The 140,475-nt window shown below is 46.7% G+C and overlaps 4 protein-coding genes and 2 long non-coding RNA genes across 6 annotated transcripts; 3 read left to right on the top strand and 3 right to left on the bottom strand.

Moving 5' to 3' along the window:
• The first annotated feature begins 4,486 nt into the window (after positions 1–4,486).
• On the top strand, positions 4,487–58,116 carry LOC133345207 (forkhead box protein J2-like). The gene is given in 16 exon segments (XM_061555760.1): positions 4,487–4,613; positions 6,546–6,727; positions 7,836–8,296; positions 9,517–9,607; positions 25,544–25,857; positions 27,112–27,186; positions 40,955–41,038; positions 42,431–43,348; positions 44,847–44,921; positions 45,935–46,178; positions 47,885–47,913; positions 47,915–48,080; positions 48,709–48,810; positions 50,923–51,075; positions 52,527–52,613; positions 54,670–58,116. Coding segments are annotated over 13 exon segments (2,409 nt in total). The 5' UTR covers positions 4,487–4,613; positions 6,546–6,727; positions 7,836–8,296; positions 9,517–9,540; the 3' UTR covers positions 54,765–58,116.
• Positions 58,117–62,433: 4,317 nt separating this feature from the next.
• On the top strand, positions 62,434–73,403 carry RDM1 (RAD52 motif containing 1). Its single transcript, XM_061555771.1, has 7 exons — positions 62,434–62,665; positions 65,302–65,475; positions 66,299–66,421; positions 68,023–68,185; positions 69,284–69,376; positions 70,057–70,130; positions 72,242–73,403. The coding sequence occupies exons 1-7, from the start codon at positions 62,573–62,575 to the stop codon at positions 72,251–72,253; spliced, it is 732 nt and encodes a 243-aa protein (XP_061411755.1). The 5' UTR covers positions 62,434–62,572; the 3' UTR covers positions 72,254–73,403.
• Positions 72,346–87,962, bottom strand: FTCD (formimidoyltransferase cyclodeaminase). The gene is made up of 14 exons (XM_061555770.1): positions 87,785–87,962; positions 84,321–84,504; positions 83,672–83,800; positions 83,017–83,105; positions 82,355–82,534; positions 81,299–81,436; positions 80,380–80,511; positions 79,721–79,782; positions 79,442–79,568; positions 77,824–77,985; positions 76,578–76,621; positions 75,066–75,204; positions 73,607–73,702; positions 72,346–72,482 (listed from the first exon to the last, which is right to left on the bottom strand). The coding sequence occupies exons 1-14, from the start codon at positions 87,947–87,949 to the stop codon at positions 72,384–72,386; spliced, it is 1,746 nt and encodes a 581-aa protein (XP_061411754.1). The 5' UTR covers positions 87,950–87,962; the 3' UTR covers positions 72,346–72,383.
• LOC133345212 (uncharacterized) lies at positions 79,503–82,858 on the top strand. Its single transcript, XR_009755420.1, has 3 exons — positions 79,503–79,641; positions 80,383–80,535; positions 82,385–82,858. It is a non-coding gene; the product is annotated as an uncharacterized LOC133345212 (long non-coding RNA).
• Positions 87,963–100,477: 12,515 nt separating the features above from the next.
• Positions 100,478–110,475, bottom strand: LOC133345214 (uncharacterized). The gene is made up of 3 exons (XR_009755421.1): positions 109,587–110,475; positions 104,718–104,800; positions 100,478–100,697 (listed from the first exon to the last, which is right to left on the bottom strand). It is a non-coding gene; the product is annotated as an uncharacterized LOC133345214 (long non-coding RNA).
• Positions 110,476–110,526: 51 nt separating this feature from the next.
• LOC133345213 (enteropeptidase-like) lies at positions 110,527–140,264 on the bottom strand. The gene is made up of 17 exons (XM_061555772.1): positions 140,007–140,264; positions 137,771–137,886; positions 127,132–127,199; positions 126,610–126,782; positions 124,384–124,983; positions 123,268–123,354; positions 121,918–122,043; positions 121,015–121,155; positions 120,232–120,342; positions 118,930–119,062; positions 118,486–118,584; positions 117,842–117,891; positions 116,477–116,648; positions 115,132–115,307; positions 114,379–114,474; positions 111,187–111,329; positions 110,527–110,679 (listed from the first exon to the last, which is right to left on the bottom strand). Exons 1-14 carry the CDS (start codon positions 140,158–140,160, stop codon positions 115,136–115,138), a joined length of 2,202 nt encoding a protein of 733 aa, XP_061411756.1. The 5' UTR covers positions 140,161–140,264; the 3' UTR covers positions 110,527–110,679; positions 111,187–111,329; positions 114,379–114,474; positions 115,132–115,135.
• Between the last annotated feature and the right edge of the window lie 211 nt (positions 140,265–140,475).

A 140,475-nucleotide genomic window follows, 5' to 3' on the forward strand; every position in this document is an offset into this window, starting at 1 on the left:
GTGGTTTCCCTCTTGGGGCTGTTCCTGCCTTTGGCTGCTGATGGACAGTATGTGGTCAAAGGAAGTCAAACATTTGATCAAACCAGCTTGCTCATGTAGCTGCTTGGTCTCTTTCAGTTCGAGATTAAACGTCGTCAACAATGATATAATGGATATATGCTGACGGGTCACTAATTATTCATATTATTTTCCTGTCTCATTTTGCATCTAAGAATCATTCAGGCAAACTATCATCCAACAGCTGGCTCCACTAATTTGATGGTGTCCACAGTTATTCCATCATACCAGCCAAATGTTTTGGGAATGGTCCATTTAGCTAAGAACCGTGTGGCAGTCAGAGCTATAGTTTTGGGGGCAGGGTGTCTCTTGATTGGGGAGGAGCGAGGGACGCGGGGGGGTTGTGCGAAAGTGGTTGCAGGTGTGTGTGGGATTATATCAGCCCGGGAGCACGAGGGATTGGACTCATGAGCACACCGTGCTAATTAATTTGGAAAAAACCATGGGTGTGACTCAATAAAAGGCCCCGCCGCGGGGAACGGGTTGGGATTCCATTCTGCTCGGTGCGGCAGCTGTGCTGGTCGGAGGCCTGCCCTGCCCATGATTGAGATATGAATTTTTTTTAATAGGCAGCTGTGCTGGTAGGCCTGGGGCTGTGCTGTGCCGTGTCCACGGGGAGACCCCTACACGTCCACGGCCCGAGAGCCAGCCGTGTTGGTGGGTCGGCACTGCAACAATCGCCTTGGAGTCCAGCCTGGGAGTGATCGCCACTTGCTGGCCAGTGGGCGTGATTGACTGAGGTTCTGCAGTGGATGGCTGGTCCCCATGGGTCGTCTCTGCAACCATCGTTTTTGGAGCCATGGGTGGGGTCACACGGGGAACCACACGCAGCTGCCGTGAAGGGAACTCCTCGTGAGGACTGTGGGGCGCTGACAGCTGGGACATGTGCGGGGAGGAAGGGAGGCGATCCTCTGAGATGGTGCTTGGAACGTTTTTGTCTGGTCCGTTCCAGAGCCGGGTGATATTTCGTGCGTGCCTTTTGGGGGTTGCTCGGCAGCTTTCTCCCACCAGCGTTTGTGGTGAAGGAAATCTGAAGCTGTGGTCGTCGGGTTGTTTGACTGTGCTGTTGCAAGGGCCATTTGGGTTGATATAATTGTTTGTGTGCGCTCCTCCGGAGAAGTAGCAGGCCTGTTATCATTTGACAATTAAAAAATCAATAAAATTTAAATTCTAAGTTAACACTAAATCTGTAGTATACCGGCAGTCGTCTTTGTTATATTTCGCACACGGTCGTTTGGGGCGTCGCGTGAAACGGGGGCTCCACCATAATCTAAACCACAGCGATGTTAGCTAGGGTTTTGGGTATAGACCAAAACCCTCTAAAGCATGTCCCAAATGGGTGCACTGTTGCAAGCAATTTTCCTATGAAAAGCAGTGGTTACTGTTGAAGGTGTGACGCATGGAATACACTTCACCAAAAAATTGGTTTCCTCAGGTAGAATAAATTGAGTCGCTGCCCCAATTATTTTTTTCTAAATTGTCTGCAGTTATGCAACCCACAACCTCCGTTTTAGGCTGCAGGTGGCACTATTCTGAATTCCATATGGGGTACAAGACAATTAAATGTGCTGTCTTTTTGGATGCTACAATACAGTACTTTACAATCTGACCGTATTGGGTATAGGAAGGAAACATTGTAGAACCTCACTGCTTTCTCAAGTATTCCAGCACTGACTGCGCGTAAAGACTGCGTTCAATGTAACGATGTTACTGCAAGACGAGAATGTCTCGATCATCGGCTGTGATCAACCCACTGCCAGATGAAGGCATCAAACTGTTGCATTTTCTGACGGTCCCGCGATCCAACAATCCACCTAGCACCTGCACACAAGCGAATGTCTTTGCTCCATCTGAGCTTCATCATCTCGTGCGTGTTTCTGTTAACTACTCGGTTCACTTTCAACAACAAAAAATGTTAAATGCCAGATAGGTCTATCAGCCTATGAACATTGTGGACCAACGATTTTCAGCAGCATTTGTTTAAGTTTCTACTTTCTGATTATCATTAGCAACATGTGGCCTGTCAACTGTGGCTTGTATTATTGAAAAGATCCCTGTAGGCAAGACATTCCTTTTGAATTAATGACGCATAGGAACCCGTGCATGCGGTGAATACATGGCACCACAGCTACCTGCACTGAAAAGTTCTGCTTCACTACCATTAATCTGCAGTGAGCAATTTCAAATGAAAACAATACCTAACTGGCATTTGTCCGATGTGTCACCGTCGGCCAGTTCTGCATGTTAACTCGAAACTCGTTTCGTGGTAGAACGATTAAAATATATCTAAATCAGCTCAAGCCTCCTGCAAATCACCTGACTTCCATGTGGCCATATCCCCTGAATCCCTCCATTTGCCATGCTTGCCCCCTCTCAAAACAGACGCTGCTCCGTGCCCCTCGTTTGTTCCTTCACTCTCCCCGTCTTCCCTCCCCTCATCACCCTTTCATCCGCGATATCTTGACCTGGTCATTACTTCTCCCCCACCTTCCCTTCCTGCACCCACCACTCATTCTTTATTCCAGCTGCTCGCCTTGAGCCCGTGCCCTGTATGTGTCTGTCTTGATTCCCATTCCCTTGGTGTGCCACGTGACCAAGTTGTATATCAACTAAATATAGGTGGCATTTAAAGTAAAACCGTAACATTTCCAACATTGCTGTAAGTGTAAAATGTAACGTCAAAGCGCTATAATTTTGAAAAGTCCTGAGCTAGACAGTGCTCTCGTGAGTAAAAAAAAGTATATATATTGCTATGTTGCAAATACCGTATCGTTTTGCTTTGCATATCCCTGCTGGCGACAAACTCTCAAACAGTCACTCACCTCTGTCATTCGTCCTTCGAATATAAAACTTAAGTGATCCTCACGTCTCGGATTTTTCTTTATACTTTCACATTAAATGCACATTATGACGTCATGTGTTTTACCCTCCTTTAATTTCTTAATACATTTAATCAACTTCATAAATCTTGACTTAAAGCTTTCGTGACAGTAGGAATTCATTATCTGGGTCTTTCGGTAAAGTCACGTAGGTTTAAAGAAAAGAACAAAAAACTACGACGTTTTAACTGCTTGTGTTACGATCGAAACGTCAGTTTTTTTGTTATTTTCTTTGAACCTATCTACGTGACTTTACCGAAAGACCCAAAGAATACAACCTATTCATCTTTGTTGCTTGTTGTAGCATATACAATTTTTTACTTGTAGTGCCTTGACAGTTTTGATGTCAGCTGGAAATCTCTATCCAACGTACTTTTGAAATCTAAATGTTTTTTTGATTCCTGCTCATCTTATTTCACGCGCAGTGTGCTCGGAGATATCCTGCACGCCAAACTGTGCGTTCGTATTAAATGTATATGGTTATTAGATTGAATGTGCTGCTAATGACCGTTGCCCAAAACGTCGTCTGTTATAGTTTCCTTTAAGGCCACGTTTTTTGACGAATGCGTTGCGGCGTTTTGTTAATTGTGCTCGTGCATAACTGCCAAAACAGGAACATAACTGAAGAATTTGGTTCTTAGAATGTGAGTTTTATGGCCATATGAGGCCATTCTAAACTCCTACATTTTAAACAAACCGTTAGATTCTTACAGAATACAGTATATCTTTAAGTAATACATCTTAAGATTATTCTTACACAACGCAGCAGCCGCACAACCATCTAGGAGAGCATAATTCAGCAACATTGATTCACGACAAGTTTGCTTGTGCGGCTGATGGGTTGTTTAAGAGAATTTGTTTTTCTTCATGCGAAGAGATGGATATTAGGAGACACTGTCTGGCGTTAGTCATCAATATTCACTCACAACTCTAATATTGAGGCGTCTGGTGAAATCTTAATTATCACAATCCCTTCTGTCCCTCGTTTTGACAGAACGCGTGTTCCAATTGTAAAACACAGTCAAAGTGGTTGTTAACCACAACAAATTATTTGCGATTGTCACTTGCCTTCCACTGCAAACAATTGAGAATACATAGGGCTGTAGTAAACGAATGTGCATATCAAGAGGAATTTAGCATATTCATGGGAAATGCGTAGGAGGTGGGCGGGGGGGTTTCAAAGTCATATTATGCCCATGCATTATGGGCATAATATGACTTTGAAACCCCCCGCCCCATGAATATGCTAAATTCCTCTTGATATGCACATTCTTTTGTTAAGGCTCTCTTCTTCTTCAACCTCCAACTCAGCTTATATATAAGCTCCTAGCTTGGCAGTGTCTCATTCTTCACCTGAAGACGGCTGCTTGCGTTGTAGCCGAAACGTCGTGAGAATTATTTCATTTTATTATGTTTTATTTTTATTCTTTTATTACTTCCCTTCTACGTGACTTTACCGAAATAACCAAGAAGATGAATCCCTGCAGTCACGAAAGCTTTAAATCGAAACGATTGCATGTTTTTAGTTATATTTCTGGAAAAGGCACTAGTACTGCAGAGCGATAATGGCTGGTGGTTGAAAATAATTGCAAGACAACCAAGACAGAGCACGGCCGAAGCGGAGATGTAGCGATTCAATCGGCGAAGAAGTGAGATGTATTGCTGCATCGCGAAACGGTGAGTTGACAACGGCTTGGGAAAGGTCTTCATTCAGCTGTAGATAGACCATGGTTGATGATGAGTACAATTGTATTGTCTGCACAACACTGACTGAAGTAAACCCTTCCAACAACATCCGTATTAATACTCTGGGTCTTTCAGTAAAGTCACGTAGATAGAAAAAAAAAACACGTTTCGATCGCAACACAAGCAATCGTCTTCAGGTGAGAAAATACAGCAGGCGGACTGCTGAGGCAGGAATAAATGTAGCGAGAGAGCTACTGCAGCCAAAGATTATATAGGTTTTAGATGGGTACAACCCAAGGGTAAGTGGGCGGGGCTAGAGATGGAATTTGCAAGTAAATGTAAGATCGCAGAGCTCGGCAAACCTCGGCTAATCCGAGGGGGGTAGGGTTGTATTGTTTTGGTGTGGTCTGGGACTGTTTTTTTTTTCTGACTTGTCCAACATTGCATTTGTTTAAAAATTAACAATTTATACTTTATTCGTGTGTATTTATTTATAGTGACTTGCTTAACGTTCTTCTATTTTGCACTCCTATCGGTTTTTTGTATTGTAACTTGCTGACCCGCTATTCTCGGCTATTGTATTGCTAGAGATTATCATGTCAATGTGAGACGGCTCCAGCAGCAGCGGCTGTGTTAAACAGGACCCTGCGGGGTGGGCTGGTAGGAATAATACTTAGTACCGGTACAGAGATATCGACCGGGTATAGAGGAGTTAAAGAAAAAATTACTGTATTCTAGTGTAACGTTAATTAAAAGTGTTTGTTTTGACAAGAAACGCTGTGAGATTTAAAGACTCGTAGTCTTTCATTTCCAACACCACCCTCAACACCACCCCTCCCACGGACGGACGGACGGACACATTCATCTATTGGTGGTCTGGTCCACTTCGTTCCTACCAGTATGAGAGACATTCAGCCTATTACTGGTAGGAACCTCCTGGTTACACCAGCCCACAGGGGATTATTGTGTCCGTCCGTCCGTCGTGCATCCAAAAATGGAAGGGGAGGGGCTGGGTGGGGGGTGGGGAGGGGCTGGGTGGGAGGGGTGGGGCTGGGTGGGGAGGGGCTGGTCACTCCGTGGTGCCCTTATAAAACTCAACGTTTAACCTACTCACGCCGGCTTGTGCCCGCCCTCACAGGCGGCCATATTTGCGGAATACACCACGCCGCCGTTGACCCTGCAGGCCATTGACCGAGCAACCCAACGTTCCTACCAGCTCCCTCCGCAGGAATGTGTTAAACAACAAGCATCACCGCCACATCGAGGAAAAGGGAGCAGCAGCTATGTTCGTGAGACATTTAGCCTGTAAAAGTAAAGACATGCATGAAATTGATTTCTCCATGACCTACGTAACCTTTGGCTGCAGTAGCTCTCTCGCTATATTTCTTCCTACCCCAGCAGTCCGCTTGCTGTATTTTCTCACCTGAAGAGGATTGCTTGCTTGTGTTGCGATCGAAACGTCGTGATTTTTTTTATTTTTCTATCTACGTGACATTACCGAAAGACCCAAAGAGTATGAATTCCTTGCAGTCACGAAAGCTTTAAGTCAAAATCCGTATTAATGATAAACTATGTAAATATATCTGCAAGTGCCATATATGTTGTCATCTTAAGTGGCATTACCTCCCGAATAATTTGCTGTCGCGAGCCGGGTTATGAGGCTTGGGGTGGAATTTATCGTTCGACGGGTTGCATTGCGGTGCTGGTGGTGCTGGTGACGAAACGTGTGAGATTGAATTCCTCGTGTCTTCCTATCGCCGCTGTAATTTGTTAATTGGCACCGCTGGCTGCTTCAGACGAGTGCGGGTTGAGATGGGGGTGGGGGGGGGATGTCTTGCGAGTGCCGCATATTTAATTGACGTGCAGGCGATGGAGCTGGCAGAGGGGTTTTTGTGCGTGTCTGTGTGTGTGTTGATGATACAGGAGGACGTGGAGCTGAGTGGACTTGCCGATGACTGGTACCAGCGGTGTCAAGATCGGCCTCAGCGGAGGAGGCTCGTGAAGGACGCTACTGGGCAGTTGGAGGCAGTCGCCCTCCAACAACAACGGAGGGCGGAGGAACGACGCTCACAACAACGAGCGGAGCGCCGGGTGGCTAAAGCACAGTAAGTTGGCACAGTAGGGGGCACAGGTGGTGCATCAGCCACTCATTTCGGTCATCTCGGTCAGTCGACCCGTGGCACCTGCTGGGTCAGCCCCGTGACCTCCAGCCAGCGGGCATTCGACACTTCACGTGGCAGCCTCAAGGTGCACATGGCCTGGCACAAGCGTCGTGGTGACGTCACCGCCACTTAGTGGCGAATGACGATTGTTGTTGTTGTTCGTCAATTATGGTGATGACACTGCTGGTGTTATTTATAATTATGATGGTAGCATTAATAATGGTGGTAGGTATGATGATGGAAGTTGTGTGCAGGGTGCTGCTACTAATGATGATGCTCCTGCGAGTGATTATTATGATGGTGGTGTTGATTATGGTGGAGGAGGTTATGTTGCTAATGAATATCGTGATGATGATGGTGGTGATCGTGATGATGATGATGGCGATCGTGATGAACGATTGTACTGCAGCTGTCGGTACTGCTGCTGCTTATAATGAGGGTGCTGCAAGTGGTGATTGTGATTGTCGGTGGTGGAGGTGATGACAACCAAGATAGGAATGATGCTGCTGACTGATGCTGTTACTGCTGATGTATTTGATGATGATGATGCTAATGGTGGAGGTGATCATAATGGTGTTGGAAGTGCTGCTGATGGGAAGCTGATGATTATGAGCAGCTGATGATGGGGAGCTAATGATGATGCGCTGATGATGATCTAATGATGATGAGCTAATGAGGAGCTGTTGCTTCTGCTGATGATTGATGAGCTGATGATGAGCTAATGATGATGATGAGCTGCTGATGATGGTGCTGCTGCTGCTGAGGAGCTTCTGCTGCTGATGATGCTGCTGCTGTTGATTCTGCTGCTGATGCTGCTGCTGCTGTTGATTCTGCTGATGATGATGCTGCTGTTGATTCTGCTGATGATGATGCTGCTGTTGATTCTGCTGATGATGATGCTGCTGCTGATGCTGCTGCTGCTGATGATGATGCTGCTGTTGATTCTACTGCTGATGATGCTGCTGCTGCTGATGGCTGTGCGCGGGGTGGAGAGAGCCCCACACCGCGCAAGGATTCGCACTAAAGTAGTACCGGCCTCCCCTGCCCACAGCGCATTATGCAATACACTCGGCGAAAACGCCAAACCTCACGAACAAACCCCGACAACCACCGCCACGACGCACGACAATTATCCCAAACCCAAAACGTCAACGAGGCGGGTGTGCAGCACGCAGATTGAAAATCCCCACAATTTTAAGCGAATAAACTAAAACAAAAGTGTGTAGCGAGCGAGCGAGCGGGCGAAGCGCCGCGCTGGCGGAGAGAGACGCGACGCGGTGAAGAGGCGCGAGCAATCAACATGGCGGCGAGTCGCCTCGCCTAGGCCGCTCCGCCTCTCCGCGCTCCCCTCCTCCTCCTCCTCCCGCGCCTCCACAGAGCCGAGAGCTCCGCGCTGCCTCCCCGCGCCGACGCCGACGACCCCGACGACGCCGCCGCCTTCGTTCGACGTCTCTCCCCGTCTCGGTTCGGCCGTGCGAGTGCGCCGCGGAGGCGGTACAAAGTGTCCCCGAGGTAGGCCGCAGCGTCGTTGGGGCCCACGGGCAACGGGGGCCCTGCGGGCAGACCCGAGGGGAGGCCCGCGGAGAGACTAGGCAAGAGGGTAGGCTTCGTCTCGGGAAGCAAGTGGCAGCGGGGGCCGTGGGTGAAACCGATGTCTTCACAACGTCGGCGGTGGCGGCACTCGTGTCATCGTTCTGTGGCGTTTCTCGAGATGTGGAGGAATTGCGATGGGGGTTTGGTTGGGTAGAAGCGTCGGCCTCGGCTTGGCATGTGTTGCCGCGCTGGGAGGTCGGGGCTGTTGCTGCTGTTGTCGTGGTTCTCTTGCTGCTGTTTTATTTTGATTTCGTGTTTGCAGGAATGTGCAGGGGACGCGTGTTCGTGGCAGGGTTGCATGCACGCTGCTGCTGCTGACGGCAGGCGTTCTTATTCTGTTTAAGATTTAATGAGAGCCGAGCCCGGGCGCTGCTGTGCTGCTTAAAGGGCGTCCCATTTATCCACGCGCGGCGAAAATTTAGGTGGGGAGGGAAGAAAAAGATCAGAAACGCGGACGTGCTTTAACATTTTAAATGCCGTCTTCCCTGCCTCTATACACAATACACACGCACGCCACACGCCGTTTGGTGAATCAATGTACTTGGCATTTGTCTTTCAATCGCGTGGCGCGCCAATCTGTGAAGCCATTGTGGTGATGATTATGATGATTGGAAGTCCCTGAGTTCTGATTGTGATACCGCAGCGATTCAGAATCCATGCTTTTGATTCGCACAGTGACCGCAGAGTGAATAAATTGCAACTGGTTGGTGGATATCGCTCTTAATTGCTCTGAGCGAGAGCTCTTGCCACCCACCCCCTCCCGGTGGAGGAGGAGGTGGTGGTTTGAACACGCGGCGTAGACAGCGTGGTCGGCTGTCGAAAGCCGGCTCCGGTTGCGGCGGAGACAGGGATTCTTGCTGGCCGTGCCGCCTGTCCAATTGTGCCGACAACATGGTGTGTGTGTGCACATTGTGCGGAATGTACAGCAGAGGCGGGTGCGCACATGCGTTCGGAATAAGAAGTGAGCATTGCACGCCGAGCTCCCTGAAATTCACCCGCAGGTTTTGCACCCACGCGCATGTAAACGGCAGTAGTGACGGTGTTGGAGACGTGTGTGTTTGTACGTGTGTGTAAGTTATTCCTGGTTTTTTAAATATCATTAATCCTCATCGTGTGTTGTGTGCTGTCGTTTTTTAAAGGATTTTTTCCATTAAAGCGGAGAAATGGCGTCAGAACTTGAAAGCAGTTTGACATCTATGGACTGGCTTCCACAAATAGCATTACAAACAGGTAATATTGTGGTGATCTACACTGTGCTCTCTCTGTAGCTTGTGTGCGTGGTATATTTTGAGTGTGCCTCCAACATATTGTCATGCAAATGTTTTTAATGTGTATACATTTTGTGGCTTTCATGTTAGCTGGCGTACAAAAGTTAATTGCAGTGTGATGGTAGAAATGCTTTTAACTAAATATTATATCTTAATTTTAAATGTGTTTTATTGTGTGCATTAAATTTGAGATCTATGAAGATCGTTAATACTTAAAAACGTGTTTTTAGCATTGTTGTTTATACCATGTGGTAAATTTCACCGCAAGTGTAACATAATGCTGGTTTTGGCAATCAGGAACATTTTAAACTAAAATGATCAGGTCTGATGTTGAACACCACTGGCTTTGGACATGTGTTTCAATGCATCCATGAGCATGCATAGTGATTGCAGGCATGTGGCAGAATATGGGCACGTGTGGTAGTGACATGACATTTCTAAAATTGAAACTTCATAGCCAGTATTTTTTTAATTCTTTGTGACACCTGCCAACTAATCCAGCATGGGGTGTGCTTGTCAACTGAATATAGGTTCGTCATTGAATCGGTGTTCATGTCTCTATTATGGTTTTAAAACATTTTTATTAAGTTGTGTCTAACTTTGCAAATAGACATTAAAATGTTATTCTACTTGCCTTGCTTAGGAACGCATTTGTAAAGTATTTCTTACTTGACTTTTAGGTCGGTCAGAACATAACACATGAGGTGTATTGATATATGATGAAAGCAACATTTGACCTCGACAATAACTAGCAAAGCCGTAAAATATTAATCGTGCTGTAATGACTCGTGTTTTATCATTCGTTTCACGTTTTAGTGTAATACATAAATTAATGAGCTACATGAGAATGAGCATTTTGTTATGTACATTTTCCTTTTGAAAGTGGTATGCTGAAGTAGTAGCTTTGATGGGTTTTCTTATTTATGTCAACATTATATTGCCTTGCATTGCATTGGTTTGGGGGATCCCCTCCAGCTCACATCAAGAACAATAACATAGCCTCCCTGCAGCTGCCAATATATTGTAGTAAGTTTTCTACATCGTTCCTGAAAATGTTATGAGATGCTATAACATCAAGTTAATATTTTGGAAGATAATACAATTTCAAAGGCCACAGCGAAATGATTTGGCATCTGGCACATTAGTCATCTTAAAGGCTATTATGTGCTTAATTTTATGAACTTCGGTTTTTTAACATTGTATTACTTACAGATGAAGGAATTTATGTATTAGTAGATAATAAGAATGCAAAATTGGGGTGCTGAAAATATTTTTGACAGACAAGTCTATATATAACGGAAATTTGTGATTGTGTGTCTGTTCAAAATGTTTAGCGTACTTCCCGACATGCAACAAACAGACTTTTGTATTTTTTTTGGGGGGGGGGGCGCAATAATGCATATATTTTGCACGGCAAGTGAGCTGTGTCGTCACATCTGTCATGTGACCCGTATGCGGAAGCGTCACGCAGTGTGGCTGCTCATGTCACGCATCCCCCCCCCCAACCCTCTGCGAGTAAAGTGCCATACAAATGTGTTGCAGGTCTAAGGCGTTCTTCGCGCAGCATTGCTGCTTTATTATTTCAGTCGTTTACTGCCGTACGGCCCCTCAAAGTTGTGTGTCTGCAGCAAACGCTTATTTGTGTACCTATGGACGCGCGTGCGTGTGGGGGGAGCGGTAGTGTAGTGGTTAACGCGCTGCGCTACGAACCCGGCGACCCGAGTTCAATTCCTCCTCACGGCCACCACCAGTGACGATTATTTGAACCGGTCCTGGGCCTCCCCTAGGTCGACTTAGCCTCAAACGAGTAACTGGTGTGGTGTGTGAACATTGCCACTGGGGAGACAAAGGCGGACGAGTGTGGTGAATCCAAGTCCCGGGCGAAGCCGGGTCGTAAAGCTAGTTTCATTTATATTTGTAAAAGGGAAATTTGTGAATGTGTGTCTGTTCAAAATGTTTAGCATACTTCCCAACATGCAACAAACTTGAAATTTGGAATGTGGGTAGCTTCCAGACTGTACAAAATGCAAAAAGGATAATAATAGACTTTTGTATTTTGGGGGGGTGGGGGGGACGCAATAATGGATATATTTTACACGGCAAGTGAGCGGTGACGTCACATCTGTGTCACCCGCATGCGGCAGCGTCACGTTGTGTGCCTGCTTACGTCACGCATCCCCCCACCCTCCGGGTAGGCCGTGTATTAATCCAAGTCTCGGGCGAAGCCGGGTAGTCAAGCTAGTGCAGTATAAAAGGGATATTCTGCATACTCTGAACATTCAGAGACACCCTTTTCCATGGATATCACTGCCCTTGTTAATGAGTTGCAGATTTAGTTTTACATAATTCAAGAGTTGTTGAAAGCATTGGTTAACTTGAATCAGTGTAATATTAAATTCAAACGGTGTAATGCTTCAAACAATGTATTGTTTAACTGCAGTTGTGATTTGATTTTTTTAGTAACAGATGCATTGTCACACCAAACTTCGTTGCATAGCTGAGTTATTGTGTACAGCCAATTTTCACACTGCCATCACCTCCAGTAATGCACTTTTCACTGCTGTTATCTTGCTATTGCTGGTGCTCACAAAATGTTAACGCCATTTTATGACGTGTATCTGAAGTGTGGAAAATATTGTAGTTCTTCCATTATATTACAGGCGAGACATCCTCCCGAGGGAATACTCGTGAGCGTAAGTAAGTCACGTTGTGAATGGAGGCAGAAACATACATTGGTTGAAATTGTTCACGACGGGTAGGCATCTGTCGCAGTGGTTTTCTCCAATTAGCGAGGATGCAGATTAAACTGCGTAATTAGCTGTTGTTTGCAGTGCAATGATCCACCTTGCTTCAAGGTGCTGAGACAGTAAATATTGTTTAGGACCACACTATTCGGTTGCTAAGGTAGAGTAGTACCTGGAATGCTTTCGTAACAAAAGAGGCAGCTTTCCTACACAATTACTATTTGTGATAAAACTGAAATGATATGGAAAGGATGAACTGTAAATTGTGAGAATAATGGTTCGATGCATCTCGGCACCAAACGTCACTTCTCATTTAAACATTTGAAAGGGGCACCCCCAGTGGCAGCTGTTCTTTTGCACAAGGTGACTCAACCTCTGGCCTTCAAACAGCTATTAGTCTGCCAGTAGGGGGGGGCGGGGTTGATGATTGCCATGTATAATCAATGCAAGGTTGGCTAATGTACCTGACAATTACTACGTGTTCTTGCTCAAGGTATCCCCCACTAGTATCCCGCAGGGATAATTACATTTACTCTTGGGGTGTCAGCCATCATTGCAGTCTCTGTAAATGCATATTCGCCAGGTTAACGGTAGAACGTGTGACTAATATATGGGTGTTCTGTACTGTATTTACAAAAAGTTCACTCGACTAACCACATTAAAGAGATTTAAGGCATTTATTTTATTCTTTACAAATTCGTTATTTTTTTTAAATGTGCTCCGTGGGGGCAAGGTTTTCCACATCAAAAGCCATGTATTGGATTCTACTATGCTCCGTGTATGCCTTCCGCCTTCCTGTGTCGGTCATCTGGATACACGTGGTGTGGAATCGTGAGACGTGTATGCAATTCGCAGTGGTTTTGAGATTCATTCAACAACAGTCTCTAAAAGTACAGTGTACAGCATACCATAATTACTGGGAACCTGCAAGTGAGAGGCGTTTCTTAGAAAGAGACTGAAATTGCAGCATTTTTCTGAGTAGAAAATTTGCATAAAGTTACATTTATTAACTTTACCAACTGGTCTCTACCAATTGCTGTGTATTATAAAATAAAATATAACATGCATGGGGAATACTTGCAAGAGTAGGTCATTGGGTACCCAAACCATTTTTACATTTCATAATTACTGCCAATTCATAAATTGATCATGATGATTGCTTGCCTTTGTCAGATTATCTTAGTCTACTCTGAGAGGTATTCCTGTGGTCATAGGCACTTAATTTTTTAGATGGACATCCTTTTTCAGTGGTTATATAACAAAAATAACTGGAGAATTAGGCAAAGTTTTTAGCTGAGACACCTTAATATCATTCAATATTAGTACATGTACATTATGTTCCTGCATAATGTTTGTGTTGTATTGATACTGGGATATGCATAATTCAAGTACAGTACACTAGCTGCATATGCGATGGAGGATCCACATGGCCTTGGGTTCCTCTTGGACCATTTGCCCTTATGCCCTGCGCCTTTTGACCCTGCTGGGTGACCAGCTGGCCACAGATTTCGCCCAAGGCATGCAGCTTTTTCAGCCACAGCAACTCGCAGATACGCCACCCTGCCAGCTGGTTATTTAATCAGAGTTGCCTCGAAGCACTGATGCCATTGAGTATTAGAATGGCTTGCAAAATGTAAGGCTTTTGAGGAGTTAGACATTGTGGCTTTCATTACTTTTGATGTTAATGTAGCGTTAGTGTAGAAAATGCCTGGAGTTTTATAAATCAGCTTTTTATTTTGCAAACCATCCATCTCTATGTATTACATTGATACCCATGAGTCATCCCAACCAATACAGTATGAAAATGTAAAATATTTGTCATGGTAGTTTAATATATATATATTTTAAGATTTTTCAGCTTCAAATCCTTGTTTCATAGTTTATCCTGGAAACAAGTTCCTTATACCCTTATTTTTTAAATTTGTGAATGACATTCAATTGCTTAGTATTTTCTGAATGGCTATGTAAAATTAGGGTTGATTTAATCCACACATATAAAATGAGCATTCATTTAGTGTTAAGAATTTTTTTTCATCTTAGTTTATAGAATTGATTTAAGTCCACGAGTAAATGAACAAGCTGGAATTTTAGGAATGCATCCATTGGTGGGCTAAAACTAGAAACCTAGATCCGTATCCGAAGAGCACCGTGGAAGACCGCTAAGTGCCGCCAGATCCCCAGCATTTACCCCTACAGTGGCGATGGGCCTTTTTTGCCGACGGCAGCCATGGTCTGAGCTGTGTGCGACGGGCAGGCGAGGTGGACGTCGTCACCTAAACGGCACCGTGCTGCGTTGAAAGCAACTCCTCTGCAACAAGTGCACACGCCGAAACTGGTGTGTTTGCCAAGAGGTGGTGTTGTACGCCAACGTTCCTCAGACACGTGCGAGTTGTTGCGTAGCTCTGCTCGTTTCTCTGAGTCAGTACTTCACTTGGCCTCTCACGAGACGTGATTGGTTGACCCTGCTGTACAATGAAGCAAGGACAGAATCGTCCCTTATGTGATCAACGGTTTCCCTCCATTGTTGATTAATAGAACTTTCTCCGTGGTCCAGCAATACGTTATCGAATAGAAAAAAAATCGTCCTATAAACTATTATGGACAATTATTCCGGTGAAATCATAAATGTGGCTATGAATTTGCGTTTAACATTCTAAATAAATGCAGTCTGAGCAGTTTTTTAATCTGCACAGAGACATGCTTAAATGTTGCAATGTTATATGGATATTAGCCATGAGGTCAGTATAATTTATTAACCTTTTTTCCTTAAGCCGGCAACTTATGATTAACCCAAAATCCATTCTATTTATCTTTTGAAATGATGCCAAGTTCAGTGGCACAAGGGTAAATTGTTTAACTGATATGTGCTAAGAAATTCTGGCCCACACACCAACAGACTTGGATGGTCTCTAGATGGGGTTATATATATAAGTGGGATCATATTACAGTACTCCTCAAGCCCTGGCTTAAATAGTGCATGTGCTGCTTGTCTGATCCCCCTAGTATCCTTCTGCCAAGGAAAAAAACACATTTAAAACTACTGTCTGAGTGTATATCGGCAGGTTGTGCTCTTGTATTGGTCGTGACAGCAAGCAAAATTAATTCTTCTCTATTCTTGGATCTTTCGGTAAAGTCACGTAGATAGGTTAAAGAAAATAACAAAAAACTACGACGTTTTGATCGCAACACAAGCGGTCGTCTTCAGGAAAAGTGGGGTTAGCTTCCAAGGCAAACTGTTTATAAGGGTTTGAAATGGGCGTAGCCCTGATGTTAGCAGCCCATTATAATGCAAGTGGTGGGCAGCCAACCCGATGGTGGTTGGTTTTCCACCAATCAAAGGGCTGAACAGGTGAAAATTTGCATGTGAATGTAAGATCAGTGAGCAGCCTCCACAGCGAAGTGACTGAAAGTGCAAGTTTGAAATGGGCGTAAAGCACAACTAACATCGGAAGGTGGTAGGATGAGAACATCCTAGCCAATTATGACTTAAACTGGTTGATAACATCCTTCCAATGATTGCTCAGTTTGTACCCATCTTCTTGGTTGAAATTGTCTGTCTATAAATATGGATGGCTTCATGAACGAATGTTTGTTGATAGTCAGTGGGCTTGCAAAGTACCTTCGTCTTCGAGAAATCAATTTCGCGTGAGCCCACCACATTAAAACAATGATCAGCCACGGCCGAGGTATTAGGTCTCCCGTGTTTTCAGTTCACGAACACGGTCCGAGACATGTCGCTTAGTTTCCCCAGTGTAACTACTTACCGCAGACACGGCTTAGTTTGTAGACGCCGGGGTATTGCATGTCAGGGATCGCATCCTTCACAGAATGGATCAGATCAAGAATTTTGTGTATTGTGTCAATTCGAACCTGGATCTTGTGTTTGCTCATGATTTTGGAAATATTTTTAGTGACCCCTGCTATGTATGGCAAGGTGATGGTTTTGATTGGGTCCTCAGATGGTTCTTTTTCAACGGTTGGAGTGATAGCTTTACGGATTGTGTAGTCTTAATATCAATTCATCTTGAGAGCTTGGTGTACGTGTTTCAGTTCACTGGCTAGGTGATGACAGTCGGAAATCCTTATAAACAGTTTTCCTTGGAAGCTAACCCCACTTTTCCTGAAGACGACCGCTTATGTTGCGATTGAAACGTCGTAGTTTTTTGTTCTTTTCTTTGATCCTATCTACGTGACTTTACCGAAAGACCCAAGAATATGAACTCCTGTAGTCACGAAAGCTTTAAGTCAAGATTTAATTATTCTCTTTCTCTAAAATTTCACTGGTCAATGATTTCAATTTTACTCCCCAGCATTGTTCCCTTTATCTTTGCCCCCTATCGTGCCAACTTGCAGCGGCAGGCTTGTGATTCTGTAACGTTTCATGTCAACGACAGTTTGTTTCCTTCCATGAGGGCCGCTTCTTGTTTAATTACAAAGAGCCACATACTTTTGGGGGTAGATCCTTTACGTAGGGACACTTACAGGGAGGACAGTTGGGTTTTTTTTTGTTTACATCCGAGTACAGGTGCGATAAGACGTGGCACCGATTAATTTCGCCTGCCAGCAGATCAAGTCTGGTAGGCAGTGTTGGGAGAGAACCGGGCATCAGGTGGCCTTATTCACTCGTGAAACAGGATGATACGCATCCTTTGACGTATACAACCCGTTTTGTCAATCCGCTACTGGATGAGGGCCTCCCTACACCATGTGGGTCGTACTGGTTATTTTGCCATACTTCACTATTCTGGTCAATGCAGGTTGGTGAAGGTGGGGGAGCATAGTTGCTGAAATATAATACAGTACAGCAATTAATTTTGTTGCAATGCTCCCTGTCAACAAAACCCCACAGGAGCCTACAACACTTGTTTTATCCGTGTTGGTCACCCATCCAAGCCCTGTCCAGGTGTTATCCTGTTTGGCTGCGAAGATCTGATGAGATTGGGCACATTCTGGGTGATTTGGTCACAGTCTGAACTCTGCTTAACTGTGAATACAAGGGTGATTTTCAATTTAAATCTTCACACTCTTATGACTCCGTGCAGTCCATTGCCGGCTGATGTCATCATCTCCCAATCTCACAGCGCCTCGCCGTTTTTCTCTTGATAGGTGCTGCATTAACAGCATCATCTCAACCCGATTGTCATTTACAGTCCATTTAACACTTTCTCACCTGTAAACGGTTACAAATCCTCAAGGACAGAATCCCAACTGAAATGTCCATCTTTATTTTTGATGACAATAAAACACTTTATTTCTGTTCACTTTAGGCTTTACGTTTAAATGTAGAAAACGCTTGCTTGGTGTGTTCCAGCAGCCGGTTCTTATGCTGCAGGGCGACCTTGTGATTTTGGTATTGAGAGGGTTGGAGGTACAAGACCTCTACAATTTTTTCGGTTTCTTTTTTATTTGCTTTAACCCTGTGGAGGTACATGTCTCCATAGTATATGTTTTACAAATACTACTTTGATCACAAAACAGCAGACCTAAACATCCTTTAGTCATCACCTTTAAGACTGGCATTATCTTTATCAGTAAGAAGATACTCGGGCAATAGTCTTGTAAAGTAAACCCTTATTAATTCGACACACATGGGGTTCTAGCCTTGTCAAATGATCCAATATTCCGAATTAAGAATTGTACTTCCCGGTGCCTCCTGCCCCAAATTTGTTTTCTGCATGCATTGTATCCAAAACTTTGGATTTGTCTCGCAGACTAAGGGATTTTACTTCAGTTCCTTTCTATTATGTCTTGATGTAGATGACATTTCTGAGAGGGTTGGTTTGCACAGAGTGCATAAACAAGGTAACGTCCAAAGCAACAGGTCTGCACCAACGCTCATCACGCACGCCGCCACTAGACTGCGTTATTGTTTTGGTCGTGACGCACGGCGTCGCTCCAACGTGTATGCTAAAATTTAACCATTTGGTACGGAAATTCTGCTCCTGGCGAATTACTGATACTGTATATATGCCGAAATTGCAGCGTGCCGAATTATCTCCAATAACGAATGATCAGATATCAAAATAACGAGGTTTTACTGTATGTATAAACCAAAAGCAAAACGTCCTTGAAGCGCGCACACACACACAGTATTGAATAAGGTAACCTCGGCTGCATGCATCGAAAACTATGAGATATCGTTGCTGATGTAGTGAGAGAATGTTTTTTTGGGTTTAGTGTCAATGCCCGAGACTCAGTCAAGCTGACGTGCCTAAGATTCTTAGCATACATTATTAATGCCTGCGGCTCGGAGCGAGTTCGTAGAGTGGTATAGCCGTGAATAACCAGCTAGTATTGTTGCAGAAAAACAAGTCGGTGGATTATTTTTCCAGGGTTTTTTTTGTTTGTTAAATATTACATTGAAAGTGACCACCAGCACTCTACTTAACCACTGTTTTTTTACTTGAAATATAATCACATACTAAGAGTACTTTTGTATGCAGCAGCTATTTCACTTGATGTCGCCATACTCTAGCACACCTGTGTAACCAGTTATACACAGACATGTGTTGTACACTGCATAGGTGTCCACTGTGGTGAACCAGGAGGATCACCCTTTTGGTTAAACTTCCAATGAGGATATAAATATCACGCCAGTAATGGAGTAGGGGCACCACATGGACGTTACATGTCGGTGGAGGGTGTGCACTTAATCCGTGCATGTCGTTTGTTTAAGAATTTTTTTTCATACGTGAAGGCTACACTTTGGGCCAGTTTAACGAGGCCTGTGAATGTCTTACGTCCATATGAACAGGCATCGGTATAAAAATGAAATTTCTTCATTATTGTACATGGCGGTGCTTGAATAGATTTTTCACATTTGTGAATAATATCAGCTTTAATTGCTTGTATTTGCAGCCTGGCTTCACAGACTGTGCTCTGATCTCATGGGTACACTGTGCCTTCTCGCTCATGTGCCTTTAGGCCCTGTCGCCATGGATAAGCAGGGTCAGTCCTGATACTGAGCAGCGGTGTCGCCACCCGGGAGCATGGCAACCTGTTTATTAAAAAAATATCTATACATGTACAGTGCTTTATGTAGCCTATGCACATATGCATGTGCAAAATGAAGTGCTTTCAGATTATGTAAAGACTGCTTGGTATAACTATACATTAACATGTAAAATAATGATTATATTGCAGTCATATAGAGGTCCAAATTCATGTGTGTTGGCAGTGTAATTTCCACAGAAATTAAATGAAGTAACAACCGAGTTGCTGCGATTTTTTTTTTTTGCATTAGACTGGTTTTCCACCAAAAATGCGTGAGAAGCAGTTGACATGAGAATGTTAACCAAAACCACAGCGTTAATACTGATAGGAACCTCCTGGTTACACCAGCCCACAGGGGATTATTGTGGCCGTCCATCGTGCAGGGAGGGGCTGGGTGGGGTGGGGAGGGCATGGTGGGGAGGGGGTGGGAGGGGTGGGGCTGGGTGGGGAGGGGCTGGTCACCCCGTGGTGCCCATATAAAATTCAACGTTTAACCTACTCACGCTGGCTTGTGCCCGCCCTCACAGTCGGGCATATTTGTGGAATACACCACGCCGCCGTTGACCCTGGCCATTGACCGAGCAACCCAACGTTCCTACCAGCTCCCTCCGCAGGAATGTGTTTTTTACAAGGGAGACTTGGGACGAGAAAAAAATTAATTAACCAGGAAACAAATGGGTAGGCATGGGGGGCTCGTTTTGTGATGTGGTTTTAGTTCCACCATGCTTAGGGACTGGTTCAAGGTTCATTCACTATAGAACTATTATAGGAACTTAATTGAACTCTATGTAACTCGATTTTTTAAAAGTATTTCAGGTAATATTATGGCACTCAAATAAAATCAAAGCATTAACATTTCAATGTGAAATAAGTTAACAATGATAATAATTATTCACAAAACAGGCAAAACTCTAGTTTAACATTAATAATCATGCTACACAGAATAATATTTCCCTTTACCCAACAAATTGTAGCAGAGGCAAGACTTTCAGGAAGGTCCTGCATGGATATGTTTGTCGATTCCTTGAATGAGTAAATGCCATGTGTGTGAGGCGACTTGAGTTCCAGACGAAAACCCATACACATAATGGGACCACTAAAGTCCCACACAGATTGATTCACTTGTCATACTGCCACCTCCCTGGATACCTTCATGTGCAAGGCTAAGACCTGGTATTCCTAGACAGTCTTCTATTTAAAACTATTTATAAGACTAAACTGTTTGTTATTTTACCGAGTAAACGCCCACTGAGCGTAATAGCTCTTTTTCAGAAGCGACCTGGCCACAAATAATAGCTTTACGAAGTAGCTTATATTCTTGGGTTTTTTCGGTAAAGTCACGTAGGTAAAAAAATAAAAATAAAATAAAAATCACGACGTTTCGGCAACACAAGCGTCCGTCTTCAGGTGGAACCGTCACAGCACGCTCGCTGTATCAAGTAAATGATTTTTATTTTATTTTTATTTTTTACCTACGTGACTTTACCGAAAAAACCCAAGAATATGAATCCTTGCAGTCACGAAAGCTTCAAATCTAGAAGTAGCTTATGTTGAAATTGATAGCAGCAAAATACTCTAAACGCATGTTTCTAAATGTCGAGGGAAAAACCGGACGACCCAGAGAAAAATCCACGTGACCGTGGGATGAACATGCACACTCCAAATATAGAGGCGTCAGGGTCAGGATCGAGCCCACAGACCTCTTGTGTATACTTGGCGAGAGAGTTAACATCTCGCCACCGTGTGGTGCCCTTGCTTAGATTCTGAGATCTGACGAGATAGCACATGCAGGGTGATATTCACAATCTGTCAGGTTATTGGCTGACCAGAAATTATTAAACGATGACGTTCAGCTATATTCGTTGAGTCTTTTGCCATGTTAAACTTTATAATATTTTGTAAAAAAAATTCAGAACGTTGTAATGTTTGAGTTTGGAAGCGTGTCGCCGCCACATCAAAAGAAAGCAGCAAAATATTATATAATTCTGCTTGCATAGGTGATAACGGTTTTATATTTGCATGGGCACTGCTCCCGATAAAATCGTAGTAAATTAATGAACATTTGCAGCATAGTCATCATCTTCAGCATGAGGAATGTGGCCTCTCTTGACTTAAAGCTTTAGTCACTGCAGGAATTCATATTCTTTGGGTCTTAACAAAAAACTACGATGTTTCGATCGCAACACAAGCGTTTGTCATCAGGAAAAGAATATCAGGAAAATAATATTAATTCTTGCAGTCATGAAAGCTTTAAGTCAAGATTTAACCGCCTCTACGGGGAGGGTTTCCACACAACTATTAGATCTTTTAGCAAACTTCGAGACAAGAAGGCTCATCTGATCGAGTCGCTCACATTCCTGACATTTGGGCTACGCCCATTTCAAACCATTATAAACAGTTTGCCTTTCGAAGCTAAACCCTCTTTTCCTGATGACGACTGCTTGTGTTGCGATCGAAACGTCGTAGTTTTTTGTTATTTTCGTTGAACCTATCAACGTGACTACCGAAAGACCCAAAGAATAAAAATGTGGCCTCTGGATTGCAATGCCAATGTGAAGACGAGTGGTGTGCAGTGTGAATCGTCGGTGTTGACGACAGCACCCCCCTCCCCCGATTGCATTCACTGGCTACCCCTCCAAAGCAGTTTTGGTTTTCCAACTCTGCATCAAACACATGCACGTCTAGACGGCATGCCCCCCAGGCACAGCGGTGAACAGGCATTTAATCAAATCGGTTCGCTCCTCAAAACAAGTTGTTTGTGCACTTTAGGTGACAAATGACGTGTCAAAAAGTAGTTCGTTATTATAATACGATTCGAATGTTGGCCATTTTTCTAAGGTCTGTGCAGTGTACATGTGACAATGTCTGTCGATTTATTATTTTGCTTAATAGTAAAACAAGGCAACACATGATGGGAAAAGAGAGTCTGACCAGAGTCTTTGTCAACTGGTAGACAGCATTAAGCAATTTAACAACATAAACTATTAAATGTGTAAGGTAAAACACGAGTACTGCACTATTGTGTGCCACTTCAAAGAATGTGTGCTAACATCCACTGGCTGTGTTGCAAGGTAAAGTATAAAATAATCGATGGTCCGGCGGCTTTGGGGTGAAGTGGGTGCCGGATTTTCAAAAACGCAGGAGAATGGCATCATTATTTAAAATAGTTTATTTTTGCACATTCTTGCATAACATGTTTTAAGTGTTGTGTTTTTTTGTGTTTTAAATGAGTTTACTCTTTGAATTTGGCATAAATAAACATACAAGGTAGACATAAATATACTATAAAAAGTTACTGTACCATACTTACCACTCCAATCTCGAAGACTCTCCATGGGGTGATGTACCTATTACGCTCTTGTTTCAACTACATGAGTTTGACGATCGCCGGACTGGTACAGATTTGGACCGGTTTTGCCAGTTTTGGCAGATCGGTCAGGGACCACCAGATAATGTTGGAAGCCAGATAATGCTGCGCCGGACAATCGATGATCAACTTATTTCTAGGTAATCATTGTATTTGTTTTGATTTAAATGGTGGCAGTGGTCCACTTCTCTTAAACAGTTTTCCCTGATCTCTCTGGGCAATCTTAACATCCCATGCTTTTCTAGTTACATTGGTTGGCCATGGACAAGTCTTTGCTGCCAACTCCATAAAAAAAAACCGCATGGCACATGTCAAGATGCAATGAAAGACTATCTCCCACCATCTCTTCACGAATGGTTTGGGTGGTTATTGCCAAGAGGTGAAGAAAATCCCATACTTCATCAATGTGCAAAATGGTGCATTCTGGGCTTGGCTCCAAATTGGACAGTTATTCAGGTAAAATGTTTAATGTGTTTGCGAAGATGCAGGCTGTATTGCAAAACCACACAAGCCAGTTATAAATGTTTAGACTGCCACTGCTCTATTTCGCTTGTTTTTGGTTTAATAAGCATGAATTACATTAGCAGCCCACATATCTCGGATAGATATGGACAAATTGACGCACGTTATCTTAGGCAGATACGAAGCTTGAGATGGCTAGATCATGCAGCCTGCTTGCTCAGCAACTGAATGCCCAAAACAGCTGTTGTTTGGCTGGCTGGAAATGACTTGCATCAGTGGCACAGGATACAGAAGTGGTGGTAACTCAGTCCAAGAAAGCCAAGTGCCTTCACAGCTGGCTGATGTCTGCCGTGTCTGTTATGAATGTGACCATTGCACATGAACTATGAAGAAAAATAAAGTGGGCTTGGGCAAGACTATAGAAGGAATGATGACGAATGGATGAGTGTTGTTGGAATAGCAGCCAAACGAGAGAACATACCCGTGGGGATGGATTGTGCAGAAATAGAGCAATTAGATCGCTGAATGCACGGAGTGAGATAGGATATGGCATTGTAGGACTGAGGGATGGTGATGGAATTGGGGGGGGGGGGGGCTTTGTCCTCCAATGGATAGACAATGCCTAATGATGATGAAGAATCAGGCCTGTGAGAGGCCGTTGACATGCATCATTTGTTTTTATGGTCACCAGGATAACTCATGCAGTGACAGTTGTACGTATTTGCAGGTTATGCATGTACAGTAGCAACATTTGAATGTTCACATTACAGTACAAGGCTCAATAGCGTGTGGTGATTTGTGTACACGGTGGATATGGACTTTAATTGCAATCATGTCATTTGGTATTTTGCATAGTTTGAACATCTGTTAATCAGTGTATTTTTTTTAACCAGAGGTCTTCCGGTTACAATGAACCTTTCTAGGGGTCTGTGGATGCTATGCCGTAGACCCCCAAAGTGAACAGTCTTGTTTGAAGTGACATGATAAGCTGCTTATTTCTTTGCCCTGGAATTATTCCGTCTGTCCATCCTGAGGTTCACATTCTCACGAATAAAAAGCAAAACCACTTTCACGTGCACGTATATACTTTCACCTTTATATTTGAGCTTTACAGATGCAGAAAGCATCTGTAAAGAAAGCGTATATTGATAACTTGCACCATTTTTCTATGAAAATGCATTTTCTGTGTGCGAGTCCCTGTGCATCCGTGTGTGCGTTTTTGCTCTCGCATTTCTTGGTACACATCAATTAATTGATGCCTATAATTGGGAAAATTCTCGTTATCCTTGAAATCTGGAGTTCCTCCATTATAAGGATACAACCGACGAATCCCCTAATATATGGGAGTATCTGTTAATTGGCTGGCAATCCAGCTTATGTATTTTAAAGGAGTCCTCTTCTACTATGACGATGGTTGTATCATCATTTGCCACCCAAGCAGCAGGAAGTGGTGGGCAGCGGTATTTTGCGTATCGCCACGTGCACCACAATTAGCCCAGTTTAGCTCTCAACACCTTAGTTCAACATTATTCTGTAGATCACCTTGGCCATTGTGTCCACTGGTGCCAGCTTGAGCACCCCAGCACTAAATGAAATTCACCTTGCAAGCTTTGCTAACCTTAATATGTTTTGTTCCATACATAAATCATCAGGCCAGTATACAATACAATTTAATTTACAAATAAATTTAGCGATTATATTTATGCACAACTGATGGCTATGCAATGTATTATATTCATTGAAACATATCAGTTCTCAAATCAAGTTTGCCCATTAGTGATTATTCAGGATATAAACTTCCAATTCTGATTAACGCGTGTCATACAGTTAAAATTACAAACTAACTTATTTAGCCTACAGCATGGCTTTCTCACACCTTCAGCTTATTTAATTTTCAAGTAGCCTTGTACTTGCTGTACTGTGGGAGGTGTAAAACAAATTCAGTGCAGTACACATCAGTTTGGAATGTAAAGAAAAATCTGAAATATGGGTTGTGGGCTATGTCTTGGATTCCAGAATGTCTGTTGCTGTAGTTTTATACAGTGGACTAACAGACTGCTCATACGTGTAAGCATGTGTAGAATAAAGAATAAATTTGTCATTTAAGTATTTTATTGCGTGCAAGTGAATTTACAAATAAAAAAAGACGTGACTTTCACATGCTGAATGTAGCACGTTGCAGTAGACATTGAGGCTGGAACAAACTCTTTTACCCTGACAGCATTAGCTTATTGTTTGACAGCCAAATAATACGTCTCTGGTATCCTCTTGGGAGTGTAGATTCCACGTATGCGTGCCTCTGACACTGCTGTCTCTTCTCGCTCCACTACAGCTGCTGCAGCCGCCGCTGCGTCCAAGCACTCCGCTTCGGCCTCCGGCGCCGGCTCTGGCTCGGATTCGAGCTCGGGTACGCTTCGGAGAACGCCCGGCTCCCCGGCAGGCGCGGCTCGCTCCTCGTCCGAGCCCGACGAGAGCCCGCAGGCTTGCAGCACCGGCAGCAAGGACGGCAAGCCGCCCTACAGTTACGCCAACCTCATCACCTTTGCCATCAACAGCTCCGCTCGCAAGCGGATGACACTCAGCGAGATCTACCAGTGGATCTGCGACAACTTCCCCTACTACAAGGAGGCTGGAATCGGCTGGAAGGTGTGTGTTTTGATTGGCGTGAGGGTGACATGCACGTTTTAATTGTGCGCGTGTGTGTGCGTCGGTAGTAGAGTAATGGAGAATCTGGCCATAGCATGCAGAACTGGAATGTCAATGAGGTCCTGGATCACTGGTAACAAAGGCCATCCGCCGTGGCCCTCAATCCCCTCCATATCATGTTGACTTGTGTGGGTTATTTTATTTACGTGTAATAATATCAATGGTGCATTTCTTGCCGGTGGGGAAAGTACACGTGTTCTGGATGAACTTACGTAACATGTTTTACCTAAAGTCCATCGGCTCCACTGCAAGCTTTCATTAGAAACCTGTAACATGGCAAAATAGGTTTGAACTAGTTTCCCGCACCTCCGATTAGCACATTTGGCTATGTCCGGTGCGAAAGAAGTTCAACATACAATAGAATAAACTGAATGACACTAAATTGTTTGGGAGGAGGGGTGGCACATTTGTCAATACAAATACCAGTGAGCGAGCCAAGTGCCCCACAATCATTGTTGAGTAATGATTTATTGTTACAAAAAATACTGATAATTCCTGTATATGCCACACAAAGTATTGTAAAGGAATACTGATTTTACCGTTGAGATGAGTGGTTTATTTAACTTTTCCCTAATGGGCAGCATAACCTCATTGCTATTCTTTATCGAGCGAATACATTTTTTGTGTGATGTATTTTTAAAGGTTGCACTGTTACTATGAAAGTGAAAATCCACGCTCCTGAGCTATCCGGGATCAAGAGCAACCATCATTCTGCTATGCCAAAATCTCAAATCTCGCACGTACCAGAGTGCATTGATGAGGCTCGTTATCCACTTTATTATTTCATATTTACCATGGAGTGAAGCCGTATTGCGTGCAGAGCGGATGCAGACCCTGTTCTTGTACCCATGGAACAGAGCGCAACCTGCACCTGATAATGAGGGAGGAGTAAAAAAATTATAGAAAGGTGTATCTATCCACTACCACCCGAATACATTAAGTTAATGTGAAGTCAATCATTTGAGTTAAAGCTTTTAATCTTTATACATTTGTAAGGCAGGGCTGATCTTGAGTAAAATAAAAAATATTACCCTCCATAGTCCGGGTCTATTTGTAAAATAAAAAAGCAGTTCTTCAACGAGCCGTTAAATTTCTGTGAACCAACGAGATTGATAAAAGCAGAGTGGGCAGCCGTTGGTGTGCATGTGAAGTGACGATTGTGCCGTTGTTGTATGTGTGTGTGCCGCGTTCTAGAACTCAATCCGTCATAACCTATCTCTGAACAAGTGCTTCATCAAAGTGCCTCGCTCAAGAGATGACCCTGGAAAGGTGAACCATAACTGCTTTCACCACATTGTAATTAAGTTGCAAGTCTCTCCGTGTGAGGTTGTACCCTTCACGTTTATTGTATGAAGATATTCATATTGATGCTTGGGGGGTACATATTTGCAATGGCCTTCCTCTGAAACGGTTTCATTCCTCGTACATACACGTGTGCGTATACTACATGTGCGCGTTCTTTGCCGCGTCCCTGTGTATTTTTATGTTTTTAAGTGTTGTAACTGTCCCCTTAAATTATTACATTGGCGAATGACCGGGAAATTCTACTTGTCTGTTTGTCAAGGCAGATTTGTAACCAGGACTGGAGCTGTGCGATAGGTTGCACAGTAGAAAGGCGCTCGGCACCGTCCTTTGTAATGCACTGTGAAAGGGAAGGGCTGTCGGCTCTCTGGCTTCGTCGATTAGTGTCACTCGTTTTGAATAGCATTTATGCGCTCGTGGTTGGCAACAATAGTTCGCTATTGGAGATGGTATATGAGCTCATTACAAGCATTGTTAGCGGGATTCATCTTTACACTAATGACACACCGGTGCTGGACTAGGCATTTGTAGCAAGTCACAATGATTCATCTGAATGTTTTTTTCGGACACAGAAAACAATGTCTATGCAGGAGTATATTTTTTCTGCACTCTATATTTTTGTTCTTACTGTTTTTTTTATATTATTTCTCAAAATTGCAAAACTTTTCTTTTTCCCAAAGATTGATATCGAATCAGGACGCGCATCATCCCAACTGTGATTTATTGTGCTTTAACAAGGAGAGTGCTGCGTCCAGAAGCTATAACCATAATTAAATTGGTACATTCAAATTTTCGTATTTATAGAAAACATTTAGGTTTGTCATTTGGACTATGATCGCAAGTCACGCTGATAAAAAAAAAATAAGCTACATTTAAACAGTAACTTTATCTTGCTTTAATTGAAGTTTCAGTGATGGGTGTACAGTAGAATGCAAACATAATAATATTTACATAAATTATTTCAAAACATGTTTGTGACAGATTTCGCGCCAAATAATATATACGTGAAGTATCAACTGCTGGCGGTCCTATTTATGTCTGTGCACACGTTCAAATGGTAAAAGCCACTTTTTGTACAGCCAGTGAAATTCAAACTGGGATGTGTTGGCACTGAAAAATATCTCGGCACATTATTGGATTCCATTTTGCAATAGCGTATCGCATGTGACTCCACTACAAATTTATTCACTTACTCGCACAGTTGCGCAGCCTAATATTCGATGCGGCTAATACATGCCACTTGTGTTTATTTAAACACAACTGCACTTGACAGCCATCTGCTGGAGAATGACCTATATAAATTTAAACCTTAATCTGTGTCTCAAAAACCTCTAGGGTACTTCCTGACAAGGTATAAAGCTGAAATTTGGTACATAGGTAGCTTTTAGGACACAAAACTACATGAACAATCTGAAAATCCGAATTTTTTTTTATTTTAATGTCTCCAAATCTCAATTTTAAGTGCCCCATGAATATGTTTGTGCGTGGCATTCAGAAACCGTTCAAAATATAAGATTTCGTTTTTTCCTTTGATAGAGCGATAAACAGCAAATATAATTAAATCAAGAGCCATTGTTTTATATTTTATTGTTCTTGAATGACAAAATACGCAATTTATGATGTTCAAATCAGAATTATTCGAAAAAGGTAAAAGATAGGAGCTTCCCCTTGTAGAGTACTAAGTTGGTTATTTTTTGTTCTTTCTCATAAAAAAACGGAATCTTTAAATTAAGCAGTTTCTGATAGGTATGCCTTTTAAATATAAAATGTTGAATTAAGCCATCAACACATTTATTTTTGGGGAAAAATACACATTCTTGGAGTCATCGTTAATCGTAGATAAAAATTGTAAACAAATCATACAGGTAATTAGTTCTACATATTGAAAACGTTTGCCTGGTGAAGACAGGCTTTATGAACTAGTTTTATATACACGTGCATAAAAAACGACACGTGTTGCAGGTGATACAAACCAGTTATTGCCGCCAGATTTTGTAGTGACTGATTGTATGCAAGCAGAGAACACGCAATACTTATCTTTCATTAAATGTTGCAGCTGCTGCAACAGCAGATGCGGGGCCTAGCTTCTAGCCCTGCATGGGCACTTTCATACGGTGGAGTTCCCAGTTGGCGTGCGATGTCGCCGGACCGTGCATCCCGTGCCTGGAGTAGCACTGCCTCGTCCGTCATGGAGCTGCACTAATCATCTGTAATGACAGTCGCTGCTCAACTCGTTTGTAATGACAGTCGCTGCTTTCCACCACTGCGGTGTATTGCATGGTGGACATAGTCCAGCTCTCAACTCCTGCCTGAAATGGTGGCAGCTCGTGCATAAAAGCCAAAACAAAATACAAAGACCTCCTGAGTAGCCTACATAGATTGTCGAGGAAAGTGCTGTGAGCGAGCATCTTGAAGGTCAGCATGGCACCCAAGGGGATGGTGTGGCCACCACGACACTCTGCTGCCTTTGCTCTCCATGTTATGTTGTTTAAACACTGCATGGGGTACTCATAAGGCTGAGTTGACTTCGAGGAGGAGTAGGAACAGTCAAAATAGCACTTGCTAATTGTGTTAGCCGCAGCCCGGAATGTAACCCAGATTGCAGTGCTTGTAGCACAGTGCACTAACCATTGCCACCACTCCCCGTTAAAAAAAAATCCAGGACTGTCCGAAGTGCACTCTGGATCCAGCGCCAGCAACTCTTGCTTCAGCTGAGTGCAATGCTGTGGGAGCTTTGGTAAATGGTTGGAAATATAAATGTTTGGTTTAAGATTGCTTCACAGTGTCCAAAGTAAGCTTGTGGTATGCTTTAGACTTACAATACTATCAGGATGTGCTCGGCTTTTCCCAGGGGAAACACGTATAAATATACTTCAAAACTTGTCTTCTCTTAAAAAAACATAACATATACAACACATACTAATCTATTCTTAAATCCCGGTGTTCTGTTTGTCCATTTATCTGTCAACTAAATTATAAGAGCCTTTCTGAAGGCCTGAATCAAAAAGTTGAACCAATAGGTTTCCAAAAATCGTAAACCCTACCCCCCCAAAAAAAGTTATAGAAAGTGGACCCCCCCCCACTCAGATGCGGGGTAAAAAAGTTAATACTAAAGGTTTACAAAAATTGTCAACCCCACCCCCCCCAAAAAAATTCACCCCCCTTCCCCAAAAAAAGTGTATTTTGTAAGCATATATACCTACACACGCTACATACAATAGGGTCGGTAGTATCTGCAGTTTGGGGGGGGGGGGAGGGAAGAAGAGAACATCAGGTGGGGGTGACGGGCGAGGTGCCGAGAAGCCCTCCGAAGGAGCTAGAATCTCGCTTCCGCAGGCTGCAAAAACAGCGTTTCCTTAGCCCATGCTTCAGCAGTAAATGCAGTTTCTGGTTTGTCTTGATGCACGCTGTTCAGGATTTACCTCGGCATATCCTGCAGCAGCAGCAGCAACTGTGCAGTCTCTGGCTTATCTCCATGCACGCTGTTCAGGATTTACCTCGGCATATCCTGCAGCAGCAGCAGCAACTGTGCAGTCTCTGGCTTATCTCCATGCACGCTGTTCAGGATTTACCTCGGCATATCCTGCAGCAGCAGCAGCAACTGTGCAGTCTCTGGCTTATCTCCATGCACGCTGTTCAGGATTTACCTCGGCATATCCTGCAGCAGCAGCAGAAGCAGCAGCAACTGTGCAGTCTCTGGCTTATCTCCATGCACGCTGTTCAGGATTTACCTCGGCATATCCTGCAGCAGCAACGGTGCAGTCTCTGGCTTATCTCCATGCACGCTGTTCAGGATTTACCTCGGCATATCCTGCAGCAGCAGCAGCAACTGTGCAGTCTCTGGCTTATCTCCATGCACGCTGTTCAGGATTTACCTCGGCATATCCTGCAGCAGCAGCAACTGTGCAGTCTCTGGCTTATCTCCATGCAGGCTGTTCAGGATTTACCTCGGCATATCCTGCAGCAGCAGCAGCAGCAACTGTGCAGTCTCTGGCTTATCTCCATGCACGCTGTTCAGGATTTACCTCGGCATATCCTGCAGCAGCAGCAGCAACTGTGCAGTCTCTGGCTTATCTCCATGCACGCTGCTCTGGAGTTTCATCAGCGTGTGCTGCTGCAGCAGGAACTGTGCAGTCTCTAGATTGTCTCCATGCAGGCTGCTCTGGAGTTTCCTCAACCTGTGCTGCTGCAGCAGGAACTGTGCAGTCTCTGCATTGTCTCCATGCAGGCTGTTCTGGAGTTTCCTCAACCTGTGCTGCTGCAGCAGGAACTGTGCAGTCTCTGCATTGTCTCCATGCAGGCTGTTCTGGAGTTTCCTCAACCTGTGCTGCTGCAGCAGGAACTGTGCAGTCTCTGCATTGTCTCCATGCAGGCTGTTCTGGAGTTTCCTCAACCTGTGCTGCTGCAGCAGGAACTGTGCAGTCTCTGCATTGTCTCCATGCAGGCTGCTCTGGAGTTTCCTCAACCTGTGCTGCTGCAGCAGGAACTGTGCAGTCTCTGCATTGTCTCCATGCAGGCTGCTCTGGAGTTTCCTCAACCTGTGCTGCTGCAGCAGGAACTGTGCAGTTTCTAGATTGTCTCCATGCAGGCTGCTCTGGAGTTTCCTCAACCTGTGCTGCTGCAGCAGGAACTGTGCAGTCTCTAGATTGTCTCCATGCAGGCTGCTCTGGAGTTTCCTCAACCTGTGCTGCTGCAGCAGGAACTGTGCAGTCTCTAGATTGTCTCCATGCAGGCTGCTCTGGAGTTTCCTCAACCTGTGCTGCTGCAGCAGGAACTGTGCAGTCTCTAGATTGTCTCCATGCAGGCTGCTCTGGAGTTTCCTCAACCTGTGCTGCTGCAGCAGGAACTGTGCAGTCTCTAGATTGTCTCCATGCAGGCTGCTCTGGAGTTTCCTCAACCTGTGCTGCTGCAGCAGGAACTGTGCAGTCTCTAGATTGTCTCCATGCAGGCTGCTCTGGAGTTTCCTCAACCTGTGCTGCTGCAGCAGGAACTGTGCAGTCTCTAGATTGTCTCCATGCAGGCTGCTCTGGAGTTTCCTCAACCTGTGCTGCTGCAGCAGGAACTGTGCAGTCTCTAGATTGTCTCCATGCAGGCTGCTCTGGAGTTTCCTCAACCTGTGCTGCTGCAGCAGGAACTGTGCAGTCTCTGCATTGTCTCCATGCAGGCTGCTCTGGAGTTTCCTCAACCTGTGCTGCTGCAGCAGGAACTGTGCAGTCTCTAGATTGTCTCCATGCAGGCTGCTCTGGAGTTTCCTCAACCTGTGCTGCTGCAGCAGGAACTGTGCAGTCTCTAGATTGTCTCCATGCAGGCTGCTCTGGAGTTTCCTCAACCTGTGCTGCTGCAGCAGGAACTGTGCAGTCTCTGCATTGTCTCCATGCAGGCTGCTCTGGAGTTTCCTCAACCTGTGCTGCTGCAGCAGGAACTGTGCAGTCTCTAGATTGTCTCCATGCAGGCTGCTCTGGAGTTTCCTCAACCTGTGCTGCTGCAGCAGGAACTGTGCAGTCTCTAGATTGTCTCCATGCAGGCTGCTCTGGAGTTTCCTCAACCTGTGCTGCTGCAGCAGGAACTGTGCAGTCTCTAGATTGTCTCCATGCAGGCTGCTCTGGAGTTTCCTCAACCTGTGCTGCTGCAGCAGGAACTGTGCAGTCTCTGCATTGTCTCCATGCAGGCTGCTCTGGAGTTTCCTCAACCTGTGCTGCTGCAGCAGGAACTGTGCAGTTTCTAGATTGTCTCCATGCAGGCTGCTCTGGAGTTTCCTCAACCTGTGCTGCTGCAGCAGGAACTGTGCAGTCTCTAGATTGTCTCCATGCAGGCTGCTCTGGAGTTTCCTCAACCTGTGCTGCTGCAGCAGGAACTGTGCAGTCTCTAGATTGTCTCCATGCAGGCTGCTCTGGAGTTTCCTCAACCTGTGCTGCTGCAGCAGGAACTGTGCAGTCTCTAGATTGTCTCCATGCAGGCTGCTCTGGAGTTTCCTCAACCTGTGCTGCTGCAGCAGGAACTGTGCAGTCTCTAGATTGTCTCCATGCAGGCTGCTCTGGAGTTTCCTCAACCTGTGCTGCTGCAGCAGGAACTGTGCAGTCTCTAGATTGTCTCCATGCAGGCTGCTCTGGAGTTTCCTCAACCTGTGCTGCTGCAGCAGGAACTGTGCAGTCTCTGCATTGTCTCCATGCAGGCTGCTCTGGAGTTTCCTCAACCTGTGCTGCTGCAGCAGGAACTGTGCAGTCTCTAGATTGTCTCCATGCAGGCTGCTCTGGAGTTTCCTCAACCTGTGCTGCTGCAGCAGGAACTGTGCAGTCTCTAGATTGTCTCCATGCAGGCTGTTCTGGAGTTTCCTCAACCTGTGCTGCTGCAGCAGGAACTGTGCAGTCTCTAGATTGTCTCCATGCAGGCTGCTCTGGAGTTTCCTCAACCTGTGCTGTTTGTTTGCTGTTGAGACTGCCGCTGCTCCTCCATAGAACTTTCCGTCGTCGCTAGGCGACGGGAAGTTGTTTTTTGCGTTGCTAGGGGCAACCACGAGTTGCTGACATAGGCAAGTAGGATGGAAACATCACAGTCCGTTAAGACTTTACCTGGTTAATAACGTCCTTTCAGTGATTGCTCAGTTTGTACCCATCTTCTCTGTTGAAGTTGTGACTGTTTATATATCTGGATGGCTTCATGAACAAATCTCTGAAGGTACAGTGAGGGAAAAAAGTATTTTATCCCCTGCTGATTTTGTACGTTTTCCCACTGACAAAGAAATGATCAGTCTATAATTTTAATGGTAGGTTTATTTGAACAGTGAGACAGAATACCAACAACAAAAATCCAGAAAAAAAGCATGTCAAAAATTGTATAATTGATTTGCATTTTTAATGAGGGAAATAAGTATTTGACCCCTCTGCAAAACATGACTTCAGTACTTGGTGGCAAAACCCTTGTTGGCAATCAGAGGTCAGACGTTTCTTGTAGTTGGCCACCAGGTTTGCACACATCTCAGGAGGGATTTTGTCCCACTCCTCTTTGCAGATCTTCTCCAAGTCATTAAGGTTTCGAGGCTGACATTTGGGAACTCGAACCTTCAGCTCCCTCCACAGATTTTCTATGGGATTAAGGTCTAGAGACTGGCTAGGACACTCCAGGACCTTAATGTGCTTCTTCTTGAGCCACTCCTTTGTTGCCTTGGCCGTGTGTTTTGGGTCATTGTCATGCTGGAATACCCATCCACAACCCATTTCCAATGCCCTGGCTGAGGGAAGGAGGTTCTCACCCAAGATTTGACGGTACATGGCCCCATCCATCGTCCTTTTGATGCGGTGAAGTTGTCCTGTCCCCTTAGCAGAAAAACACCTCCAAAGCATAATGTTTCCACCTCCATGTTTGACGGTGGGGATGGTTTCGATTTAAAGCTTTCGTGACTGCAGGGATTCATCTTCTTGGTTCTTTCGGTAAAGTCACGTAGAAGGGTAGTAATAAAATAATAAAAATTAAACATAATAAAATAATTCTCATGACGTTTCGGCTACAACGCAAGCAGCCGTCTTCATGTGAAGAATGAGACACTACCAAGCTAGGAGCTTATATGTAAGCTGGGTTGGAGGTGGAAGAGCGCCTTAACAAAAATAATGTGCATATGAAGAGGAATTTAGCATATTCATGGGAAATGCGTGGGAGGTGGGTGGGGGGGGTTTCATAGTCATATTATGCCCATGCATTATGCAGGATCAACAGCACCAAGGGGGGGTGCAGGGCGTAGCATTAACATAGGAAAGGAATGTTAATAGTATATAGCTGCAGTTACTAAACAACCACGTAGAAAACTAAAGTATAAACTGCATAGCACCATCAGTATACTTACTATACTCTACAATAAGCTGAGTTACTAACAGCAAGTAATACATTACAATTCTACGTCGTAAAAATTATATAATATGCTTCCATCTAAACTTTATTCTCTTACATCACACGAGCATACACCGTACTATATACTGCCATAGATAAACCCAACCTTAAATTATATACTGTATTGCTATAAACCACCCTATACCTTATGATTTATTTTTATTATTTTATTACTTCCCTTCTACGTGACTTTACCAAAAGAACCAAGAAGGTGGGGATGTTGTTCTTGGGGTCATAGGCAGCATTCCTCCTCCTCCAAACACGGCGAGTTGAGTTGATGCCAAAGAGCTCCATTTTGGTCTCATCTGACCACAATACTTTCACCCAGTTGTCCTCTGAATCATTCAGATGTTCATTGGCACACTTCAGACGGGCATGTATATGTGCTTTCTTGAGCAGGGCACCCTGCGGGCGCTGCAGGATTTCAGTCCTTCACGGCGTAGTGTGTTACCAACTGTTTTCTTGGTGACTGGTCCCAGCTGCCTTGAGATCATTGACAAGATCCTCCCGTGTAGTTCTGGGCTGATTCCTCACCGTTCTCATGATCATTGCAACTCCACTAGGTGAGATCTTGCATGGAGCCCCAGGCCGAGGGAGATTGACAGTTCTTTTGTGTTTCTTCCATTTGCGAATAATCGCACCAACTGTTGTCACCTTCTCACCAAGCTGCTTGGCGATGGTCTTGTAGCCCATTCCAGCCTTGTGTAGGTCTAAAATCTTGTCCCTGACATCCTTGGAGAGCTCTTTGGTCTTGGCCATGGTGGAGAGTTTGTAATCTGATTGATTGCTTCTGTGAACAGGTGTCTTTTATACAGGTAACAAGCTGAGATTAGGATCACTCCCTTTAAGAGTGTGCTCCTAATCTCAGCTCGTTACCTGTATAAAAGACACCTGGGAGCCAGAAATCTTTCTGATTGAGAGGGGGTCAAATACTTTTATCATTAAAATGCAAATCCATTTTTGACATGCGTTTTTCTGGATTTTTTTGTTATTCTGTCTCTCATTTCAAATATACCTACCATTAAAATTACGTACAAAATCAGCAGGGGATCAAATACTTTTTTCCCTCACTGTAGCCTGTAGGTTTGCTTCCCCATTGCCACATATATAACCTTGTTGTAACAGCTCTCTCGCTGGTTCAGCAGTTCCACTGCTGGATTATATGTTTTTCGCCTGAGGACGACCGCTTGTGTTGCGATCGAAACGGCGTTTTTTATTTTATACATTATACAAAGTTTGATTTTCTTAGTTTATATTGAACTAAGGGCAAAAGGAAATACCAAGTGTATTTTGTTAAAATATAAACCCAATCTTTTGTCCGTTCAATGCGTTTACAAGGAAGGCGGACACACAGAGACAGAAAGACAGACAAAAAAATAATTTTATAGATAACAATACTAATGTATAAATAACGACTTAAAACAGTACTATGTTTGAAAATAGTTTTTTTACCCTTCTATCTGGCAACAAAACTGACACCTTTTTTACAAGGAGTCATGTTTGCATAGACCACAATACCTGCAGTCATAATGCAAACAAAAAACATAACTCTGATAATGCATTCCGACCGCAATACATTCCGACCGCAGGTATTGTGGTCAATGCAAACATGACTCCTTGTAAAAAGGTGTCAGTTTTGTTGCCAGATAGAAGGGTAAAAAACAATTATCATATTTTTTACTGGCAAATGAGGTTCAAATGGAGTACTATGTTTATTGCAGCTTGAGTAATAGTATGTCATGTGTAACCACTCAAATTGTTTAAGATTTCCCAATTGCTTTAACACTTCGCCTTTCGCAACCAATATCATCCATAAGAGGTTTTTTTGGGTTAGATCGTGTAAATATATAAATGTGTCGTTAAACCCGCCACCACCTGACACAGCCAATTAGTAAGGTTTGTCACGTAAACAGAACATATTCGTTACTAGTGTAACGACGACTTGACACACTTCTCTTGAGATGGCACTTTATTGAAGACACGTTCACTTGACACAGGCGGAGACCCCACTGCAACAGCCCCGAGTCTCCTGTGCATCTCCCTTGTATACGGTCTGAGGCCACAACCCCTTCCCGAACCTTCTCGCTGGCTCGAGACTCTCGCTCCACCAGCAGACACTACTGTCCTCTTCCGTCACCTGGCCACGCTCCCTTCTCGATCATTCCCATAGCCACCAGTCCCTGCGTACTCACAGCTGAGACCCCTATCATTACCTCCTATGGCCACTAGTCCACTCACACCGCAGGTAGACTCTACTGTCATTAAACTAGTACAGCACACTGTCCTGTACTATCTTCTTGGTTCTTTCGGTAAAGTCATGTAGAAGGGAAATAATAAAATAATTAGAAATAAAAAATAAAATTCTCACGACGTTTCGATTGCTACACAAGAAAATCATCATATCAGGTGTGAAAACCACAGCAAGAAAATTTGAAAATAAAAGTGGCTGTGTGGTTTTCACACCTGATGATTGCTTGTGTTGCAATCGAATCGTCGTGATAATTGTATTTTATTTATTATTATTATATTATTTCCCTTCTATGTGACTTTACTGAAAGAACCAAGAAGATGAATCCCTGCAGTCACGAAAGCTTTAAATCGAAATATACTGTACTAGTTTACAACTAGCATCAGGCGCACAGCCAGATTTGTGGAGAAATCCTGTTTTCGTTCCTTAAATAGAGGGATAGATGTGGTGCCATAACTAAGTGAGCCCTTCACGTGCGAAGGATGGGGGGGATTGATGGATGCATATAAATTACAATGGGTATCCATTTTCGGTTGGGTTATTCATATGGTAACGTACATTATGATTGCATTAAAATAGCAGTACCTGTTATTGTCTGCGTACAGGTGTAGTAGGTTCAAGGAGACTTGGACGACTGTAGTCAGAGGCACACTTATTTATTGACTACAGTTGTATATTACAGGCTGAGATATACAACACTTGAAGGGGTATCGGCCCCTTCACCCGTCTAACAGGGAGATCCCACAATCTGTCCCGGCTAGCCTACTCCTAGATCCTCCACTACAGGGCTAGGGGAGGCTAGCTGATCCAGCTCTGGTTAAGCTGGGATTACGGCACCCTGAGTCCCCAGACCGGCTCTTAGAAGAACATCGGCTCTGGGCTCTCGGGGCCACGCCACTGGCTTGCCCTGGTCGGTCCTGAGAAGGATGGCGATCCAGGGAAGTCCCAGGGCCTATCTAGCTGGTCTTCTTGCTTCGCTGGTTTAAGCTAAACACTGAACCCCGAGCCCTCCGGCTCACCGCCTTATATAGCAACTCCCCCACCGAGGGGTGGGGCCGTGGGGGATCCCAGCGCCGTATTAGCCCCCCAGTCTAAACGGTGCGGACGTGGATGTAAGCATCTCTTCGCGTGCGGGCATAACCACACCCGGTGTGTTTGTTTGCCCTCCCGTAACACCTCTACATCACCCTGACCTACGCTCCCTTTCTATATCAACACGAGGCCACTCCCTCCTTCTCGATCATTCTCGCTGACTCTGGACGCTCTCTTTACCGGCAGACTCCACCGAGGGGTGGGGGGGGGGGTCCTGAAAATTATATGTTGTTTTCCTTAGCAAATGGTCGACGCAGCCTAAGAGGCACGAGCATCTGAGCTCCCGTCGGGCCGGCGGTACGCGTACCGTCCTCGCAACCAGCGCCTGTACCGCCATCAAATTAGTAATCTCCATTGAAGTATGATGACTTGTGTAGTGAGTCCAACTAAGCAACACTATTTATTTCAGTAAGCTCAACATAACATAAGACAACCTACACTTGGTTGTTGAATGTCCATTTTGCCACGCTACGTGCAGAACTAGACACGGTTCGCTATCCCGGCCTGGACCACATGCTGGGTCCCGGACCGTGTGGCTAGAGGCTTCTTTTACCCTGACGTTGATCATTCATCACCAGCAACACGAAGAACCCCGAGCCCCTCACGGGGCCCGTTATATCGGCCTGGGCTTGGCTCCGCCCCTCGCCCCGCCCACCTTCTAGAACTCTAGAGCTCTTTCCCGAAGGCTCCCGAGAGCTCCTCTATACCACGTGACCGCCCAGCGGCCCCCGTCCACCGGTGGCTCCCCTCCAATATCATCCGGTCACGTGTCGGCAGGTCAACCAGCGTATCATGCCCCAACGTAACCCTGGCTGGCTGACGCTCCCTCTCGCTCCCTCACCGGGAGCCCGCACCGCACACTGTACGTAGTGCCTCCGCGCTGACCAGCGCTCACCCAAGCACCGCTAGGGCTGGTACTATGCCCAGTAAGCGGGCTACACATAATGTCAACACGTTCTTCACCGTGGCTTCGTAAGCCTGGCACTACACAGTGACATACACAGTCACTACACTTGTATAGGCATGCATTTAAGCAATGTATTATTTCATGATTCGGTTCCAAGCCGCACTAAGTTTGTAGCTATCCCATACGGTTCAAATTTTTTTTTCTCGCAATTTCGATAGATTCTCTAATTAGTCTTGGCCAGTGGTAACTAGTTTTGCATTGATTGTACGTATGCATAAATAACGCATTTGAAATGCATTAACATTTCATAATTATTCTTTGGTTCTTTCGGTAAAGTCACGTATAAAGTTCAAATAATAAATTACCAAAAGAACCAAAGAATAATTTCTGCAGTCATGAAAGCTCCAAATTAAATTTCATAATTAAGTTGTGGAATTGTTTCTTCTGGCAGTAAGGTGTAATAATAATTATGAAAAAGAAACATGCTAACCTAATGAGCGTCAATATAACTTCGTGCAGTTGTGGTTGTTTAATGAAGTAAATGTATGCATGGACAATGGATCTTGTTGTGCTGTAATAAAATTATTTGTAACACGCACATATCGTGCAAAAACTAACAAATCGCTATTCAACTGTGCACTCCGAGGTGTGGAGCATAAGCTCACGGTTCCTTCTGTGCCAAGTGTGGCGCCTTCAGCTGACTCCTGAAGCAAGAGGGCGTTTGAATGCTTTGTACGTGAAGCTGGAGAGAGTTACATATGACGGGAGCAGCCACAGACAAACACCGCTCATCAGCAGACCTTGGGATGTGCTCCATAGAACATAGTGGTTCTCTGTAAAAGCTTAGTCATTTCTAATCACGGTGTTCGTAATGAATGTCATAGCTGTGAGCATAGAATGATGCATTGACACCCCCCCCAGGGAGAGTCATGGCCTGTAAACTCCTCGGCATTTGCAGTGCCTGGTCACCTGCACGGATGACCTTAGGTGACATGAGTTCAGACAGCAGTGCAATCGATAGGTACAAGATTTATAACAATTCCTGAAGTGCAAACCTACACTGGGTCAGGTGGTACGTACTCAAGTGTGTCTCCTTGTGCATCTCGCTCCACTGATTGTAAGCAAAAAGCTGCTGGCAGAGGTGTTGAGTACTCGCCAATTGTGGGCTTCAGCAGAAGGAAGGAATTGGTGGTCAGGTGTGGTGTCATCTGGTATTGGCCAGCGTTGAGCTCTGTTAGGCATTACTTGTCAATGTGCTTTATTATCATGTGCAATTAGATAACATTGTCCCAAAAAGCTTCTGCCATTGTTACAGTAATAAAAAAACACATGCCCCAAACAAAACACTGTACGATAGGTTTCATACTTCGGTTGTAGTTAAGCCATATTTCTAGGCTCTTTCCCAACACTTGTTGTCATTTTAATGGGCATAGCCTTGTGAATGTACAAGACGAGTAGATTTTTGAGTTATGCTGAGAAGGAAATGTGTGAAATTGTTGTTAGTTATACCAGTTGATCATGATTCAATCATCATAGCCAAAACGCTTGTGGATATGAGAATGTACACAATGTATCAAATCACTTTTTTGTGTGTGTGTGTCTCGCAGGGATCCTACTGGGCGATCGACCAGAATCCTTCGGATGAAAATTCATCAACCAGACCCAAAAAGCGGCCACGGTCAAATGACAGGGTAAAGGATCTGTGCGTGCATGCGCGCACATCGTCTCGCCAGTTAAGCATACTAAAGGGCGCCTTGCACATAACGGATATCGTTACATTGAATGATATTAAATGTTTGTACATGTTACAGTAATATAAAGTACCTCCTATTTAGCATGGTTGGCTACTTATGGTGCGACAGAAGTTCAACATACATGAAGGTATTTTCATCTAAGGTTCTGCTACTTTGATATGTAGGGGCATGCTGGCTTGGATCTGTAAAAAGTTAAACCGCTGTGCTCACACGACTATAGCTATGATTAGGTAAATGGAGACCATTTCAGCCAGGAGAGGTTTTCTTTCTGTTGGCACCTGAGTTGATTTTCCCAGAGAAACCCGTATGATGCGAGAACACACCTTGCTGATCTCATCAAGGAGCATAGACCATCACGCAAACTCCGGTCATTCTTGGAGCAGGCTTTTGGCTAACCATTGAACAAAGACAGTCACTGCATTACGCGCTTTCAGATGCACTTTTGCAGCTGTCTGGAACCCTCTTCCTTCTGATGTTAGGAAGCCACTGGAGCTATGCACTTTTTAATCTAAATTGAAAACGAATTTTTCTCTAGAACTACTTTTTGTGTTTAGTTTGTCCTTCCCCCGCATCTTTGATTAGCATGTTTGGCTATGTCCGGTGCGAAATAAGTTTTACATACACACATACCCTTAAATGTTTCCCCTATAGGTCACACTGGCTACCGGTGATCAGCGTGCATACGTGATGCACTCGACTCATAAGAGTGCACGATAACAAGTGTTCAGATGTACCTGCTTGTTTTTGTGTTTACTTCAGCCAAATTTAATTCAAAGAACAACTCGCTCTTATATTGTAGATTTACACAGATTGTGTGTTCCAGGCTGTTCAAGATAAGTTTGGAGCTTTGTTGGTGAGGAGAAAAAAAGTGAATTAACTTTGAAATGCATCTCTGCAGTGCTCTTACATCATTTTGGTTTGGCTGCAGTATGCAAACACAGCATATCTGCAGCTACATTACTCTCTCAAATACCTGGAAATGTAAAGTGAGTCTGGACCATGGCTGCGAGTTTAATCTTCAGGGTGAAGTACAGTAAAATATCAATATTTCCCCCTCGTGAAGAATTATATCTTTTCGGCTACAGTCAGAAGGCTATAAACGCTATCATAGATCCATCTCGTAGTTTTTCCCTTTCAATTGCACTGAACTGCACTGATGTGAAATACACATTGCATCATTAAATAAGCCATAGAGATAGCAATTTCACTCCAGGTGTGCCAATAAATGCATTATAATGCTTCTGCTGCAATTGCGGTACTGGCGTGATGTACCTTAAAGTTCCTTTGCAGCAGAAATCCACGTTGCCCCCCTTCTACTCTCTCCCATAGGTTCCGCTGACATCCCCCAACCAGGAGGCGGATGCGCAGCAGGCGGGCGGTGCGCAGACCAACCCGCAGCTTTACACCATGCCTAGTCCCCAGGCACAGATGCCCTACAGCAGCCCCAACACAACGGGCGGCGGCAGCAGCAGCAGTAGCAGTGGCGGCACGCATGGACAGTTCAAGATCGCCAAGACGCAGACCAGCACGCAGAGCCAGTTCACCATCACGAGCGCGCAGCCGAACTCGCAGATGCCGTACAGCATGCAGAGCACACAGGCCAGTGCATCCTCCAGTCCCTTCAGTGTGGCCAAGGCCCAGGGCAACTCGCAGCAGCAGCACCAGTTTGCTGTGTCTGGTACTCAGAAGAGCCCCCAGGGGCAGGACTCGCAGTCGAGCACCCCTCCCCACTACGGCATGGCTAGTGCGCAGCAGGCGCATGCGCAGAGCACGCCGCCGTACGTGCTGCCAGATTCGCCACCACGCAGCACCAAGAAGCCCAAGATGTACGTGCCGGCGAGCGGAGCGCAGGGACAATTTTCGGTGGCCGACTCGCCGACCAGCAGCCAGAGCGGCTACAGTATCCCAAACACACAGGCGGCGGCCGAGGGCACGTACAGCGTTCCGAGCGTGCAGTCGGACGCGCTGAGTGCGCAGCCTTACAAGATGGCAGAGGCGGCGCCCTACGGCATGCCCAACTCACACGGGCAGACGGCCGCGCGGGGCATGTACGACATGCCAGGCGCACGTGGCCGCTACGGGATGGGCAGGACGCACGCGGCGCACGCCAGCGCGGTGCAGCCTTACGCTATCCCGCACTCGCTGGCCACGCCGCAGAACCAATTTGGAGTTGGTGGAGCGCAAGCTGGTGGACACGGCAATCAAGCCTATGGCTTGGGGCCATCCCAGCCCGGTGGCAGCACACGGGTAAGACCAGCCACATCTGACTCGGCTTCTTTCTACAGCATCGTAGATTTGTTACCATTAATAGCCGGGGGGGTGGGAGGGCAGTTGCTAATGCGTCAATTATAGTTTAATATTTAATTTCTATATTCTTTACCATTGAGGATTTTACGTAGTGTCAAGGTCAGGTTTAGGCAGTGTAATAAAGTGAATGATTAAGCGTTCTTTGAAATTGATGCACAATTAAATTGATTTATATTTAACCTTGATGCAGCACAGAATCCAGTTTGCCAAGAACCCATTCAACCTAAGGTTGTAGTTGACATTTCTTAACTCTTTATGCTCTTGTAATAACAAGTGATCCATAGTTTTGTGAATTAAGCTGCTCAAGTGAATTCCTAACAATTTTCATTTTAGAATTTGGTGAAAATCCAGTGATATCTACTCTGTTGTATGTGAGATATCGATATACAAGTAGTATTTACATTTTTGAGCTTATTCCTACTTAACAAGCTTAGCTCCGCTTCAAAAATGTTGGTTCAACATCTGAAGTTGAAACTCAGTATCGCTTGCCAGGCCTAGCCTTCTTGGAACCTCCTGCACAATTGATGTTTGTTGGTTCACGTTGAGTGTTAATGTTCTTCAGACTGAGTGTTTACCAAGATAAGCCACCTCATATTTCTAAAACTTTTACAAATTTTGGTAATTTGTTGCAATTTACACATTCAGAGTGCCTGATAACGATTTTCTAAAAGATGAGGTTTAGACTATTGTCTTATTTGCAGTGTTACCATGCTTCACAGTCTGTGTTGGTGTTTTGTGTGTAAGCGCATGTAAGAGTGTATATATTCAGCCTCGCTAGAAGAGAAGAAAAATGCATTGTAATATAGATTACAAAGGTGTAAATCTATAATAATATAAAATCTGAATTAGCAAGTGTAATAGAGTCGGTGTAATTTTCAAATGTATTTACAAAATGTGTCAATGGAGAGAACTCTTCAAATAACTTACATTGCGCCTTAGTTTTACAATGGGCTTCAGATTTTCCACAAATTCAAAGCACACTGACTATTCCGTTTCTTTTTAACTACTATTTTAAATATTTTGGTCATGCTGACCAAGAACCCCAACGGATTCACGAGCTGCCTATCTCAGAGCTCCTCCGCAATGAAAGCCTTGAGGTATCTCCGTGCTCACATGAGCAACGAGAGGTGGTCTTGCTTATCACCACTGTCTGTCCTGAGCCAGTGGTGGAAATTTTATATTATTATCACATCTCCTGTCTTTGCACAAGACGAGCACCAGTTTTCTTCCCAAAACTGGTGCTTATTTTATTAACTCTGCAGAGCTGATGGGTTGAGTTCTCCGACCTGAATTGAGCTCGCAAACTACCCAGTATTATGTTGTTTCATGCTAAGTGTTCATCACAGCGTAGCAATTTTCATTCTTTACAATGTACATTTTCTGATGTGCCAATAGCTTGTGGTTTAACTTAAAATGTTTTTCTATATTTTAAACACAGATGTACCAATCCTCGGGCACCAAAATGGGCTACGGAGAGCAGCCTGGCGGCTCCTACGGGCAGTACCCGACCACGGTATGCCGCGGGCACGTGAAACGGCGCCGTAGGCGCAAGCGACGGCGTATGAGTTGCGATGATGTGCTTTATCATTGAACGGGGAAGCTGGCGGAAGCACCACCTCTTCCTTCTGTTACCTTTGTAATTTTGAAAAGAAATCAAAATCCTATGAGATTGTGCCGAGAAACTGCTTGACACAGCTCACCCTGTGATATCACAGGCGCTCTTGATGAGCAAATCTGACCATAAAAGCAGCTGTCTGAGGCTTGATTGGCTGTCCAGATGTTGCCGTTATGAGTGAATATGGCCAGAGGGTTTGGGTATGCCAGTGTGGTGGTGCTGAGCGACGCAAATAGCACGGAGGCTCCTGCTATGTGCCATTTACGTATTGCATTGTGTTGTCACATCCCCTGTCCACGCATTGTCTGCTTTTTTCAGATGTCTGACTGTTGGATTTGTTTTGTTTTACCACTTGTGAGAATTGATTGTGAGATGACTGGGTTATAAGTGCTCATGAGTGCATAGCTGCAGTACTCTGCTAATTAACGGTCACCAGTAGTACTGTGGCTGTTAATATTCACGCAGCTCTTTGCTCTGTTCTTTTACGGCTAAAGATGCAACAGAAGGAATACCTGTGTAATTCTTGCGGTGAACCATTTATATATAATGATTCATCGTCCCACGCCTCAAGGAATTGTTATTATTCTGCTTCACGATTTATTTTAGGAACTGATCATTTTTTGCCATTTTATTACGTGGAATTAAGTGGCAGCAGAGCTCCCATAAACCAATCGCGTAGAACATGCATGAATTAGATGTAATCAAATCTCACGCACGGTCCGACGCTTGCATCGTGGACATATCTATTTTAATCGATGAATCATTCCATGCTCGGTTTTTATACTTTTTTTTTTCCTCCATGACATGTGAGAGCGTTGCCGTGAACCCCATGTAATAGACACCTTGGCTGGACAAGTGCTCAAAGCACGTGGTTTGCTCACCCTTTGCTTGTGTGTGGGGGCTGCGAGTAGGCATTTGGCACGCACGCGCCCAGCGCACCAGGACACGCGCACAACCCCGGCACGCCCACGCACACCACCCCGACGCCGGCGGAGCCCTTCGACTCGCAGCTTGGCGGTGCCGATGGCAGCCGGGAGCCATCGGAGCCGGTGGGGCGTGACGGCGGACCCGACGACAAGCTGCACTTTAACATGCAGGGCAACGCCGACGATCTCAGCCAGTCCTTCCGTAGCCTCTACCGCAATGTTTTTCAGGGTGCGTGCACGGGGGGGGGAGCCTGCCGGCATCGCGTACCTGTGTTTAGCGCGAGCCGGGCGTTGTGCGAGATGTACGCGTACGTGCTTGGCATTGTCATTTAAAAGATGGACGATGGAGAGATGGAGCTTAAACAGGAGGTGGAATAATGTGGGAAAAAGTTTAGGAGTGTAAAAGTTGCCAACAAATCCGAAACTCATTTACTTGTGAGGCATGTCGAAATGTAACAGCGAGTGATATTGCTCAAATAATACATCGTACTCTTTGGTTCTTTCGGTAAAGTCACGTAGGATACAAACTGAGCAATCATTGGAAGGACGTTATTAACCAAGTAAAGTCTTAACCGACTGTGATGTTTCCATCCTACCTGCCTATGTCAGCTGTTATTTCGAACTCTTTGAGTACATCACCAGGCTAAATATCTGTGAGGCAGCCCAGGCACGAGGGATCCCCACCACCTCCGGTGGCTGGGACCGTCTCACATTTACATGCTAATCTCTCACATTTACATTTACGTACAAATTCCTTCTTGAGCTCCGCCCACTTACCCTTGGGTTGAGCCCACCAAAATCCTATATAAACTCTTGTTGCAGCAGCTCTTTCTCCTATGTCAGCAGTTCTCCTGCTGTATCCGTTCCACCTGATGACGGTCGCTTGTGTTGCGATCGAAACGTTGTGATTTATTTTATATCTACATGACTTTACCGAAAGAACCAAAGAGTATGGATTCCTGCAGTCACAAAAGCTTCAAATCAAAATAATACATCCTTGAATTTTGTTATGTGCAGGAGATTCATTAGTTAATTATAATGCAATTGTGAGGCAAAATTAAGGATTTTTGGTTGCTTCTAAGAACCTTTTTTTTTGGCAGCTAGATGGCTTGCATTACCGTGTAATGTGAAGTATTTTGTTCTTTACCAGAAAATCATTCACTCAGTCCTATTTATGCAGTGCACTGGCAGCTGCCAGTGCTTGAGGCCTTTTATAAGGCTCTGTTACAGAAACCTTGTCTTTGCTCACAGCCCTTCTATAATAAATAGTGGGAAACGAATACCGTAATACCCTGATTTGCGTCGCCTCAACGCACACTTACGTTGCTGACAGCATCGTCTCGTGTCTGTCGCCTCGGCCTTCGCCTTCACCTACCCCGTAAATGTATTAGATTTACGTCGTTTTGAAATTGGTCGCCCCTTTCAAGACCGCAACGCCGACATAAATCAGGGTATTACTGTAAGAACTTGTCAGCTTAATTCAACTAATATGGGTATGGTGTACATTAGCCTATTATTGCACCTCCGATTGGCACGATTGGTTACGTACGGTGCAAAAGAAGTTAAACATACATACATATTAGCTCAGTAACCCCCTCTCTTCGAAAAGTAAACTCGCCATTGCCTGTGTTGTGTGATAGTTAAATGTTTTTGTGCATCAAAGTCTTAGTTATGTCTGTTATTTGGGTTCCTACCTCCGTTTCTTGGGGTTTTCCAAAGGTTTTTCAGTTGGGTGTCTTCACTGATTGGTGTGCACTCTTTGGGCTAGACATTTATGTTAACTTGAAAACCCAAGAGATTGCACTCTGTTCTAGGTGTACAATATGGTACCACAACTTGTAAAGTTTGAATTCCTGTCATTGGGACCAAAGAGAACGATGCTTGTTTCTCATTCACCTGTGGCTGTTTCGCTCGCTCCCGTTGCGTGTCGCACAGGAATGATAAACCCAGCGGCACAAGGCGGCAGTTGGCGATGGGGCAGGCAGCGCGCCATCGGCCGAGCACTTGGGCCACGCCACCCACCAGGCTGTGACGCACCCCACGCCACGCCTCTCCCACCAGGGACCCACCGGCTGCCCGTATGGGACCAACGCGGGTCACGCCGCACAGGGCGTTGGCAACGGAGGCCCACGTGAGTAGCTGGCTGGCTGCACATGTTCTGGGAGATTATCCATTTGAATATATGTGTACACTTGACTTTTTTTGTCATTCCACTGCTGGATAAAGGTCTCTCCATGCCACATTGTGGGGATTAGTGACCATACTTGGACACAATGATCAGTGCAAGTCGATGAAGGCGGGGAGCAGGGAGCATAGACGGACGTTGCGAGCGTTTACAATGCAACTGTAGATTTTTTTATACCCCCCTCTACTAATATAACATAATCAAACAAATCAAATCAAACTTTACTTATATAGCACAATTTGTGAAAAGACAAATTAAAAGCAACTGACACAATTTAAACAACAATAACAATGGTACATAAAAAAAGATGTAACAATGAACTAAGAGTATAGAAAGCATAATAAGCACACAATCGGGGAAAAGCCCTGTAGGAGCCGACACCTGTGTTATGCATAATGATTAGCCATCATATTATCCAGCTTGTAGCCTGCTTAACTTCTGAGATCTGATGAGATTGGGCATATTCCAGGTTATAGTTTCATAGGCCACTTAAATACAGTATATTATGATGTGAACGCTGTGTGTGTTCATGATGTTCTCAGATCCGTAAATGTTGCTGTACTTGGGTTGACAGTACCGAGTCCCGGGCTCTGGTCTAACCTGGACCTGCTGAAGGAGAGCTGTCGACGAGCCTCCAGCTTCAATTGGGCCGAAGTGGACATGTCCCAGTATCAAGGTGAGTTGTACGCAGCAACTCTGCAGCACCACCACCCCTTTACCTTACACACAAGGTGGTGTTGTTACGTGTTCATAAACCATTCATGTACGTGGCTCCATTTTTATCAGTGCAGCTCTGACTTAATCAGGTTAGTGGTATGGCTTGCTCGTAGGAGGGCACAAATCCTTAGTCTCCCCCCCTGCCCGTTGCCCCAGTCGGCTTCCACTTAATGTGAGGTCGCTCATTTTCCCATGTTCTCTGGAGCTCCCCCTCCCTATGGTCATCCTCTTGCTGACACCATTATAAACTCAAGACCTTAATATGCTTCTACATTTTTTTTTTAATGTGAACAGAGTTATTATCCATAATATAGGTTTTTTTTGGGTTAGATCGTGTAAATATAAATGTGTCGTTAAACCCGCCACCACCCGACACAGCCAATTAGTTTGTCACGTAAACTGAACGTGGCAATTCGTTACTCGTACAGCACACCGGTGTGTTGGAGAGCAAATCCACAACATTTACAATCGGAGTCCGACGTTTCGCGAGTAATTACCACTAGCATCATCTGTCGCATAGCAAGATTTGTGGAGAAATCCTCTTGTTTTTGTTCTGTAAATAGAGGGATATATGTAATGTCACTTGTGATCCCTTCACGTGATAAGGGGGGGGGGGGGGAATTAATGAATGCATATGAATTACAATGGGTATCCATTACCAGTTGGGTTATTCATATGGTAATAAACGCACATGCATGCACATTGTTGCAATAAAATATCAGTACCTGTTACTATCTGCCGACAGGTAATCCCCATTGACTTATGGTGGTGACCTGTATAGGCATGCATTTCAACAATGTATTATTTTGATTTGAAGCTTTCGTGACTGCAGGAATCTATACTCTGTGTTGCGCCCGAAACGTCGTGATTTATTTTTATTTTATACCTACGTGACTTTACCGAAAGAACCAAAGAGTAATGTATTATTTGATGATTTGCTTCCAAGCAGCACTAAGCCAATAGCTATCCGAACGGTTGAAATTATTTTTATTTCTCTCAATTTCGATAGATTATCTAATGTTCTGTTTGTTCGTGACAAACCTTACTCATTGGCTATGCCGGGTGGTGGCAGGCTTAACGGCACATTTATATTTATGCGATCTAACCCAAAAAAAAACTATTATGGATGTAATTGGTCACGAAGCTAACGTGTTAAACAAAGTATTATTAGTTTTATTGTTTTTTGTTCTTTCACGTATGTCCACAGTTTTATCGCACGTGAAAAATATTTCAAGTCTTAACTAAAAATGAAGCTTATTATAAATGTGTAAAATCTTATCACATAACTGTGATCCTGCTATATCTTCTCCACTATAATTAGGCTCCCACTTCCAATTTGCCATCCCTCCCGATTTACACATCTTCATATGCAAATTACTCTCTGTGCTTTATGCATATAAATGGTAATGTACATACACAGATGCCCTTTGTTCTTTCAGGGGTATCTTTGTATCTAAAGTGCTGGGCAGCGCAACACCCCCTCCCACAGGTGTCGGTGTCATGAAGACTGATGAACGTGCACCATTTAGGTTTTTATGGGGCCTGCCCCCTGTAATTAGTATTATTTCTCATTGGCTCAGCATGAATGATGGGCTAGTAAGTATAGAGGGGTTAAGAGGCAGCCTTTTTGAAGTTGTACTAATGCATCCCACCACATGTATTCATGTAAAGGTTACGATAACACACGGTGTGCTCATTTTAAAAACAAGGATGTTGTGCCTCTTGCCTTCAAGGATGCTTTTATATTCCCTTCTTAAGGACTACAGATGGTATGTAACTGAAGAGGCATTTTAACGTCCAGTGCTGCTTACTAAACTTCGTGCGGGATAGTATTTTTTAAAAGAATTAGTATTTGTGACCTGACATACAGCAGCATGACTATTTTGAACGCGTGAGCAGTACCCGTTTTATCAGCCTCTAATATCTTGTTCGTGTCGAAGGTACAACAGGCCGTCCAAATCGGCAGTCACTTTGTCTTTCTACCATTGCGTTCTCTCAAGAGCCAACTTGTTTTTAGCTCGGGCGTCTCTGCTTGGATGGGTGTCGTGCTCATGTGTCCAACCACCCGCAGAGTTGCTGGAGAGCATGCGGCGGGCAGACATGAACAACTGGTGCCTGGACACGAGCCAACTGGCCGACCTGTGCTCCTCCCTGGGACACTTCTTCTCCCAGACTGGGCTCTTCCAGCCAGTGGGCCGAGACCAGCTGCCAAGTGCCCCTTCACGTATGCCGCTTTCTTTCTTGTCCTTATTTTATGCAAGAGCGTAATGTATTTCTGTCATTATTCATTTGACTCTCTGAAAAATATCAACTGATTACTTCAAAGACTAACCGCCAAGAAACAGGATGCCTTTGCAGTTGATTAACAAAGAGAAGGTGGAGAAGACTGATTACATCATGGGACATTGGAATGGAATGGAGCACATTGGCACAAGATTGTGGCAACTGCTGAGAAGCAATATGATAATTACGTGAATTAAAAACCTGGTTGACAGTACTTGCTCTACTTTTGTACGGAGGAATATTGCAGAAACGAATATTCATTGCTTACCTTTGACAGTCTGCCCTAATAGTGAAACTCAGCATTCACAACATTTTGTAATAGGTGACGTTTTGGACAATGCCCATTCTTCATATTTCACAACTTTTTATAAATACAACATTTCATAGAGCCTTTGCCCCATATATAACAGCCATTCCAAGCTCTTTGCCTGTTCAGAAAAGAGTTCAGCTCACGAGCACCCTGACCTGGACTGAGTGGCTCTTGTTTTGGTTGGGTTGTGTACCCATCCCTTTTTAAAGATGCCCACAAACAAAACACATCGGTTGCACTCGCAGCAATTCGTTCGCTACAGATGGGGAATTTGAACAACAGCATCTGCAAGTAACAAAGAAAGTTATCAATCTCTTACTAGCAGGAGTCCCCGGAACTTCGGCGGGGAAAAGGATGGCAAATATTTCCCTTTTGTCTCGCCCCCTGTCGTCCACTTCACCCGTGACGTCATCAACCACTCTCCTCACCACCCCAGCATCACGTCAACTTCCCTCCTCACCAACGGACCTCAATCTAGTGACGTCATCACCCCACTGCGCCAACTTGCCAGTGTCGTGTGACGTCATCACCCTCTCATCACTGCCTTCTGTCCCGTGACGTCATCACCCCCCCCTTCTCCCTCACAACATCACCCCAATCTTGTATGACGTCGGTACTCCAACAACCCAGCGTCTCTTGAAATCAACAGCCCCTCCACTTACACCTCAGGCCAATCAACTCCTCCCCTCCACCTCAGCAGTGTGGCCAACCCCCCTCTACCCGTGGCTAAACTAGTCCCCCCCCCCCCCCCACTGTGCTTTGCAGACAGACAAAAAAAATACTCTGCATATATTATCAGAGTATTTTTTAGTTTGTTTGCATTCTGACCACAAGTATTGTGGTTAATGCAGACATGCTTCCCTGTAAAAGGTTTTAAGTTTGGTGTTTTAATATCTGAACACCTGTTTTGTTGCCAGAAAAAATGGGAAAACCTATTCTCATATTTTGGTACTGGTAAAGGAGGTCCCAAAATGTATTTTGTACTTTAGTTTTTCAATGCGCACACTTTAATTTGAGTTCTAACTTTTTTACCTTTTTTTTACTTTGATATACTGAATATGTTGCGCCTTTCACCCTCTCAGGTGCAATGTATGGAACACCTGGAAACATGGTGGGGGCCTCGGGCTATCCACACCTCACTGCGCCAAGCAACGCAAACGCTCACCCAGGTGCCAGTGCCTTGCACCACACACTATTGCCAGCGAGCTCCGCGCAATTGAATTTACTGCTTTAGTTGGAAGCGTAAATTATAAACGGAGCCACGATTGCACACGGTTGCCTTATTCTCCATGCATTGTGAATATCTAAATGTTCGTGAGATGGTTGTATTTATATATTTTGACTTAAAACTTTCGTGACTGCAGGAATTAATGCTTTGGTTTTTTCGGTAAAGTCACGTAGTGATAAAAAATAATAACAATAAAATAATAATAAAAAGTGAATTAAAAAATAATAAAAATATCATGACGTTTCGATGGCAACACAAGCGGTCGTCATCAGGAACAGGGAGGTTAGCTTCTGAGGGAAAGCTGTTTATGAAGGTTTAGAGATGGCCGGGGCAGCTAATGTTAATGTAGGAGAAGGCTCCGATACTGGCAGTATGTCTACACCAATTAAAGCATTGTACCTCGCTCCACACACCCACACTGCTGATGGTGGAGGTGGACAAGAAAACACAAATTGAAACTGTTTTCTTGTTCAACTCCACCGAAACTGTGTTTTCTTGTCCACCTGCTATCTTGCAATCCTCGGGGTGAGCAGCTCTCAATGTCCTGATAGTGCGTTGTCTTAGTGCTGTTCGCCTTTTGGCGTCCTCTGGTCTAGCACTGTTTGAGACTAGGCTCTAGAGAAAGCTGTCTCTGGTATGGACCAATCAGTTTCAAAGACAATGCATATACTGTCAGAGCATGTTTTTTGTTTGTATTTTCACCACTAGTATATGTGGTTAATGCAGACATGATTCCTTGCAAAAGGTTTCAGTTTGGTGTTTTAAAATCTTAACACCTGTTTTGTTGCCAGAAAAAAAGGGGAAAACCTATTCTTATATTTTGATACTGGCAAAGGAGGTCCCATGGTATAATAAACATAAATAAACATGACATACCTTTTAATTTTAACGATGGTGATGACAATGAGATGGGGAAAGAGGTGGTTAGAAGTAGGGATATAGCCCACAGAAACAACACTCTCACCTTGACCATTCGTTGCATGCTTCGGGTCCATGCTTAAGGGAAAAATTAATGTGGTTGCGATGCGACACGATCTATGCGCTCCGAAAACGACAGTTCAATATGTACAACAAAACAGACGGGCAGCTGATTGGCTACGCAGCATCACGGGTGGCGCTGTTGTGTAGAGGAGTACCATGGCCCCACGAAATTTGTAAGAATTACGTCACACAATTCAATGATGTCATGCTGTGATGCAATGATATCATACCTATGTCACGTGACTTCCTTAACACCAGGCTTTGGTTAGTAAATTGGTATGCAAATTATGAACCAATGTATACATGAAACCGCGGTTGGCAATCCGCAGATGGCCATGAATTCCCGTATACAATTCCTTTTTAAGGCAGTGTTGTTGACTAATTTGAACGTTTTCTCGCAAGTTAGTTGGAGCAGTGACACCTCTACGTTCTCTATTCAGAAAGCCTGTATACTTATCTTTATTTAGTATTCATAATTGTGAACGCCTGCAGTCATTCCTTGCAAAAATTACCTTTTACGCGTAATTAAAAATGAAAGTAATTTTAATGAAGTGGAACTCTTGGAGTTGACCAGGAAATATGTCCATTCAAGCCTGCTGGCTTGCACTGCTATACTTTAACGTGTAACCATTTAACAGTGGTGGATTGTACATGGCAACAGATATACAGCCGTCAAAGTAGTCTAATAATGTCATTACAAATGCATATGTACATGCGTATGCTATATAAACGTGATTGTGAAATATTTTATACCCTTTTCTAATTTTTAGCTCTTTAGTGCAGTACCAGTGGAACCTGTTTCCGCATGCAAACTGATTATGTACACAACCAAAAGCGTTTAGATGTTTTGTTCACGTTTTACAGTGAATGAGGATGCTCTTATGTTGGAAAGAAACATAATTGGTTGATACTTTATGCATACAATTGTATGTACGGTGTTGCGTGTTGTTTATAAGCACACACGTTACGTAACGTTTATACCGTACTGTTTGTGTGTGTGTGTGTCTGCCATGTAGGCCAACCCCCGCCCTTGTACCACCTACCACTGCCACAGCGACGCATCAGCCAAGAGGAGATAGAGAACGACTTTGACTGGGATTCCATTGTGTGAGGCCTGCGTGGCGAGCGGGATGGCCTGAGTGGATGAGCGCCGCTCCACACAAGCAAACTTGAAAACTGTAAACTCTACAAAACACTTTTCTGAGAAGGTGGATAGGAATTTTAGTTGAAAATCCTACTTCACGCAGTTGGCAAATGGTAAATGTACCAACTAAAAAAAAAACAAATGTCTTAAATATGGAAGTAAGTTTTACACACTGGGGCACAATGACATTAAGGTTGTGGGAAAAGAAATACATTTGGGAAGGGTTCTTTTTGCACATTAAATATGGGAAACTGCGGAAATGAAAATGTTTTTATTCTTCAAAGATACGTTTATAAACGTATCCTAAAAACAAGTATTACAAACACCTGGTCCAAAGGGATGTCTGTAATAAAGTTTAAAATTACGTCCCCTGAGCGTGCCAATAAGAAAGATACAGTAATATAAACGAAAATATGTGATAGTAATATAAAATCTATTAATTTCTATATATGAACATAGTTGAATATATATGTGGATGCATAAAAATAAAGCGTTGGGCAACGAGAGGGGGGAAAGTGAGCGGGCACGTCGACACCACAGTTTCGGCGCTTTTCCACCTCCTCCGCTGCCACCGCCACCAGACGACCCATAATTGCGTTCTGGAGGGTTTTTGTCCACAGACAATCATTTTAAATGTTTTATAGACGCGAGGTTAAATGTGCACAAAGTGTAGTAGATTGGTTGGAAGAGAAAATCAAGGATACAGTTCAAAGTGGGCCCTGTTTTTTGAAGACGGTGCACAAAGCAGGTGCTGCTGCCACACTCGTCAATTTATTTTTTTTGTTTTTGGAAAACGAGCTTGGGGGCTCAACATTATTTTTCAAAACAAACTGCCATGCTTCTTCTTGGGAGCAGAAAACTTGTGCAAATACATATTTTAAATGGTCAAAAAATATATATTTAGAGGGTTGAAAAGTTGTGTGGCTTTGGCGCGTGGGTTGGGAGCGAGCTGGGGGCATCGTTGTACCCCGCACGGTGCTACAAGGGCCGCGCGGCCTCACGGCATGTGTGACTATCGAACGTTTCATACCGTTTTGATACAAGACTTGATATTGATGTACTATCAATTGAATTATTTCCACATTATTGGAATCGATATTTTTTTACCCATTTGGCCAAATTCGGATTGTCAATTTGATCATGTACATACCCAAAAATATATAATGCTTAAAAGCGTAATGTGAACTTTTAACCCCCTTGTAACATCTGCTTTGAGGCTTTTGTAGTTTTTTTCCCCCTTAGATTTAAAAAATCTTGTCGTGAATGATTTTTTAGTTTTTTTTTTATTTAAACAGATGCCAGCGATAGACCTCAGTCTAAGCAGATTTTGTTGCTGGGGTGAATGCTTTGTTTAACGTACAGTGAAATTATTGATATCGCATCGATATTGTGGTACATCGCTTGATATCGTATCGATATAGTGCGGAGCGCAGGAAAGAGATATCTCACATCCGTGGTGGTGGTGGTGGTGGTGGTGGCATGTCGGCTCACGGGTGGAGCGATGGCAGGGCTGGAATGTTGTGTGGGATGGGGTTTTTACAGTTTGGAATGGGTGGGGAGTAGAGGTGTAGCTGTAATCGGGGAAGGGATGGGCGGGCCATGAGGGAGTGCAGTACTTCGATGCCGTCCTGTGAGCCCGTCTACCTTGTCCACCCCAGGGGCGGCGTGGCATGGTGGTGGACACACCGAGGAGCCCCCACAGTGCCATGGGCCCTATGGCTCTCCCTCGGGCCAGCAGCTGCCCGCCCAGCTATGTGCTGCTGGCAACGCGGTTCGCGTGACAGTGCGAGCACACGATGATGAGTCTGTGCTTTTGTATTACTGATGTAAGTGGTCTGTGTGGTCATGACGTGATGATGCTAGCCATGCGGTAGCGTAACGCAATGTCAATTATGTAAACCTTTTTGAATTTTTTTTAACGGTCATTTTTACGTACGTTGCCCACAATGCTTTGCATTGTATGCTAATGAGCTGGCTATTTTCCTCGTTGATTGGCTGAAAGATTGCTGTGTGTTTGTGGCGTGATGTGTTAATTATCGTGCAAATTAAAGCAACAATTACTGCCTTAATTGCTTAATTTGCATAAAACACTATAGGCACTTTGCTTTGTACTTACCGCCAGTAAAAACGTATCTTATTGGTCAGCACTTAACCTTTTTACAGTAAAACCGTTTATGATTGGTTAGGAAGGCGGCATCTACTCTAAAATATTGGGATGTAATGGAAATGAGGCTTAATAGTTTAATATTTCTTATAAGATCATTAAATCACAAATTAATGTAGGTCGGCATGAAAATGTTTACATTTTAGCACCTGTAAGGCGACTGGGTTCTGTGCCATTTCAGATGAACGTTGGCGACTTATGGAGGCACCATCCGAGTAGCCTTACTCATGTGACAGCCCAAATCCCTTTTGTAAATTTTCTCTTCAGTTTTTAACGCTTAATGCAATATAATGAATGAATATACAATTAATAAATTGCATGTAAGTTCTTATTTATTTTTTTTTGTTAATTTTCATATTTCAATGAGACCATGGTTTTACTGTAAAATAGATTTTGACCAATCACAAACGGTTTTACTAGATATATAAAACATCCTTATGTGTATATATTCAACTTACAGTTTTTTGTGTGTACATATATTTATACATATGTGTTTAAGCTTTAAGTGTCATATACTATCATAATAAAAAAAAAGAATTATAAGAAAAAAAAATAATTATCGTTCGGCTTGTTAGCGCTTTGAGAATGGCGCCATTGGGTTGATTTTTTTGTAAATTTTTACGGAATTTATTGTCGTGACAGTCACTGACACAGCGGTGACCCTTGGAAGTATGTAGTGTAACGGTGCGTGGTGCTTAGAGCTTCTGTGTGGTGTCTGTGGCCTACAACCCAAACGCTCCCGCTCTGCCTTGTGTACACAGCTGTGCAACTTCACCGCAAATACTATTTACATGCAAATCTAAATCCCGAGGTATCGTACACACAGTACACATAGTTGTAATGTATATGTGATTGTGTGTATATGTATATACAGTGTGTGTGTGTCTACATATTTAGTACAGACACGTGCATATTTATGTAATGCACACACACAAACACTTGGTAGGCCATAAGGTAACAGCAGAATAAGTATAATGTATGTCGGGTTGAAACCCCACCCCGTCTGGTGTCTGACCCCAGCTGTTGCTCGATATAGTCCTGTCCCCGGTTCTTTAACTTTTGTTTATATCGTATGTATTTTAACAGCTTTCCATGTCAGACTTGTGTGGTATAGCGGCTTGATACTGTTGAAGCAATAAACGGTGTTTGTAAGGACGTCGGTGTACCAAGCCATGGATTGCTCAGAAGTACGGTGTGATGTTTGCTGCCATTGCCCTGTGGCATTCTGGACACGTGTCCAGCTTGGTGTAATTTCCACCCACGTTCACAACTCTTGTGACATTCTTCATCAAGCACATCTCAAAACAAGAGCTGAAACGAGTGAGCAAAATTAACCGTCAACATATGTCGAGCATCGAGGCACTCGACACAGGTCACGTGAACGAGCTACATAAACCACATTGCTCGGTGCAAATTGTTCATTGGTGTGATTTGCCTCATAAATAAGCCTGCCATTTACACGTGCCGTTCATGGCAATGCTGTCCATCGTAGCACTTGGCTATTTTCACGTAGGACAAGGTTCAGTTTCAAAAGCCAAGATCAATCCACTACTGGATGAAGGTCTCCCACATCACCGTCCCTCACGGTTTCACCGTTGGATGAGTGAATCTAATTGCTCCAGCTTTGGACATCCGCTCGTGCACGTTTCCTCGTGTTTGTCTGTCACACCATGACTCTCGTCCATATGCTATCCTGGCCAAGCCCATTATTTTTGGTTGTTGATATAACCCTAATTTGATGTTTTTTTATCCATGCGTTCCACTTCTGTCTCGGTATAATTAGTGCATGCATTTTTCGACGTTTTGAATTTTCGGTTTTCTATTTTCTTTACCTCCCTACGTCTTTCCATTCTCCATTCCTCACTCTTCCTTTCACCTATCGGTCTCTTCCACCTCGCTCTTAACGTTATCTTATCCACACCCCTCCATTTTTTCCCTCCTTTTTCTGTCACCTGTGTAATGTATGGTTCGGTGTTAATGCCCGAGTTCTCAGTCTGGAACACTTCCGATATTCGGAAGCCACTTGAGCTTTTACATCTAGATTGAAAACTCATTTCTTGAGAACTGCTTTTTGTGTTTTGTTGGTTGTCCTTCCCCCGCATATCCGATTAACACAGTTGGCTATATACGGTACGAAAGAAGTTCAACATAGAGCCAGATTAAGGTTACATTAGGATTCTGCGCTTCATTGAAAAGTACTAAGATTAGACGAATGGATTGAAAATAATATTGCAGCTGGAGAGCGAGAAGAAGCCTGCTTTAGGCAAATTAGGGTCCCTGGTTAATGACAGGCTGAGCCAGACGAAGCCCCCTCGTTAAGGATGTCTTGTTGCAAAAGGTGACACTTCTTAATACGTACGTGACCACTCTTACGCTCCACATTTGTAAAAAAAAGTCTTATCCTATTAAAGGTGATACAGGCTTCAGAGCTCTGCGATGGGCAGTAAAATGGTAGTGCAGCGAAATACGTTGTTGTACTGAACTTCTATGCTGCAACGCCAGTGCTCCCCGTCTTCGCTGCAGGCATGATGAAACACGTTCCTTCGGAGTTGGCAGGGAGGAACTTGGTTGGACAGCCCAGTCGTGCACGACAGACAGACAAATAATCCCTGGTGGGCAGTGTGGAACCTGTTGTACAAGTGTAGTGTATCGTGTCCTTTATAGTGTAGTGTGTAGGTTAAACGTTGAGTTTTATAAGGGCACCACGGGGTGACCAGCCCCTCCCCACCCAGCCCCACCCTCCCCTCCCCATATGCACGACAGACAGGCAAATAATCCCTGGTGGGCAGTGTGGAACCTGTTCCTACCTGTAAAATGCATTGTCATATAATACTCCGTAAAGTATTTTCTTTTATTGGGGGGTGGGGTTAATTTATATGCTTCATGTTAACCTAAAATGCATTAATTTGTTTTATCTTTTACAAGGAATACATTTGCTTTTTTGGACAAACTGAATCACCTTAAGGCTGGGAATGTTGAAAGATACACGAGGCAAAAAGATCCGCTTTTTTTTTCAAGGCTTCCATTTTATGAATGGAGCCACCCTCCCCCAGTTCTACTTTGTGAATGAAACATCGCCCGTCTCCTCATTGGCCCGAGTCGCGGCGGTGCCCCCCCCCACTACAACCTCCCCCCCTACCAACCCAAACCCACCGCTCCCATTGGTCGGTGAAACCCCGCGAGCTCGATTAATTAAATAATTGCATTCGGCGCCTCCGAGCCAATGGGAGGGCTTCTGGTGGGGCAGGGCCGTGGTATGCACGACAGACAAATAATCCCTGGTGGGCAGTGTGGAACCTGTTGTTCCTACCTGTAATCTACCCCACGATAGATACGGCGTGGAGTCTATAATCCAGCAGTGGATACATTATCATTACATCGTGTAAAATTGGTTCACTAAATATACCATTCTCATTCTACCGATAGTAAAAGAAACTCAACGTGTCAAAAACACCGCCTTATAAAGTGAATGTTAAAATTAGCGATGGTACGGGCAATGTCGCAACTACATTTAATATAAATAGGCCAGTGGATAATAGTCGGAGGCTTTTTTTCAACCATGGGACCTGCAAAGATGTTTAAAATGTTTCCTTCGTGAACAGTTTTCATCCTAAGAATAGTAACGAAATTGAAAAGTAACGAACCCTTCAATTGTCAAAAATGTAGCATTACTAAATAAACTTCGCATTAAAAATATGATAAACTGTAACCCATCGTACAATTCGGTATGTTTTACAGGCAAAACCCACTAAAATGTAGCAACTTAGCTGGGCGCACACGGCGGGACTCGAGATGAAATGTCTCTTAAAACGTGCGACTAAATTCAACATCTGAGACATTACAATTGTAATAAACCACTTCCACGACGACTTTGGACTGGTGTCTTTTATTTAACAATGTCCGCACAGCTCCGCGCTCTCTCTCTCTCTCTGGGTAGTTCTCTCGCTCCCTCGTCCGCGGTGTCGTTGGCGAGGAGAGTTCAAGCGGCGCTGGAGGTTTGCCACGTGGTCGTTGGCGAGGAGAGGTCAAGCCGACCCCGAGTCCTCTCCTGCCTCTACTTATATACCCCCCGGCGGAGCTAAGCTCTCTCTACGACCACGCCCTCTCGTGGAACCCTCGAGATCAGGGGTGGGGAACGTCCGGCCCGCGAAATCATTTGGTGTGGCCCTGCCAAGGCAACCGCAGCGGGACTCGAAATTCAATAAATCGAGGAGCAAACCTGTAAAATAATTTGCGAGTAGCAACATCATCAATACCAGCTAACATCACACGCCTCGCCAAAGAGAAGCAGTTACAACCATCACATTAGGGGTGAGTTAATTAAATATTTGACCAAATATAACGGGCTAATTTTTCAGTTGATAATTTTGTATGGCCCGCAAATGATGTTATAAATATCCAAATGGCCATTGGCAGGAAAAAGGTTTCCCACCCCTGATCTAGATGGTTCCCGAATATTCCCCGGAGCTCCGCTGGTTACCTTTGGCCTAGATTGAATCCCTACTCCAGATTGAAACCCTACTCAAGATTTAATCCCCCTACTCCAGATTGAACCCCCCTACTCCAGATTGAATCCCTACTCCAGATTGGATACCGGTTACCCAGCGGTGGCCATGCAGATGCCCCACGTAACCACCAGGTGACACTCTCTCATTACACAATTATGGCAACTGACGTCGATGAGTTGGCTCGTTGCCACTCATGATGCCGTTCTAGTACATTAACCCAGGACGGTATGCATCCGGTAATCCATTTGGTGCTGTAATTGAAGGGCCATTTCACGAAACGTCGCCTATTATTCAGCTCTCAAAGCCAAGCGTCTTGACCCAACTGCGTCGAGTCTTATTCTTGATTCTTTCGGTAAAGTCACGTAGAAGGGAAATAATTAAATAAAAAATACATACAAAATTCTCACGACGTTTCGACTGCAACACAAGCAATCATCAGGTGTGAAATCCACAGCAAGAAAATTTGAAAAAAATTCTAATTTTCTTGCTGTGGATTTCACAAATTAGAATTTTTTTTCAAATTATCTTGCTGTGGATTTCACAAATTAGAATTTTTTTCAAATTTTCTTGCTGTGAATTTCACAAATTCAAATTTTTAAAAAAATGTTCTTGCTGTGGATTTCACAAATTTGAATTTTTTTCTAATTTTCTTGCTGTGGATTTCACATCTGATGATTATTGTTTGTGTTGCAGTCGAAACGTCGTGAGAATTTTTGATTGTTTTATATTTTTATTATTTATTTTTTCCCTTCTACGTGACTTTACCGAAAGAACCAAGAATAAGAATCCCTGCAGTCACGAAAGCTTCAAATCAAAATTTAGCGTCGAGTTTGTTGATTTTGACGAAGGAATCGCTTCGGTTAATAATTCTCGGATCGACTTCTCTTCCGGAATCGAGCTCTTCGTGAATCGGTAGGGAGTCGAGGATTCGAGTTTTGCGAATCGATTTATAACGAATCGGAATCGGTGCGCGGTGATGGTGGTGGGGTAGATTGTTGTTGTTGTTGCTGCTGCAGTCTCCGTCGTCGCCGAGACCTCGCGGTTTCTGTCGGGTTTCGACCACGGGGGAATCTTCGTGCTTCTTCTTGGAGCAAAGCGTCTCGATGGAGGAGTCGCCGCGGCTGGAATTGCTGCGATTCTCTCTGCCCTCGGAGCGCAGCAAATCGGTGCGGGTACGCGGAGTACCTCGTGTATCGGTGAGTTCAAGTTTAACACGATTATAGTTTAACTAACCTCGTCACCGCATTACAATTCAACTCGCTTACAACTCACCTCGTCACTACCACACTCGTTCACGACTCGCCACTGCACACTCCGATTGTTGCTCCTGCTGTTGTGGAGTGACTCATGCAGTCAGCTATTATGGCTGCAGGGTTTTGGTAGTACATGTTGTTTATGCCATTTATTGTGAAAATTCCGTCACAATTCCTATGATTGCTTTTTCATTGCTTTCATGGCTTTATTTTGGTGATTTCGAAAAGTGTATTGGTTTAGCCATGTTTGTTTGTTGTAGTACAGAGTGAGAATTATTTTATTATTTTATTATTTCCATTCTACGTGACTTTACCGAAAGAACCAAGAAGATGAATCTCTGCAGTCACGAAAGCTTTAAATCGAAATTTAATCTAAGTTGCCTTGTGTTTGGTGTTGTTGTTTGACTTGCATCCCACTGGGATTTTTGCACACAGCGTTGGTGTACGGTGTTTATTTCTGCAATATTTTGCTGTCTTTTCTTGGATGTTCTGTTTGCACTTAGTCACATATTCACTTTAAGATGTTTTTTGTTCATGTTTTTGTTTGTTGCGGTTGCACCCGATTCAAGAGCCGAATAGCTCACAGGGCTATACCTAATAAATGAACTTGAACTAGTTACAAGTCAACTTCGTGGCGACATAATTGTCGCACTCTTGACCCCGGTTGACCTCTCTTCAAACTCATCGCCTTTGCAACTTGACCTCCTTAGCCTCATCATCATCGCTCCTCGCCTCTTCGTTACAGCGGCTCTCGATGAAGAGCTCTGGAGTTGCTGCTTTAAAGCGTGGGGGCGAATCATCTGGCCGTGTTGGGTTTGAACATTGTGGGTTTGAACATTGTGGGTTTGAACATTGTGGGTTTGAACATTGTGGGTTTAAACATTCTGGGTTTCAGATGTGGTTTTGCGTGATCCGTAGTGGTGTTGTGCACTTGCCAGTATTACGGTATTGACCATGAAAGTTGTGTGTGACAGGGCCTGTGGTTTTGATCTTGGGATTGTAAAGTTTAAACAGCTCAATTGCCATTACATTTTGTTTCCATTGCGATCAGATACAATCTTTTCCCTCACAGCGAGCTCTGTGCACGACTCTGGGTCTCAATTAACTAATGTCCTATGCTTGATCAAGTTAGAACCCTTAGGTTTCTCTTGGAAATACAACAATCGATCCCAAATACCCTTTTTAGTTGCATGGGAAAGTTGCAAATTTTACAACTTAATTTCCAAGTAGGTTTTACCTTTCAGATCTGACCATACTTCTTGCTGGTCTAGTTGCTGAAGTTGAGGTGGTGATTAGGGGTGACGCCCAGGACCGATTCAGATATCACTCGCCAAGGATCTTAGCTGTGACTAGGAATTGAATTCTGGTCACCAGGTTCAAATATCACCACTGCTCCATTCCATTCAAACATCACGGGTAATTTCACATGCTCTCATCACCCACGCATGTACACATTTTACACATGGTAGTCATGAATGTTAACACTAGCGGAGCCAGGGGGGGTTGCATGTGCCCCCCCCCCCCCCCCCATGATCCGATCGAAATCCCTAATTTCGGATCATTGGGGTTTATTCGTAATAAATCGGCATTTTGCGACCCCCACTGCCATTGTGTAACATATTATGTGCCAGGGACTCTATGAGATGATAGGACAATAGTCTGAGTCCATAATTGGCAATAAGTAACGGCAAAGCAGTTATAAGCCACTCAGAATTGTGCGCAGTTGTGTATACAGTACACGACTTCCCTGAAGGCATCCACCTTCAGCGAGCGCGATGCCGATCACACACGGCTCGAATTCGACCCTCAATCGATGGCTGCGCCATCGCCGCACACGCGTCTAATAAAACGCAAGGGACAAATCCTTACTTACTAACAACTCCGATAATTTTTCATTGCTGGAGGGGTTGCCCCCCCTATCTGAAATTCCTGGCTCCGCCATTGAATGTTAAGTGGTATATTTATACCATTGGAACCTCCTTTGCCAGTAGCAAAATATGATAATTGGTTTTTTACCCTTAAATCTGACAAAACTAACACCTTTTTTTACAAGGAGTCATGTTTGCATTGACTACAATACTTGCGGTCGGAATGCGTTCTGACCGCAGGTATATTTATGTCTGAGAGTCTTTAACATTATTTTTTCCTGTAGATGGCAAACTTTGGTAAATCTCTGCAGAAACCTTTGGGCAGCAGCGGGAATCTCACCATCAACGCCATGTTTATTGACCTGGTAGGAAGCGCACCACCATGGTCCTCCGTTATGAATGCTTGCTATTGCGTTTGCTTGCGAGCATGCGTGTGGGTAAAGGGTGAGGAGCAACGCTCACAATAACGAGCAGAGCGGGGCGGCTAAAACACAGCACAGGGGAGTGCAGATGGTGCTTCTGCCAGTCAATTCGGTCACTAGGGTCTGTCCCGTGAACGTCCCCCTACCAACGAACCTTTAAAACTTCACGTGACCTCAAAGTGCACTGCAGCCCAAGCAACGTGATCATGTAACAACTGCCACTCGGTGGAAAATAAAAACTCATTGCATGTGTGTCTTGCCTGCCACTGACCATGCCTGCGTACTACAGACGGAGCTCCATGACCTGTTTTCGACGGTGGGGCCCATCTTCTCGTTGCGCCTGACGGACTCGGGTGAGCGGGACGGGTGCCAGCAGGCGTTTGTGCGGTTCTACTCGTTCCGTGATGCCGCCCGCGCAGCCCGCGTGCTCCACCGCAGACCCTTCGCTGGCAGCATCCTGCGGGTGCGGGTTGGGACCGATGCCACTCTCCAATTGTTAGCCCCTTTGTCCGTGAAAAAAAAATCTACCGATTTATTCCTTTGTTTGCTGAAATATTTTTTCACGTGTAACAAATTACGTGTTTGCAGTGGGTTATAAGTTTGAGAGATAACATATTTAAGCCACATTTTTTTACGTGAATGGTTTGTGTAAAATTTTGCATTAAAGAAGACCAAACTATATCTGGGAGACTTGCAATTAACTGACTGATAATTGTAATCGGTTGATTTCTTGCGGTTGATTTCTTGCATGCATTTAAAATTGGCGGACATCCTTCCCAAGGCAGAAAACCCCCTACTCTACTAACCTTACCCAGCGTGATTCGGACGATGCTGATGATAACACCAAAAACTGCCACTTAGCTCCGGTCAAACTTTCATTGTGTTTCATGGGTGTCCTTTAAAAACTATATAACCATACACATTTCATTATCCACAAAGTACGCTTTTCTTAACAGATAGACTTATTAAGTAGATGAACAAAAATATGCCCTTCATTATGTGGCCATCCCTGGAGAGATGATACAGTAAAAACTATCAAGAGTGGATTGTGAAGTGTACCATTGAAGTTAGCATGGTTATCCACAATGTGTAAACCTTCAGTTCCTAAAAAAATAGTTCCGTAAAAGACACGCGGGCATCTCGCATCTCTTTTTTTTAAGAGCGTGGCCACGGGGTGTTACTGGACATCTGTGAAAAATAACTTTATAGCTCATCGGATTCCTCCAGTATAAAAATAAATATTCTGTGTTGCTTGTTGCCCAGTGCTGGTCTTCTGTGCTCCACAGGTGCAACAGTGTGTCGACCGCGCCGGGGATGTGCTGCGGGAGCTGCCACTCAGTCGCCAGTACTGCTGCAACCTCGCCAACTACTACTTTGGCTTCAACGGCTGGTCCAACAGCATCCTTGGGGTAGGCACACTGCTCCCCCCTGTGCACACGGCTCCCTACGGTGCACGGGACAGATATAGCCCACGACTCAATAGTAGGCCACATGAGGCCTACTACTTTGAAATGGCCTGCAAAGGATATTTATCAATAGCTGCAAGCATTCTATTTTATTCTATTTCAGATTTATATAGCCCCCTTTCCAGGGCACTTTACAATGCAAGCATGTTAACCATGCTATATGCATGCAGCGATTGCATGTGGGTACAAAAATACAACTCAAGTTGTCTTGAGCCATTTAGCAGCATCTGAGTCAGTAGTGTTCTGTTTGAGAAAACCTCCAGCATGATTGCACGATTGGCCACACTCATCGGGTAATAGGTCATCCATTTAGTACGTACGCAAAAATCTGTCAACTTGACCCCACTCCCTATACGCACACGTATTTTTTACACCCCACCTCCCCCCCGCCACATGCGTACATACGCTTGACATACCCCCCCCCCCCCCGAATCCTATAGAATGGCCGATATTTAATCCACGCAGAAACGATCAAGGATTAATAATATTAACGTGTTTAAGGAAACAGTCCACCACCAGCTGCATTAAATCATGAAGTTGCGTGCCTTGGCCACTTATTTTGCTGCGCTGCGTGATAGCTGCAGTCAGGGGCACGGTGGCACACAAGTGACACTTTTCCCACAGTCCCACTTCTCCCGGTAGTACTTGTTGTCTGGCAACTGAAGAAACTGAACTGTGGCTCATTTGAAGGCCAATGTAGACAAATTATTATCGAGCCTTCACCCCCCCCCCCCCCCCCCCGTTTCCTGTGTGTGCATACATTGTCAGTAGACCCCCCCCCCATACGCAAGTGTACACGTTTGGGTTACCTCCCCCTCCATGCGTACGTACTAAATGGTTGGCCCCTAATGGAGTAGAATATTTTCGACCTGGCAACACGTTGTGTCCAATGTTAGCATGGGCATTCACTTCTGTAACTGCAAGGACCTCTTTCAGCGGCAGAAATAAGACTCGAAGAAAAGATTCCGGAAGTGGCACGTTTTCAAATAAAGTAGCTTATTCCAGATAACTAAATTGATTGCATGTAAATCATGCTTTAATTCTATGATTAAATGTATACGACATTAAATATATAGCAAGAATGATTATTTACAATGTCATATTTGTGATCAATCTCAAAAATGGACTGACATGCAACCATGTAAAAAATACAAAAAGCCTCTTTTGCCCCCCGAGGTGTGTGTGGTGTGTTAATATTTGGGGAGCGGTGGTGTCATCGTTCGCGTGCTGCACTACGAAGCTGGTGAACCAAGTTGTATTCTCGCTCTCGGCCAAAACTAGTGATGATCATCTTAACCAGTTCTGGCCATCTCCTAGGTCGACTCGGCCTCAAATGAGTACCTGGTGTGATGTGCACACAGCATCACTAGGGAGACAAAAGCGGCCAGATATGGTGCTGGCCACCCACCCCCTCGTGTGCCATGCCTGCCTTCATAGGTGCTCGCTGACAGCACTTGTCCTTACGGTCTGTTCAGGTTATACAGGGGATTTTTGTTAATGTTTGGGTGCCCCTCGAAAGGAATTTGACGGTGCCATTCTTGCAGAACTCGGTGAGCAGAGGAGCGGCTGGGAACACGCTAGTGAGAGGTGATGCCACGGAGCCTGCCCTCACCGTGAGGGCCGTGTGTGCCGTGGAGGTGCTTGTGCCCGCGTTCGAGATTGCAGCGCGCGGGTTCGGGGAGGACGAGGAGGTGGTGCAGAACCAAGGTGTGTCCCACTTGGCGGCAAGGCCTGTGCAGCGCTCGTACCGTCTCGTCTGAACAAATTGCAAGAGGCAAAGCATGGACACGAACAGAATCAGAATCTTTATTTATACCTGAAGAATCTGACGAGCTCTAAAGCTCTTTTTCACAGATTTTGAGCGGGGGCAGGTCAGAACGTTACAACAACAAACAATACAAGAAGAGGATAGGAGTGCAAAGTAGAGGAAAGGTAAACTAATCACTTAAAAAATAAATACAAATAAAAATAAAACATTTTTATTTTACCAGGTAAAGCCCACAGAGCTATTAGGGCCTTTTCAGAAGTGACCTGGCCACAAATGATAGCTCAACAAAGTGGCTTATCATGTGGAAATGTATCCATTTGAGAAAAACATTTAATCATAAGCCATAATCCATTCCTGAAGGCTTCCCCAAGCCGCTTCTCATAGTCCTGCGATGTAACACCTAACCACCTGCACACAAGCTGATTTCATTGCTCCATCTACCCGATATACATGCTGTGGTGCAAACTCCCACCCATGGTTGCTTCTCCCATCATTATCCTTGACCATCGACCGTACGTTTTCATTTAGCAGAAATGTATATGCTATTGTGGCACAACTTCCAATTCCCAATTTGGTGGTGTATTTTACACAGCACTATGTGCATTGAGTAGCAGCTGATCGGTGAGGGAGGTTTTTAACCCTTTTACGTTCCTATGACGTACGTGTACATCATCGGTTTTACTTTAGATTCCATTCTGTTGACGTACACGTATGTCATTGGAACGGAATTGGAAGTTAAAGGCCATGCAAAAGGGTGTGGCACAGTTTGGTGCTAGTTATCGTAGATTGTGGTCGTGCCACTACAGATTCAGACTATTTATTGATACTGGAGGAATCCGATGAGCTATGGAGGTCTTTCACATTGCGCCGCTGTCTTTAAAAACAGCGGCGCTATGCCACTTTAAATAAAATTAACGATAACCGCTTGCGCGTTCTGAAATTCAACGGTCAATGGGACCCACACCAGCAACTTGCAGACATCTCGGAACGTGAAAGGGTTAATTGGGTGCATGTGTTAATGCGTGATTTTTTTTCAGCGATGGAGCGGACAAAGTTAGCAAAAATGAAGAAGATGGCAATGGACAAAGCCCTCTCTAACGCCTTCAGCAAGATCATCATTCTGCTGCCAGGTATTGACCACAAGATTGGATCTTTAATTTAAAGCCACGCACCTCTGATAAGCATGGTTGGCTATGTACGGTGTGAAGGAAGTTCCAACATACCGTACATACGTACATACATGCAGATGATTTGGAAAGTCCACAAATTCTTACCGTTATTTGTGAATCGCTGGAGATTTCCGGGCGTGGTTGTAAATCAACTTAACCATGAAGGCCGTGATTGTGTTTCTGGGTTGGCACAGGAAGGTCGCTGTGCTGCCGTTATGCAGCTCGCGTTGTTCCTGTGCACTACGATTTGAATAACGCCGCGAAAGAGAAAGTGCTAACAGAAATAATTTTGACGCTGGCAGGACACGGCAATGTGCCCTCATTTTACCCAACACGTGCGACCTGTCGATAGACGAGTAATAGAGGTCATGTATTAAAATATGATCACCAATTTAGGAAAAGAGTAAATAATTTCAAATATATTGAATTGTTAGCGAAGTAATATGAATGGACGAAGGCTGTATTGTACCTTTTGATATGGATGGACCCTTAAAGGTCAGAGAATACCTATGAAATTACCTCCAGGTTATTTGCATTGTGACGTAGATGTCTATGGTTCACTCCGACATGATCACTTAAACTGCGCAGAAGGTGAAACATTACTTATACTTCATCTGCGTGTGCATGTGTACTTCCGCCAGAAACTGGTCCGGTTGCAGCATTCTTGGATTCACGGGTTGATAATTGTGATGACCTCACTGCCGACCAAGAGCTGGTAAGAGCTACTTGCTTGCCTGTGAGAGTGGAAATTTGCGGTCACTGACTGCAGATGGTTTGGACCTCCTCCTGTCTTGCAAACATCCTATTACCATATCTGTTTAAAGTTGGCAATAGGTAAAGGTACAGCCCTGCAATTACCTATTCAAGCAACTGCTGGTGGACGGGCCTCCGCTAGATGGAGCTCTCGAGCCTCCCTAGTCTGTAATTGGCCTACTCTTCCACGCTGGCTAGACATATTGAAAGAGGTGGGAGTACCCCACACTTTACACCATCACACGCGAGCTGTCCATCGCTTATACGTGATGTACCCATTTAATTCTTCTGTTATGTGGACATGTATGTGTATGCATGTGTAGTGTCGTAGGTCTCTTCTTCTCTCCCCCGAGACGTGTGTGTGTGTGTGCGGGTGGCGTGCGGCACACACACTCAGTCGGAGACGAGGTAGTCGCAGGAGGCACTGTCTCTCTTTAATTATGTTCACGCCACCAACTCCGGCCCCCTCTCTCACGACCACACTGCTGCCGTACGGCCCGGCCCAGACACGACCATGTCCGCGTTGCACCGACGGCGTCGACCGAGACGGCCAACTACTGTCCGGCCGCGCAATGATCAGGCGAAGGCGGCAGTGACGAAGGCGGTGACGACGACAGCGACAAAGAGACGAGTCCACTCCCAGAACCGGCAGCCCGTGGCTCTCGCTCTCCGCTGCTTTTATTCCCCTCGGCACGGCTTGGCTCCGCCCTAGCCGCGCTTCCCTTCTCGAACCCACCCGAGGGTTCCAGGGGCCTCTCTCCGAGGTCTACCGTGACCCTTGCCCCAGTTCCTCCGCCCTGCCGGCACACTCGTTTATATGCTCAAGGGCGTGTGCGCTATATGTCCACCTCTAGTTGCTGCTGCTGTACAGCAGTCGGCGCTGTATCACTACATGTATGATGAACTTCTTTCACACACCATACGTAGCCAACCGTGTTAATCCGAGGTGGTGGGGGGGGGGGTGAAATTTGAAGAAACGTGCACCATTGTTTCAACTGCCGCTCTGGGAGATTGAACTGGCGAGATGGATTGCAAGTCCCGTGTGCTAACACATTACACCACGGCAGCAATATTGCACCAAATCAAGACCACTAGAATTTGAGCTGCACACAATACTTCACTGTTTTACATGTATCGGTCTTAATACATGATCGGTCTTAACACGTGTTCAAAATAGGTTCACTGTAGTTTTTACAAGCCGCTTGCTATATTTGCACAAAGCTTTTGAAATGTACTGTTCTTGACATGCCAGTTGTGTATTATCACACTTTGCTCACACTGCTGCCGAAATAGTTTCAATTGGACATAAATCATTCAATGACACATGAACTAATGTCAAATATTTTATTTTCCGTACGTATGTGGAAACCAATTGATATCTGTTTTCAAACACACCCTGCCACATTGACACTTATCCGTCGGCATTTCATGAACAACAGGACACTTGAACTATGTGCACACGGTGGCTACTTGTAGCAGCATAGCTGGTGCCACCAAATCGCATACTAAATTAAGTTCCACAGAAAATGAAAAATAAAATCTAAAGCTACATTAAATTTTGGATGCGTAGACATGTCTTCACATTCCACAGAAAACATTCTCAACCTGTGTAAAGTTGCTGAAGCAGTAACAATTTTTCACTCGTATCTCATATATATGTATTCAGGCATGTAGCTAACAGTACATATAGGAATGTGATGTGTATCGGCTTAATTAAAGGACCTTGTTATTTTGTGTAAGCTTCCATTTCTACCCTACGACATTCACCGCCCCTTCCTCCACGTATCGCCAACACTGTCTTAACTGATGCATGGTACAACTTTGCTTATCCGACTTGGTAGGTATGAAGCTACAGTCAGATCGGATATGAAAATGCCTCGTACACAAGATTAAGAACACTTAATTATATAAGATCAGATTTGTGAACATCTATAGGAAATAGCAGTCACACCACGCACAAATATTGCACTGGGTGTGGGCTGTTAATTGGTCAGGGCGGATACATGATGGTCGGATAGGCGGCCTTGTATTGTGTTTTAATTTTAACCCTTTCAACAAATGAACCCTTCCTAGGAGCTCCTGTGATGAAGTTTGACAAGCCCCATGTGTTCTGGAGGGAAGGAGGTGCGGCGTGCAAGCCTGCCTGCTTGACACCGCTGAGTTCGACTCCCCCCCCCCCCCCCCCAAACTGCCCGAGCACCACGACCGTCCCAAGTCACTTGAGCGAGGATGGCTCTCGGCTTGACACCACGTCCAGGATATGGGCGGAATTTTCACGAGCACGGGCGAGCAGCCGCTCCATCTTCTCTCTCACCTGTGGGGAGAGAAAGGAAGCACACGTTCGTGCACAGGATCACGCTTGCTCAGCGGATACGAACGTTTGCGGCGTGCGTTGGTGTTACTTTTCTGACGTCGTGAACCTCTGTGGGATGGCTGGGAATGTCACTGTGCCTTGGCAGAAAATTACAAAAAAAAATCCTCCTACAGTAATTTATATATTTTTTATTCTTTCCGGCTTAGCTTGAAGCGTTGTTTGCACGAGCTGTCTGTCTATCCATCCATAATGGGGGGGGGGGCACTATGATGCGTCAAAACATGAACCTGTAGATTAAAGTTATGTTGCTGTTAGCGATTTACCATTTTGAAAACCAGATTGGTCAAAGAGTAACCAGGGAAAAAACAACTTGTAAATATGCAAATGGATTTTGACCCTGACAGGTACCCACGATCGGCTTCTGTACGGCTAATAAAAACTATTGAAGACAAACACTCGTTGTAAAGCTGTACATAATCCACGCATTTCCGTGATTTTTCAGAACATGTTAATGTTTGATCACGTTCCCCATTTTAATCGGTAAAAAGAGTATACAAATTGAAGGGCTTTTGCTTTGCTCGTCCAGATTGTGTCCAAATAAAACGGCAGCACTTTTTAGTGTCAATTTATAACCGAGTAAATATTTTACATATATATTAAATAATTGCATTAAGTTAGTCCTCAGCAGAATGGATCGCATTTATGCAACTTCAGTTGAAAGGCAACTCAACAGTATTGGATGATAGTTTAAAGAGTGGAAGATCGAAACTTACATTTTCTAAATATTTGTATCTTTCAGACTTCAGACTGCTCATTTAGTAAGAATAATGTATACAGGTTTTGTTATATCTTGCGTCTTGTACAAAACGTTTCATTTTTTTTACTGAACCTGTTTCGAATAAACGAAAAATATGCATTTTCCTTCCTGAATCCAGGTGTTTTTTTTTGCTCTATCTAAAAAGCTGCTTTCTTTTTGCCTCCTTCAGACACTTCAATTTGTGTGCCCGGAGAGCACACCGAGGTTGTGTTTCCACTGAACTTAACGAACCCTTCAGTAAAACCGTAGCACGGCCGCGAATCAGGGGGGGGGGGGGGGGGTTTGACCCTAGTGCCTGAGCCACAACCTTTGTCTTAAAGGACTCGCTGTGGATGTCGGGGAGGTTGATGAGCACGTTGTAGTAGGCACCCTCCACGCCCAGCTCCAGCGCCTTGACCCCCACCTGTGTCACGCAAACTCCAGTCATCCTCGCAGTGGCTTTTAGCTGGCCATCGAACAAAGACGGTCAACGCATTGTGCCATTTTCAGATGCTCTTCTGCGGCCGTCTGGAACACACCCTTCCGATATTAGGAAACCACTGGAGCTATGCACTTTTAAATCTAGATTTCTTTTAAAGTGCTTTTTGTGTTTAGTTTGTCCTTTCCCCGCACCTCCGATTAGCACGGTTGGCTACATACAGTGCAAAGTAAGTTCAACGTAGATTCACCTGGAGGGGACCACCGACACGATATATCAGTACCCCTCAACTCGCCCCTCTGGTTATTGTTACTCTGCAACACCCTCTTCCTGAAACCAGGATTTCTTGCTCGTCTATTTTTTTAGAAGCACAACACCCTCAAGACCGATTCACTGGCACAGGTTTGGGGTAGTCATTAACGGCAATAATTGTTGCACTGTTTTCTCCAGTAAATGATTTAGTATCCCAAATGTCAGCAACTGGGAGGGCAACTTTCAATTAGATCACTACGGGAGGTATCAATGACTGCCCTGAAGTTGTGTAGTCTGTTGATCATACAGATAGGAACAATATGTTCCACACTGCCCACCAGGGATTATTTGTCTGTCTGAACGTCTGTCGTGCATAAATATATATAATATAAACAGCTCTTTGATTGGTGGAGACCTACTGCCGGGTAGGGAAAGGGGAGGTGCCTAAGGGAGGGGGGGTCAGCGGAGGGGCCTGAGGGAGGGTGGTCAGGGGAGGTGCCTAAGGGAGGGGGGGTAAGGGGGGGGGCCTAAGCAAGGGGGAGGGGCCGATAGTTAAGGGGGCTGGCTACCTGGCTGGCTGCCTGGCTACCTCAAGTCCAGTTATCTTTTATACAGTTAGGAACAACAAGTTCCACACTGCCCACCAGGGTTTATTTGTCTGTCGTGCATATTTGTCTGTCGTGCACGAATGCACTTTCCAACCAAGTTCCTACGTGCCCACTCTGAAGGAACGTGTTTATTAGTAAAATGCATGTTCAACAAACTTTATGATTAGGTAGAATTCAGTCACTGGCTTAACTTGCCAAGTGGCGTAAATCGTTCATTTTTTGTTATGACACCACAATCGTGTTACCCGTCTACCACTGGGGCGACGGGTTGCATAACACACTTGTGAATTGAGAGACCTGCATCGTGATATCTGAACCGAGTTTGGGTGCTCCCCCCATCAGTGCGGTATGGAGAAGAAGGAGCGGCTGGGTTTCCCAGGACTAGTTCAGATGTTATCGTGAAATATGGCCAAACAAAGAGCTGTACATTCGCATGAATTATTATCCATCTGATCGTGGTCTGCATCGTGCCGTCAAGAGCTGCGTGCCTGCACGTCGGATCTGCAGGCGTAGTTGCCGTGTGCCGCCAGCTCCAGCATGAAAGGCCACGTGCCGTCGACGCGCTCCGCCACGGACAGCGGCACCGCCACCGCCTCGGCCAGCGCTGCCTGCACCTCCTCGTTCCGCCTGCACGCTGCCCGGCACGCGCCGGCCGCTCTGAGCAATCGCATCGCTGCTGTCACTCGGCTCGGGCTATCGCATTTCTGGGAGACTCAACTCGTGGAACTGGCAGCCCCTCCGTACGGCAGCCTCACTCACTTTTGCACTCGTCATGTCAAGGTTGACCGACGTAACCATTTGGCCACTGGTGAAAGTCAAGATTTGCTTGTTTAACCAGGCGAGTACTCGGGTGTCCAGGGTAGTCTCATTTACAAGAGTGGCCTGCAGTGCTGCCCACAGCAGGTGGCCTCACTGACATTGTGGCCCCATTTGCTTGCGCACATGCTCCACTTACTGCAGAGACCCCACCAACTACTCGGATAACCCATCTGCCCGTTTCGCATCGGGCTGCCACCTTCTCCACAGACCAAACCTGGACATGTTTCCCCGTCAGCCTCGGTGACCTCCGATTTGCATGGTTGGCTATGTACGAAATAAGTTCACACAAATAACAATATCCCGGTACAATTCAAATTCTTACTACCTAAACGCAGATGCCAATTCCCAAACTGTTGGGGGCAAACCGAACCTGGTTGTATCCAGGAGGCCAGAGAATGTTAAATTGAGGAAAGTCGCGATATTCAAAAGCTTTGGAGCACCAGAACAGCCTTGCTGAAACTAGGATTGCACCGGCATGGCTTGAATAAATCACTGGAAATTACTTGTTATGAAATTGGAAATGTTAAAAGAAATTCACAACTTGCAATTACAAAACTCTTCCCCCCCCTCTCCCCCCCCCCTATTCTGCAAGGATTCATAATCTTGGTTCTTTCAGCAAAGTCACGTAGAAGGGAAATAATAAAATAATAACAATTTATTTATTATTTCCCTTCTACGTGACTTTACCGAAAGAACCAAGAATACGAATCCCTGCAGTCACGAAAGCTTTAATTCAAAATCTCCCCCCCGTTGTACAATGATATTTAATGCAGTCAAGAAATGTGCTGCTCAAACTTGTGCGTGTAGTCCAAGGGCCAGGGCAGAAATTTGTGCCAGCTAAAGTGAGAACTTTGTTAGCACAGAAATATTTATTTGGCAAATAACTGAGTTACGTGACAACCCAGTCATTTAAAATGGTTATCACAAACCACTTATTGGCCACGTAAAGTGATTGTAACCACAAGTTGTGTATGTTGAACTTCTTGAGCACCGTACGTAGCCAGCCGTGCTAAATCGGAAGTGTGATTATGTCACCACCATGGGGTACCGATAAATTAAATATCTGGTCTGGGCTCGTGGATTACAGAGCACAGAGAAGAGGCAAACAAGACGGCTCTTGAGAGGGCAGGGCAGGTGTGGAGGGGTGAGAGGAGTGAGAGGGGAGAGTTAGCCCGTCTCACCGTTCGCGCTCCTTCTCCGTGCCCCGGGGTAACTTGAGAGCTGCCTAAACGCCATGTCGAACACACACACACACACATCATCGACGTCGTCAGCCAAGATCAATCAATTGGTGTATGAAAGCCTCTCCAAGCGAGCAGGCAATAATCCAAGCTCAGTGAAAACCGAAATGCTATTTTGTGTTTGAGTGAATTCAGTCGTTGGTGACCAGGCTGAGCCTTCGGTTAGATTTAGAACCCGGTTGAATAATGGGCAGCTGAAGCCTGGATTGGAATTCAGTAGATAAGCAGGTGAGGGAGGTGGGAGCGGGGTGGGTGATGGAGGTGGGGGGGTGAGGGAGACGTGGGTGGGGGGGTGACGGGTGGGGGGGGAGACGGGTGGGGGGTGAGGGAGACGTGGGTGGGGGGGTGACGGGTGGGGAGACAGGTGGGGGGGGTGAGGGAGACGGGTGGGGGGGGAGACGGGTGGGGGGGTGAGGGATGGAGACGGGGGGCGGGGTGAGGGGGGGAGACGGGTGGGGGGGTGAGGGAGAGAGACGGGGGGGAGGGAGACGGGTGGGGGGGGGGAGACGGGTGGGGGGGTGAGGGATGGAGACGGGGGGCGGGGTGAGGGGGGGAGACGGGTGGGGGGGGTGAGGGAGAGAGACGGGGGGGGAGGGAGACGGGTGGGGGGGGGGAGACGGGTGTGGGGGTGAGGGAGGGAGACGGGTGGGGGGGAGACGGGTGGGGGGGGTGAGACGGGTGGGGGGGTGAGGGGGGGAGACGGGTTGGGGGGAGATGGGTGGGGGGGGTGAGACGGGTGGGGGGGTGAGGGAGAGAGACGGGTGGGGGGGAGATGGGTGGGGGGGGGTGAGACGGGTGGGGGGGGTGAGGGAGAGAGACGGGTGGGGGGGTGAGGGAGAGAGACGGGTGGGGGGGGAGATGGGTGGGGGGGGTGAGACGGGTGGGGGGGTGAGGGAGAGAGACGGGTGGGGGGGTGAGGGAGAGAGACGGGTGGGGGGGGGGAGACGGGTGAGGGAGGGAGACGGAGGGGGGTGAGGGGGGGAGACGGGTGGGGGGGTGAGGGGGGGAGACGGGTGGGGGGAGACGGGTGGGGGGGTGAGGGAGATGGGTGGGGGGGGGGTGAGACGGGTGGGGGGGTGGGGGGGTGAGACGGTGAGACGGGTGGGGGGTGAGACGGGTTGGGGGGTGAGACGGGTTGGGGGGTGAGGGAGGGAGAGAGACGGGTGGGGGGGGGGGATGACGTCACCATGTAGCGGTTAAAGGCGCAGGCGTCAGCGTCCACGGCAAGGGAGAGGAGTCCCATGGCGTCGTGCAGAGGAGCCGTAGCTCGTCGCACCACCTCGTCCACCTCCTCGAACTGCCGCTTTCCGTACGTCATGAGCCCCACCATGGAGCCCAGCGCCGCGCCCTGCACACCGGCGGTAATTGATTCGGCATCTTTTAAAATGCGTTTTTATCTTCAGTCTACGCCCGACTGCTGACGAGACACCATTGGAACCTCCTTTGCCAGTAAGCAAAATATGATAATTGTTTTTTTTACCCTTTTATCTACGCAACAAAACTGTCAGTTTTGCTGTCAGTTTTGTTGCCAAATAAAAGGGTAAAAAAAACAATGATCATATTTTGCTACTGGCAAATGAGGTTTCCAATGGTGTAAATGCTTACCCCGAGCTCTCATACTCTGATGGTGCATTGTCTTTGAGTTGTGCGCCTTTTGGCGTCATCTGGTCCAACCCATGTGAGACTAGGCTCTAAGGAAAGCTGTCTCGGGTGTGGACCAATCAACTTCAAGGACAGTGCACATCAGAGTTATGTTTTTAGTTTGCATTATGACTGCAGGTATTGTGGTCTATGCAAACATGACTCCTTGTAAAAAAGGTGTCAGTTTTGTTGCCAGATAAAAGGGTAAAAAACTAATTATCATATTTTGCTACTGGCAAAGGAGGTTCCAATGGTATAAATATACTACTTAACATTCAATGGCGGAGCCAGGATTTTAAGGTAGGGGGGGGCAACCCCTCCAGCAATGAAAACTTATCGGAGTTGTTAGTAAGTAAGGACTTGTCCCTTGCTTTTTGTTGCTGACGAGACGTCGAATGTTGAAACCGGACCAGAGTTTGCTGATGAATTCAATGATGCTGAAAATTATCACTAGTTAAGTCGAAGACCACCTGTGCAATCTAGATTTGAAGTTTTCGCGACTGCATGGATCCATACTCTTTGGTTTTTTCAGTAAAGTCACGTAGGTATAAAATAAAATAAATTAAATCACGACGTTTCGATTGCAACACAAGCAATCATGATGATTGCGTACCCCTATGCAACCCAAGACGAGGCTTAACCATTCCTTAGACTACACCACCAAACACCACACCATTGCACCCCACACACTCGCCACCACATAGCACCTCACCACACACCAGCATACACCCCGTATAACCTTTTAATAGACTGTTCGGGCAAGTACCGTTAGGTGGGTGGCCAACACCACGTCCGGCCGCCTTTGTCCCCCTCGTGGCGATCTTTACACACCATCAGGTACTCAATTAAGGCTGAGTCGACCTCAGGGAGGCTTATGACCAGTTCAGATAATCGTCACTGGTGTTGGTCGTGAAGCAGGAATCGAACAGCTCGCTAACCGCTGGAGGTATGGACTTTTACATCTAAACTGAAAACGAATTTCTTGAAAACTACTTTTTGTGTTGCGTTTGTTGTCCTTCCCCCGCACCTCCGTTTCGCACAGTTGGCTACGTACGGCGTGAAATAGGTTCAAGATACACACACCACCACACACTACCCAACTCCACAGCACACTACAAACCACACAGCACCACACAGTACCACCACCAGACAGCACCCCACACCATGGAAGCCACGGCCGCCGCCACGGAGCCGCCGCCCGGCGCGGGAGAGCGCGACCCGACGCTGCGGATGAACCGGTGCAGAGGCAGCGAGCACAGGGGACCACCCTCCAGCGCGCCCGTCATGTACCTGGGCCACACATACACACGTGTACACACGTGTGTGAGTGTGGACGTGTGTGTGTGTCCACGTGTACACACGTGTGAGTGTGTGCACACTAGCACGCACGTGAGAATGTCTGCGGTGGTGGTGGTGGTGGAAGCGGTTTTTGCGGCACCAACTCTATGATCCTCTCCTTGGGGTTGAACGGGGAGATTGAGTCCAGACCCAGTCGGTTCACGACCTGTGCCCCCATTGATCATTAATTCAGCAGTCAATCATGTAGAGCAATCAATCGATCAAGAAATCAGTAAAACGATCACGCAATCAGTAAAAGCACACAAATAATGTGTTTACTCGGTTTAATCCATGATAAACTGTCCAGTGACATTCCTCTATCAGTTCACCGTTTAACCTGGTGACTTGTCTAATTACATTTTTATGACTTTAGAAGGTCTATCACGTGACATTACCGACTTAGGTAGGTTGTGTGGCAACATTTTTCCTGCCTCAAATCTCAGGGAAAAATCTTTCGACTCAACAAAACCGATCTAGAAGTGAGATCTCGGATCGAGTTAGGACCTCCGACCTCACAACATGGGCCCCTCTAGGCCAGGGGTCGGCAACCAAAATAACACGAGACATTTTTTTGTCGAATTTGGTACAAAACTCAACATTTCAAGAACCGCAATGAACGCAAATACATACGTACGTACGTACATCAAGTCACGAAGCAGTCCTTAAAGGGCCTCATGCGGCTCAGGAGCCGCAGGCTGCCGACCCCCTGACTCAAGGGGTAAAAAAAAACCCGTGGCGTGTCCATCCCCATCGCGTTTCTCACCAGGCGGATCTTATTCTCCTCTTCGAGGACGAAGAGGTGGTCGCGCTTCATGTAGAAGGCGGCGGTGGTGAGCAGGGCCTGCAGGGGCACGAGACCCACCACCTGGGAGCCCACGGCCGCCACGCACAGCTCCTGCATTCCACACCGGCCGTCGCGGTTAGTTAACCCTTTCCCCTTCCGATGGCGTATGTGTACGTATGTGCACGTCGTCGGTTTTTCTCTTCTCCAATTCCGTCGTGGCAACGAAATCGGAGAAAAGAAAAACGAAAGTGAAAAATAACTTTATTGGTAGCGAGGCTCCCCACAAGGCCATGCGGGAGGGTTTGTGGCACAGTTCGGCGCCAGCTCACGTAGAGTGTGGTCGTGTAGCTGCAGGTCTCTGTGGTGACCACAATGCCTTTAGAAACAGCGATGCTATTTACGCTGAACCACTCGCACGTTCCGAGATTCAGCGGTGAACGGGACACCCATCATGCGACTCGCAGACGTCTCTAAACGGGAAAGGGTTAAGGCCGCTATAGTTCATGGAGGCTCATCCAGGACACATGGTGGTCCGTCAGCCCCGTCCACTTTCACACCGATCCGCCTATAGTGAGTGGTCCCGTTCCTTCTGAGGCTGATCTTGCCAACTACTCATAGGTAGTGTCGTAGTATCACCATCATCGGTGTTATGGCGTGGTCATCCATTTGGTGGTGATGGTACTGTCATGATGCTGTGGATGATAGTGGTGGTGATGGTCAAGGTTTTAATAAATTTAACAATACACAAAGGTGTGCTCACACACAGTAGGACTCCCATCACGCCTTGCACGCACGTCATGCAACTGCCACATTGCATGTACAATGCAGCTCTCAGCCTTGCCTCAACCATCAGCTCGTCTTTGCGTGTCGTTCAAAATCTACTTGTTTCTTTGCTCACCTTGGCATCTTTGCACACCTCCTCGTAGACCTCGTGCATGGGTGTCACCTCGTGGTCCAGGATGTTGGTAGACACCTGGGCCAGGTCTTGCTCCTCCAGGTACCACCCGATGGCCTGTACGCAGCGCAGACGCCCGGGCTGGGCATCCACGTGGGCCAACAGACGCACATCAACAACCGCCGGTCACCACGAGGTGGTTGTGGTGGTCGACCTTGACTCAGCATTTGTGCCAGGCTAGGAGCACTCTGATGCAATATGTCAATACATTTGTCATATCGCATTGGCAGTGGCTCACCGACAAAGTGAGCGTGGGACACTTCCTGGTATTTTGGCTAAGGAGGCATTTTACTGATCTTTTTTTTCCTCGTGGTTATCTCGCTGGGTGCAATTGGTGTCATGTGACGAATAATCCCTTCATAGCTCTCTCGCAGAGCAGCACATCCGCCCTTGTATCAAGAGAACGGCCCCAACAGAAGCGAAAATCACCGATACGCCTTTTGAGATCCCTTAAAGTCACCTGATCCACACAGGAGGAACAAGCATTTTCTTCCACACCCACTCTGCCACACGAGGGTGACATTCGTTGCGTGACAGTTCAAACCAAAGTTGTAATTCTCAGAGCTGGCCGCCCATATAGGGGCGCAACGGTGGTGAAACGTTAACTACCTCGGCTGGTATACAGGAGGTCATGGGTACGATCCCGACCCTAACTCGTACATTTTAAGTTTGCATGTTCTTCTCGTGGTCAAGTGGATTTTTCTCCTGGTTCTTCGGTTCTTCCCTCAGCATTTAGAATCACCATGCGTTTAGAATATTTGGCTGCTATACATTTACACACAATAAGCCACTTGGTTGAGCTATCGTCTGTGGCCAGAATACTTCTGAAAAAGAGCTATATAGCTTAGTGGGCCTTACCTGTTAAAAAGAAAAAAAATGTTTTTACGAGAGTAATGTTTGTCCCGTGACCAAAGTTTAAATTCTCAGAGCTGGCTGGGCAGCAGGGCTTTTTTGAGTTTGGTGGCCACCCCCCATGACCCGCTGCTGCTGCCCTCCCACCTGGCTGGGCCCCCGGCCCTGTTCTCGCAGGTTGAGCGCGATGCGGTGCGCCTGCTCCTTGGTGCCCAGAACGTTGATGTTGAATGCGACGAGGAACTTTCTGGTGCCGGCGACGGTCGCCCCCCACGATGGCACCAGCGTCGCGGGTCCATAGTCCGGTGCCCAGGCCGGGTCCTTCAGCTGCCGTGACGGTCGCCGCCACCACCACCACCGTCGTCGTCGTCGTCACCACAAAAGACAAAGATCCCCCGTATAGCCTTTAACAGACTGTTAGGGCACGTGCTGTTAGTGACCACCTAATGAAAGCTGGCATGGCACACGTGGGGTCGGTGGCCAGCACGACCACGCACACACACACATGCACAAACACGTGAACATACACGCATGCACACCGACAGCCATTGTGTTATTCCACTGCCAAATGAGGGCCTACCCACGCTGTGCTGTTTGTGGAGGTTATATATATTCTAAATTGTGCTTTACCACCTGCTGTTTGAGTTATTGTTTGAGAGGGATTTTCCAAACCAACAATAAAATTATGAATTTCACTGCAATTTGGTGCCGTTTAAAAAAAAAAAATCTAAACTACGAGCTGCTGCGGTGCTGGTGTTGAGGCCCGGGTCGTCAAGAGTGGGGGCATCGCCATGCGGGGACGTTCTCACCTTGTCTCCCAGCTTCTCGTACTCTCCAGCGCGGATGCTGGGAAGGGCCTTCCGATTGTCCTTTCTGGCTGCTTCTCCATACAAGTACACTGCCCCACGTGACGAGAAGACACCACCGTGGCATCAACATCACCATCATCAACGTTGATGCAACGTCATGGCATTCTACTTTATATCCATCCACCTTCACCACCCGCCCCCCCCCCCCAGATCTGTTCTATCACATGGGGGACACGCAATCCCGCACTCGCACCACCGGTTATTGCCTTATACGGTAAAGATTTTGCAGGAGGTGCGAACAAAATCAAACTGGCGACCCCCAGACGCTATCGGATTGCTCTCCAAACTCAACATACGCAGGTACAAACTCGTTATTTTCAAATGCCTAATCCCTTCCTCTTCCCTGCCCATTCGTGACCCCTACATGTCTTCTGTTAAGGTCACCCATTCCTCGGCCCTTGCACGCTCCCTGCCATCTAAATCACTCTATGTTTGTTACCACTTTTGAACTATAAATATGTATGTATGTTAAACTTTTTTTCCCACCATATGTAGCAACCATGCTAATAAGATAATATCTGCGAGAAGAAGCGTGGTGCGTGGTACAAACACCGATCACGCGCAAGCGAGCGGATGGGCGGACAGGCGGACAGACCGGGCACATGCAGCTCCTCGGCGAGCCGCTCCGAGAACTCCTCGGCGCAGCGTACGCACTCCGACACGGTGACGCCGCGCACCGGCACAAAGGGGCACACGTCCAGCGCGCCCAGCCGGGGGTGCTCGCCTGCCAGGCGAGAAGAGGCGGGCCACGATGCGGGCACAGGGTCACGGGGTTGGGCACTGTTAGCAGGCAGTAATTTGTGGCAGGGTTAGTGGGCAATGTTAGTAGGTTAGGGTTGCGGGCAGTTTGAGTGGCAACTGTCGATTACTTTTCTGCCGAGGCAAAAAGTAAAAATACGAACAAAAAACAGGTGCCAATAACAACGGGATGCCGGAGAACAATGCTGGATTCAGCCGGACAGCAGAGGATGGCAAATTATGGATGTGTAGCACAAGGCTCGCAGGCAGCCCGACTGCGACGCCAACTCCTTGGGATAATCGAAGGCAGAAGGGCAAGGGGAAGACAAGGATAGACGTGGCGATGGGATGATGACATCAAGGAGCGGAACTAGCTAAGCACGGGAATATCTCGAGAGCTTGTGCCAAGATTTTTTAATAAAACCCCGGCACATGTTGGCCGGTACTTGGACCAGCGTTCCCGGAGCATCGCCCCCCCTCCCCCTCCCACCTCCTCCCGTGCTCACCGCGGTGCCTCCGCATGTCGATCTTCTGGAACGCGACGCGGGCGGCATTGAGGGCCCCTTCCACGGCGGCGCCGGGTGGTGCCACGAAGGTATAGACGGTGCGGTGCGACGACTCCCCGGGGTCCACGTCCAGCAGCCGGCATCCCGGCGTGCGCCGGATGGCCTCGGCGATCGCCTCGATCACCTATGCACGGGCAGCCGGCGCACACGCACGCATGTTGCACGGACAGCCACGGGGATGCCTGGCCGGAGGTTTTTCAGACAGTGGCCTAGCTACCGAGGGTCCACGCCGTGCAGCTGCATCAGGCCCCATGGGCCGCAGAAGCCCATGTGCCCGGCTAAGAATCAAAATCTTAATTTTTTCAGAATCTTTATTTTGACTGGAAAAAAAAACCGATGAGCTATGAAGCTCTTTTTCACAGATGTCCAGATGTCTTGGTGCAGGTGCCCTGAGTACGCGTAACGTCCTGGGTGCAGACCCGTCAGTTTAGAGACATGAAGAGTAGGGTTTCCACACCCATACATGTTTCTGTCAGCCTAGATCGATCACACCTGTGAAGTAGACAATAAAATTGAACACAACAACCACCAGATCTCGTTATGAATCAATTCCTGCCACCCGAAGAGGGGGGCCCCAATTGTATTCCTTCTACCTGGGCCCATGCCACCCAAGCCATTCGCTACTGAGCTGGGCTGTGATTGCCACTCTCAGATAACCCTCCACGTGCTCCTGCCTGCTTGTCCAGAAAGGGCAGTGTGGTGTAAATGTTCTGGACAATAGCTACACAACAAGCAAGGGCGTGTTGCGTGCCACTCAGAGAGTGTGGAATGAACCATGCTCAACATCATCATCAACGTTGGCATGAATGTGATGCCAGAGCGTTGAACGAAGGTGAGCCTGCATGGACTTGCTGAGCAGACAAGAGCCACTGATATTTTTTACATTTGTTTCTTGCCTACTAAAACAAGAAAACTATTCTCTACCAACAACAATGCAGTTATATGCCGAGCTGTGGTCAAAACGTATATTTACGTCCGGGTTACACATTGATCGTCTGTTTAATGTGGGTGTCGGCCAACCAATGTTGCTGATTGGCGGTCTGCAATCATTTGAACATTGGAAAATCGGCAGCCGGGTCTGTGTGTGTGCCCCTTGTCAATGATTAGCAGAGCGTGGTGTTTGCGTGTAATCACCAGCCAGGCCAGACTGTGCTGGGTCAAGAGAGAATCTGCAATCCACTGCGAGTTTACCTTGAATTTATTTCTATGGAACTCTGTTAATGTTTCCTTTATCACCAACATTGTATTGTCATAGAATTAAATTACAGAGACCTACATCGCTAACAATTAACTTTCATGTAGTACTTAAAACAGCCTGAAGTAACCCAATAGCACTGTCGTACAGCTATTCCAGAGTGAGTGCCCTTCATTTTTAATGAGACATTTTGCAACTACCCTCTCTCATAAACTAAACTCATTTGTCAATAACACTGTGGTATTAAAAAGAACAAAAAGTAAATGACAGGCGACGTTTAGGGCAATGGCCCTTCTTCACAGGCACACGGAGATAATAGGTGTGTTTGAGTAACCTCCATGGCATACTATTAGAAGAAGTGCGACACCGACACCAACTCGTGATAGACGACTGCCCAGGCTCGCCCCACATCGAGGAAGGGGCACCGCTGTGGCTAGGAGATGTTAACTACCTCGCCTGGTATGCAGGAGGTCGTGGGTTCAATCCCGAGCCTGACGCCTGCTGCTGTATATTCGAAGTTTGTGCGTTCTCTTTCCCGTGGTCGTGTGGATTTTTATCCGAGTCGTTTGGTTTTGAAACATGCTTATAGAGTAGGTGGCTGCTGCTCGACATGTCTACGTGATGAACCACTTCGTTGAGCTATGATTTGTGGCCAGGTCACTACTGTGGGCCTTACCTGGTAAAATAAAAAGTTTCGTTGATAGTTTGCTGCTGATGCAAATATCTCAACAATTCAGAATAAGAATATGTATTTATACTGGAGGAATCAGATGAGTTATAAAGCTACCTTTTTCACAGAGTCCAGTAAAGAGATCACACGGCCACGACAATAGGATGGAAGGGGGAGTAAACTGTTCGAGTGGCAGAAACAACAACAGCGTGGTTCCAGACCGAATCAATAACCCAGGCGCCACCCACCCCCCTTGGAAACACGCGGGCGGCACGGGCTAGGGCTCCAGAGTCTGGAGATGATTGGCCCTCCCTCATCAGCCACCTGCAGGGCCACAGATAAGACATTGATAATGGAAGACAATCATCATCGGCTGCGAGGGGTTGCCGAAGAGGAATAAGAATAGAATCCTTAACCCAGTGTAGAGGGAGAATTGCAGTAACCCCGATTCGACCGAGCAATTTAATCTCTATCGTTCGCTGGGGGTGTTTGGTTGTGTTTATCGTTGCAGTGGCATTTCTCCGAGTTGGGAGTTGGGATTTTTACAACAGATTAGCAGGGGAGGTCTTAGCAAGTTAAATGAGGCGAGGCGCCATGGCACACGAACTGATAGTTTCCTTGTCGGGAAAAAAACAACGTTATGAATAAAAATACGCCATAACATAATAATTTGCATTATTCTATATACTGACCTGCTCACAATATACCAATTACTTTCAATTAACTTAGAAGTGTATGACAATAATAACAGATAGATCAAATTGACCAATGTGTTGAAGGAATTTTACAAGCTTAATGGTTTTGTGCCGTTCGTGTTTAGGCGTTTCCCCAGCGTCTCAAAGCTGCGGGGAATTCGCCTTCACGTTGTGAATTAACAGGACGCAGTGCCGGATTATCCTCGTAGCAAAAGTAGCTACACATGCTACAAGCCCCGCACTTTCAAGGGCCCCGCGCTAAATGCTTTCAAGCTATCAATTCTGGTGCACTTGCTCTATTACTACAGTACTATTCTGCCTTCAACTTTGATGAACGACTGGGTGTTTAATGTTAGCGATTTGTCTATTATCTGGCTGTATAGAAAATAATTTTTTTTTTACTTTACTATGCAAGTTAAAAATGTTTATTTTTATTTTTTAGGGCCCCTTTATAACATATGCTACAGGCACCACACTTCCTTAATTCGGCACTGGCAGGACTGCCACCGGGGAGAGATGGAGCGACGAAATCAGCTCGCGTGCCGGTGCTGGGTGGATTGTTGCATCGCAGATTCGCGAGACATAGTTACGGCATCAAGGGAGTCCTTTATCCAGCAGTGGATTGATCATGGCTCACGATTATAATAATGAAGAACGTGATTGAAAGTAGCAAGTCTTTGTGTGTCAATTCCCTATTGAGGTTCAACCCCAACAGTCTAACCAGCAGCATCGCGAGAATCGACAAGGCAGCCGTGCTCCACACATCCAATTAGCGCGGTTGGACGCATACGGTGCGAAAGAAGTTCAACATATCCCCCTCCACCCCTCCGGGAACCTTGCTCACCTCCTGGTCTCTGCCCTCCGAGAAGTTGGGCACGCACTCCACCAGCTTGTCCATCGCTCCGGTCGGCTCTGTCGGTGGGACGACTCGAGAGGGCGACGATGCTGCTGCTGCTGCTGATGATGGAAACTCGCCCGGCCCACGGCGTACAAACTCCATGTGGTTCATGAATCTGTGCCCAATAAATACCCGCGAGTGGGAGGGCACCAAATGATCACATACACAAACAAGGCAAAGACAAAGATACCCCGTTTAACCGAACGCTGACGTGGCAAGAGCAAAGACAAAGGGACTCCCCGTACAGGTGTCCCTCGATTTACGAAAGGGATGCGTTCTTCGTCAAAATAAGCGTGAAACAAAATTTTGTAAATCGGAATGACTTTTCCAATTGATGAAATATTCAAAATTAAGGATGTGTTTCGAGCCGTCATTTCAACTCTACTCCGAACTTAAAAAGTATACACCTATATCACTTTTCGCAATACAATAATAATACTACTACACAAAATGTAAATAATAAAACGATTGAATAATAATACGTGATTTTTTTTACCTTTTCAGGGAACTCACTAACAGATTTGCTGCATGTTGGAATGTTTGGAAAGGCGAAGTGGTGGAGGCACGACTGTTGCACACCGCAGGGACGATCGCACGGCGCGTGGTCGTCGTGAAATGTCGCTAACGTGGAAATTCCATTTTTGTCAGGTCGAAAATTGACCATAATTTAAACCTTATGGAGGGACCCCGGGTCCCGAATAAATGGAAGTCAAAATAGTAATGAATTAACTTTTGGCGACTCCGTCCCACAACGCACATAAAACGCCGCGACCCACCTGGCGCGTATCATTATGTTGTCATGTCGTTCAAGCGCACCGAGGACGAATGCGCAGAAGAAACAAAACTTTGATTAGCGCATCGTGTAGAGCTCGTCGAGAGGAATAGATTGCCGTGTCGTTCGCCTTCAACAAACATAAAATGACGTCGCAACGCAGTTTATGCGAGAGCCGGGAGGGATACCTGTATAGATTGTTGCGGGCAAGTGCTGTTCGCGAGCACCTATTAAGGCCCAGAATGAGACATAAGGGAGTGGTGTGGACATCACCGCGTGAGAACGTTTTTTTTCTCCCCAGTGATGATGTTTACACATCACAGAGAGGTACTCATTTAAGGCTGAATCGACCTCGGGAGGCCCAGGACCCATTCAAATAATCGTCACCGATGTTGGGAATGAGCGGGAATGGAATTCGGGTCGCCGGGTTCTCATCACATGTGCGCTAACCACTGCGCCACCGCTCCCCTCACGTGCACACACGTGCACACGCAAACGTGGGTGGCCCTTTCTGTTGCTGCTCACACCCCCACGCACACCCCCGCGAGAAGACCAATCACGGCCCTGCGGGTCCTCCCTCTGCCAGGCGACCGCTGACCCCCACAGGTCGAGGTCCCAGCCGCCTCCATCGACTCGAATCCTGGGTGAGCCGCAGCCATGATGAGAGGCTGGCTGTACCGCGGTGGCTAGGAGATGTTACTGGTAGGAACCTCCTGGTTACACCAGCCCACAGGGGATTATTGTGTCTGTCTGTCCGTCGTGCATCCAAAAATGGGAGGGGTGGGGCTGGGTGGAGAGGGGAGGGTGGGGAGGGGCTGGGTGGGGAGGGTGGGGAGGGGCTAGGTGAGGAGGGGAGGGGCTGGGTGGGGAAGGTGGGGCTGGGTGGGGGGTGGGAGGGGTGGGGCTGGGTGGGGAGGGGCTGGTCACCCCGTGGTGCCCTTATAAAACTCAACGTTTAACCTACTCACGCCGGCTTGTGTCCGCCCTCACAGTCGGCCATATTTGCGGAATACACCACGGCGCCGTTGACCCTGGCCATTGACCGAGCAACCCAACGTTCCTACCAGCTCCCTCCGCAGGAATGTGTTAACTCCCTTGCCTGGTATGCAGGAGGTCGTGGGTTAGATCCCGGCCCTGACGCCTGCTGTATATTTGGAGTTTTGCGTGTCTCTCTCCCTCCGTGGTGGTGTGGATTTTCTTCGGGTCCTTCGGTTTTTGCCCTCCACATTTCGAAACACGCGTTGAGAGTATTTGGCTGCTATAAATATGTCCACGTGATAAGCCACTTCCACGTGAGCTATCATATGTGGCCAGGCCGCTTCTGAAATATTGCAATGAAGCTCAGTGGATCTTATTTGATCAAATAAACACATTTCAGTTTACTTCAGGACCCTTCTGGAGATTTCCCTTGGAGGTGCAAGTTTTGAAACCCTCATAGCCCGGCATAGACGGGCATATTCATTCAATTGACTGGAAGAAATGTTAGTGAGGATATAAATGACCAAATTAGCATGTCTCGTGTAATTTATATGCAAATGACAAGGTACTTTGAGGTGTGTAATTCAGATACCAATTACATTTAATTAGATGGAATTTACAGACTCTGCACGATACAGGTGCATGTCTTGGATACACAGGTGCATGCGTCATGGGTACGCAGGTGAGTAACCATATAAGTACATAGGTTACACAGGTACACACAGGTGAATGTGGTATAGGTACAGAGGTGCATGGTTCAATCGCACAGGGGAATACAGCATCTCATAAGTACACCGTTCACATATTGGAGCTGCAAAGGCTCACGTCCAATTTATGCACGGAGAAATACAATCACAGGTTACGTGCTCTGTGACCAGCAGCTGAGCTGCAGATTGACCCGACGACGCTGTCCACGCGGGCTGAGGTTGGCCCACTGCGCTGACAACCCGCCTTAACCCCCTCTGCTCCACCTCGTGAGCCCCGCTGCTGCCCTGTGCCCCACCCAACTCCTGGCTGCGGATCCACGAGGGCTGGTGGTACCAGCGCGACCCAGCGAGCAGCTCGCACGCCGAGGTGCTCACGGCCACGTGGCACGGAGGGAACGTGTGCGTGCACCCGCAAAGCGAGCTGGCGCGCGACGAACGGACGGCGCTGTTCGTGGGTCGGCAGAACTTCTCTCTGCTGATAAGGGGCGGCTCTGGTGCGTGCCCCACGGCACTGCACAAAACTCCCGAGGCTGCAGGGACGCAGGCAGGTGCGTTGGAATTTCCTCCAGCGCACCGACGCCACGCGCCAAGCGGGAAAAACGAGTGGTCCTTAAGCTCGCAATAGGTATTGTCCAGAAATAAACTGAGTGACCGCGTTTTATATATTTTCGGCCACAGTTTTTTTTTAATTGACGAATGTGATGAGATTGTGTTCTTATCTGCTTTGGAAGCCCGCTTGTTGTTTGTTCGTCCGTCCGTCCCTCCAGCTAAACAGCCAGCAAAACTTTGTGTGTGTTTAGTTTGTTGTCCTCCCCCGCACCTCCGATGAGCTATGTACGGTTGGCTACGTACGGTGTGAAAGAAGTTTAACATACATAAAAGTACCCATTCAGACTCTGTCGCCTCGACGGACCTGGTTTTCACCTGAGGACGGCTGCTTGCGTTGTGGCCGAAACGTCGTGAGAATAATTTTATTGTTTTATTTTTATTATTTTATTACTTCCCTTCTACGTGACTTTACCGAAAGAACCAAGAAGATAAAAGTACCCGTCATTGAACAAAGGTCCTCCCCCACCTGCAACGTATCCATCTCCCCACCCCTGGATGACCCCCTCTCGAGCGTGACAACTCCCAGCCCCCCGCAATGCGCACCCTCCTCAAACGCCCCCAACCGCGCGCCCCCCTCTCTTCTGCGCGTTGGGCGGCGTGGGGCCTCCAGCCAACCGGAACGAACGCATGTGGCCAACTAGACAAGCCAGCCAGACAGCGAGTCAGCTGAAACTTTTTTTCTCATATTCGTATGCTGCTTGTGCACCACTGCCCAACACGACAGCATGATCACCAAATCAATCGTAAAGAAAAAAAATGCAGTTAAGCACACTTGGTTTTATTTGATACAAAATAAGACGCAAGAAGGTGAATCTTTCATTGTACGATCATTATTACCATCATCATCATCATCATAAGTAGCGAAGTCACAAAATCAGCGAGTATAACATACACATGTTACCGCGGTATGTAATTTTAATATTGCTGAGAGCAGGAGCACGAACTGTGACCGAAAGTGTGAACATGAGGACAAGAAGCGCGCGTCACGCACGCGTGCGACACCTTTGTGACCGTTCACCGACGTGGCGGACAAAGGCAAATTTTTGCACGGACATGGGAGCTGCGTTTTATCTTACGTCAGTTAAAAAAAAAGCGGTTATTCATTTAGAAAGTGCAGTTAATCATAGCCGCTATATAGTACGTAACATGTATGTCGTGAATGATTACTATAACACGAGGCATATCACTACAGTGTACGAGAAGCTGAGCATCCAGTACGTTACTCACTTAGCTACGGAACGTGCTGCGGAAACACAAAACGTCGTCATCCATTAATCACAGAAAAGTGTCACTGAATTGCAATGATTATTTTCGCCGTAAGCTCCCGCCGCGTTGGGGTTTAATCCTAGTAAGGGCTCACGGAGCATCGACCACGCGTCAAATATTGTTCTGTCGCAGTCGTAACCTAACGTAGCCAGTGACTTGCTGTTAGCGGCTGGGTGTCGTGGGTATCCTACTGGCAAGCGGGAAAACCTATGGCCTGCAGAAAGCAGACAATATACGGTCTGCACCTTCATCGTACACGGCCCACGACCGCATGAGGCCTGCCACTTTGAAAGGGCCCTGCAAACCGATATTTCTCAGTTACTGCATCTTAGCCGCACTGATCGGGTCCTGGAGGTGAATAATATTGATCTCAGCAATACTGCGTGATTTGTTTAATTTCAGTGTGCTCGGTCACTTCTATCACTTGAAGGGCCTCTTTGTGCTCGTACAACCTGCACGATATGATTGGATGATGCCAAGATGGAAGTGGAGGATGTCCTACAGGGAGGGTGGGAGTTTTGGATGTCCTACAGACAGGGTGGGAGTTGAGGATGTCCTACAGGGAGGGTGGGAGTTGAGGATGTCCTACAGAGATAGTGGTAATTGAGGGTGTCCTACAGGGATGGTGGGAGTTGTGGATGTCCTACAGGGAGGGTGGGAGTTGTGGATGTCCTACAGAGATAGTGGTAATTGCGGATGTCCTACAGGGAGGGTGGGAGTTGAGGATGTTCTACAGGGAGGGTGGAAGTTGAGGATGTCCTACAGGGAGGGTGAGAGTTGAGGATGTCCTACAGGGAGGGAGAGAGTTGAGGATGTCCTACAGACAGGGTGCGAGTTGAGGATGTCCTACAGACAAGGTGGGTGTTGAGGATGTCCTACAGACATTGTGGGAGTTGAGAAGGTCCTACGGGGAGGGTGGGAGTTGAGGATGTTCTACAGGGAGGGTGGAAGTTGAGGATGTCCTACAGACAGGGTGGGAGTTGAGGATGTCTTATGGACAGGGTGGAAGTTGAAGATGTCCTACGGGGAGGGTGGGAGTTGAGGGTGTCCTAAAGAGACACTCGGTGTTGTGGATCTCCTCTAAGTGTTCTATGTTTTGTTGATGTTCTCGTAGATCGCATCCCTATGAGCCGTGTGCAGGTTGGAGTAGTCGTCAAAGTGTTCCTCTTCCTCCTCCTTGTCCTCCTCGTGTTTCTGGAACGGGAGTAGCACAGGTACTTCGATGAGGAGGAACACGCACCGGTCTGCACCTGAGGTGCACGCTAATGAGCAAAGCCCTCCCATATTAAGGCACTTCTACACAGCTTCTGGGAGTATAACAATAATGAGACTATTTTTCAAGAGCATCCTACATTGTGGTGTTTGTACCAATAATGACTCTTTGGAAATCCACATGTCACATCCAGGGGGTAACAAAGCTCCACACACATAGATTCAAGAATCCACTGCTATACCGCCACCTCCTGGCAACGTCACATCTCAAGCCTATACCACCCGGTCTTCCCAGGCACCCCCCACCCCCAATACAAATACTAATCAGGCTCAGAGGCTGCTTAGGGTCTGGGGTATGAAGAGATTGGGAACACTCGGGGTAATTCGGTGGTCTGCTGCCTCTTGGTCCCCGGGGGAATTGCCGAGTGTGTTGGCGTGAGTTGAGATGGAACGTATCAATTTTGATAAAGCCCTTTGGAAAATTACATAAAAAATCTGGAGTGAAAATTGTCTCCATTCGTTTTAATATTAGTGAATATATTCAATAATTAAAAAAAAAATCGCCTCCCGGACTCCAGGATCCTACCAGTTAGAAGCAACAAGGACCCAGAAACACAAGGAATAGTTTATTTTTACGGACAAAACTTTTTTGACAGGGCACTTGGAGAAGGCCAGGTGTGATTCTGATAGATTTAATGTCAACAGGTGGAAACGTGAGTGGAGTAAGATGACAATAGAACAATGAAAATGTCATAATGGACAAAACAACCGATCAGAGTCACGATAGACATAACTGAAGATCAAAAACGTGTCCAAAATGTGAACGTGATCCATTTGTCATCAACAGCCACAGCAACTTACATTTACATAGTGTGTAAACGCAGTCGCATCTCAAGATGCTCACCAAACATAGAAAATAACTCCATTGGGGCTAGAAATTACAAACATTCATATTACTGAGAAGCATCTTCTCGGTGAGATCTATCCTTACCCATGCTTGTTTAGGGTAGAAGGATTGTGGGGGTTGGGGGGGGTTTGGGCAGGTAAACAAGGACAGAGAACAACATCGCGGCACAGCCCGGAATAAGTCACATTTACAGTTGTCACATTTACAGCTGGGGATGTGTGTCCGCCAATATATATTATAATTACGGACTTGGGTTGCAGTCTATAGTCGTCGCGATCCACTGTACCCGTGATGACCCGCAGCTCATTGCACGACGTCGTATCGGTGACGCCGTAATCAAAGGGGTAGGTCAGATTCAATTGCACAGTTGTCACGGGAAGGTCAGCCACACAGCACGTGGCAGTGAAATATCGGAGCCACAGCAGATGTAGACTGGATTGTGTTTGGTGCAGAGACCGAGTTTGAGATGTCGAAGTCAGATTTCATGCAAAATTTAGTTGACCATGCAGCCACAAACCTACTAATACACCATTTAGAGATCATAAGCATGAAAATACACACTTAATCATGAACTCACTATGCCATACCAAGGGGTACTTGAGACATGGCACTGCACTGCTCGCATGTTTGACAAATTTCTTTTCGCTTGGCTCTGTTGGAGTAGAACCTAAACATAAAAAAGAGTAATGTCAAAAACAAATGTTAACAAAGGAGGAAAACTGTAGTATATTCCTAGGATCATCATTTAGTGGTTACGAGTTGAGTAAGCCCAAACAAAAGCACATTTTTTTAAAGGTCAATTATTTTCGTGCAGTAGTGTACAGTACAGAGGCCGGTCAATATACCTTGTAACCCCCATTTCATTCTCTAAAACTTAATATTTTTTAAAAGTAATTTTTATTCAAAACAGAAACTAACATGCAAAGGAAAAACAATGTTATGGTTAAATTAATTGGCAGGGACGGGGGTCACAAGTTATCCCGCCACATGACACGCACATTGAATCTACCCTGCTGAGCGTGACCATTTGACGTGAAGCTGCTCGTACAACGCATTCACCAAAGTCAACAACGCGGGGCGCTGATGTGGCACGCGCGGGTAGCGAGATTCGCCGCTTGTTGCAGAGGTCTACGGTTCAAGCCCAGGGGCCGCCCTGATTAATGCTGCGGATGTACTGCATTGCGCAACAACAATGAAAACCCCACACGCCCGTCGGCTAAACAGCGGACGTCAACGACCCCGCAACGTTATTCTAAATTCGAGAGCAGACTAATTTCGCGAGCATGACGGTCTACATTTGGCAAATGTAAAAAAAATTCAACGTGTAAATTACTAAATTGGAAAAAAACACATCGCAATAATCAGCCCCACCCCTGCTGTGAAGCTACTGGGAGACTACATCTGCGACACACAGCGCTGTTGTGTTATCCTCACGCAAGAGGCATGTCGTGAATACCAAATTTTCTCCTGATTTTATGAGAAAATACCGCACAGACAGTAGTCTTGCAGCGTACACTAGTGGCGGACAATTTTCATTAAACACTATGGGTGTACCGACGAATTTATGTATCGATTCATATCGATGTTTAAGGCTTAGGATAACGTGCATGGAATCATGCGTGTGTAAGAATTGTCTGTGAACGAATTCATGCCAATTGCGTGGAAATAATATTCGAATGTCAAGTTTCGGCTCATGGAGCAAACGATTGTACAAATGGGATGGGAAAGGATGGGAAACAATGCAAATGAGACTGTAAAAACGAGGCAATAAAAAAAATCTAATCACGAGCACCGTATGAGAGGAATACATTTATGGTGGGAGACTTTTTTCAGATTTCTTGTGTATGAGGCTCTGAATACAGACGGAGAAATCTTTATTTATCACAAGGTGAGGGCCCAATAATACAAGTCTCTTTTGCAAGGGAGATTCGAGTGACAGAAGCAAATAAACACGACAACGATAAGGCACAGCAAAAATGAGTACGGTACAACAAATTATCATGGGAACTCTTAACACAAGTCAATAAAACAGGCACAAGACGAGGTGATGTGGAAAGAAATTATAACAAGACTTCACATTCAAATGTTGTCCAAGCATTGAATCAAACCTATCATAGAAAACAACCTCCTGAGTCTGAACGCTTGATGAATCGGAATGAGATGCTATATTAGTCCAAGTCAATGAAGCATCGTGGATGAAGCAACATTCTATGAATCGAGTACAGTATTCATTCTCAACACGTGACATAGGAATTTAGTTTGTTACCCCCCCCCCCGCACCTCCGATTAGTACGGTTGGCTACGTACGGTGCAAAAGAAGTTCAACATGCGTACATAAAAGAGTTCTTGTGGTTGTCATATCCTTTATTTAATCTGGAGATGAAATATACCCCGTTGAGACGCGTGAAACAGCATTGCCTCTTTTGAAAAGGCGACCTGGGTTTTGTTAAAGAAACCATTTAAGAACGCGATAAATGCAGTTAATGGCGCCGTTGAGTAAGAGGGATTCAAATCAGGTATTTTTTAATACATCATATAATAAACGGGTTGGTACAATTGATAATTGTTTTCCAGCAAACGCCTTTAAGGCAACGCACGTCCCCTCCACAATGACCATCGATGGAGAGCCCCATTAAATAATACATATTTTAGCCACGGCCGCTTAAGTACCCGAGCTCCGCCAAATATTTCTCCGAGGAAAGTGGGGGTGGGGGTAAGGAGAAGGAGGAGTAGGTGGTGTGGTAAATATTTTACGGGTTATCGGCATTCACGAGTTTTTGCCGATAACCAACATGCGATAAGCGCTCGCGTAGGAGGCTGTGGTCGAAGAGCACTCGCCGGTTTGCTAAGAAAGCAAAGTCTTAAAACAAAACTATTTATTTTTATTTTACCAGGTGAGGCCCACTGGGCTATTTAGCTCTATTTTTCAGAAGCGACCTGGCCACAAATGATAGACCAACGAAGTGGCTTATCACGTGGAAAAGTATAGCAGCAGCCAAATACATTAAACGCGTGTTTCTAAATGTGGAGGGAAAAACCGGAGGACCCAGAGAAAATCCACGTGACCACAGGGAGAGAGAGACTCGCAGACTCCACATATACAGCAGGTGTCAGCGTTGGGATCGAACCCATAATCATCCTTCATACCAGGCGACGTAGTTAACATCTCGCCACCATGGTGTCCCAATAGCAACTGTTAGGTAGCTATTCGTATGCCAATTTAATCAGAAAACATATTGTGAATGTAATTCTCATCAGGCCCCATGCTGCAAGGTGTGGTCTAGAACTCTTATTCTGCACTCTGTCTCTCTGGCCTCTCTACGTGCTATCAAGAAGGGTCATTTCCCAAAAGTTGCGCATTTTATATACGCTTTGGTTCTTTCGGTAAAGTCACGTAGGTATAAAATAAAATTAATTAAATCACGACGTTTCAGGCGCAACACAAGCGTCTGTCATCAGGTGGGACAACCACAGCAAGAAATAATTGCTGAAGTGGGCAAAAGGGGCTGCTGCAACAAGAGGCCATATAGGCAAGAGAAGGGGGAAGCCAGGGAGGAGAGACAGGGAGGGTGAGAGTGTGGGGTAGAGGGAGTGGAGGCTACAAGTAAGACACAAGCACTGCAAAAAATGCCGGGGAAGGGAAGTGGGCGGGGCTGGGAGTGGGAGGGTTCGGAAACTGGAGATGCAGATATGAAGACAGGCCAAAAGCAGTTATGGTTTTACCTGGTTAATAACATCCTTCCAATGATTGCTCAATCTGTATCCATCTTCCCGGTTGAAGTTATGTCTATGTTTATATATCTGGATGGCTTCATGAACAAACATTTGATAGTAGCCCGAAGGTTTGCAGAGTACCTTGGTCTCGGAAAAAACAATATCATGAGAGCCCACAGCGTTATAACAATGGTCAGCCACGGCGGAGGTATTAGTTCTGCTGTGTTTCAGATCTGCCTTGTGCTCGCGAACATGGTCCGAGACATGACGTTTTGTTTTCCCAATGTAACAATCACCACAGGTGCAACTTAATTTGTAGACTCCAGGATATTGCATGTCAGGAATGACATCCTTCACAGATGGGATTAGAACACGGATTTTGTGTACTGTACTGAAAAATATATATCTACATATATAAGTCAAAAATTGTGGGTTTGTGTGTGGTCGCTCGCTTGGCTCTCCAACGGTGGGGTTTACATAAAAAAAATAGCCAGGTACCACGCCGTATTCCCCGCGGTCAGCAAGCGCTATTCCTTTTTCACATCCGTCAACTTTAAATCAGTTCAATTAGCGATTTAGTGCGATTTTTCCGCGCTTCACTTTTATTTCTTTATGACACGTGCACGGCCATACCAACTCACGCGCCTTTGGTGGGGGGAACGGCCCATGCCAAGTCGCACGCCTTCGGTGGGAGTCAGGGGGAAAATTTATTTTGCGTTAAAAATGCTATAAAAATACACTAAACGCTGACGTAAATTCTTCACTGTGTCATGTCCGCCCCCCCCCCCCACCCTGACGCGTGCAGTTACTAATATATACAGTCGCTAGATGCTAGCACTATAGGCAGTAGACATGTTTATTTATTTATTTATCATGCGCATCTGACCATACGGACTCACGCGCCTTTGGTGGGGGGGGGGGGCATTTACTTTCGCGTTAAAATGTTATAAAAATCTTCAGTGTGATGTCTTCCCCACCACGATGCATGCAGTTATTACTACTATACAGTCGCTAGATGTAGCAGGTACCACCACAGTGGGTATGCACTGCTGTAATCATAGCAGGTACCACCACAGTCAGTATTCACTGCTGTAATCATAGCAGGTACCACCGCATGGGACTATGCCTCACCACGCCACGCTATCAGGTGAGTGCTTTGTGCTATACAGTCGATAAATACTGCTATACAGTCAGCATGTACTACTGTAGTGATAGAAGGTACCACCACAGTCAGTATTCACTGTTGTAATCATAGCAGGTAGCACCACACAGGACTAAGCCTCACCACGCCACTCTGTCAGGTTTTTAATTTGTGCTATACAGTCGATAAAATTGCTATAGAGTCAGCATGTACTACTGTAGTGATAGCAGGTACCACCACAGTCGCTATGCACTGCTGCAATCATAGCAGGTACCACCACATTCAGTATGCCCTGCTGTAATCATAGCAGGTACCACCACAGTCAGTACGCACTGCTGTAAGAATTTTTTAAGACCCGGGCAACGCCGGGTACTTCCCGCTAGTTATATATATTTTTCCTTCATCAGGCCCATGCAGTCTTATTTGTGGAATGTGTCGGTGCCCTTCATGACTCACTCCATAGTCGTTGCCTCCGCCTGTGTAGGAAGCAGTGAACGGCGAAGGCGAGAAGGAGCGCGCCGGTCACGGCCGCCGTGCACAAAAAGTGGACGGCGTAGCTTTGCCCGGCGATCCGGCAGCTCTCGACGACCGTGGCGTTCGTCTCTGCTGTGGAGTTTCGCCGCTCGCTCCGCACGTCCTCGTTCTCCATGAGCGCCGCCAGATCTGGAAACGGAACGAAACAAAGTGGCGGTGCAAACTAATACACAATTCTATTGTAGTGGCATTGTTATTATTTCTTATAATGATAGTTATTATCCACTTTTCCTTAATCGTTACTGCACTTTAATACAATTGCTGCACTTTAAGTAAGATGTCTAGTAAGATGTCTAGTACGCATTTTAAGTCTTCGCCTACACTCTACGTAGGTGTACAATGCATACTTTTTATAGCCTAATTCACATGTTTTGCATAATCTGTAAAATATTTTATTTATTCCAGGCCACCCTCACTTTGCCCCCCCCCCCCACCCCCACGAGTCCCAGTCACGCCGTGAACTCAGATGAGCGAGAGTTGACCTCGCATCATCACGAGCAGCACTCGGCTACTGAGCACCTCCTGCGCGAGTGGAGCCAACTTGAAGGGTAAGTTGGTGGATGCGACTCAACTGCCGCTGGTTTTCCGCCACACCTTCGTAAACCCTGATGATGTAGTCCTTGCTGTGCTCCGTGTTCGAGGTGTTCAGCGACAGGGTGCAGAAGAACGTCCCGGAATCCTCCACGGTCAGCCGCGTTATCAGCAGAGAGAAGGTTTTGGGCCGTGCGGACGTTAAACATTTGCCACATCGTCGTTTCATTTCGCCCAAATTTGACACCGTCCCGCATTAGCGAACCAAATTGTCACCCCCCCTCCTTCCCTCCCTTCTTTTTGCCCACGTCGCACAGTGCGTCTCAATTTGGGGGGTAAGTCACTGCCCGCCGGGGTGTCCCATCGGTGGGTTTGGTGTGGGAGGGCCCTCGTTGAGCTGCCGCGCCGCCTGTCAATGGTGGAGCCACAGGGCATCATGACGGAGGAGCCCACGGTGGTGGCGATGATTTCCGACTCGATGCTTTTCCCTGGAACGGGGGGGGGGGGGAGAGAAGGTGAGGGTTGTGATTGCACATGTGTTGTGGTGGCGGGGTGCAGTGCCGGATTAAGCTAGTGCGGGGCCTATAGGATGTTATAAAGGGGGCCCTAAATAAAAAACACACATAAATATTAAAACACATACATCTTTCACTTGCATAGTAAATTGTATTTTAAAATCCTTTATATTAAGTTCGCATGCTTGCTTGCTTGCGTGCTTGCGTGCTTGCTTGCTTGCTTGCTTACGACCGTGCAAATCTTTCGGTCGTTTTTTAACCCACTTCCCGTGATCCAATCGAGCTGACATTTTGCAGTTTTTAGGCAAAATTTTTTTATTTTACATTTATTCAAATAGAACTCATTCATGGCTTTGGCTGAACGTCACAGTGTAGGAGCCCAGAGCGTAACCCCTCCACAGGCCGTGGCGGAGTAGCGCAGTTGGTAGCGCCCTCGCTTCCCATGCCAAAGGTGGCGAGATCGATCCCCGCGTCCTCCACAGGCGAATATATTTTTAAATCCTTTATATTAAGTTCGCTTGCTTGCTTAGGACCGTGCAAATCTTTCGCTCGTTTTTTAACCCACTTCCCGTGATCCAATCGAGCTGACATTTTCCACACTCGTTGTGTGTGACAATTAATTTTCGTGAAAATTTTTTTCCAAAATTTTACACTGTTTAGGGAAAACAAATTAAATATTTAATTACCAATTGCTTAATACTGGCAGACAATCATCTGACCCATAGGTGGCAGCAATCTCAAGCCAGAGGACGAGAGGACTCTAGCCACCACGCATATAAAGGATTTATAGTGAAAAACTTTGTTTTTACTGGTTATACTTATTTCATTTGCTATACAGCTGGGTGGGTGGATGGTTACGTGGGGGTGGATAGTGAATGGGTGGTTGGATGGTTTGGTAGCTGGGTGGGTGGTTAGGTGGGAGGTGGATGGTCAATGGGTGGGTGGAAAAAGGGGAGGGTGGGTGGGACCAGGTTCACTTCTGCGGTCACATCGTGGTGCCCGAAAGGGTGAGGCGTGGTCTCGTCCCAGTGGTTACACTCGAGCAGCGCGATACGTGTTTATAGCACACAATTTACATGCTTTACCTTTGTCTGCTATTTAACATGATGCATATATGCAGTACGTGTGTGTTTTTTGAATCATGCTTACAAATATTCGATCGACGTGTGCTGTTGTTATTATTACGTGCACATACACGTATCTATAATGCGACGACATTTTTTAAGATATGTCAAAATATAACATTAGCGTGAAAGAGTAGGCCGAATACCCTCAAGAGGGACTCTCTAGAGCTCCCTCTGGTGGAGGCCCTTCCGCCAGCAGTGGAGCGAGCCAGAAGTTCTTTTAGCTGTTTTAGCTTTACACTTTGTTGACATGTTGTGTCTATATATGCGTACTTGATAATAATAATCTCTTAAATATACAAAATTGGCAGTCAGTTTTAGTTGGTCTGTGTATAATAGAGGCCGAAATCGTACTCTTTGAATTGGCTGCATCATTGTTCAAAATGTTTAGCGTACTTCCCGACATGCAACAAACTTGAAATTTGCCATGTGGGTACTTTCCAGACTGGACACCATGCAAAAATTATAAAAATAGACTTAGATTTTTTTTGGGGGGGGGGGGGGTGGAAGCTCAATAATGCATATATTTTTTGCACGGCAAGTGAGCTGTGACGTCACATCTGTCATGTGACCCGCGCATGTGGAAACGTAACGCATTGTCGTGTAGCGGTTAGCGCGCTGCGTTACGAACCCGGCCACCCGAGTTCGATTCCCGCTCACGACCACCACCGGTGACGATTATTTCAACCGGTCCCGGGCCTCCCCTAGGTCGACTCAGCCTCAAACGAGTAACTGGTGTGGTGTGTGAACATCACCACTGGGGAGACAAGGGCGCCTGGGCGTGGTAAATCCAAGATCCCGGGCGAAGCCGGGTAGTACAGCTAGTTAAATAATATAATAAAAAAATTGCACTGAAGAGTTTCCTGGGTGGTATCTGGGATTATACACGTCTGTGGGCGTGTGGGTGCGTGTTTGATATTTAAAATCAAAACAAAACATAGAGCAGAGAGCGTAATTTCCACGGTTATGTCCAGCAAATCGTTTCGTTCAACAATATTTACATTTTACTGACCGCGTAGTATTTAATATGCCCTGTTTCACTGCGTTTACTGCATAGTAGCGAAATGCCTGTGCCTGCCCATGAAAGTGTGCTGCAGCCAACATTTTTGGCTTGTGACTTATAGACTAGGCAAGGAAATTTCAGCCATCGTCAGTCTAACAAACACTTTGGTATTCTTGACTTAAACATTTAAAATAACGCCTCGAATATATTTAATTTACAATCAAGCAGTATTGCACGTTATTTACACAAAACACAACTCAGCAATGATGCAAATTATACGATGAGTGTTAATGTTGGGGGTTTAATGATTTAAAAAAAAACACTAGTGTGTTATTAAATGTGAGCTTGCATCGATGTAATTAAGCCGTTGCAAAACGCAAACTCGTTACAGGTGCTGCATGTGAGACGGTGTGCGAGGAGTGAGATGGAAAAACATAACTCTGATAATGTATGCACTATCCTTGAAGTTGATTGGTCCACACCCGAGACAGCTTTCCTTAGAGCCTAGTCTCACATGGTGTTGGACCAGATGACGCATTCCGACCGCAGGTATTGTGGTCAATGCAAACATGACTCCTTGTAAAAAAGGTGTCAGTTTTGTTGCCAGATAAAAGGGTAAAAAAAAACAATGAGCATATTTTTTACTGGCAAATGAGGTTCCAATGGTGAGATGGAATTTGCGGCATCGCAGGTCTGAGGGATGGCAACGCCACTGGGCCTTCATCCAGCAGTGTATAGACCACAGCTCGTGATGAAGTATATGTGGGGTATGACCATTGTGTACGTGTGTACACTGTCTACAGTGCGTGTGCACCTATTCTTATACCATCGTTGTGGTTTACTGACAGAAAATCCCATATTCACACCCAAAATAATATAGCCAGGGAGTAGCTTACGATAAAAACACATTTTATTCGTAATAATTATGATATAAATGTCCAACCTTTTCTGAATTTACTGGTGGATGAAGGCCTTCCCCACACTGTCAGTCACGGGGGTTGTTTGACCATACTTCACTACGCTGGTCAGTGCAGGTTGAGGAAGGTGCCCAGAACAGGTTCAAAAATCACTCGCCACTGATGTTAGCCTTGGCTGGGAATCGAACTTGGGTTACTGGTTTTATAGTTCAGTTTCCTTTGCTCCAACGCTGATATGCGTCATAAATGTGCATGCAAATGCATCAACATACTGATTAAAAACTCTCCACATTGTGATAATAGACGCTACAGTATACACTACAGTATAATGAGTCATAGTGCACGACTTAACTTCATTACTGCGAGGTCCACATTAGATCTACCAATTTAACCCACAGACAAAATTAACCCATCACTGTAAGCAGCATAGGCGCTCTAAACTTGTACTCCAGGGGACGATCTTTAACACGGCAACGATACTGTGTTTCAAATTTTATCGCGATCAGTCAATTGTATCACTGCAGTGACACGAGTGGCTGAGGTGTGTGTCAATGCGTGGCCTGCTCAAAAGGTATTTGAAAATCCCATTTGGTCTTTCGTATGGAAAGGGTCCAATGGTGTCAACGCCTCAAAAGCGGGCCCTCTCCAAATCAACCGCAGAAAGCCATCGCATTCGTTACGAGTTGCTTATGACAATATTTTGTTGATCGTGAAACTCAGAAAAGTCCTGTGCCAAAAAACTCACTAAGCTTGCAACACTTGGAAAACGTTTCCCTTCCCCTGTTATACAGGGTTAAGTGTGAGGGCACAGAGCATTTGTTTAGCCCCCAAGGTGAGCTGGATTAGTACCTTTCCGCTGGATTGGAATTGGAACTCAACTTTACAGTTGTACCAAAAGGCAAAATGATAACGTCACCCACTTAATGTGAACATGCAAATTTCCTCTTACCTGTGGACAGGGCACCAAGAAGCACTACAACGAAGGCCAGGGTCCCCATTCTTCCAAAGTCTGTGGAGCCAATTGGTGTGACCCTGTCATGCAATGAAACAAATTATCCAATGACATTGCATTGGCAGTGGTGCACAAGCACAAACAAACAACAAAACTCAACACATTGATAATGAAAAATATATAATAGGCAACGTTTTGGGCAATGGCCCTTCTGCATAGCACATAGAGAGGCCAGAGAGACAAAGTGCAGAAGAAGAGTTGCAGAACACACCTTACAGCTTGGGGCCTGGTGAGAATTACATTCTTGATTTGAAGCTTTCATGACTGCAGGAATCCATACTCGTTGGGTCTTTCGGTAAAGTCACGTAGATAGAAAATTAATAGATCACGACGTTTCGATCGCAACACAAGCGACCGTCTTCAGGTGAGAGAGAAAAAGCTACTGAAACAAGGCCTTATGTAGGCCTGAGATGTGTGCAGCCTCAGGGTAAGAGGGCGGGGCTAGAGATGGTCTCCCTGAGGCTGTGGAAGTGGCTATTGTATTATGAGAGATTAGCATGTCAATGCACGAGCTTAATATGTCGCAGCATCGGTGACTTGCCTAGTATATCACAGCATCGGTGACTGAGTGAGAAGGACATCCAGCCCATTAATACAAAGACATCCAACCCAATAATGCAACTCAGAGAGTCAGCTAAAATAAATTCTTCAACCACATCAATTCCATACACCCAGCCATCAAATTCACCATGGAAGTGGAAAAGGATGGCAAGTTACCATTCCTGGATGTTTTGATCGAGAAGAGACCTGATGGCTCGTTGGGACATTTTGTCTACAGAAAATCCACCCACACAAATGCCTACCTAAAACCTGACTCCCACCATCATCCAGCCCAGAAGAATTCCCTCATCAAAACAAGTTGTGGCTGCGGCAGCAGTTACATTGGGGAAACGAAACGACATGTCTCGGACCGTGTTCGCGAACACAAGGCAGATCTGAAACACGGTAGGACCAATACCTCTGCCGTTGATGATCATTGTTTTAACGCAGTGGGCTCACACGAAATAGATTTTTCCAAGACGAAGGTACTCTGCAAACCCACTGGCTATCATCAGAGATTTGTTCATGAAGCGATCCAGATATATAAACACAGACACAACTTAAACCGAAAAGATGGGTACAAATTGAGCAATCATTGTAAGGACGTGATTAACCAGGTAAAATCTTAACCTGCTGTGATGTTTCCATCTTTCCTACGATTTTAGCTGACTCTCTGAGTTGCATTATTGGGTTGGATGTCTTCGTATTGACAGGCTGGATGTCCTTCTCGCTCAGTCACCTATGCTGCGACATACTAAGCTCGTGCATTGACATGCTAATCTCTCACAATACAATAGCCACTTCCACAGCCTCAGGGAGACCATCTCTAGCCCCGCCCTCTTTTCCTTAGGCTGCACCCATCTCAGGCCTATATAAGACCTTGTTTCAGTAGCTTTCTCTCTCTCACCTGAAGACGGTCGCTTGTGTTGCGATCGAAACGTCGTAATCTATTAATTTTCTATCTACGTGACTTTACCGAAATAACCAAAGAGTGTGAGAATTACATTGACAAAATGTTTTCTGATGATCAGTTATTAAATCTGCATACGAATAGTTATCTATCAGTCGCTATTGAGTAACAAACCCTTCAATAATCAAACAGTATTTCAAAAATTAACTATTGTACATAATTAATATGGGATGGGTCGGATCACACGTTTGTTCACGTGACAACTTTATTTGGCTGTGCCACGTGGAGGAGGGGTGTACGACACACATTGAAAAAAAAACCTACAACTATTGTTTACTCTTTGGTTCTTTCGGTAAAGTCACGTAGAAAGGAAATAAATTAAATAATACAATACGACGTTTAGATTGCAACACAAGCAATCGTCATCAGGTAGAACTAAATTTGAGAGAGAGACAAACCACACACACGGTGTGTCTATGTTGTGCGTCTCTCTCTGTGTCTCTGTGTTGTCTCTCTATGCTTGTGTGTCTGTCTGTGTGTCTCCGTGTCTGTGTTTTGTCTCTCTCTCAAATTTAGTTCTACCTGATGACGATTGCTTGTGTTGCAATGGAAACGTCGTATTCTATTATTTAATTTATTTTCTTTCTACGTGACTTTACCGAAATAACCAAAGAGTAATTCCTGCAGTCACGAAAGCTTAAAATCACGTTTTAACTATTTTTTATTTTACCAGGTAATGCACACTGAGCGATATAACTCTTTTTTAGAAGCGACCTGGACACAAATGATAGTTCAACGAAGTTGCTTATCACGTGGAAATGTATAGCAGCCAAATAATCTAAACGCATGGTTCTAAATGTGGGAGGAAAAATCGGAGACCCGCAAAAAAATCCACGTGACCATGGGGAGAGAGACATGCAAACTCCAATATACAGCAGGAATCAGGGTCGAGATCAAACCCACGACCTCCTGCATACCAGGCAAGGTAGTTAACATCTCACCACCGTGAACCCCACAATGGCATTGTACTCGTGCGACGTAACCCAAAACGTAATTATTTAAATTACTGGAGTCTTATTGATCTGTTGAAATTGTGTACGTCGTGAGGCACGATCAAACTCGAGGTCTTTGAGAAAAGTACTTGTTCGAATACTTAAAAAAAGCGATCTATTTAAACCGCCCACCGAAAGCCCAGAGAGAGTTACCAGCATGTTCATATTATCTCAGTCATGGCATGTCCTTCCAGACCAGGGGTCGGCAACCTGCAGTTTTGGAGTCGCATGCGGCTCTTTAAGGACTGCTTCGTGACATTACTTATCGAGGACACACCGTCTCGTATTCACCACATTGCATTGCGGCTCTCGAACCATTGAGTTTTTTTAAAACCGAATTTGAAATAAAAAAAGTCTCTTCTTGTGTATTTTTTGGCTGCCAACCCGTTATAGACGTACGGTTTAAGTTCCACGCAAAGCTTTATCCTCGCTGTCTCAGATGGAGCAGGTCGCTAACTCAAGTGTTTTTGCCACCGGGGTTCCGGGTTACTCCGGGGCGGGGGGGGCTCAGCAAAGGCGTCAGATGCTCTCCTGGTGCTTCCTGCCGATGGGGCCGGTGTACCGTTGAAGCCATGAGCGGGGAAAATTGGGCAGAACTTTCCACGCGGGAGTTATAATGGGCGGCGGTCCCCGGCCGCAACAGATGGCATCCGAGGGAAAGCGCAGTGGTATGAAACTTGACAAAAACAACTCCCTTTTATTAACTTTGCGAGTTTTGAATTTGCGCTCTTTCGTCGTTGCTTCAGATGTGGTGCAAATCCAAATTGTGTGGTACGCCTTTGTCCGCAACATTCACAATGTCTTGCGTACGATTACAGGAGCGCAATTTATTTTAAACCTGCCAAATGTGTTTTTCGTGGCTTTTGCTCTAACTTTACGCAAGTCTATCCATTTAAAAATGCAACTGTCGCAGTGCGCTCTCTAGGTCTGGTCGTCCGCTTTTAACAGCTGCGTTTAGAAATAATGAAGATAGGATTTTTCGATTTAAAGCTTTCGTGACTGCAGGGATTCATCTTCTTGATTCTTTCGGTAAAGTCACGTAGTAGGGAAATAATAAAATAATACAAATAAAACATAATAAAATACAATTCTCACGATGTTTAGGCCACAACGCAAGCAGCCGTCCTCAGGTGAAAAACAGGGCTGTCGGAAAGACAGCGTCTGAAGCTTGCCGAAACGTCGTGAGAATTATTTTATTATGTTTTATTTTTATTATTTTATTATTTCCCTTCTACGTGACTTTACCGAAAGAACCAAGAAGAAGATAGGATTTACTCGAATTATCCAAGCCTCCTCTTGTTCACACTGTGAATTTCACGAGTAAAATGCACCTTCTCATGCAAGAAATTCCATCGTTGCTCTCAGCCTCATAAGCAGATAACAAAAAAATGGGATTAATAAAGCATTGAGATGTAACCGCATCTCAAGATACTGTTTGTCATGTTTTGCAAGGTCAAATATTAACTGCTTTTAACTTCCGTCTTTAGTTACTGCCCCACCACTGCCATCCATCTGAATGCAGTCAACCGACCAAGCACCGACAAAGGTTTCACACCTGGACCAGGTGATAATTAAGAGACATACAATGGAAGTACTGCAATTGCACCTTCTAATCTGTGATATGCAATTCACGGAGACGTCTCTCTTGGCGAAAATTATTCACATTTACACAAGTGGATGAATTATACAATTGTAACGTAATTGGCTTCATTGGTGTCGACATATACTCATTTCAACCCACAAACACAGCAGTCAATTATTTGTTGCTTCACTGCAATAGAAAACGTTGTTTATTGAAAAAATCTCGTAATAAAGTTAATAGGGAAAATGTTCTCCATACATCACTCGTGAAGCCATCGTTAAGAAAGACTTCATCTTACGTCAAGGCTTTCTTTGGTAAAGGAGCATTGTGTAATCTCGTTATTATTATTCTTACACATTGTATCACATTCCAGGCCAGCCAGATTCTGGATATTCATTGCCAATTATTGAACACCCCTGACTTTCTAGCTATTGACATTTACAGACCAATACCACATTACTCTTTCTGAACAGATATGATTTTCATTCACCGAGCGCACATTTAATCAAACGTTCAATCAGCGATTATGACAACATAGTGTAAAGGCTTAAAAATCGGTTTAAAAATGCACCTACCAAATCACTTAAATTTTATTTTCCCAAAATAGTCAAAATATGGCATCGCTCATTGCAACGTTTTCGAAAAACATCATCACAAACGCGAGCACGATTGTCAGCCAAAGAGGTTGGCGACGAAGCGTTTAAAAACAACAGTGGCTTTACCTGCACGGCGTGGTTTCACCTAAGATGAGCACCGCACTATGACGACAACGACGACGAGGGACTGTTTAACACAGCGTGGGTGGATTTTTTACGGGAACTGAACCCAGTGAAAACACCAGCGGTGAAAACTTGGACTGAGGCGTGGGCAGGGCGGCTTACACCGCAAGTCGTGCGCGGTGGAAGGGTGGCGGCACGCTTGAGGGGGAGCAAGGGGAGAGCGGCACCAGGGGTGAGCAAGCGGGGGACCACGTGATTGGGATGTGGCTGAAGGGAAGGCGAGTCAAGGAGAGAGAGACTTTTCCATTGCTGGCAAATCACATTTCACGAAGCCAACGAGAAGTTATGCTCAAAATGGCTATCGTCAGATGGAAGCCATTACTCCTAGAACCGAACCTCAAAATGGTAAGTAAAAAATTTACTTAGGTCAAAAATTTACTTAGGTCAAGTTGTACAATTACAGGGTGGCTCAAAAAAGCAAAGGAAATTTGGATTGTCGCAACACAAGCGATCGACGTTTCGATCGCTTGTGTGGCGACGAACGCTTGTGTTGCGATCGAAACGTAGTTTTTGGTTATTTTCTTTTAACCTATCCACGTGACTTTACCGAAAGCCCCAAAGAATATTAATTCCTGCAGTCACGACAGCTTTAATTCAAGATTTCCCCTAATTGTTTTTTCCTTTGCATATGTATTTCCGTTTGAAAGAAAGTTGACTTAAATTTTTTTTAGTGAATTAAATGGGGATCACAAGACATCTGGACCACCCTGCACAGTTAACTTATTTTGCACCGTACGTAGCCAACCGTGGTAATCGGAGGCACAAGGCACTCGTGGCCAGAAACAACGGCCACGCGTGTTGCAAGGCACCGCACGCTCCCCACTGCCCCCGGTTTGCCGACTCTTCATTCCCACGAGCCGCCGCTGCTGCCTTGTGCCCCCTCCACGATGCTGCTGATCCAGTGCTGGTACCGCAGGACGTCGGTGTACACGCCAGAACGGTTGGGCAGGCCACACTGGTAGTCACCGAACGAGCTGATGCCGACGAGGTGCCAGTGGCCCTGCTCCTCGCACATGAGCGGGCCGCCTGAGTCTCCCTGGTAGACGACGGGACGACCCGGAAGGGAGAAAAAAAAGCACACACACGAGGGTATGTTTGTATATTAAACTTCTTTCACACCGTGAAAAGCCAACCGTGCCAATCGGAGGTTGTGATCATTGTTGACCTTTCGAAGTAGTAATCGACCCCGGTGTGATGATGATCACTATAACGTCTCGTGATTACTAAAACGTCACCTGATTACTATAATGTCACGTGATTACTATAACGTCACCTGATTACTATGACATCCCGTGATTACTATAACGTCACGCGATTACTATAACGTCACCTGATTACTATGACGTCACGTGATTACTATAACATCACGTGATTACTATAACGTCACGTGATTACTATGACGTTTCGTGATTACTAAAACGTCACGTGATTACTATAACGCTGCGTGATTACTATAATATCATGAGATCACTATAACAACATTGTGAGATTGCGACGTGCCAGGGAAAGACGCGCATGCGAGGGGGTCAGGAGTGCGACGTACCCCACACGTGTCGGAGCCGCCCTCGGCAAAGCCGGCGCACACCATGTTGTCCGAGATGTCGAAGCGGTCGCGCCAGTCATCCTGGCACTTGGTGTGGGGCACGAGCGGCACCTCTGCCTCCTGCAGCACATCCGCTAGCTCTCCTGCCGTCACGAGACACACGTCAATCACGTGACACACGTCATCGCGTGACACACGTCATCGCGAGACACACGTCATCGCGTGACACACGTCATCGCGAGACACGTCATCATGAGACACACGTCAATCACATGACACGTCATCGCGAGACACACGTCATCGCGATACACACGTCATCGCGATACACACGTCATCATGTGACACACGTCATCGCGAGACACACGTCATCGCGAGACACGTCATCATGAGACACACGTCAATCACATGACACGTCATCGCGAGACACACGTCATCGCGATACACACGTCATCGCGATACACGTCATCGCTATACACACGTCATCGCGAGACACACGTCATCGCGAGACACACGTCATCACGTGACACACGTCATCGCGAGACACACGTCATCACGAGACACACGTCATCACGTGACACACGTCATCGCGAGACACACGTCATCACGAGACACACGTCATCGCGTGGCACACGTCATCGCGAGAGACACGTCATCATGAGACACACGTCAATCACATGACACGTCATCGCGAGACACACGTCATCGCGAGAGACACGTCATCGCGTGACACATGCCACCAATCTAAGGTTGCCACCTCCCGAGGTGCAAAATTATCCTGGACAGATCTTTCCTCTCTCGTCTCCTTCCATGTCCCTTCCTCTTGTCCTCTTCATTCTGTCTATCTCTGTCCCTCTCCCCCCTGTGCCCAATCCTATGTTTAGTCCTTCTACCCTCCTTGGACCCCTCCACTGGAATTAACTTCCCTTGTACATTTAGCAGTCCTCCTCCTTAACCTTCTTCCGTTCCTCTCTTCATTTCTTTGCTATTGACAATTCTCTTCCTCTTCCCTCCCCTCGCCCCTCCACTCCTTCCCATCCCTCCCCCACCCTTTCGTGATCCATAAGTACCCTCTATTGCGGTCACTCATTCCTCAATCTTTTTACGTTTCTGCCATCTAAATTATTCTGTTCTGTCACCGTTTTGTAAGCTGTGTCAAGCGCCTTGAGTGAAGGCAATCTATATATATAAATCATATTAGATAATGGAAAGAAGAATATCTCACAATACCAGAAGAGGAGAGAACTACACATTCATGCATTGCCTTTAGTGGTGCATTATTGATGTTATTATTAATATTGTACCGCTAACAAAAATTGGGACTTTTAAGACTTACAGGTTTCCCCAGGACAGCTACCTCGAAAATAGTACGATCCTGGGAAAACCAGGACAGGTGGCAATCCTCACGCATCACTCAGCATGTAGCGATTCCCTATTCACTCCGTCCCCCCACTCCCAAACCCACTCTGGCATTTCTATTAACTGTCACAAATTGGGGGCCTTGGTAAGATTAAAATGGTTCGCTATGTACGTTATGAAAGAAGTTCGAACATAGATAATACATAAATGTATAGGTTGCATACATTGAAAATTATTCTTACGTGCACAGCTCAATGTATGTGTAGTGAGTCACTTCTGAGACACTATTTTAGGAGGCAGCAACGTTTATTCTACAATATATATCTTAAATTTCGATGTAAAGCTTTCGTGACTGCAGGGATTCATCTTCTTGGTTCTTTCGGTAAAGTCACGTAGAAGGGAAGTAATAAAATAATAAATAATAAAACATAATAAAATTATTCTCACGACGTTTCGGCCACAACGCAAGCAGCCGTCCTCAGGTGAAAACCAGGTCCGTCGAGGCGACCAGAGTCTGGATGAAACAGCACACGAGCTTGGAGCATATATATAAGCTGGGCGCCTTGACAAAGGAATTTGCATATCAAGAGGAATTTAGCATATTTATGGGAAATGCAGGAATGTGATTAGTACTACATCTGCATGTGCATTATGCAGGATTAACAGCATCAAAGAGAGCTGCAGTTGCTGCTGCTGCTGCAGTTGCTGCTGCTGCTGCAGTTGCTGCTGCTGCAGTTGCTGCTGCTGTTGCAGTTGCTGCCTTATCCATTTTAATATAACACTATGTATTATTCTACCCACCCTAATGTGTATCACACTGCTATATATTTGCTGTTAATCCTGCATAATGCACATGCATATGTAGTACTAATCACATTCCTGCATTTCCCATAAATATGCTAAATTCCTCTTGATATGCAAATTCCTTTGTCAAGGCGCCCAGCTTATATATATATGCTCCAAGCTCGTGTGCTGTTTCATTCAGACTCTGTCGCCTGGACGGACCTGGTTTTCACCTGAGGACGGCTGCTTGCGTTGTGGCCGAAACGTCGTGAGAATAATTTTATTATGTTTTATTTTTTTATTATTTTATTACTTCCCTTCTACGTGACTTTACCGAAAGAACCAAGAAGATGAATATATATTTTACACACTGTTCACACACGGGATAACTAATTACGGGTCAGAGCAGCCAACATGCTGGCTGACCCACGACGCCGGAGACGGAGACAAAGACGAAAATGTAGCACCTCGGGTTCCATTCCACCTGTAGACAGCCCTGATTCAGCCTCGGGGCTTCCCTTTTATGCCCTTCATCGTGGCCTGGCTCCGCCCTCGGCCACACCCCCTTCTAGAACCTTCCAGGAGGTCCTGGGACGACCTCCACGTGCCACCTGCCCGGCTCCGCCCTTAATCACGCCCCTTCCTGGAACCCTCCAGAAGGTCCTGGGCCATGCTCCCCGTGTCCCCTTGGTGACCTTTGCCCTACATCCTTAACCCCCATTACGTGCTTCGTCAGCCGGCCGGGGTGCCGTGTCCCCACATGCCCCTCTCCGCCAGCAGCCAGCACCACGCCCCCTAGCGACCCACTTAGTGGTATTACATGCTGTGCTGGCTGCTACACCCATATTTCCTTATTCTATTGTACCCAGCGCTACGCGCCGTAGTGATCCATTCTATGTCACTACATATATATCGTGAGCGAATGGATTTTAATCAGTGTATCGTGATGCACATTTCTAGCCATCACTGTCAATTTCTTTATAACTTTCCTTCTCTACAAAGCCACGTTCCACCGGCCAGCAGCCTCCGGTCCTGCTGTTTCACGCGACGCACCTGCGTTATTGATGAGTCCCCACCCAGCGACGTAACAGAGCGTCCCTGGAAAAAACTGCTCTCTTCCTTCGGGCAAGCACACCGGCTGGATTTCATCTGGGGACACGGAAACAAGGGCATCCTCGAGGCTTTCGGACAAGGCCGGCGCAAGGGTATGTGTGCTGAACTTCTTTTGCATCATACATAGCCAAACGTGCTATCGCTGGGGTTGGGCCTAACACCAACAAATTCCCCTTCGGCCCACACAAGATTCATCCTCCTTAGTGAGTGCATTGCTATAATACGAGCTTTACGGGCCGCCCGAGCCAGCCTGTTACAGGACGAACGCAGTTAACAAAAACGTTTCTTACCCCACACCTCCAATTAGCAAGGTTGGCTACGTACGGTGTGAGAGAAGTTCAACGAAAAGTAACATAAATACATAACGTTGGCATGTGGTCAGGAACCAATACCTGTCAACCCCTTATCAGTGCCTAACTTATTAGAGACCAGTTCAGACCCTATTGGTCACCCAGTGCCCTTATAAATCTTAACGTTCATCCTACCAAGTCCCATCACAAGGAAGAAACACAAACAAATAGACAAAAACATGTATTTTGCCCTATTAAAACGGCCGTATGCAGTATGGACCTGAAACACTCAATTTCCCTGTACAATAATGCAGCGTAAAACCGTATGGCTTGACATGGTATGGGTAACCCTTGGACCAAAGTTGGGGATAGTCGACGTTCTATGTTTGCTGGGGCAACTGACCAGTCTAGTTGACCGGCGAGGCGAGGCGTAGGAGGGCAATGTCGTTGTCTTTGCTGTAGTGGTTGTAGTCGCGGTGCCCGTGAACCTGGGCCACGAGCCGCTGCTCCACCCCACTGGACGAGAAGTTGAGCTGGGAGCGCAGGCCGAATGCAGCCGTCAAGTCCACCGCCTCGTGCCTGCCACGAGCACACAGCAAAGACAAAGATTCCCCCCGTATAGCCTTGATGGACTGTTGGGGTAAGTGCTGTTATCGAGCAGCACCTCTGAAGGCCGGCACGGTACACGAGGGGATGGGTGGCCAGCACCACGCCCGACTGCCTTGTCTCCCCAGTGACGATGTTTACGCACCGCACCAGGTTCTCATTTTTGAGGCTGAGTCGAACTAGGGGAGGCCCAGGACCTGTTCAGATAATCGTTGTCACTGGTGTTGGCTGTGAGCGGGAATCGAACTTGGGTCGCCTAACGCTCCCTACACAGCACAGCACACAACACACAGACAAAGGTACCCCGTATAGCCTTAAGAGATTGTTGGGGCAAGTGCTGTTAGCTGAAGGCTGGCACGGCACACGCTGGGTTGGCCACGATGGGTGGCCAACACCACGACGGGCAGCCTTTGTCTCCCCAGTGCTGTTGTTTTATACACCGTACCATCCAGGTACTTATTTAAGGCTGAGTCGACCTAGGGGAGACCCAGGACCAGTTAAATTATGCACCGTTATTGGTAGTGAGCGGGAATCGAACTTAGGGGACCGTGTTTTTTTGTAGCGAAGTGTGATAAATCACTCCATTACCGCTCCCCACTATACAACACAGCATACACCACAGGACATGACACAATACAATCGCTACACAGCATACAACACATAGAACACTACGCACACAAATACAACACGGCACATAACTCACAAAGTATAATGAGCAGCACACAACACCCTACATATAACACACACACACAGGAGGCCTTCATCCATGCAGTAAGGGTTGTAAACCTCACCAGTAGGTTACATAATTAATCAAAGTCTCTTTGCAGAGCCCCAACCAATCGTTGGCTGGTGCCGCAGTGACAGCGAGGGAAGATAAGCGAGATGTTCAGAGGGCAGCGTGGACAGCCGGGGGCTCTCTGGGCAGCGTGGGCCAGCTGTCGCCCCCTCCCTCCCCCCCTGAGACGCACCCAGAACCGGCCCTAGACCTTTGGGGGCCCTAAGCAAAATTTGGTTCGAGGCCCCTTTGATGTATGATTTTTTTCACCCACTCGCTAGCAGTGACTCTAGGGGGCCCTCTGCTGGCTACGGGGCCCTTTGCAATTGCAAGGGTCGCTTAGTGGCTGGGCCGGCTCTGGACGCACCCCCTGACGCAGTGTGCGGCGGTGAGGAGCCAATCTCTGGACAGCAGCGATGCCCCGCACAGATGCTGCCCCTTGGAGCGCAGGTCCACCATCCACGGCCACGCGCCAGGCGCCGCGTCGCTCCCCTGCACCACGCGGCTCTCCGGCACGAGCCGCCGCCTCCTCCCGCACGCTAAAACCACGGGACAAAAAAGCCTTTCAACAGACTGTTGGGGCAAATGACGTGAGCGAGTAGCAACCTATTAGGGCCGCCACGGCACACAAGGGGAGGCCCCAGGACCGGTTCAGATAACCGTCACTGGTGTTGGCCGTGAGCGGGATTCGAACTCGGGTCACCTGGTTAGTAGCGCAGTGCGAACTCGACACACGCAGACAAATATCCCCCCGTGTAGCCGACACGGGCTGCAATTGGAGCAAATGCTGTTTGCGAGCAACCTTTCGAGGCCGACACGGCACACGAGGGTGTTGGCGCGGCCAGCACCATGGCCCGGCTGCCGTCACTTACACACCGCAGTCGACTTAGGGGAGGCCTGGGACCGGTTCAGGTCATCGCCAATGATCTTAGCCGAGGGCGGAAATCGAACGTGGACTGCCGGGTTCGTAGCGCAGTGCACTGCCAGAACCACTGCACTACCGCCTCCCCACACGGGACACTAAAGAACGCACATGCGTACGCTCGAGGAGAGTGCGACACTTACATCATTGTCACGCCAGCACAGTGAGGGTCGCACCGTTACGTGAGTGATGTGGAACCCTTTACACGAACTCATGGGTGGCAGCGCTGTGACACGAGAATGTGATCGCTCGTACGCCAACGCACAGCCGGGTGAAAGTGTACTACAAGCGTGCATGCTCCATTCCACTGGCTCACAATCCAATCCCAGATCAATTTCAAGATCATCCTCACCATCTTTAAGATCCGCTAATGACTCGCCCCTGCCTGCCCCTCCCGTCGCATCTCATTCTGCTCCCCTCCACGCACTCTCCGCTAAAGCAACCGAGGCTTTCTCTCGAAGCCTCAAGTCAACCTTTGCTCAGTGGGAGGTCACTGTTTCTCATCTGCTGCCAATACGGTCTGGAACTCCCTTCCGCCAGCCATCCGTGCTGTCGACTTCCCTGCACCTGTTCAAGTCCAGGCTCAAGACCTTCTCCTCTGCGTATGACTATCTTTTACTCTTCATTAAGTACATAAAATACACCTCCATATCCCCACGATGCCCGTGCCCCCACTGTATTCCGTACTGCACCTTGAAAGGTGGTCGTGAGTGCGAAACGTATGGTTGACTCGCACTCATGAACGTGGGGGAGGAGGTGGCATAGTGGCGCATGCGTGCATTCGCGAGCAACACGGCAACCTCCGCTGACCTTTAGGGATGCAGTTCACGTACAGCACACGGCCGGCGTCACAGCTCTCACTGCCGGCAGAAAGGAAAACGACGGTGTTTGGTCAAAGTATAATTTTTCAGTAACCGCCAAAGAGTCTTGGCAGACCCACCAGACTTGGGCACCCTGCCCAGAGTCTGCGGGGATGGCTCATGGGCGGTAAGGATATGGGGGCAGGATGTTCCAGGAATATCTCGGCAGGAATGCTGTTTTTTTGCGCTTATGGCTATGCATGATGACGACGATGATTATTCTGAGTTTTGTGAGGGTAATGATTAACTCAGCCCATACATTCAGTGATAATATATACAGTGAAGAAAGGTGCGTTTGGGCAGGACACCGCTAGAAGGGACGCTAGCCTATGGGTCAAGAGTAATAACGGAGTGCCAGCCAAGGAATGGAACGTGTCCGAGAGGATAGTGAGAGATGGCGGCGCTTCGGGACGTCCTTCATTCAGCAGTGAATCGACCATGGCTGATGATGATGATGATGAAATGTATACGGTACTGCCAGCTCGCACATGCTCACACAGATTTTGTGTGTGAGTGTCACCACGTATGATGAGACTGGCAATGGGCTCTATGCCCCCCTGCCAGGTGGGAGGTAGCGGGTTCGGCACGGCAGACCTGATCACTGCACCCACGCTGCTGCTGCTGCTGTTGACGAAGAGGGAGACGTAGGGGCCATAGCCCGCGGCGGCCACCAACGCACTGCCGTTCAATCCCCTGCGGGAACGGCAACACATCGAGAACGCTCAGCAACTCTGGGTGACAATGAATATAAACAGACCTTCGCTCTGTCTCCATATATAAATACAATATGTTGTAGTCATTGGCCTATTGCAATTGTAGACCAATACTATCCAGCGGCGTGTTCCATAGAGCAAACCTACAGACCAGCTCTGACCCTCGGCTGAGTCACGCTTGTTAAACAAACAGTTGACGTCTTGCTCGCGATTATCCGTCTAGGAATCTAACGGTCCGACGACTAAAACGGCATTTTTTTTAATATGTGGAGATTCAAAGCGGATTAAATTTTTTTTATTTGACTTGTGAAATGTAAGCCCTCACGGGTATCCCGTGGAGAGACAGATGTTTCTGGCCAGCTCCTCCCAGCTGTCGTTGGCGCACAGGCCGCGCCACCGCCCGTGTACGAAGAGCTGCACCACGCCGCTCGCCACCACCGTCCCGTTCACCAGCCGCGCTGCAAGGGGACACGCGCGCGTTAGGCTCTCGCCGTCACTCGACGGGGACGACGCGTGGAGGATCGCGGCTGGCACGTGCTGCTGCCAGCGGGGTGCATGATGGCACTCGGGCAGTGTTCTTCACTAATTTTAAGAGGTGGGGGGTGGGCACTTTTGCCGATAAGAAATCATCAGTGTGAGGTTACATTTGAAACCATTGGGGGTTTATCTTCTTGGTTCTTTCGGTAAAGTCACGTAGAAGGGAAATAATAAAATGATAAAAATAAAACATAATAAAACATAAAAATAGTGAGAATTGTATTTTATTCTGTTTAATTTGTATTATTTTATTATTTCCATTCTACGTGACTTTACCGAAAGAACCAAGAAGATGAATCCCTACAGTCACGAAAGCTTTAAATCGAAATTCATTGGGGGTTTGACAGCAGCACGATGATGATGGGGGGGTATTTTTATATTTGCATATTGTCGGGGGGGCCGCATGTCAGGGGCCGCACTAAAGGCCACCAGGGGGCCGTCAGTGGCCCATGGGCCTTGCAATGAGAACACTTCACTCGGGCCAGGGGTGTGCAGCCTTTTTCGAGCACAGGCCACATTGAGGGCCACGTGGAAACCTAGCGAACGTGACGTCACATTAACGAGAGTGACGGTCACGTTGTAATTCATGTATCTGTTAACACGCGTCCCTAGCCTTGTCACGGCAAAGATTCGGCCGAGTTGTTTAACCAAATTGGCACAAAGCTCGTCACACACCACCATCAACCCAAACAAAGCATCGGCAACCATTTAAAGTCATATCGGGTCTAAACGCAATCGCATCTCAAGACGCTTTAGAAAAATGGGGAAACAAAAACTAAGTTAGGGTAGAAAGAGGGTGGGGTGAAGGTAGTGAGCTGATATATATACGTGAGAGTGAAGAGAGAGAGCAACACTGCAGCACAACCATGGACAAAGCTAACGGTGCCCCAGTGCCAACAACAACTAGCACCACGGACAGCCAGCTCAGCACCAGCTAAGCCTTGCTCCGAGGCAATGGGACCTCTGACGCAGGTAGACTGGCAATAGATGTCAGAAATGTGTTGGCGCTCTCTTCCAGCGTTTGTTGCAGATTCCCGAGGGCCTGCGCCAAGGCTGGTGGCCACGCAGTAAGTGGGACAGCGGCGCTCACCACAGCGCTTCTCGTCGGACGTGTCCGTGCAGTCGGGCCGTCCGTCGCACACCGCCGAGCTCGGCACGCACTGGTAGTTGTCGCACTGGAACTCGTCACTCCCGCAGAGCGCTGGGAAAACACGGCCACAGCCACTGTTAGCAGCATCACCACTGTTAGCACCACCACTGTTAGCACCACCATCACCACCACTGTTAGCAACAACCACCAATGTTACCACCACCCCTGTCAGCACCATCACCAATGTTACCACCACCACTGTCAGCACCATCACCAATGTTACCGCACCACTGTTAGCACCACGACTATTACCACCACCACTGTTAGTACCACCTCCACCACCCCTGTTAGCACCACGACCACCACCACTATTACCACCACTACCCCTGTTAGCACCACCACCTCTGTTAGCAGCATCACCACTATTAGTACCACCACCATCAACCACTGTTAGCACCGCCACTACTGTTAGAAAAGGTGTGTTTAACATTTTTCGCACCGTACGTAGCCAACCGTGCTCATCGAAGGTGCGGGGGAAGGATAACACAAGGGTTGGGTAGTTAGTTAGAGTTAGAAGGGCTAGCGATTGGTTGGTTATTATCCCCTGTCCTCAAAACTCCTTGCCCTCATCCCCATCCCCCGCATCCTCCACTCGCCGTCACGAGGTGTGGTCTTTTGAGGTTATGGTTACTTTCATCTAGAGTGTTCACAGCCGCCGAGCTTGGCGGGGAAGCAAAAAACACTCAAGTGTCGTTGGGTGCAGGGGCTGGTGGAGGTGCGTACGGGGCATGCCGAGTCGGAAGCCGGTGGTGAAGTTTGCAAGGAAGCCCTTGCAGTTAGTGACGAAGTCACTTCTGAAGCGCACCGTCATCACGCTGCCCGTCGAGAACAGATCGCGTCCAGGTCCACTGCCTGAAAACATCCCTGCACGGACAGATGCACGCACACATACCAAGACAAATATCCCCCGTAAAGCCTTGACAGACTATTGAGGCAAGTGCTGTTCGCGAGCACCTATGAAGGCCGGCACGGCACACGAGGGGGCGGGTGGCAAGTACCATGCATGGTGATATTTACACACCGCACTAGGTACTTATTTGAGACTGAGTCGTCCTAGGGCAGGCCCACGACCGGTTCAGAGAATCGTCACTGGTGTTGGCTGTAAGCGGGAATCGAACTCGGGCCGCAGGGTTCGTAGCACCGCTACACTACTGCTCCCCATACAAGTGTAGTGCAGTAGAACCACGCAGAGACGAATACTATAAGAGCTGTTGCCGTTTATTAAAACACTGTCACACTCGACATCATACACTCACACCAGTGTAGATGTATACTCTTAGGTTTTTTTTCGGTAAAGTCACGTAGGTAAAATAAAAAATACAAAGAAATAATAAAAATAATGTAAAAAATAATACCTCCTTCTGTTCTATTCGTTTTTCTATTATTTATTTTTATTATTTATTTTTACCTACGTGACTTTACCGAAAAAAACCTAAGAGCATAAATCCTTGCATTCACGAAAGCTTCAAATCTAGTGTAGATGCACTCTATCTCGGTCATTTACCCCGGACACTGAATACTATTTGGGTCCTACCCTCGGCTTATAGCGATTGTCATCGTCTGGCGACTGGCTCTGGCTGGATCCCAGCAAGCCCACCGACCCCATCACGTCCTCCCGGAGTTTACCGATGAGCATCGCGCTGGTGCTGTTGCCGTCATAGACCATCACCATGTCATTGTCAGTCTCCGTGTCGAAGTCCTGGAAGTGCAGCTGCACATTGTCGCCCTCCTGTGCCCGCAGGAACCAGAAGCCTGCGGGACACATAAGCATGTATGTTGAACTTCTTTCACTCCGTACATATCCAACCGTGCTAATCGGAGGTGCAGGGAAAAGAAAACAAACTAAACACAAAAAGCAGTTCTAAAGAAATGAGTTTTGAATCTAGATTATTTAAAAGTACACAGCTCCAGTGGCTTTCTCATATAGGAAGGAAGAGCGTTCCAGACGGCCGCAGAAGCGCATCTGAACACGCGCAATGTAGTGACGACCATCTTGTGTACAGGTTTATGATATCTCCCGTCTTCACGTCTGTCTCCTGTCTGCTGCCTTTATTTTGTCTCCAATCTTTAGGGCACCACGGTGCCGAGATGTTAACTACCTCGCCTGTTATACAAAAGGTTATAGGTTCGATCCCGAACCTGACGCCTGTATATTTGTAGTTTTCACAATATCCCTGTAGTCGCATGGATTTTTCTCCGGGTCCTCCGTTTTTTCCCCTCCACATTTAGAAACATGCTTTTAGAGTATTTGGCGGCAATACATTTCCACATAAGCCACTTCGTTGAGTTATCATTTGTGGCCAGGTCGCTTCTGAAAAAGAGCTATAGAGCTCAATGGGCCTTACCTGGTAATATAAAAAATAGTTTATAGTTTATTTTTATAATTTTAGTTTTTATATCTGTCTATTGTCTATACGTGTTTCCTGTTGATGTCTGTTCCCTGTCTTTATGGGGCGGAGACGTGGCCTCATGCAGGGCACTCATACAAGTGTTGTGTGCTAAATGACGACGTTGAGACAGGTATTCATGTCAGGGCTTGAGCCGGTTTATTAACAAGGGTTTGTGACTGGTGAAAATTATCACCAGAGGTAGGTGCCCTACACTTGGTCCTTCACGTTGTCCCTCGGCTCTGTCTGTCCCTAGCTCGGCTATCTCTTGGGCGCTCTCTCTCGAGTCGGATCGGGGGTTCAGCCAACACCGACCGACCGAGGAGAACAGCATCTTCCACAACTACCGCCGGCTTCTCTCCAGACTCCCAGAGCTCTACTCCTGACTGTCTCTTCAACCGCTCTCCATCCCGGGCTCCCACAACGACCCCGCTTTTGTCACGGGGCCCCCCTTAAGTACCCCGAGGTGACATGATGTGATCGCACCGCACAGCGCGTATGACGTCACGTCCCCAAACTACTCCTCTACACAAGCACTCACACAGCAATCGTCACTCACACAGGGCACTCATTCGTCCAGGTCACTCACACAGGGTGTTGACGCTGTAGTTGTTGGGGTAGTTGGGAGACGAGAACGTCGTGTTGGGTTCCCAGAGTTCGACAGAGCCGCAGGACTCTGCAATTCAAATACAAAAATTGTTACGTTCGGTGTTCTCCATGTTCGTGCTGTGGCACAAGGCTGTCACTCGGGCGTGATGCTTCACAGACGAGCACAGTTGAGGAGGATATTTACATGTGGCTGTACCCATTTAGGTGGTTTGTGAGTCATTTTCAAATTTGGAAAATTTGGACCCTGACACTGGCAAGCCTGGCCGACTCTTTCGAAAATGTGCGGGGACAACAGCACAAGCGGCTGCTGAATTAGAACAGCAAACCTCGGCAGAAAGCAGCAAACGTGTTACCGCTTGGCCATGTCAACATCGTGGAGTGTAAACAACAGCTCCTCCGGGGTGAAGACGGGGCCTCTCAGTCTCAGACTATAAACCCATCGGATTCCTACACCCCTGGCCTCATGGCTGTCGACCATCGCTGTTCGTTTGACCACATTTGTCAGTAATTTTCGGTAAAATTCAGATTTTTATGGATGTTTAACTTCTTTCGCACTGTAAGTAACCAACCGCGCTAATTGGAAGTGCGGAGGAAGAAGAACAAGACGATTGGTAGCAATGAAATGTGGATTGGTGTGGATACTCTTATACTGCTACTGTTCAGTGCCGGATTCTCCTGGTAGCAACGGGCCCCACACTTTCAAGGGCTCCGCGCTAAATGCTTTCAAGCTATCAATTCCGGTTCAGTGATTATGCACTTGCTCTATTACTATAGTACTATACTGCCGTTAACTTTTATGAACGACTGTGTGATTAAGATTAGCGATTTGTCGTATTATCTGGCTGTAATAGCAAATCAAAAAATACAATTTACTATGCAAGTAAAACATTTGTGTTTAATATTTACGTGTGTTAATTTTTATTTAGGGCCCCGTTGTAACGTATGATACAGGCCCCGCCTTAGCTTAATCCGGCACTGCTACTGTTTAAATCCAAGATGACGTAGTTGAAAATGGCAGTGCCTACAACTACCTAAAATGCCAGTCGATAACCGAACAACAAGATGGTGCAGTGCATACAATATAATGCGGTCGTACCTTTTGACGTGACGGGGACCAAAGTAGACTTTAAGGTCGCTGTGCTGGCATTGTTTGAAGCTGGAGTGGGTTTGAAGGTCGGTGTGCTGGTCTTGTTTGGAGCTGGAGTGGGTTTGAAGGTCGGTGTGCTGGTGTTGTTTGGAGCTGGAGTGGGTTTGAAGGTCGATGTGCTGGTATTGTTTGGAGCTGGAGTGGGTATGAAGGTCGGTGCGCTGGTATTTGGAGCTGGAGTGGGTTTGAAGGTCGGTGTGCTGGTATTGTTTGGAGCTGGAGTGGGTATGAAGGTCGGTGCGCTGGTATTGTTTGGAGCTGGAGTGGGTTTGAAGGTCGGTGTGCTGGTGTTGTTTGGAGCTGGAGTGGGTTTGAAGGTCGGTGTGCTGGTGTTGTTTGGAGCTGGAGTGGGTTTGGAGGTTGGTGCGCTGGTCTTGTTTGGAGCTGGAGTGGGTTTGAAGGTTGGTGCGCTGGTCTTGTTTGGAGCTGGAGTGGGTTTGGAGGTTGGTGCGCTGGTCTTGTTTGGAGCTGGAGTGGGTTTGGAGGTCGGTGCGCTGGTATTGTTTGGAGCTGGAGTGGGTTTGGAGGTTGGTGTGCTCGGCTTGTCACCTGTGTGTTTACGAAGGTTACTGTCAGATTTCTTCCTTAAGTTGTCAACCAATATTTTTGTGATGGATATTACTGGGATTCAAAAGAACAAGGTATGAATTGCGTCCAATATGTACAGTTTTAAAGGTCAAATTTAATTATATCAGATATTTGATATAATGATTACAGGGGTATATTAGCTTGGCTTACTGAGTGAATGTCTATATCAGGGAAGAAAACATGTTCAAAATAAATTGCAATTTTTATTTAAAATTAGTGCACCATTATTTTGTATCCAGGAGAGCCACACTGAGTCATATGACTTTCATTCAGGAGGATTCTACATTGTTTTTTTACATTAAATTGAGATGTTTTCAGCCAATTAGTGAGTCTTCATACACGTGGGAGGAAACCGGAGCACCCGGAGAAAATCCAGACACACGAAGGGGCAACACTCTCCTCCCGTAAGATGGACACAGATGACGATTAGTCCTCACTCCATACTTGGCTGTACTGCCTTCTCCTGGCGAGCCAGGGTGTGAAACCCCTCGGCACCCATGGCAAGGGAGTTTTCGCAACATTTGTGTGATCCACCGACCCCGCGACTACATGGTGCTGGGTTACAGGCGTGTACCACCACTGTCCCGATACGTATGCCATCTGAAGGTGCCATAACATTCAAAAGGAAAGACTCGAGCTTTATTCGATCATGAGGAAAGATTAGGTTTTTGTTATTGTTTGTTTTGGTAAAGGGGAGGAAATTTTAGCAAGAGCAGGACACGTTAACATCTGGACAGATGGAAACTCCTCAACTACTAAGTTCACTGTATTGTTTAGTACACAAAAATACACATCCTAAATTGCTAGCCACTCTAAGCAGAGGCGTAGCTCTTGAGTGTACAGGCGGTGCAACTGCACCGGGGCCCACAGGCCTGAGGGGCCTAGGCAATAAGCCACAAAGATGGGGGAAATTGGACAGGGGCCACTTTTCGTTCATTGCACCAGGGCCAATGCCAACTTTAACTACAAGAGGTCATTGAACGGTACGACATTTACACCACAGACAGTGTGAAACCACCAAAGATACCTGCTGTAGCTCAAAATCAGAGGACCCCATCGAATGTGACATCACAGTGGCCCAAATGGTATCTGATTTAGAAGCTGCTGCCTCTCAGCAAATGTAATTCAGCTGTCGGTAGGGCATACTACTGAATATTAATCTGCCCGGTGATTTACATCACAGTGCGGTGGTTTTAGTGGATGGTGGCATTTGCCTCTCAGGTGTAGTTCATCTCCTGGTAAAAATATACTGCCTCTTGCAGTGGCTGTGCTTCCGCTTTGATTACCCAGGGTCCAACGACTGTTAGTTGTGGTATGACTGTCACTTTCACAGTTTTACTCAATGGAAGGGGGGGGGGGGGGTCCCGCAATCCAAAGAGTATTCCTTGAAGGCCCGGTGTCGACTTTATGACGCATATAAAGAGCCGGGTGGCCAGGTTCGGTGACATGAACCCCATCGGTCACAATGTCAGCTCGACTTCACATTGCTCTCGCGAGCGTGGTTAGAGGTAACACATCGGAGCTTGAGGAGCTGTTTGCCGTGGGTGACATCATGCACGCGGACCCACGGCGAGCCGTCGAACGCACCGTACACTTGCACGCTGGCGATGTCCACTTCGAAGGGCGGCAGGAAGCCCACGTTGGACACCGGCGTGCTGGGGCTGATGGCTGCCAGCAGGGTCCCTTGAGCGGTCCCCACGAGCCCCTCGGACGTGGCCAGCGTGAACTTGAGCCCCAGCAGTACCCACACGCTGCCCTGCCTGAACGCACGCATTCTTGCTCAATCGGCGTTGCCACCTCCGAGATGCAATACAAAAAAAACCGGGACGCATCACGAAAATAAGAATATCTCACTGCAGTATACCACAAGAGGGGAGAACGAGGTGGAAGTACATTGTCTTGAATGGTGTATAATTTATGAAAATTTACAAAACAATAATCAAGATGATTTTTTTCCCTGGAAAGGCTAAAATATTTTCCAGGAAAGCTACCTCAAATGTACGGATGTGTGTGTGTTGAACTTCTATCGCATCTTACGTAACCACCCGTGCTAATCGGAGGTGCGGAAGGGTAATCACGGGAAAAGGAGGACGGATGGCAGTCACTCACTCAAACGCCACCACGCGACAGCCGGCGTAGTCGTCCTTCATGGAGCTTTCTGAATAAACTTTGTTAATCTGCAAGACACGTAGACATCGAACCTCACATGACAAAGTAACTGCACAAAGAACTTATTTCTTACTGTAATCCAGTGTTCTTCACTAATTTTCAGAGGGGGCGGGGGTGGGCACTTTCGCCGATAAGACATCACAGGTGTGAGGTCTCGCCAGCTAGCACCTCAGATGTGATTGTCTTAAATGCTTCTGTGATGTGCTGTTGAATATCACTCGAACATTTAATTAAAATAATAACTTCATTATGTAAGGAATATATTTCCAATATTGCAACCACACAGTTTAACTGATGGCTATTGTAATCCTTAAGCATGTGAAGTACCGGTGAAGACACTTGACGCCGAGGTGGAGGCACACGGATATTTATTCAACACAACTCGTATGTGACATACAGTACTGGAGGGGGTATCGGCCCCCTCACCCGACTAGCTCAAGGATACACTTCCTGGCTAAGTCCTAGCCTACCTCACAGTCCTCCACTACTGGGCTAGGGGAGGCTACTTGGCCCGACACTGGTAAGTCGGGCCGGTACCCGGAGTCCCAGACCAGCTCTTAGAAGAGCACCGGCTCTGGCTTTCGGGACCACGCCGCTGGCTCGATCCTGTTCGGCCCTGACAAGGACATCGAACGAGGGAGTCCAGGGCTCTATCTAAGACGTCTTCCGTCTTCTTAGTTAACTATAACATAACTAACTCCCGAGCCCATATAACGTCCCCTTTTATACCCAACCCTCCCTGAGGGGTGGGGCCCCGGGGGATCATAACGCCAAACCAGCCCCCCCCAGGGTGTCTGGCTCGGACGTCGCAGAGGGCACCTCCCTGTGCACACACGTAGCCCCGCCCACTGTGTTTCTTTCCCATAGACTGCCATACATAACGGCCCTCTCTCTAACAACCCTACATCACTCCCCCCTACATAGCTCGCAGCCGTCCCGGCTGCCAACATACAGAATGACAATAAAAATGAATTTTTACCGTAACCGCGCGTGTGCCTCACTAATTACCAACAATAACAAGAACGGTAACAAGAACACAAAAAAAATGCAACAGCAAGAAGGAAAAAAAAACAACCCGACGCACCCCCCCTTGAATAAATACGAATTCCGTAAGAACAAGCTATATACAATTTGCAGCGAAGCCACCATACATACAACAGCAGGTGAGCACAACGTATGTAAATTCAATGGGCAGGGAACACACCCCCCCACACAACACACAATGAACACAACATATATACACATCTTGCGGTTTCACAACAGTCTGCGCATTTTTGCGCGTGTCCTTGCGGCGGGCCCCTCACACGGGGAAACCCCGGGTGGCGGACCGTCAGGTGGTAATCGTCCGTCCCGGAGTGAGACCTCCTCTGATGCCGCGTGACTGTTGGTATCCCCAGAAGGGGTGGTCGGGCGTGAGCCCGTCAGTCTCGATGCACCTGGAGGTGGCACGGCCGGCAAGGCATTAGGTGAGCGCGGTGGAGACGGACCTAGTGAGTCGGTCGACCCCCCACACGTCTGGCCACGCATGCGTGAAGTGGGTTTGTGTACCGCGACGAAGGGTTTCAACCGAGAGGGGTGCACGAACCATCGCCGCTTGCCCCATCGAATGCGCACGCACTGTGGTCGCAAGACCTCGACCACTTCCACAGGGCCCCGCCACGGCCGCGCCAGCTTAGGGGAGGTAGCCAGGGGCACTTGGGGACAGTGCAACCATGCCCTGTCCCCCGGTTTCCACTGTATTACATGCGCCCGACCCAGCCTGAGGCGCTCGTTCGCCTTTTGACGGCGGTCCGAGTTCAACCTCGCAGCATCCCGCGCCTCAGTTAATTTAGCCAGATTAAATTTGACGTGGTCAGCCAATTTAGTTTTTCCTTGCGGGTCGGGGATCTGCAGCTGGGCGCGAACAGGCGGGTCGGGTTCGCGACCGTACATAAGGTAAAAGGGGGAAAATCCCGTAGCTGCATGGGGTGCCATCCGGTATGCCGCCAAGACCCCTTGAATATGCAGGTCCCAATCAGTCTGTGAATCTGAGACCTGCTGTGCCATCATTGACGAAATGGTGCGATGCAGGCGCTCGACCATTCCGTCAGTCTGTGGGTGATACGGGGAGGTCCGAATTTTCTTTGTGCCTAAGAGGTCACAGACTTGTTTAAGTAATTTGCTGGAAAAATTTTTACCCTGGTCGGTCAGCAGCCGTTCCGGAGCACCTTTGTCCAGGACGTATCCCTGAACAAAGGCGTCCACGATGGCTGCTGCCGACTGGTTGGCAAGGGGCCAGGCCATGGGCCAGCGCGTAAAATACTCGACTCCTGTCAGCAAATACCTATTGCCCCTGGGGGTGGCGGGAAATGGGCCCAAGATGTCCAGCGCGACAAGCTCATTTATTCTGGACACCTTGATTGATTGCAAAGGCGGGTTAGACTCCCGTGCCGGCGGTTTCCGTTGCGCACACCGCGGGCATGAACTCAAAAGATCCCCAACATCCTTTGTCATACCAGGCCAAAAAAAATCTAGTTGTATCAGTGCAAGGGTCTTTAGAGTCCCCAGATGTAACAGGCGCTCATGCGCGGCCCACACCACTTTGCCTCGCAACTCAGAAGGGACGACCAGGCGATGTCGCTGTGATTTGCCGTCCCAATGCATGAGCAGACCCTGTACCATTTCCCATGCACCCGAATCACCTTTCACCCGCCCAGCACCCCCGACGCGACGACGCCACCCGAGGAGGGAGGTATCCTCCATTTGGAGGCGCCCCCACTCAGTGACGGGCAACCCCAACAGGGAATCCCTTCCCTGTTGTTCGATCGAATTATCAGGCAGTGGTTCGTCGTCGTCGGTGGCTGCCAGGATCGGAACCGATGCGTCCCCTGAAGGTCTGCAACGTCCCGACCCCAGGAGGCATGCACATTCCGAGGTGGTTGGCATGCGTGACAGAGCGTCCGCGTTGGTATGGCGAACGCCCTTACGGTAAGTGGTCTCAAAATCAAAATCCTGGAGAACCTCCAACCATCGAGACAACTGTCCCGATGGTTGTTGAACTCGCAGGGCATACTGTAGTGCCGCATGATCTGTGCGGACGGTGAAATGCCGACCGTACAGATATGGGCGATACTGTTGGATGAAAAAAACAATTGCCAACAGTTCTCTACGGGTGACACAATATCTCTGCTCCGCAGGAGACAACACCCGACTACCGTACGCGACCACCCGTTCAACGCCATCAACCACCTGGGAAAGCACACCCCCAATACCCGTGTTGCTCGCATCGGTGTCGAGCAAAAAGGGCTTCGAAAAATCAGGGTAAATCAAGGGAGGGGCTTTCACCAGGGCGTCCCGAAGGGAGCGGAACGCAGCCTCCTCCTCTTGGCCCCAGTGGAACCGAACCCCTTTAGATGTTAAAGCGTGCAGGGGTTTAGCAATTGTTGCAAAATCAGCAACAAACCGTCGATAATACGACGCGAACCCAATGAAACTCCTGACCTCTCCCACCGAGGTGGGAGTCGGCCAGGAGCTGACACACTGCGTTTTGGCGGGATCGGTAGCAATACCTGAGCGTCCCACGATGTGCCCCAAATAACGCACCGAATCACGCAACAAATGGCATTTTTGGGGCTTGAATTTCAAATTAGCAGCCCGCATCTTTAGGAAAACCGCCCGCAACCTCTGGAGATGTTCATCAAAAGTTTTACCAAAGACGATAACGTCATCCAAATCAATGAGGCACGACTCCCATTGCAGTCCAGCCAAAACCAATTCCATTAAACGCTGGAAAGTTGCCGGCGCTGAGTGTAAGCCCATCGGCAACCGGTTGAATTGAAACAAGCCGTGCGGTGTACGAAAAGCAGTTTTAGGCTTTGACTCATCATCCAGAGGAAGCTGCCAGAATCCCGAAAGTAAATCGAGTGTGGAAAAGAATCGCGCTCCCGCCAAGGCGTCAAGCGATTCATCCATCCGAGGGCAACCGAAATTTTATTAAGACGCCGGAAGTCAACGCAAAACCGCAACGAACCGTCCTGCTTTTTAACCAGGACGATCGGCGCTCCCCAAGGGCTGGTGGAAGGAGAAATAATGTCTGCGGCCAACATGTCATCAACAGCCGATTTGACATGGTCCTTTTCGGCGGGACTCAACCGAAACGGATTTTGGCGAATTGGCGCGCTGTCACCCGTGTCAATATGGTGACGCAGCAAGTGAGTGCAACCCAAATCATATTTATTTCGACTAAAAACGTCGGAAAATTCTCGCAGTAGTGTTTTAAGTTGTTGACGCTCTGAATCGGACAGGTCCGTCGATCCCGCACAAAGCGCCTCGAGCCACCCTTCATCGCTGTCCAAATGCGGTTGCGACGCAGGGACAGTGTTGACGCTATTTACGGCGGGTTCCTCACACGGCACCGGCGTTGCGTGAGCAAGCACGGTCCCCTGTGGGACCACCACCGTCCGCGAGCCCACATTTAGGACCGCGATGAAGGGTTCACCATTCCCTCTCACTATGGTCTGGGCCGGAAGTAAGTCAGGTCCACTAACCCCGGCCCTAGACGGTCCCAACAGTACCCCTTGTGCCCCAGCACCCGTAACGAGGGGCCGCCGAAGTTTCAAGGGTACCAACATTTGCGTCCCCGGAGGGACGCGTACCGTTCTCTCCACGAACGCCGGCACCGTCGCGAACGCCGTCCGCGTCGCAACCGGTGATGGCAGAAACGCCATGCGTCTGCCCGACGGAAGCTCTATGCAACCCTGGTCGATCAAAATTACAATCGGCATTTTGGCCAGGAAGTCTGTCCCCAGCAGGCACGGAACCGCCAGCGAGGAAGAAACAAAAATCGGCCCAGATAATTTTATTTCCCCGATACAAATTTGGGCACGAATTTGTCCGATGATGCCAAGTGAGCCCCCGTTAGCCGCATAGAATGGTATGTTAACTGGCATCAAGGGACGACTCCGGACAGGGAGAATATTATAAATTAATTCCGAAATAATAGTCGCCGATGCTCCCGTATCGACCAGGATGCGCACTTCAACCCCGTCGATATACCCCACAACGGCCAACGACCCCGACGATGCGGCAACCACACGATCGGCCAGCACGGACCACTGGCCGGGTTCGATATGGGTACCCGGAGTGGTGCGTGATGGTGCGATGGTGCGTGATACCGGCCCCCCTCTCGTCGCGGTGTTTGAGTGCGTGACGGGTGTGTGTGTGGGCCAAACGTGTGGGGTGCCGCGACTCGCCGGTTTTTGATGGTGGAGCTTGGGATGAGGCCCGTCGTCCCGGTGAGGTGTCGTCCCGCGCTGACGAGGAGAGCGGCACCCCGAGGCGACGTGGCCCCGGACGCCGCAGTTAAAACACCGTGGGAGCGGCGTCGGAGGTGACGAATGGTCGGAACGGCCCGACCCGTCCTGGCCCGGCCGTGCACTCGTCGCCTGTTGCCGTCGGTGGTCGACGGCGTAGAGTTCCTCCGTCGGAAGGGTGGCTGCAGCCACCGCACGCCTCGCCGATGCCCTGCTGGCTTTCCGCCGGAGCGACAGGAGGTTTGCGTGGAGGAGCCGCGCCGCCTGGAGCGATGTCATTTCCGCGTCCTCCTGTGCGACGACAGCGATGTCAAGGTCGTCAGCCAGGAGGAGTATTTTCTCCGTCACCATAGCGTCGATGCCGTCGTCATCCATACGGGGGAAGGCCGACTTGGCCATCGCCAGGAGGCTCGTTCGGTACGCCAGGGGCGACTCCTTTTCACCCCGCTTGCGGTCGTAGAACTCCTGTCTGCATTCCGCCGATGGTCCGTAGACCCCTCCCAGCAGCTGCAGCGCCATCGGTAACGTCGCCCGCCTCTCTTTAGGTGCCGATGTGAGGGCTGCGAGCGCGTCGCTGTCGAGGAGCGCCGGCAGCGCGCAGAGAGCCTCCTCGTCTGTCCACTTCGCCATCTCTTGATGGGCGAGGAATCGCCTGCGGAACCCGGCCCAGTCCCCCTCCGCGCCGACGAACTCTTTCAGCGGGGGCAGCCTCTGATGGAGTGCAGCGGTCGTTGTTGATTCCCGCGGGCGGATGTCACCTCCACTTGGCTGTGCGTTGGTACGAGCGGCCGATGGAATCGCCTGTCGCGGTGGTGATGACGTCGTGGCTTCAGCGACGGCGATGCCGGAGTGGATGTTTAGGCTGGCCACGCCCCGAACAGCTGCAGCGTCGATGGCGGGAGATTCAAACTCGGGCTGCTCCGAAATGGCGGGAAGGCGCCCTGGTCGTTGGGCCGTCTCGCCCCGTGCTGAATCACCGGCCCCCAGCCGCGTGATGGACTCTAGCGTGGCGGCAGCGGCGTATAACAGCTCCGCCAGCCTCCCGTGAGCCAGCCGCAACGCGTCTGACTGTGATCCTCCTTCACTCGGATGCCCCGGTGAGGAGACATCAGGCTCCGGCTGCACTGTGGCTTGTGTAGCCGTCCCGGGCGTTTCGATCTCGGCCGTATCTTCTTCTTGCGGTACTATGGCCCGCGTTGTCTTCCGCGTGTCCATGTTCGAGTTTTACTTCTGACACCAGTTGAAGTACCGGTGAAGACACTTGACGCCGAGGTGGAGGCACACGGATATTTATTCAACACAACTCGTATGTGACATACAGTACTGGAGGGGGTATCGGCCCCCTCACCCGACTAGCTCAAGGATACACTTCCTGGCTAAGTCCTAGCCTACCTCACAGTCCTCCACTACTGGGCTAGGGGAGGCTACTTGGCCCGACACTGGTAAGTCGGGCCGGTACCCGGAGTCCCAGACCAGCTCTTAGAAGAGCACCGGCTCTGGCTTTCGGGACCACGCCGCTGGCTCGATCCTGTTCGGCCCTGACAAGGACATCGAACGAGGGAGTCCAGGGCTCTATCTAAGACGTCTTCCGTCTTCTTAGTTAACTATAACATAACTAACTCCCGAGCCCATATAACGTCCCCTTTTATACCCAACCCTCCCTGAGGGGTGGGGCCCCGGGGGATCATAACGCCAAACCAGCCCCCCCCAGGGTGTCTGGCTCGGACGTCGCAGAGGGCACCTCCCTGTGCACACACGTAGCCCCGCCCACTGTGTTTCTTTCCCATAGACTGCCATACATAACGGCCCTCTCTCTAACATCCCTACACATGTGTAATGACATGATGACACCTGCTGGCTTGGAAAGGGAAGCACGGGTACGGGCACCGCTAAGACAACATCCAATCTGAAAGGGAGAGGTATCTGGGGCAAAGGTAATAGGCGGGATTAGCCGAGATGAACTTCGGGAACCTCATCGATTGTTTCACGAGAGGGTGTGGCCGGAGGCGGAGCCTAGCTGCGCCTAGGGAGATATAAGCGGGGGCGGACCAGGGCTCGAGGTTCGTGTGTGGATTCTTGGACTGCGTTGCTGCTCGCCGTCATCTCTCTCCGTCGTCCGGCCACGTGGAAGATCTCCTGCGGGACTTTCATAGCCGTCATCGTCACGCCGCCAGCCAGCGGCATAGCCGAGTGAGGGCGGTGGGACCACGCCGAGTGATCGGCCTTGTGTGTAGCCAGTAGAGACGGAAATATCTAAGTGTTGTACTCAAAGTGAGAAGGATAAGTCTTCAATGATTGCAATGGTGTCAGGCACAGGTACCTTAGTGAACAGAGAGACTACATCGAAACTGACAAGCAAATCATCTGGAGATGGTGAGATGTCCTTGATTAGAGAAACCAGGTGAGCTGAGTTAAGTACAGCTGAGGTGGTCTTGCCCGTGAATGGGAGCAGAGTCTCAGACAGAAATCGGGCCAGTTTGTAGGTGAGTGAGTTAATGGTGAATACGATAGGACGGAGTGGAGTACCTTCTTTATGGATTTTTGGAAGGCCATGAAACCTGGGTGGTCTAGCAGCCGAAGGTTTTAGAGAGAGCTGCTTGGTCGAAGGACGTTATTAACCAGGTAAAGTCTTAACTGGCTGTGATGTTTCCTTCCGATCTGCCGAGTTTTAATAGTTATTTCCGACTCTCTGAGTTGCATTGCCAGGTTGGATGTCTTTACATTAGCGTGTTGGATGTCTCACCGGCAATGCCGCCGCTGCTCCTTTCCCTCGATGTGGCGGTGACGCTCGTGTTGTGACGGACTGTGACTTGCTGTGGTGTTTCTGTGTGTGTGTCTCTCACGATCACTTGTGTTGCGGTCGGTGCAATTCTCTCGCCTCCGTGCTTTTATGCGGGTCTCTGACCCCCACCCTCTTGCCTGGTGCGGCGGCCCTCCCCCTCCCGGGTCTATATAACAGCGTGTCTCGCAGTCGGTTTTATCTCTCACCTGAAGACGGTCGCTTGCGTTGCGATCGAAACGTCGTGATCTATTATTTTGTCTACCTACGTGATTTTACCGAAAGAACCAAAGAGTATGGTTATTATTTTATTGTAAATAGCATTTTGTTTCATTGTCATTGTGTTATATGTTTCTGTACGCTTTATGACGTTGATAATTTGCTGTCATTCCGTAACGTGCGGCGAGGAGGGGGTTATATGTGTGGTACAGATATAATAACATAAGGTCTGTCCAGGTCTACACCGGGCATAACATATTTATGCTACCCCTGGCTAATCGCTGTGGCTACGCAGCATCACGTACCTATTCGCCAGTCTGTCACCGACCAGGAAAATATTCAGTGAGAATCTGAGCCCCAAGAAGACATTAATTATATTATTATAGCCAACAGCGTTGGCTGCACCTCGCTCTGATGTAACATTCCTCGCAACCCGACTGAAATCAAAGTACAACTTGAGCCCACAATGACGTTTGAGATAAACCAGTGTGAGATGTTCCACAGAACTTGCGTTAGTTAAACACAAATTGATTACAATCTAAATGATGAAAAAAAATAAAGGTCAAAATGCAACTGTCGTTTCGTCTCATTAAATATACTCAAACTATATTATTACAAGATATTTTTCTTTTGTAGAATGTCTAAAAATGCATTTGTCTATATTTCTTAAACTGCACTCGGAGGATAAACTTTCAAGACGATTTCCATGATGGCGGAATCAGATATTTATTTATAGTGGAGGAATCCGATGAGCTATAAAGCTCTTTGTCATAGATGTCCAGTAGAGGCGGGTCAGAATGTCCCAACAACAAACAGTACAAAAACATGACAGGAGTGCAAAGTACAAGAAAGGTAAACAAATCACCAAACGCATACAAATACAACTAAACATCCACATCCTACCAGTCAAAGCCTACTGAGGTATTAACTTATTTTTCAAAAGCGACCTGGCCATCAGAGGCGTAGCTAGGGGGGGGCAGGGGGTACATATGTCCCCGGGCGCCAAGGTAAAGGGGCGACAAAATGAGGCTTACAACGTTACATTATAACTTATTGCGGCGGGCGCGGCAGCCTGAAACTACTGCACAAATCTACACCTCAACCTAAAAGTTTATATATCCCGCCACACACAGCCTACATGTCATGTAATTACATTTTGGTATGTGATTAAACGGGGGGGGGGGGGCGCCAATTTTATAGTTCGTCCCCGGGCGCAAAATATCCGAGCTACGCCACTGCTGGCCATAAATTATAGCTCAACAAAATGGCCCATCATTTGGACATTTATATCACCAAAATAATCTGAATAATTTCAATGCATGTTTCTACATGTGCATTAAGTGGGTCAGACCAGCAAAAGATAAAGGAATGATGGACTTGTTTATGCAGCATGTTATCAGTGAGTCAATTTGTCATTGTGTCAGTTGATCCATTTGGCACACAATAACAATGGTGAACGGGGACTGGGAATATCTGGACCCTTCCTTACTGTCAATCCGTTGCTGCTTTAAATTTTGTGGAAAATAATTGGTTAAAGGTCATATGGCTGGATGGCTAAGAGGTCAGAGCACTAAGCAACTCTGTTCAAATGGAGGTTTTGGCCACCGATGATTACGTATGCATGTATGTTGAACTTGTTTCGCACCGTACGAAGTCAACCGTGCTAATCAGAGGTGCGGTGGAAGGACAACAAACTAAACAAGAAAATTAAATGAGGTTCTTGAGTGTAATGAGTTCAACGGTTTCAGTCTGGTCAACCATGAGTGGAAAAAATGGCAAATCTGGTGTTTCACTTAATTTGGCAAATATTCTAGACCTGAGAATAATATAATTGACTTTCATTCGATTATTATGCTGTATCTCTGACGTTGTACACATGGAAAAGTGCGCTTCCCCCTGATGTCAATAAGAGTTCACTTGAAGTGATCTCAGATCTGTGATATCTGCTTCAGTGGACCATTCGCGAACATGTGGCGATGTACTGCTCTGTGAGAACTCCGAATGGACACTTTATCTCATGACATGATCGAACTAGAAAAAGTTAACACATAGTAAAATATATTTGATAAAGATATTCCTACTGGTTAAGCTACACATCACGTAGGGACCATACATTCTGGTGCAGGAGACGTTGAACGTTGATCTTACCGTATATTCTTGGTTCTTTCGGTAAAGTCACGTAGAATGGAAATAAAAATAATAATACAAATAATACAAATAAAACATAATAAAATAAAGAACCAAGAATATGAATCCCTGCAGTCACGAAAGCTTTAAATCGAAATCTTACCGTATGTTCAACATCAAAAGCCAGGATTTTGAATTCTGTCGAGGTCGGGTCATGCAACCGTGGGCTGTACGAGGCTCCTCCCACGATCTTCATCTTTCCGGAAATTTCATTTGTTTCTAAGTTGACCAAGACACAATTCTCATAAGCACCAAACTTGAGCAGTCGAGCATAAGGATACAAGTGCTGCCTGATCTTTATTTGGGTCACGTATAAATTATTACAAATTTAACCTGGATGAAAACACCTGCCGGGTGTGATACAAGACTGTGAACAACATCACACCCCAAAACAGTGTCATGTCTTCAAGGACATATTTACACAAAGTTACTTTATGGCACTGCATGCGACTTGTTTACAAGAAGGCTGGCTATTATTGACATGGAATTAAATATAACCATAACACAATCAATGTACATACAAGCACAACACAATGTTGAGAAACTGCTGATGGTTTATTGCATAATGCTCGGAGTCCGAGTGCTTTTAACATGTATCTGTGCGTAGTTTGATACCTATGACTTTCCTTCCTGCATTATTTTCCTGTTATGATGGGATTTTCTTGTCATTTACAGATTTGACAATGTATGTATGTATGTTTAATTCCTTTCGCACCGTGCATAGCTAACCTAGCTAATCGGAGGTGCGCGCGGGAAGGACAACAAACTAAGCATAAAAAGCAGTTCTAAAGAAATTACATTTCAATCTAGATCTAAAAGTGCACAGCTCATATCGGAAGAGAGTTCCAGACGGCCGCAGAAGCGCATCCGATGTACAGCTTAGGTTAAGCTTAGATCTGCCAATAACATGAGGGCTCACTGGTCTCGGATGCCACACATACATTTACTTACTCGTACAACTCTGCGAACAGTATAATATTTACTTGATGGTATTTGATTTTCAAAGAAAAAGGTTGCAGACCGACAACATTTACAACATTTACTCTACAACATTTACTTTAAAATGATGAGTGGCAGGCCTTCGTCAAGGTTAAGTGGCAAAATGTGATGGCAATGGTGGAGGCAAAGAAGAGAACGTGCCCGAGAGGACAACTACCACCAGCGTGGTGGAGCGATGAGATTAGCTCACGTGCAGGAGACAGATCGACTGTGGTGTCGTGAGACCACGAGGGATTGCAACTAGTTCAAGTTCAAGTTCATTTATTAGGTATAGCCCTGTGAGCCATTCAGCTCTTGAATCGGGTGCAACCGCAACAAACAAAAAACAAAAAACATGAACAAAAAACATCTTAAAGTGAATATGTGACTAAGTGCAAACAGAAAATCCAAGAAAAGACAGCAAAAATATTGCAGAAACTAACGTGGGGAGAGAAGACCTTGATCCAAACAGTGGCTAGATCGTGGCTGGTGGCAGTGCATCAGAGAGAGAGCATGACTTCTGCAACGGGCTGTGGATTTTTAATGTTTACCTAAACATCAAGTGGAAACAAGGGTGCCAACAATACGAGACACACGTCGTTGGAGTGCGGGGGAAATCACACACGTTTAAGTTGCGGCCAGGAACATGTTTACGATAAAGTGTAAAATGTAAATGGATTATCGTCCGGAACTATACACTGGTTATTAAACTGCCGTGTAGGGAGTCTAGAAGATACAACTACAGTAACGTCAGTTTGTCTTTAAAATATTAGGACACTCGATACGTTTTACAGGCAAAACGTAATGTATATTCTTACATCAACTATTCACACTTTCCCCTATTTAAAATTTGTTCCACTGTACATACATATTAACAAAATGATAGATGTTAAAATGTTAACAAAAGTAGCGAGTTGTGTATCCTATTGTATTTGCAAATGATATAGCGTTGTTTGGTAGAACATGTGAAAGAATAGGAACAATGGTTGTCTTGTGCTGGGCTTAATCAGTTACAGCCCCGATCTGCCAGACTACTTCCTTGTGTGCAAATGAGCTTTCCATCGTTGCACCATAAATAATTTAATAGTGTAATTTGCTTTGTTTCTTAACAGACATAATTATTCCTTTTTATGCAGTGTCATTGAGGAGCGAGTTGAGTATTTATTTGTGCACCACTGACCAACGCAGTGTCTAAATTGAACACGATATTCACAAAGAGGGGTAACTTTATTTACATCCACGAAGCACGTGTAGGGAAACAATCGAATATCTTGGCGAACGATCCGTACAGACCGGGAAAACACATCGTGAAAATAGCTTAAACCCAACCCCTGTTTTCGTACCAAATCCTTTCAACTCACCGTCCTTGGCGGACAGCTGGGAGTTGTCATCGATGGCCAGCCAGGCCACTGCGATGAGACCGGCGCACACCACCGTGCCCAGGGCACAGAAGACTATCAGCGTGACCTCGAGGCTGGTCCACCTCGACGATCGCTTCCCCTTCACCTCCTCCATGCCCTCTCTGCTGCGCGTTATGCTTTGAATGGGATAGCTACAGCTGAAGTGTGGCCCCAATGTGGCCACAGCACCTCTAATTGTGCGGTGCACAGGCGTACTGGGGGTGGGTACACCGCTCTAAAATAGTTATACTTTGCATATTACGCATTTGGAGACTTTGGCCGTGATTAATTTGTTTGTGGAACTACGCGTTATCTTTATTGCTTAGTCAATCTGAAATGGGCGATTTTGCAAGCAATCCAATACTTGCCCGGTGCGAGTTGAATTTTCACCGCACTTCAGCACCCACGCCTCACATCTCTGCTGACATCA

This window comes from Lethenteron reissneri, chromosome 21 (assembly GCF_015708825.2).
Source record: "Lethenteron reissneri isolate LAM-NWPU_2019-01 chromosome 21, ASM1570882v1, whole genome shotgun sequence".
NCBI classification, from domain to species: domain Eukaryota; kingdom Metazoa; phylum Chordata; class Hyperoartia; order Petromyzontiformes; family Petromyzontidae; genus Lethenteron; species Lethenteron reissneri.

Bases quoted from the DNA above. Each gene is read 5' to 3' on its own strand.
- RDM1 (XM_061555771.1), top strand. From the start codon at position 62,573: ATGGAGGAGTCGCCGCGGCTGGAATTGCTGCGATTCTCTCTGCCCTCG. The intron at 62,666-65,301 runs GTGAGTTCAAGT...TGCGTACTACAG, and splicing joins GCGGAGTACCTCGTGTATCG to ACGGAGCTCCATGACCTGTT. The intron at 69,377-70,056 runs GTATTGACCACA...TACTTCCGCCAG, and splicing joins GATCATCATTCTGCTGCCAG to AAACTGGTCCGGTTGCAGCA.
- LOC133345213 (XM_061555772.1), bottom strand. From the start codon at position 140,160: ATGGAGGAGGTGAAGGGGAAGCGATCGTCGAGGTGGACCAGCCTCGAG. The intron at 126,783-127,131 runs GTGAGTGACTGC...GCGTGCGTTCAG, and splicing joins TGTCGCGTGGTGGCGTTTGA to GCAGGGCAGCGTGTGGGTAC. The intron at 115,308-116,476 runs GTGCGTCCAGAG...TGCTCGTGGCAG, and splicing joins GCCGCACACTGCGTCAGGGG to GCACGAGGCGGTGGACTTGA.
- FTCD (XM_061555770.1), bottom strand. From the start codon at position 87,949: ATGAACCACATGGAGTTTGTACGCCGTGGGCCGGGCGAGTTTCCATCA. The intron at 83,106-83,671 runs GTCTGTCCGCCT...CACGTGGGGCAG, and splicing joins CGAGGAGCTGCATGTGCCCG to TGTACTTGTATGGAGAAGCA. The intron at 76,622-77,823 runs GTGACGTCATCC...CATGGCGTTTAG, and splicing joins GCGCCTTTAACCGCTACATG to GCAGCTCTCAAGTTACCCCG.